Raw genomic sequence first — 144179 nt, forward strand, 5'->3', positions numbered from 1 at the left:
TAGGTATAATCCTGGACTCTGAACTCTCTCTTCAGTCCCACATCCAATCACGTTCCAAAGCTTGCATTCTCAACCTGCGCAGCATCTCCAAAATGCTCCCCTTCCTAACCAATGACACCACAAAGCTTCTAATTCACTCACTAGTTATCTCTCGCCTCAGCTACTGTAACTCCCTCTTCACTGGTTTACCCTTACTTAGACTATCCCGCCTTAAGTCCTTCATAAATGCTGCTGCTAGACTCATCCCCTTATCAACTGTTTAGTGTCTGCTGCCCCACTCTGTCAGTTCCTAGACTGGTTTCTGCTCACCCAACAAATTAAATTCAAAATACTAACAGCAACCTACAAAGTCAGCCACAACTCTGCCCCCAGCTACATCACTAACTTAGTCTCAAAATACCAACCAAATTATTCTCATTATTCCTCTGAAGACCTTCTGCTCTCTAGCTCCCTTGTCACCTCCTCCCATGCTCGTGTCTAGGACATCTCCTGAACATCTCCCTTCCTATGGAACTCCCTACCCCAATCTCTCTGATTATCTCCCACTCTGTCCACTTTTAGGTGACCCTTGAAAAACCTTCTCTGCAGAGAAGCCTATCCCACCCCCACCTAACAACTAAACGTTTATCTTCTCCATCAGCTCATCCCCTACAATTATTACCTTTTGTATCACCTGACCTTCCCTTTTCGATTTAAGAGTAGATGTAAACAGCAAAAAGTCCCAAACGCTAGACTCTGTGGCCAACCACACTATTTACTGTCCCAAACCAATCCAGTGCAGCCATCAGAAATTGGTACAAAATGACCATCCAACAAGCAACCAGTGTGGAGAGCGCTATTCGGATATGGATGATGTAATAATAGCCTCCAATTGTTAGAGAGCCAGTGGGAAATTAAAAATATTTATTTAACAAACAGTTGATATAGATAAGAGATAAAACTTAGCACGATACCAGGCCGGCCTGGACAGTTGGAGTTTGGCCAATGTCTGCTGGGTCCGAAGGAATGGGTGAAAATAGCCACTGTGGTGTAGTATTCTGTTGGCAGCCCTGGAGGGCAAGATGTAGCAGAATACTAAACCACAGTGGCCATTTTCACCCATTCCATTGGACCCAGCAGACATTGGCTGAGCTCCAACTGCCAAGGTTGGCCTGGTACCGTACTGAATTTTATCTCTTATCTATATCAACTGTTTGTTCAATAAATATTTTTAATTTCCCACTGGCTCTCTAACAACTGGAGGCTTTCATGACATCATCCATATCCAGATAGCATTGTCCACACTGGTTGCTTCTAAGGAGTAGAGCCATCTGATTCCTCCAGTATTTAATTGTATTGTAACTGTACTGTCTGCCCTCATGTTGTAAAGCGCTGTGCAAAATGTTGGCACTATATAAATCCTGTATATTAATAATATTAGTAATAATTATCTTGGTAGGAAATACTGAACATTTATATATTTCTTGGTTAACCAATATGTCAGACTACAGAAAACTTTATGCTCTCTGCAGTCCCTCCATCTATGTATGCAAGTGACGCACTATGGTCGGGTACACAGTTGGACTGGAGTGTGTGTATATATACACTGCTCAAAACACTACCTGTAAAACCATTCTGTTCTGGAGGTTGTCTCATTGTTGCCCACCTAGTGCCCCTGTTGTTAATTTAAGTAACACCAAAGCAGCTGAAACTGATTACCAACCCCCACTGCTACTTAACTGACCAGATCAATATCCCAGGAGTTCAATTGACTTGATGCCATATTCGGATTAAAAAGTGTGTAGTCTCTGTCTATTGCAGTGCAGACATGCACCCTTGTTGCTGCTCCCTTGCCCACACATGGACTCCACAGAAGAGTGGGGCCCAGAACCCTGATTCTACAAAAAGCTCCGCACACACCTACACAATCAGTGTGCCGGCTATTCCCAAAACCTAGTCCCAGGACTGGTAATTTCATACCACCCAGATCACTATGAAATCTCCGGGCTCTGAGTTCCAAACTGTTTTTTACAAACAACTGAGAAAACTGTAAAAACTGTTTCCTCCAAATAATACAAACACCCTGGAGCCCCTAAACCTGCCTGGTTGAGAATTCTGGGTGATATAACAGCCTTTGTCCACCATGACAGGGCACTGCACTGCCACAATATATACAGTATTGTCCTTACTGTTTTAACAATATATTTTTTTTTTTTTGTTTAATAAGTTTTTATTGAAAAATTTGTACAAACAACAGATACAAACAAAAACTTATCAACCATTATGGGAGAGGAAAAAACATACCGTCTCCAACAGCATACTCATGACCATAAATATGAACAAAACATTCAAGTTTAAATGTGAGCAAGAATGGTAACAAAATGCAGCAAGACAACGGAGAGGCAGAATGATAAAGAAGAAATGAAAGAGGGGAAAGGAGATGAGAGAAGATAGGAAGAGAACGGGAAGCGGTAGGAAGAAGAGGGTGGTGGTGGTGGTGGGGGGGGGGGGGAGGGAGATAAGGGAAGAAAATACGGGAGGCGACCGGCTCCTATGGCTGTAGAAATAAAAAACATTAAAAAAGTGAATAGCCATCAAATTATTGACATTAACGCAGCATAAGAGGCAGAGTGAGTGAAGGAGATCCAACAGGCCCATGTCTTGTACGCCTTATCAGGTTGATTTCTATATTCTAGGGTCATATCTTCCATATGATAAAGGTGATCCACAATTTGAAGCCAAAGAGAAATAGGGGGAACAATATTTAGTTTTTGTACAATGTATAAACATATTGCTTTTGGATATGTGGATAAGTATAAGTACTGATAACTTCCTTATACAAATCTCCCAGTGAAACAGATTAACTATCTGAGAAACACATTGTGAGTTTTCCTCACTCCCATGTAAAGATTTTTTAAATAGGTTTAAATATCTACAACAACAAATTGTTAGCTATATTACTGGTGCAGTGTTAATGTGGAGTTTATTGGGAGCATCCTGTTACTGTCAAAAGGGTCATTATGTATCTCTACTGATGTATGCAACTATAAAAAGATTTTAAATGCTTTTTATGAAGAAAATGATCCTTTAATAATTGTAATCTTTATGGTGGTGTGATATGATAAAATAAAATAATTGAGGTACTTTTAAAATTCCAATAATATCTTAATTGCATGTTTCCTTCAACTAGCTAGAGTTGGTAGCGGTTGATACGTTTTGACACGTTATTAGGTTATCCCTTGTTAAAATAATTATTGTGCATAATGATCATGTTTGATCAAGTCTCATCTGCCTCAATACAAATTACGTTGGCTATAGTCTCATCTCAAGGCATGACTATATTGCTTTTACCTGGTAAGTAAATTTGAACTACAGGCGTATTTAAAAAGGACACACAGGTACCTGGAGTGCCCCTCCCCCTTACATAAGTCACATAATTAAGAGGAAATTCTATGACCAACTAACCAGCATTGTTTGCCGGAGTACCCTGTAAAGAGAAGGCTTATAATATTTAGAAAAGACTGTTAAGACTTGTTGCAGTGATTCAAAAATAAATACCAAAGCAGCAAACGATAAAAAGGTGGCCATGTGATGCAAAGTAATGGACAGAATCCGCTAACTTACAATTAAAATGGTATTAAAGAATTTGATACCCCAACATTTCATACGTATTCCTGATTTGTGTCCATGTACCATGTACTTGTGGTACAAAGTATCCTGTTCCCTTTGCATTGCATCCTTTGTGTGAAATACCTGCTGATCCTGCCAGTCCCCCTGCTTTCCTATTTCAAACTGACCACAGTAGACATGAGAGCACATCCATCTCAGCATGGTCAGTTTTCTGGCTGTGCTGGGAGAACAGAGGTCATGTGATCATTTAAAAAAAAATAATAATTACATTTTTATATAAACACTACTGTGTAAAAGTGCAAAAGTTGCACAGTAGTGTAAGGCAAAAGGCTGGTGTGAAAAAAATTCTGTAAATTAAGAATTCTTTCAGAAATAGTGTATTTTTATCAATTTACAAAATGGAAACTAAATGAACATAAGAGAAATCCAAACCAAATTAATATTTGGTGTGACAGTTTGTGAGTGAACTCAGTAGGTAGGTTGTTACAAACATCTTGGAGAACTAACCATAGATCTCCTGTGGACTTAGGCTGCCTAAATTCCTTCTGTGTCTTGATGTAATCCCAGACAGACTCGATGAAGTGGAAATCAGGGCTTTGTGGGGGCAAAACCATCACTTCCAGAACTTCTTGTTCTTATTTACACTGAAGATAATTCCTAATGACATTGGCTGTATGTTTGGGGTCATTGTCCTGCTGCAGAATAAACTTGGGGCCAGTCACCTGCCTCCCTGTTGATATGCCATGCTGGATAGTATCTGCCTATATTTCTCAGCATTGAGGACACCGTTAATCCTAACCAAATCTCAAACTCCATTTGCAGAAATGCAGCCCCAAACTTGCAAGGAACCTCCATCACGCTTCACTGTTGCCTGCAGACACTCATTATTGTAGCGCTCTCCAGCCCTTCAGGAACAAACTGCCTCCTACAACAGCCAAATATTTCAATCTTTGACTCATTAGTCTAGAGCACCTGCTGCCATTTTTCTGCACCCCCAGTTTCTATGTTTTTGTACATAGTTGATTTGCTTAGGTTTGGCTTTTTGGCCAATTCTTCCATGAAAACCATGTCTAGCCAGACTTCTCAGGACAGTAGATGGGACTACCTGGGTCCCCCTGGTTTACACAAGTTCTGTGCTGATGGCACTGCTGGATATCTTCTGATGTTGAAGGAAAGTAAGAGTGGTTAATCTTTCATCAGCTGCATTAGGTTTCCTTGACTTACCACTTCGCCTATGGCTCTTAATGTTGCCTTTTTATTTGTGCTTCTTCAAAAGAGCTTGAAAAGCGCATCTTGAAACCCCAGTCTGGGGGGGTGGCCGAGCGAGGCATGTGAGCGGATCCACCTCACGGAGCTCCCGCATCTGATCCTTTCCCAGGCCGGATATCGCTCAGCAATTGCTCGATCCTTGCTCAGGAGATCCCCCTGACTTACCCGGTGCCTCTCATGCTCCGATCGGGTGCCGCCATGACCCGCGGCAGGAAGACTGGAGAGGACAGTGCTGCATTCCAAGATGGTGCCAGCCAGACACCCTTGCAGCGCGCTGCCCGCGGCCCTGACAAGCCAAAAGACACTGGGGCTAAAAACAAGACATCCCGTCCCCTGGGTAATGCTGAAGACATTCTCCTCTATGCCAAAAAGCTCTCTGAGCTCCATGCCCATGAAGATCCTGAGGCTGCTACCTCTGCTAACATGTGTCCCCTTGCTGAGGCAACACAGGACCTGGGTGCTGACTGTTCTAATATGCAGCATGACACTGACCCTGATACAGAGGAGGTCATGATGGAGGAAGATCAACCTACTCTCAGTCAGATACTGTAGGCTGTTCACAAAAGCACTGCCTCAGTTAATTCTGTTAAGCACAGGCTGGGGGGGCTTACAGAGGAGGTGGCCCTCCTGCGCCAGGACTTGCAAAAGATATGCGAGAGAACCACGGCTGCTGCGAGTCGCATTAGCGACTTAGAAGATCAGTTACCAGCCCTGCTTACTGAATCCAGGTCCACTGCCAGACAAGTACAGGCCGATAAAGGTAAAATGGACGACATTGAAAACTGTCTGCAGCGCAACAATGTCCGCATAGTGGGACTCCCTGAGAAGGTGGAGGGCAGGGACCCTTCTGATTTTGTTGAAACCTGGCTCTGCAATGTTTTTGGCAGGGAGGCCTTTTCTCCCCTGTTTGCAGTTGAAAGGGCGCACCGAGTACCCGCCAGGGCCCTACCGGGCAATGCTCCCAAACCCATGCTGGCCAGGATCCTGCACTATAGAGATTAGGGAGAAGGTGCTTCGCTTGGCCAGGGAAAAGGCTGATATTAAATTCAATGGCGCCCGAGTATCCTTCTATCCAGACTTCTCAGCAGAGGGGCAAAAACAGCGAGCTAAGTTTTTTGATGTGAAGCAACGACTACGTCGCATTGGCCTGATCTATGCCATGCTATACCCAGCGCGCCTTCAGGTCACTGTGGAGGGCAGGGCACACTTCTTTGATTCAGCTGCAGATGCGGCACAATGGCTGGATGTACACGAAACTGCCCTCCGCCAACGCAGACAGAAAGACCCGGGTGAGTGAGGGATTCTCGGCTGCTGACATGTCAATCCTGATACCTGGGTTCTCCTGGCTATTTACCCCAGCCGGGGACATGGCCATTTGATTACAAGGAACTGCTACGCTCCTACCTATGTGACTTTCAACCGAAAATGGCGGATTATCTTCGCCCATCTTTTTGGATACCTACAGTCTTGGTGCGCGGTTGAGCAAGACAGGATGGATGGCCACTGCCTGTTTGTCGAGCCATCGTCCTGAGTGAGCGGGTTGGTCCTTCCGCCTGCCTATGGTTCTATGTTGAGGCACCGTTGTACCTTGTCCTGTTGAGACATGTGCTTTTCCTTACTACTTTTGCTTTTGGGAAATCGCACACATCGCAGGCCTTCGGTACTTGCTATGCATGGTCACTTTTGCCAGCTAACTGTGCCCTCATCTGGTTGCATGCCTGGTCTGGTCTGACGGCCTCTGCCGGCCTGGGCTGGACACCTTGCCATATAACATTGCAATTATGGCTGGAGTTCCACTAGTTTCCTAGAATGTACAGGGTCTTGGCTGTCCTTTGAAAAGAACTATGGTGGTTACCCAGTTGCGGAAATATCTTTCAGCAATTGTTGGACTGCAAGAGACTCACTTTTTGGGGGACTCGGTGAGTGGTTTGGTGCAAAAATCCTTCGCCTTTCAAGAAATACAGGTACAGATTGACACGGAAGGTCGTTTTGTGTTTATATATTGCACATTGTTTCGGGTTACCTGTATATTGGCGGTGGTATATATTCCTCCTCCGTTCTCCTCAGCAATACTCAGGGAGCTTTTACAGTTTACGCTTGATAAAGTTGATGTGCCTCTCTTTGTAATTGGGGATTTCAATGGCGTGTTGGACCCCGTCAGGGACAGACATCCTCCTGCACCGTCCCTGGCTTCTGCTAGGGGCACGGCTCTTTCCCGCTTTCTGGGGGAGCTGGCATGGACAGACGTCTGGTGCTTGAAGCACCCTGACGTGGTCCAATTCTCCTGTTTTTCTAAAACGCACTCTTCCCTGTCCCGCATTGACCTGTGTATTGGGTCTGGCGCTGCCCTCCCTATGGTGAAGCGGGCGGAATATGCATTGCGGGGAATATCGGATCACTCCCCATTGGTGGTTTGGCTGACCGTGAGACCGCAGGTCAATTTATGTAGGGCCCCCTGGCACTTAAATGCCTTTTGGTTAAAACTCTTTCCGCCAGATAATGACATCCAGACCACCATCTCTTCTTACTTCAGGGATAATGCTCACTACGGGGATGTGCTCTTGAGATGGGACACCTTTAAATGTTTTCTTAGGGGGGTCCTGATAACTAACATACGGGGGGGTACAGAATAATTACAAGCGCTATGAGGAACAATTGGGGCTGTGTGCCAACAGGTTGGAGGAGGAGTATATAACCAACCCCACTGATGAGACGCAAGATGCCTGGCTGTCCGCCCAGGCGATCTGGGTTAAGGAACTTTATTCCAAAGCAGACAAAAAACGGTTCTTTGCTAAAACTACGTTTTATGAACAGGGGGAACAGACGGGCCACCTGCTTTCACGTATTGTGGGGGTGCGCCCCACGGCCTCCCCCATTGGTGCCCTTAGTCTCTCGAATGGTCATATGGTTAATACTCAAGAGGACATTCTGACTGAACTGGCGTGCTTTTATACTGACATGTACTCCTCTCAGGTGACTTACACTCCGGAGGACCTACAGCTTTGCTTGCAATCTATCTCACTCCCTTCCCTGACAGAGCGTCAGAGGGTGGATTTGGAGGTCCCAATTACAGAGGATGAGCTGCGGGAGGCTGTTGCCCTGTTCCCCGGGTCCAAGGCCCCCGGAGACGATGGCCTCCCCATAGAATTGTACCATCAGTACTCCGAGACATTAATACCTAAATTACTGGAGGTTTTCAACGCAGCTAGAGAGGAGGGTGCCCTGCCAGAATCAATGACTAGGGCTTGTATTGTTCTTTTACTTAAACCAGGGAAACCCCAGATGAATCCTGGGTCATATAGGCCTATCTCACTTCTCCAGACGGACGTGAAAAATCCTGGCGAAAGTTTTAGCGAGGAGGCTAAATAAAAGCATTACGCATATTATTCATGAAGACCAGACGGGCTTCATGCCTAATAGGTCCACTGCCATTAACCTCCGCCGACTATTTGTTGCTATGCGAACTCCGGCTGACAACGGGGGGTATCGGGCCTTGTTGTTGTTGGACGCCAACAAGGCTTTTGATAGTGTGGAGTAGGACAACTTGTGGGCGGTGATGGCTAAGTTTGGGTTTGGACCTATATTCACATCCTGGGTGCGACTGCTTTACCATCTTCCTCGGGCTTCCATACGGGAGGGTGGCAAGATTTCCCACACCTTTCACTTAGGGAGGGGAACGAGACAGGGGTGCCCACTATCCCCACTACTGTTTGCTTTAGCTATAGACCTGCTCGCGGCTAGTATTAGGGCTCCATAGTTGGCTTTCAATTTGGTCCCCTCCAGGAGAAGATTCTGCTGTATGCGGATGACATGCTCTTGACGCTGGGTGACACGGGGAATTCTTCGCGAGCAGTTATGGCCACTATTACTGACTTTGGGCGCTTTTCTGTCCTTACCATTAACTGGTCCAAGTCGGCCCTCCTCCCGTTGGATGGGAATGTGGACCCCTCTCTGGGGTCACTCTGTCCGGTCCCAGTGGTGTCCTCATTCAAATACTTGGGTGTGGTGGACTCGGCGGACCCGTTGCAATATTGTCACCTAAACATAACCCCACTTCTGGTGAAATTTCGAGACAAGATCAAAATATGGAACAAACTATGGCTGTCTGTGGCAGGTAGGGTGAATCTAAAGATGATCCTCATGCCACAGCTGCTGTATTTTCTTTATAATTCCCCTGTTGTAATCACGCTGAAAATATTTTGTGTGGTGAACACACTATTCAAGTCTCTAATTTGGAAGGGGCGGGCAGCCAGGATCAGAATAGATCAATTACAGAAACCCCGGGATGAGGGGGGTCTTTCTCTCCCTAACCCTTGGATATACTACCTGGCCTCCCAGCTGCAGCATCTGGTGGGTGCTATGTCCGGGACGCAGGGTGGTTCCGCCCTAGCGGTCGTGCGACACTTTACTGGTGCCTCTGGGGTCCCGGAGGGCCTGGAGGCACAACTTTTTTCCAAATCCAACAAACTGTACCCTACCTATAGGCTCCTTCAAAAAGTGTGGGAAAAAGCCAAACAGCTGCAGCGGGTATCTGGTTACACTACCTATAGTCCCCTCTGGAATAATTGTACGTACCCCGAACCGTGTAAGTTAGACCAGGCTGGTAGATGGCAGGCTTATGGGGTGACCCATCTTAAACATATTTTGGTTAATGGGTCCTTGCTGCCCTTTACCCAGTTGCAAACTAGGTTCTCCATTCCTGGGAACATTCTATTTTATTATATGCAGCTACAACATGCTGTGCGGGCTCAAACCTCCCTGCAACATTCACAGTTGTCTCCCACTCCTGTATTCTACCTGATTCATCTCCAGTTGTTACGCTTCCTTGTTGGGGGCTTATCTGGAAATGAACCCCAGCAGGGCTTGTGAAAGTTGGTGCACAGATGTGGGGGAGATTCCTAACGAGCAGTGGGAGGAGGCCTTGGAGTCAGTCTGTCTGTGCTCTCTTAATGTGTCTCACCAGGTCTCTCAACTCTACATTCTCTTTAGAGTCCACCACACACCACTGAGGCTTCACTCCATGGGTATTCGTTAGGATGATTTGTGCAGTAAATGTGAGAGGTGGGGGATCTGGTGCACTTACTGTGGAGATGCCCGAAGCTGCACCGGTATTAGTCTGGGGTGCTTTCCACTATTAACAGGGTCCTGGGATTGGGGATTCCTCAGGATCCCAGACAGTGCCTTTTAGGTAAAATAGAGCACATAGTGCAGGATAAATATCTACGTGAAGCAGCGGGGCGGGCCTTGTTTCAGGCTTGTCTAATTATTCTTCGACATTGGGTGGCTCGGGACCCTCCAACTTATAAGATGTGGTTAGAACAATTTGGCACCACTCTCCACCTGGAGAAATCTATATACCAGCATAGGGGGTCTACCGCTAAGTTTTTTAAAGTTTTGGTAGTGGGGCTGAGTTCTCCGGGTATGGCCCCAATGGAATTGGTCCTGGACCGTTTGCTACTTTAAACCACCAGGGTTGTCAGAGGGTATGCCTCACTAGCTGAGGGGGAACCAAGCTCATTTTGTTGTTTTCTTTTTGCCTTTTTTGCTATGGTGTTTTTACACTTTTGCTATGTTGACTAGGCTGTAGAGTCCTGAATATTGGGGTAGACTCTAGCCTAATGTCGTGTTATTAAAAACCGGCTGAGATCTGTATTTCTTTATATGCATTGCAACATTATTCTGACTGTGTGTGCCATAACGTTTACTTATGTGCGTTTTCTCAATAAACCTTTCTTTTGATTAAAAAAAAAAAAAAGAAACCCCAGTCTGCTTTGAAATCTTTGCCTGGGAGGGGCCTTGCTGATGCAGTGTAACTACCATGTGTCTTGTTGCTGTGCCCAGTCTTGCCATGACCTGTGACAGCCTCACCTTAGTAGCAGAACACAAATGTTTTGCTTTTCATTTATATTTTAAACTGAATGGGTTGTTTTAAAAGGTAAGGATTCACATATACTTTAAACCTTAGATGTAAGGACGGCATTCGTTTTCTTTTCTTATTTTCTTTGCAGTTACAGCAAACAGTTTTAATCCTTTTTGGAATTAATGTGAAAATAAAGGAAAAAAGCCTAAAAAAAGAAAACAAATACAGCTACCATATCTAAAAATTGATCAACCACAATGTAATATTTTTTTATTTTTGGTTTAATACCACTTTAATGATCTAGAATAGCAGCAATTTATTTTATTTGCTTGTCCTTCATATTAATAAAGAAAGACATTGTTGTTTCTGTTTTAGAGAACAGGATTCCAAACCAACCAAACCAAACCAACAAACCAAATTTAGCAGCATTAGAATGCATCCATTAATTTGAGAATATCTGTATGACAAATTTACGTACCTAAATCATTTTTATTTTGTTATTTAAAACAAAAACGTTTTAATAAAAACCATATTCATGTTTTTAATATACATGTGGTCTCAGAAGTAGGAACACACTGGTGCATGCCCCTAGTTCTAAAACAAAATGTAGGTTAACATTCTCTCTCTAGGGTTAATATTCTCTGGCCAGCTTTCAAGCGTCAAGATCTGAATATTAAAAATAAAATACAAATGTCCGTGCATTATCATCTTTATTTTTACTTCTACTGCATTTTATAGACAAACTATAAAATAGATTTAGCAGCATATGAATCGTGGTCCTGATGAAGGCAGTCAAGGACTCAAAACATGTTGCTTTCTGATTGACGGTAATACACAGCAGCAATCCCAGTCTTCTGGTCACTCTTGGCTGTGTGTATGATCATGTTGTCACAATTTTTATTGTCACCTCTCCTGGAACTTCCTCTTCCTGTACTCTCCCAGGTTTCGGTCTTGATGTTCCACGTGCACGTGCTGGTGCCATCCATTGGTTTTAAGTTAAAGTGTCAATAAACCCAGACTATGAAAAACCCTCATTACACGCTATATAACAGAGTGTTCATACTCGCAAAGCTACTAAAGCATTTGTTTTGTGTAGAGTAAAAAACATACCAGGTTGATCCTGCCTTCAGCTGCCCCTCCCATCTTCTCTGTGTCCCCACTGCAGCCTGCGATTGTGTAGACCAGCTGGTATCCTTTTCTGACTTGTTCATATTTCAGTTTCCTACTAAGCTTTTTCTTTCCTCCATTTTTTTTTATCTGTGCAGCCCATGTGACTATAGAGTCACACATGTGGGTGTGCAGACACTGACTCAAACAGTAGAGAGCATACATCAGCAGAGTAATAGAAATACCTTCCAGCGATCTTTCCCTGTAGATGCCAAAGAACAGGGAAAGATCATGTGACCACACAACAGCGCTGCAGGAATAAGGATTTTTTTGTTTTTGTTTAAAATACAGTGTCATTATATATATATATATATGATTTATGTGAATGAATTATGGAAATAAACTCTTCTCTATTTAGTATAACTTTAATACAACCCTTGAATGTTCCACAAGCATGTACCAATGCCATCTAGTAGTTTATGCTACAGTATAATTCACCCTTGGAATTTCCTAGTGCACCTCTGAAAAATTCCCCAAATACAATGTAAGGAAATACTCAGCTTCAGCAAAGTGGGCAAATTAGTTCTTAGTGTTCCTGAACCCTGCTGTTTATTCTGGTTTCTGGTCTTCTCTGGTGCAAGAAATATTTAGAGAAAAGATATAAAATACAAGAATTTTAAAATGGTAAAAATACTTAAGTGAAGTCAGCCTGATCTTTCAGTTTAGTGCAGAGTTTGGATCAATTGCAGAGTAAGACCAATCTGGCAAAGTCACCCAATAAAGGACTCTTAGTATTTGTTAACAGTTGCATCAATAAGACAAGGCTCAAAGCTGCTAAACATGATGATTGTAGAACTGCACCAGTAAAAATAATAAATTAGCTTTACTAGCTGGGTTTCCAGGCAGACAGACACATCTAATACAGAGACCACTACCGATACTGCAGAGTTTTACTCCTAGAGGAGAAAGCTTTAGGCCAGGTTCACATATGTGGGGCCGTGGTTTCCAGCCTGGGGTCCAGTGCATGTCTGTTCACTGGATCAGGTGTGGTTCAGGTCCGAATTTTTTCCTGAATTTGCACCTGAAACTAAACCAAAAACGCACAGGACCCTTTTAGATTTTGCTCCGCGGCCGCCTCGGACATGTGGGAACCCGCTTCATTTAGAGCCGGTCAGACTTGCATGTCATATAAATTGGACTTGGTAAAAACCGCATCCAATTCACACATGTGAACCCGGCCTTACTGGCTGGGTTTCCAGCAGATACCTCTGGTGAGTCTATTTAAATCAGCTGGTGGTGGATTCACTTGGTGATTTTTATTTGTTTGAATATTTTTACACAAAGTTTTGTATATTATTTCAAGATTTCACAGTCACGCAGTTATTGGGAATAACTGACAAGTATTCTGGATTTTATTTAATAAGAGACTCGCTTGCAATAGCTGGAGCACCATTTATACAGTATGTGTTATTTTTGTGAATTTTCATACATATGATTGTTTTCATGTGTTTTTTTATATGTTACATATTTTGATAGGATATTTGGATTTTTATTTCACATTAGTTCTGTGCACATAAGAGTAGCATGCTTTCACATAGATCCTCTAGGCAGGGTCTTGGTTGGTATAACTTTTATTATTTCACAATTGATTCACTATTTTCTGTTGACATATTTTTTCTCATGGATTAGGATGGCACAAGTGCTGTTTTAAACATTACACTTTTCCAAAGCTGCTAATGCAACACTTTTCTCTTAACACTTGAGAGGATGTCAACAGGTTCAACATTGCCCTGCTGCACTTTTGACCAAGGGGCAGCTAAGCCTTGGCTTTCATGCAGGTGAGCTGCACTTTCCCATGAACTTCTATGTTGTCCTGCAGTTTTGGTGTGGTTCCAGATAGCACACCAAAGTTTTCTTTCTGAAACTGCACCAAACCAAAAACCTCAAGTGTCTATGGTAAAGTACAGCTAACCAGCACAAAAATCGCAGGCTAGCTGCGCTTTAGCAAAAGTGCAGTTGGGTATAGGAAAGTCACCCTTATCCTCTACTGGATCAAGGGGTTCAAGGGGTGTGCTGTAAATGGACTGAAAAGTATTTATTTTATTGTGTTAAATAGACACACCCTTAATGCCAACTATCCTGGGCAAATCTATATTTCCATATTGCAAGGATTTACAGTCCAAAAACTAACACAATATTTAGCATAATAAAATGACGATTTGTAAGTTATCAATTTAATACAGATCTAATATACATTTCCTTTAAGAGGTCTAATGTGTCCTATTAGCTATCTGGATCTTGTAAATTAGGTGTGTTTAGTCTTTAATTGATTGAGATCTTCCTATAAAATAATGCTGTCACTTTTTTTTTTTTAAATTACTGTAGGAGTTATGGAATATAATTTAGAGTTGAGTGTTTAAGATGTAGCGTTGGGAGATTACATTTTAGCTCTAGGTCAGTATACCACACTCAAAAATGTGTACTGCTCAAACTTTTCTCTAGACTGTTTATTAATTGACCGTACATGGCAGGGCCTCATTATGTATCCTTTGAAGACTCTGCTAAGTAGGATTAAAGATGTTCTTCATTTCTTCAAGGTTGGGTGGTAGCTTAGTAAATGTGTCACCTTTCACGAATGCCTACCACAGACATGAAATTGAAATCTGACCATTTTTGTTACTGACCTTGTGAAAATTAGGGTGGTTTGATGTACAATACTTCTCCCTCTTTCTCTTCACACAGTTTGAGTCGCACTAGACCTTACAATGTCCACACAGGTCATTGGAGACTGGATTGATAAAACAAGGTTCTTATAAATTTAGAGCTGTGGGAAACAGTAGTTAAACTATGAGGACTTTTGCATACTTTAGCTCCAAAACCCCTTTGCTTACCCCTTTGATGACATCATATTTGCATGGAGGTAAGTTAAAGGATATCCAAAGTAACAGCATACCTTCAGTTTTGCAATAACAATAAAAATGATAGTTTTGACAATCCAATATAAGTTTACTTGAAAAAGCTCCTTTTATGTTGAGAGTTCTGCTACCTTCAAATTCAGAGGACTATATATCCCATGGTAACTTGCTGCCTGCAAGCAGTGATTATTTTACTGACTGTGTCTACTGAAACTCAAAGCCTTAGATATGCTCATCTATATTTCTTTTTTTTCCCAGAAGCTAAAGCCTAATTTGAATATTATCTGCAACCTGGATCCCAGAAAGTACCTAATATCTTTCATATATAGAAAAGTATCACTCCCATGCTGTTCGCAACTTGTGCAAATAAGATAAGGATTTCAATTAATCTTTTATGGGTAAGAAGATTATTCAAGGTAATGGCATGGTATGAAGTGCTATCATCAATTAAGTATGGAAAGAGCTAATTTATTCTTCATTCATTCAACTAAATATGCCTTTGATATCAAGTCCCTGAACACTACAAATCCTACTGCCATAAATGAAAAAAAAAAATGCAAATGCAGAGCTCCTACACTGCCATGGTCAGTTCTGACAATTTGTAAATTTTGGGAATCAGATATCTTCACCTTCACCATCTATGCAGCATCTGCCTAAAGAAGTCTATGGAGCTTCTTTTGTATAATTAACTACTTGCCAACCGCCCTATAGCAGTTTTACTGCTACAGGGCATTGGCTGTGCACAGGATCACGTATATATACACGTTTATATACATGATCCTGCACTTCTGGGTAGAGGGCATGAATGTGCGTCGCCGCCGGCTATAACAGTTTTACTACTACAGGGCATTGTCTGTGCGCAGGATCAGGTATATATAGTAGGCACGAATTTGCGCCGTCGCGGACTCACTCCTGCTGTGATTATGCACAGCGGGAGCCAATCCACAGGTACCGCAGACTGGATGTCCATCGGCCCCCGTCATTTGTTACGCAGGCAGAACGTCAGTCTGTTTATATAAACAAGGCAGATTGCCGTTCTGTCAGTAGGGAAGGCATGGATTCTGTGTTCCTGCAAAGCAGGGACAGGGGTCCAAGCCTTCCCCTAGTAAAAGCATCTCCCACACAGTACACAAACACTAGCTAGGCACACAGTTAACACCTGATGTTAACCCCTTCCCAGCCAGTGTCATTAGTATAGTGGCAGTGCATATTTTTAGCACTGATCACTGCATTAGTGTCATTGGTCCCCAAAAAAGTGTCAAAAGTGTCAGTTAGTGTTCGATTTGTTCACCACAATATCGCAGTCTCGCTATAAGTTGCTGATGGCTGCCATTAAAATTAAAAGATTCAAAAACCAACAAAAATTCCATAAATAGTTTATAGTCTATAGTTAATAGTTTCCATAGTTTGTAGATGCATTAACTGTTGTGCAAACCAATCAATATACGGGTATTGTTTTTGTTTTTTTTTCTTTACCTAAAATACGTAGCACAATACATATTGACCTAAATTGATGAAGAAATTAGATTTTTTACATTTGTTTTATTGGATATGTTTTTATAGCAGAAAGTAAAAAATATTGTTTTTTTTCCAAATTGTTGGACATCAATTTTATTTGGGAACAATGTTGCACGACTGTGTAATTGTCAGTTAAAGTAATGTAGTGCCGTATAGCAAAATATGGCCTGGCCAGGAAGGGGGGTAATTCTTCCAGAGCTGAAGTGGTTAATAACTTAATGACAAATAAATCATATTCATAAGAGGTCTAATGTGTCCTATTAGCTATCTGGATCTTGTAAATTAGGTGTGTTTAGTCTTTAATTGATTGAGATCTTCCTATAAAATAATGCTGTCACTTTTTTTTTTTTAAATTACTGTAGGAGTTATGGAATATAATTTAGAGTTGAGTGTTTAAGATGTAGCGTTGGGAGATTACATTTTAGCTCTAGGTCAGTATACCACACTCAAAAATGTGTACTGCTCAAACTTTTCTCTAGACTGTTTATTAATTGACCGTACATGGCAGGGCCTCATTATGTATCCTTTGAAGACTCTGCTAAGTAGGATTAAAGATGTTCTTCATTTCTTCAAGGTTGGGTGGTAGCTTAGTAAATGTGTCACCTTTCACGAATGCCTACCACAGACATGAAATTGAAATCTGACCATTTTTGTTACTGACCTTGTGAAAATTAGGGTGGTTTGATGTACAATACTTCTCCCTCTTTCTCTTCACACAGTTTGAGTCGCACTAGACCTTACAATGTCCACACAGGTCATTGGAGACTGGATTGATAAAACAAGGTTCTTATAAATTTAGAGCTGTGGGAAACAGTAGTTAAACTATGAGGACTTTTGCATACTTTAGCTCCAAAACCCCTTTGCTTACCCCTTTGATGACATCATATTTGCATGGAGGTAAGTTAAAGGATATCCAAAGTAACAGCATACCTTCAGTTTTGCAATAACAATAAAAATGATAGTTTTGACAATCCAATATAAGTTTACTTGAAAAAGCTCCTTTTATGTTGAGAGTTCTGCTACCTTCAAATTCAGAGGACTATATATCCCATGGTAACTTGCTGCCTGCAAGCAGTGATTATTTTACTGACTGTGTCTACTGAAACTCAAAGCCTTAGATATGCTCATCTATATTTCTTTTTTTTCCCAGAAGCTAAAGCCTAATTTGAATATTATCTGCAACCTGGATCCCAGAAAGTACCTAATATCTTTCATATATAGAAAAGTATCACTCCCATGCTGTTCGCAACTTGTGCAAATAAGATAAGGATTTCAATTAATCTTTTATGGGTAAGAAGATTATTCAAGGTAATGGCATGGTATGAAGTGCTATCATCAATTAAGTATGGAAAGAGCTAATTTATTCTTCATTCATTCAACTAAATATGCCTTTGATATCAAGTCCCTGAACACTACAAATCCTACTGCCATAAATGAAAAAAAAAAATGCAAATGCAGAGCTCCTACACTGCCATGGTCAGTTCTGACAATTTGTAAATTTTGGGAATCAGATATCTTCACCTTCACCATCTATGCAGCATCTGCCTAAAGAAGTCTATGGAGCTTCTTTTGTATAATTAACTACTTGCCAACCGCCCTATAGCAGTTTTACTGCTACAGGGCATTGGCTGTGCACAGGATCACGTATATATACACGTTTATATACATGATCCTGCACTTCTGGGTAGAGGGCATGAATGTGCGTCGCCGCCGGCTATAACAGTTTTACTACTACAGGGCATTGTCTGTGCGCAGGATCAGGTATATATAGTAGGCACGAATTTGCGCCGTCGCGGACTCACTCCTGCTGTGATTATGCACAGCGGGAGCCAATCCACAGGTACCGCAGACTGGATGTCCATCGGCCCCCGTCATTTGTTACGCAGGCAGAACGTCAGTCTGTTTATATAAACAAGGCAGATTGCCGTTCTGTCAGTAGGGAAGGCATGGATTCTGTGTTCCTGCAAAGCAGGGACAGGGGTCCAAGCCTTCCCCTAGTAAAAGCATCTCCCACACAGTACACAAACACTAGCTAGGCACACAGTTAACACCTGATGTTAACCCCTTCCCAGCCAGTGTCATTAGTACAGTGGCAGTGCATATTTTTAGCACTGATCACTGCATTAGTGTCATTGGTCCCCAAAAAAGTGTCAAAAGTGTCAGTTAGTGTTCGATTTGTTCACCACAATATCGCAGTCTCGCTATAAGTTGCTGATGGCTGCCATTAAAATTAAAAGATTCAAAAACCAACAAAAATTCCATAAATAGTTTATAGTCTATAGTTAATAGTTTCCATAGTTTTTAGATGCATTAACTGTTGTGCAAACCAATCAATATACGGGTATTGTTTTTGTTTTTTTTTCTTTACCTAAAATACGTAGCACAATACATATTGACCTAAATTGATGAAGAAATTAGATTTTTTACATTTGTTTTATTGGATATGTTTTTATAGCAGAAAGTAAAAAATATTGTTTTTTTTCCAAATTGTTGGACATCAATTTTATTTGGGAACAATGTTGCACGACTGTGTAATTGTCAGTTAAAGTAATGTAGTGCCGTATAGCAAAATATGGCCTGGCCAGGAAGGGGGGTAATTCTTCCAGAGCTGAAGTGGTTAATAACTTAATGACAAATAAATCATATTCATATAATCATATGATTATAAATCTGAGTGTTCCCACCTTTCAGGACCAAGAAAATAAACTCTTCCATATGATGAATAAGGACAGACTGGATGTGATGCCACACAAGAACAAAAATACACTTATTTTTTTAATACACTGACATTTTTTTTTTTCTTGTATACATACATACCTTCAGACAAAAATATATTCATTAATGCCATCTGTACATTGTGCCTCCTACGTGCTTGGTAAATTGAAAATGACAGATAAAACATGGTGAAAAAATGAACCTGTGAAGAGGACACTGACATTCAAACAATTACATTTTCCTAACAAGAAGCAATCGAGCTTTAATACGAGCCCTCGCTGCCCTCTGTAGCTGCGGGCACTGTGGAGCAGCACATCATTATATTTTATTAAAGGGGGCACTGAAGTTGTAGCTTATGTCACTTTACTTGGCAACCGATCTTCTAAAATAAACAAACAGTACTGAAAACTGTTCAGCAATTACTGCAATCTGATTTCAGAGTCTCCGATGTAAAGTTTGAGCATTAAAGTATATTTCTAACTAAAACTTTTTATATTTAATTTTCCATAGAACAGGAAAGAATTAGAACCCCTGCCAGGTTTTTTTACTGCTATCCGGGGGTTCCATTTGACAATTAACTATCACTTCCTCTTCTGCTGACAATGTTTTACTGGAGAGGAAGAAAGGACCTTCCAAATAGCAACACAGATGGAAACAAAAAGCTTTTTATTTCACAGGGTGGAACCCCTGTCAGATTTTTATTTCTTATAGCAGATTTTCCTGTTTGTTGAAACCATTGTCAGCAGGCCATGAAGTAAGGCTAAACCTGCCTAATGGATTCTGAGGAGCTGTTAAAACCCAACCGAAGTTTTTAATGCTTCCTCAAGACATTTATACACTACCTTTTCTTACTACTTATGACTGTTGCTGGTTGAACTTGGAATTCTGGAGACTCGCTTGTAGATTTGCTTAATCCTGTTATGTTCTTAGACTTTTTTTATCCAATACATTGAAAATATCAGTAATAGGTACACTTTACATCTGTTTTTTTGTTTGTTTTAAACAATGATGCATGATCTGATGAATATTTTCATTTATTTCCATTTCATACTTAGGTTTTCTCTTTTTCTCTTTTATTCTTTTTTAGAAAACAATGTAGCAGGCAGCAAATTCCCCCCACCTTGTTCATCTCATTTGCAGCCCCCCCGCCAGCCTATCAGAGAGAAAGAGAGTGGGCAGCTGCCTCTAATGCCGGTTCTCCTCTTGATTGACTGAGGAGCTGTAGCACCGACTTGGACTTCCTTGTTCCCCTCTCCCTTTGTAAACATTGTAGGCTGGTATGTGCTTGCTTTCCTTCATGTAGGCTGTGTATGTGCTTGCTTTCCTTCATGTAGGCTTGGTATGTGCTTGCTTTCCTTCATGTAGGCTTGGTATGTGCTTGCTTTCCTTCATGTAGACTGTGTATGTCCTTGCTTTCCTTCATGTAGACTGTGTATGTCCTTGCTTTCCTTCATGTAGACTGTGTATGTGCTTGCTTTCCTTCATGTAGGCTGTGTCTGTGCTTGCTTTCCTTCATGTAGACTGTGTATGTGCTTGCTTTCCTTCATGTAGACTGTGTATGTGCTTGCTTTCCTTCATGTAGACTGTGTATGTGCTTGCTTTCCTTCATGTAGGCTGTGTCTGTGCTTGCTTTCCTTCATGTAGACTGTGTATGTGCTTGCTTTCCTTCATGTAGGCTGTGTATGTGCTTGCTTTCCTTCATGTAGACTGTGTATGTGCTTGCTTTCCTTCATGTAGGCTGTGTATGTGCTTGCTTTCCTTCATGTAGGCTGTGTATGTGCTTGCTTTCCTTCATGTAGGCTGTGTATGTGCTTGCTTTCCTTCATGTAGGCTGTGTATGTGCTTGCTTTCCTTCATGTAGACTGTGTATGTGCTTGCTTTCCTTCATGTAGGCTGTGTATGTGCTTGCTTTCCTTCATGTAGGCTGTGTATGTGCTTGCTTTCCTTCATGTAGGCTGTGTATGTGCTTGCTTTCCTTCATGTAGACTGTGTATGTGCTTGCTTTCCTTCATGTAGGCTGTGTATGTGCTTGCTTTCCTTCATGTAGGCTGTGTATGTGCTTGCTTTGCTTCATGTAGGCTGTGTATGTGCTTGCTTTCCTTCATGTAGACTGTGTATGTGCTTGCTTTCCTTCATGTAGGCTGTGTATGTGCTTGCTTTCCTTCATGTAGACTGTGTATGTGCTTGCTTTCCTTCATGTAGGCTATGTATTTGCTTGCTTTGCTTCATCTCCCTTCCCACCACATGTGTGTGCTGAATTACAGCTGCTGCTGCTGGCTTCAGGCTCTGTAGTGTGACCTTCTTCTCCCTGCTTGCTCCTCTGATTTCCCCCTCCCTCCCGCAATGCAGAATCAGATCTTATCAGATGGCAGGTGAGGTAGAGCCAATAGGAAGATCCAGTAGGGAATTGGCTGTACCGGAGGACTTCATGGGAGATGTAGTTCCCAAAGAGGAAGAGCCCAATGCCAGTAAGTGGAGAACAAATGGCTGCCAAACTACATGGGACTTAGTCCCCTGCACCAGAGGAGGAAAGTTTTACTGTTTTTCCAGGGCAATGATTGAAAGAGTGTGTCTTTGAGAAGAAGATGGTGTGCTGAGAGGATCTGCTATGAGATAAGTTGCAGTCGCCTCAGGAAAAAAAAATGCCACACTGAGAGGTCTTGCTCCCTGTATCTTAGGGAGGATAGTTCTGCTGCCGCAGCCTTTCAATGCAGAGGGACCAGGTCTCCGGGACCTGATGTCTGGAACTGCCAAGCATGTGGACCAGGACCTGTCGCTTGCCAGAAGTGGTGAAAAGGGAACACACATTTAAACCCCTTGCTACATTCTGCTTTGCGTAAACTGCCCCTTACCTAGTAGCCTGCATCTACACATCCACTCACTCTTATAGGAACAGACCCACAAACACTTTTGTGGCCCCACAGCAAACTGGCCAACATTAGAAACAAGACGACAGGAACTTTGTCATAACCGTTAGGGATGATCGAACTTTTGAAAAGTTTGGTTCAACCAGAACACCCGAATTTCCCGAAAGTTCGATTCAGATTCCAGAACCCCATTGAAATCAATGGGACCCGAACTTCTGGAATCAAAAAACACAATTTTGAAGCCCTAAAACCCAATAAATGCCCCTAAAAAGTTACATAGTTACATAGTTAGTGAGGTTGAAAAAAGACATCAGTCCATCCAGTTCAACCTATGATGTGTGTGTGTGTTTGCTTTTAACCGTACATCGTATACCCCTGTATGTTGTTGTCTCTAAGGTGCCCATCTACTAGTTTTTTGAAACTATCAATGCTTCCTGCTGATATGACTGCTTGTGGAAGAGAATTCCACATCCTTACCGCTCTTACAGTGAAGAACCCCTTACGCACTTTAAGGTTAAACCGCCTTTCCTCTAGTTTTAGTGAGTGGCCACGTGTCTTATTGTATCTCCTTTCTCTGAATAGTTTGTTCCTTATGCTAGGGTCGCCAGTACAGTATTTGTACATTGATATCATATCCCCCCTCAATCGTCTCTTCTCCAGAGAGAATAGGTTCAGTGCTTGTAGCCTATCCTCATAGCTGATGTCCTCCATTCCCCTAATCATTTTTGTTGCCCTTCTCTGGACTTTCTCCAGTTCCAGCACATCCTTCCTGAGGACCGGTGCCCAGAACTGGACAGCATACTCCAGATGTGGCCGGACCAGAGTCTTGTAGAGCGGGAGAATAATCTCTTTATTTCTGGAGTGAATCCCCTTTTTTATACATCCCAGTATTCTGTTGGCTTTGCTTGCAGCGGCTTGGCATTGCATGCCACTGCCAAGCCTGTTGTCTACCAGTACCCCCAAGTCCTTTTCCATCTTAGACTCACCCAGAGGTTCCCCCCCTAGTGAGTAGCTTGCTTTCTGGTTTCTGGCCCCCAGGTGCATTACTTTACATTTTTCCACATTAAACCTCATCTGCCATGTAGTTGCCCACCCCGTTATTTTGTTCAGGTCCGCTTGCAAGGTTTCCACATCCTGCATAGAAGATATTAACATGCCTAGTTTAGTATCATCTGCAAATACTGAGATTGTACTAGATTGTCCTCTAGATCATTTATGAATAAATTAAACAGGATTGGTCCCAGGACAGAACCCTGGGGGACCCCACTTTCCACACCCGCCCAATCCGAGTACTCCCCATTAATCACCACCCTCTGGACTCTCCCCTGGAGCCAGTTCTCTATCCAGGTACTCACCTTATGGTCCATACCTACCTTCCTTAGTTTGTACAGTAAGCGTTTGTGGGGAACGGTGTCAAAGGCCTTTGCAAGTCCAGATACACCACATCCACAGGCTTTCCCTTATCTAGGTGGCAGCTCACTTCATCGTAGAAGGTTAATAGATTGGTTTGGCAAGAACGATTTTTCATGAATCCATGCTGATTACTACTTATAATACCATTTTCATTGCTAAAGTCTTGTATGTGGTCCCTTAACATCCCCTCCAAAATTTTGCAGACTACTGATGTTAGGCTGACCGGCCTATAGTTACCCGGGATACATCTCGGCCCCTTTTTAAATATTGGTACCACGTTGGCTTTTTTCCAATCAGCTGGCACCATACCCGTCTGTAAACTATCCTTAAAGATCAAGAATAATGGTCTGGCAATCACCTGGCTGAGCTCATTAAGAACCCTCGGGTGCAAGCCATCCGGTCCCGGGGATTTATTTATGTTAAGTTTCTCTAGCTTAGCTCTAAGTCTATCTTCTGTTAGCCATGGCGGCACTTCCTGAGGTGTATTATTTAGTTCGGCCTTACAAGCAAGGTTCGTGTAGCTCCCCGATTCTTCTGTGAAGACTGAAGAGAAGAAATTATTTAACACTTCCGCCTTTTCTCTGTCCTCAGTGGCCATATTTCCTTTGTCATCTTTTATGGGGCCAATGTGTTCTGGCCTCGCTTTCTTACTGTTTATATACTTAAAGAACTTCTTGGGGTTCTTTTTACTCTCCTCCGCTATATGTCTCTCGTGTTCTATTTTAGCCGCCCTGATTTCATCTTTACATTTCTTATTACACTCTTTGTAATGCTTAAATGCTGCCAATGACCCCTCAGTCTTGTATTTTTTGAAGGCCTTTTCTTTAGCACTAATATACATTTTTATGTTGGAGTTTAGCCACCCAGGGTTTAGTTTTGCTCTTTTAAATTTATTTCCCTTTGGAATGCACTGGCCAATCCCCTTGTTAAGTATGCTCTTGAAGCACTCCCATTTTTCCTCTGTGTTCTTTGTTCCCAGGGTTCTATCCCATTTGATATTTTCTAGCAGCGAGCGCAGTTTAGGGAAATTGGCTCTTTTGAAATTCAGTGTCCTTATATTACCCTTGTGCTTCCTATTACTGTAATTAATACTGAAACCAATTGACCTATGGTCACTGTTTCCTAAGTTGTCCCGTGTTTCTATATCCTTGAGCAGGTCTGTATTGTTGGTAATCAGTAGGTCAAGTACCGCATTGTTTCTTGTTGGTGCATTCACCATCTGACCCATGAAATTGTCCTGCAAAACATTTAGGAACTGCCTAGCCTTGGCTGAGTGCGCAGTTCCTTCTGCCCAGTCTATATCTGGATAATTAAAGTCCCCCATTATAATGACATTTCCCATCCTTGCTGCCAATCCTATCTGTAACATTAGGTCCGCCTCACCCTCCTCCCTCTGGTTGGGGGGCCTATAGCATACGCCCAATATTACCTTCCCCACTGTGCCTTCCCTTTGAAGCTCTACCTATAGGGATTCTGCCTCGTCCTTAGCTCCATTATTAATATCATCCCTCATATTTACCTGTATACTGTTCTTAATATACAAACATACCCCTCCCCCTTTTTTACCTTCTCTATCTCTGCGATAAAGGGAATACCCCTGAATGGTCGCCATCCAGTCATGGGAGCTGTCAAACCAAGTCTCAGTTATCCCCACAAAATCTAAGTCCTCCTCAGACATCAGCAGCTCCAGCTCTCCCATCTTGTTGGCCAGGCTTCTGGCATTGGTATACAAACCTCTTAATTTTGACCGGTTACCTATATCCTCTTTTGATGTTTTTAGGCTGTTTTTAGGCTGCTCTCTTGATTTTTCCCCATACCCCCCCTGGGTATAGGAGCTCCGAACACCCTACCGCTAATGCCCCCATTTCTGCCCTCTGAAACTTGCTTTCCACTGGCTAATTCTACATCTGTACCCTCCCCCCCATTCCCTAGTTTAAAATCCCCTCTAACTTTTTGGCCATCCTCTCACCCAGTACGGCTGCACCCACCCCATTTAGGTGCAATCCGTCCCTACCAAAGAGTCGGTGGCCGACTGAGAAGTCGGCCCAGTTCTCCAGGAACCCGAATCCCTTCTTACTACACCAGCTCCTCAGCCACTCGTTAACTTCCCTAATCTTCCCTAAGTGCCTAGGGTTCTTTGCGTTTTTGTTTCAGGCGTTTTTCAGGTGTTTTTTGGGCTTTTTTTTAAACTTATATATATATATATATATATATATGTGTGTGTATATATATATATATATATATATATATATATATATATGTGTATGTATATATATATATATATATGTGTGTGTGTGTGTATATACATATACATACACACATATATATATATATATATATATATATATATATAAATACCCCTAACCCAGAATCTGCATAGTGGGTGAGCCCAGTTCCTGTCCCATTGCATTTTGGGCGGTTCTGGTGGCCGAATTCCGAACTTTTACCGCAAAAAGTTCGGAATTCGGCCGAATTTCGAAGACCCAATGTTCAGGTCGAACCGATGGTCGACCCGAACTGTTCGATCATCCCTAATCACTGGATCCTTCTCAGAAATACTAGCAGATTCCCATACCTGGAGTATCTTACCAGATGCATTCAGGAACATTATTATTATCAGTTGGTTCAAATCCAGTTAAATAGTGGTTAAAACTTTTTAATATGTTTTAAAACAGTTTAATACTGTTGTAATACCCTTATACTTTCTGGTTATAGGCCAGTGTTCAAATTATTACATTATGAAACTTCAAAGTGTTTATTTGCTACATATTAGGTATTGTAATGACACCTGCTTTGGAATAATACCTTTACTTAAAGCGGAGTTCCACCCTCAAAATGCACTTTTCCCCTTCCGCTTGCTCTAAATTAGCTGAAAAACATTTGGATAATTAATTTTTTTTTTTTATTCCCTTATCTTGTTTTTAAAGAAAATATACTTACCTTACTTCCTCTTCCTCCCTCTGCAGACACGGTCCGCACCGTCACTTCCTCCTTGCATTGACTCCTGTGAGATGAACGTCATCGCTCTCAGGATTCAATGTGCCTGCACCTGCCACGCTGGTCAGTTCCGGTGCAGACGCGTCATTCCCTGCTAAACAGCTTCTGGCCATGCCCAGAAGCTGTGCAGGGATGATGCGCCTGCACCGGAACTGATGAGCGGGGCCGGTGCAGGGCATTCTGGGACTGAAAAGGTCACCGAAGAGGACTCCCTGGCTTCAGCTGCCCACATCTGAGATGGCAGCGCTGGACAAGAAATTTTCAAGGTAAGTATTTCTTCTAAAAGGTAAGTGCAACCTGGGACAGTTCAGAGGCTATCCATTCTGAACTGCACTAGCCCTGACTGTCCCGGGGGTATTTTTATTTAAAAAAACATCGCTGAGGCAGGAACTCCGCTTTAACTTGCTATCTGGTTGTCAGGAAAGGGCTCACCTGCTGGTGGCACTGTGGCTCCCAGATCCATAGGCTGCAGTTCCAGTGTCCACCAGTGGGTGTCTCCCAGCGGCCAGAAGCTCATATCATTAGTCATCATCTGATGCTCGTTGCAGGAAGTAAATTTAAGTCCTGTCTGTCCTGCTCTGGTTGTCTTGGTGTTTTGGTCTCCATGTGCCCCTGACCTGCAATCTTGCAATCCTGTTTCCTGTTCCTGGACCCGGACCCCTGCCCTGCCTTGCAGCCATATCCCTTCTCACCTGATCTCTCCTTCTTCTATTACCCTTTCCCTGTCCTGTCTTGCTCCCAGCTCCCTCTGCTTGATCTCCTGTGTATGACCCTGGATCTGCTACGATTATGATTTTTTATTCCCTAATTGCTGTAAATACTTAGTTTAGGCAGTTGTTCATCGTGTGTCATTATTTGTTTAGTTATCTGGTTTCTTTTGCACAGTTTGGTATGTTGGAGGTGCAATTACATCTGTTAGTCACTTATCTTCTAAATAAATTATATTATTTCACACTGTACGTGGGCCTGGTATTCTCTGTGGCAGTCCACGCATTTCTGGTCACACCTGATCCTGACACTGGTAGTCTGGGTTTGATTTTCTTCTGCACTGTTTATACTGTTCTGAACCAGTAACACTTAAGTTGCCCAGGTGTACATGGTCCACTACCTCTAACTGGGTGTATCAGTGGGGAACGGATGGGTTTAGGAGTCATTGCAAAACAGATGACCTATCAACATTTGTGGCTTCTGCAGGCTAAGCATGGCAACATTTTTTTAAATACAGGGTAAATGGTTAAGTACATAGAACAGAGTTGCCTTACAAAATGCACAAAAATTAACTTTTGCAATGGCTATATTTTCTATGAAAATGAGACATGGAGTCAAGTGAACCAACTAGGCCTGGCTTTGTCCCTTTTTCACTGGGTGTACAGGTGGCCGCCATACACCATACTGGAATTTTCCCCTAAATTTAACACTGGGTGCTGAAGCAGATAGATGTTTGGCACCATCAAAGCTGTAGTACACAATAAAGAACCCTTACCAGCACACCTCAGTAAGGACAACAAGGTTTTTTTATTCAGACAACAAAAAGTTTTTACACTCCATGTCAAATTACTATTTTTCTAAATAAAATACCTTTTTGTTCATATTGAGGTGTGCTGTTGAGGATTCTTATCCTACACCCCTTTAACTGGGAGGCGAGCCCAGGTTGGTAGCTCTAATATAAAAAAAATGAAGGAAAAAGGGTTAGGTCTCAGCAAAGAAACGAGCATACAGCTGCAGGGCTGGAATAGTGTCCCAGGAAATCTGCAGACAAAATTTTATGACTGGTTAAAGTCAAAGTCTCTGGAGAAGTGAAATACAGGTTGTTACTGTAGCTTGGTTCTTTTTTTATTAGGTCATCATGTAAAGCATATTTCGGTTTAGGATGTGTTTCTTCTATCCTTTTTCCTGAACTCCAGTGGCTGACTAAGACAAACTTCATTCTAGGTAACCTCCACCTTCCATACTTGTACAACTTTTGACCCTGATTCTGTTTTTGCCTTCCTACTCTGATGCTTGGCTAGCAGACTTCCTAGTTCAGATTATTGCCTTGACCCTGATGCTTTACTCTACCTTTACTGGCTCTATATTGCTGTAATGACACTTTTAGGTTGATATATAGGCTATTTAATTAATGAAGAGAGATAACACCGCTTAGGCTAGTCACAGTCCATGATTCAAGGTGGGTGCTGAACCTCGGCTCGCCACCAGGAGAAGCATGAAAGAAGAAAATGGTCGCACACCACCATGGAATCCAATGAAGAAAAGTTCTTTATTCACATAAGTGGTACAAGGTACAGCAGGGTAGGACAGTAGACGCATTTTACACGACTGCTACGTGCTTGTTCACTACCAGGCTATTTAATTTTCAGAGTAAATCCTCACTTGTCTTAAAGTATGACGCTGTGCCAAATTCAACTATTCAATCACATAAAAGCAAAAATGATATTTTTTTAAATTTGGGTGATTGAATACTCTTTTAAAAGTGATTTTTTAATTCGCTTCACCTCATTCACTAAGCGAAGTGAAAATTAACTTTGAAAATGTAAAACACTCTACACCTTGAGTAAATCAACCCAATAGTCTGGGCCAAACCCCACTCATTCTGACCTTTTGGCACTTACCTTGAGGTACTGACCTCAACCTGTGTGGACTGTCTTTGGTTTAACCCATTTGGGAAGGGCCACTTTGTTCAGATTCCATATTCTTGTGCCGACTAACAAGAAACTTCTCAGAAAGGTGGCTGAGAGGGCAGAGCACAAGTGTCAAAACTTAATCCAATTCTGCACTTCTAATTCTACTTTGTAGTACCCTCAGTACTGGTTCCAGTGGGAGTTTGATCCAAATAAGTTATCTGCTTTGCATCAAAATGGCTTAGGGAAAATGTATTATTATGCTTGACATCTACGTTGTCAGTTATCTTTACATCACTGCTGCCAGTTCCTTTTTTTCTTTATTCTATTTATAATTTCTTTATTGCAAACATTTCCTCTATTTAATATTTTGGAATGTTCTTACCTCTTATTCATAATAATTACTATGTGTCTATACTCCTTTCCCAACAGGATTTAATCTGTTTATTTTACAGTTCTGTTTTGTTTCAGAGCAGCATTGGTATCTGGCCATCTTAATTTCTCCTGCATTTTTTGTACATCTTTTTATATCTAGATTCCCATCGTATCCTATACAGCTGCATACAGCATTGGGCCAAGTGCAGATTAAGTTGCTTTGCTCATTTGGGAAATCTTTCAAAAATATGTCTGTTCTGAAACAAAATGCTGACAGACACAAACAAAAGATCGACATTTGCATATTGGCATAGCACTGTTTCCCCTGTATCTGCATGTCTATCTTAATCCTGCCTCCCATTGTACACCTCAGGTGTCAAGATTATTTCTGCTATTTTCCACTTACAGCTTTGAAAGTTAGTAAAAGACCCCCTAAGCCATATATTTGAAGAAAGCACAGGGGCTTTAGAATTAAAAGATGATGCTAATGATTTTTGCACAAATTTTTGTTAAACATATATTTTCAATACTATTTCACTAAGACCATTATTAGCACACACAAGTACAACAAAACTTCCCAAATTCTTATTAAAACTAAAAAAGAAAACTGTATTAAAGTTAATTTAAAAAAAAAAAAAATATATATATATATATATATATATATATATATATATATATATATCTATATTTATAAAATTTAAATGTTAATCGAATGAACACAAAACTGTAAATAAGAGACTAAAGCATTAGTGTTGAGCGAACACGGACTGTATTATTCGTGTTCGTACTGAAAAATTGAATGTTTGTTACCCGAACACGGACCCGAAAACTTTACTGTATGTTCGGGTTTAAAATCCATGTTCGGTCATTTTACTTCCTGTTTTGTATGTAATGGTGCGCTTTTAATGGCGGGCTTTCAACAGCCAATCAACAAGCGTTTAACTGGTGTGCCTTAAGCCATCCCAGCCATGCCTACTAATGTATTAGTAGCTGTGATTGGCCATCTGAAGCATGTGACCATGTCTTTATAAGTTAGAGACCCAGCACGCTGCGTCATTCTTCTGTAGTATTAGGGAGAGAGCACACATCATACGTGCTGGCTGCTGATTAGGGACAGACAGTGAAAAATTGTATTGTGTCCGAAAAGAATGCAGGGACAGGTCGGAGTGCAGGCAGGGCGAGTTATTAGGGCATTTTAGGGCGAGGCTGGAGAATAGGCAGGGTCAGTGTTCTACATCGATTTTGCTGTGTGGGAGGTTGGTTGTGCAGTGCCAGTGAACGATCTTATCGAGAATATTGGGGCGAGGCTGGAGAATAGGCAGGGTCAGTGTTCTACATCGATTTTGCTGTGTGGAGGTTGGTGCAGTGAACACAATCGTTTTGCCCTCAGTTAAGCCCGCTGAGGAGGAGGAGGGAGAAAAAAATCTATTTTTATCAGTCAGTTGTGTGCAGCGTTTTTGCATCAGTGCTGACTGTGATAAGACACTGCTGTGTTCACATGTGCTATTGAGTGATTTTAAATTTTATGCACTTTTTTCTATTCCACTATTCAATATACACCCTTTTGGGTTAAAAAAATTAAATTGTGGCATAGTCTGTAGTAATCTATTTAAAAATTACAATACTTAAAGGGGAATTTTCTTTTTTTTCCCCTTCATAGCCTGCAGCAGAAATGACTGACATAAGACACTGCTGTGTTCACATGTGCTATTGAGGGATTTTCAATTTTATACACTTTTTTCTATTCCACTATTCAATATACACCCTTTTGGGTTAAAAAAATTAAATTGTGGCATAGTCTGTACTAATCTATTTAAAAATTACAAACTTAAAGGGGAATTTTCTTTTTTTTCCCCCTTCATAGCCTGCAGCAGAGCTGACTGACATAAGACACTGCTGTGTTCACATGTGCTATTGAAAAATCACCAATTTTATATCATATTTTCTATTCCGCTATTCAATCTACACCCTTTGGGGTAAAAAGAATTAAATTGCGGCATAGTCAGTATCGGTACGTGTGAGATACACCTTTCCAATTTTTGGGGCTCATCTTACACCGCAGAGGATTGCAGGGTGTTTCAGTTTGCCTCCTGCCTGTTCCGAACTCCTCCTACTCCTCATCCTGCCTTTGGGGTACAAAAAATAGTAATCGGGACCTAGTCTGGGTCTGTATGTGTGAGATAGATACACCTTTTGATATCATATTTTCTATTCCGCTATTCAATCTACACCCTTGGGGTAAAAAGAATTAAATTGCGGCATAGTCAGTATCGGTACGTGTGAGATACACCTTTCCAATTTTTGGGGCTCGTCTTACACCGCCGAGGATTGCAGGGTGTTTCAGTTTGCCTCCTGCCTGTTCCGAACTCCTCCTACTCCTCATCCTGCCTTTGGGGTACAAAAAATAGTAATCGGGGCCTAGTCTGGGTCTGTACGTGTGAGATAGATACACCTTTTGATATCATATTTTCTATTCCACTATTCAATCTACACCCTTGGGGTAAAAAGAATTAAATTGCGGCATAGTCTGTATCGGTACGTGTGAGATACACCTTTCCAATTTTTGGGGCTCATCTTACACCGCCGAGGATTGCAGGGTGTTTCAGTTTGCCTCCTGCCTGTTCCGAACTCCTCCTACTCCTCATCCTGCCTTTGGGGTACAAAAAATAGTAATCGGGGCCTAGTCTGGGTCTGTACGTGTGAGATAGATACACCTTTTGATATCATATTTTCTATTCCGCTATTCAATCTACACCCTTGGGGCAAAAAGAATTAAATTGCGGCATAGTCAGTATCGGTACGTGTGAGATACACCTTTCCAATTTTTGGGGCTCATCTTACACCGCCGAGGATTGCAGGGTGTTTCAGTTTGCCTCCTGCCTGTTCCGAACTCCTCCTACTCCTCATCCTGCCTTTGGGGTACAAAAAATAGTAATCGGGGCCTAGTATGGGTCTGTACGTGTGAGATAGATACACCTTTTGATATCATATTTTCTATTCCGCTATTCAATCTACACCCTTTGGGGTAAAAAGAATTAAATTGCGGCATAGTCTGTATCGGTACGTGTGAGATACACCTTCCAATCTTTTGGGGCGCATCTTCCACCGCTGAGGATTGCAGGGTGCTTCAGTTTGCCTCCTGTTCCGAACTCCTCCTACTCCTCATCCTCATCCTGCCTTTAGGGTACAAAAAATTGTAATCGGGGCCTAGTCTGTGTTTGTACGTGTGAGATACACCATTTTATACATTTTTTTCTATTCCGCTATTCAATCTACACCCTTTGGGGTAAAAAGAATTAAATTGCGGCATAGTCTGTATCAGTACGTGTGAGATACCCCTTCCAATCTTTTGGGGCGCATCTTCCACTGCCGAGGATTGCAGGGTGCTTCAGTTTGCCTCCTGTTCCGAACTCCTCCTACTCGTCATCCTCATCCTGCCTTTAGGGTACAAAAAATTGTAATCAGGGCCTAGTCTGTGTTTGTACGTGTGAGATACACCGTTTTATAAAATTTTTTCTATTCCGCTATTCAATCTACACCCTTTGGGGTAAAAATATTTAAATTGCGGCATAGTCTGTATCGGTACGTGTGAGATACACCTTCCAATCTTTTGGGGCGCATCTTCCACCGCCGAGGATTGCAGGGTGCTTCAGTTTGCCTCCTGTTCCGAACTCCTCCTACTCCTCATCCTCATCCTGCCTTTAGGGTACAAAAAATTGTAATCGGGGCCTAGTCTGTGTTTGTACGTGTTAGATACACCGTTTTCTACAATTTTTTCTATTCCGCTATTCAATATACACCCTGTTTGAGTGTAAAAAATTAAATGACGGCATAGTCTGTATCGGTACGTGTGAGATACACCTTTTAAATTTGTTTGGCGCATCTCCTTCCACCGCCGAGGATTGCAGGGCGCTTCAGTTTGCCTCCTGTTCTGAACTCCTCCTAATCCTCTTCCTCATCCTCATCCTGCCTTTAGGGTACAAAAAATTGTAATCGGGGCCTAGTCTGTGTTTGTACGTGTGAGATATACCGTTTTATAAAATTTTTCCTATTCCGCTATTCAATATACACCCTTTTGGAGTGTAAAAAATTAAATTTGTGTCATACTTTGCATATTTGACTGTGAGATACACCCGTTGTATTTGTATACTGTTTTTCTATTCCGCTATTTAATAAACACCCTTTTGGGGTAAAAAAAATTAAATTGCGGCATAGTTTGCATATTTGACTGTGAGATACACCCGTGCGATACTGTTGTTGTTTTGTTCTGCTATTCAATAAACACCTTTCTAGGGCAAGATCATAAATTACAGAAATATGAGGAGACCATCAAATAGGGGCCGTGGCCTGGGTCGTGGTACTGCTGGTAGAGTTCCTGTTGCAAGGAGAGGACGTGGTCGATCTGTGCCAGCTACACGCACAAGTGAAACACCATCCTCAAGCGTGAGTAGGCGACAGTACCTGCAGCAGTATTTGGTAGGGCATCATGCGCCTCTAGAAGTGATGAGGCCAGAAGAAGTACAGGCGATAGTAGATTTGGTTGCTGACAGTGCCTCCAGTTCCTTCACATTGTCTCCCACCCAGTCTACTGCAGAAAGGTCAGAGTTGGCACCTGCAGCCAATGTCCAACCGTCTTTCACCTCACCCCCTTGCAAATCAGGCAAGCAGTCTGAGCCCCAAGTCATGCAGCAGTCTCTTCTTCTTTTTGATGACTCTGTCAGCAGGGTTTCCCAGGGCCATCCACCTAGCCCTGCCCCAGAAGTGGAAGAGATTGAGTGCAGCGATGCCCAACCACTTATTTCTCAAGATGAGTACATGGAAGGACCATCGCAGCACGTCTCCGATGATGACGAAACGCAGGTGCCAACTGCTGCGGCACTCAGAATTGTGGAGACCGACAAGGAGGGCAGGGGTGAAGACTGGGTGGAAGATGATGTGGAGGACGATGAGGTCCTCGACCCCACATGGAATGAAGGTCATGTAGGTGACCTGAGTAGTTTGGAGGAAGAGGCGGTGGTCGCACAGAGCCACCAGCACAGCAGAAGAGGGAGCAGGGTGCAGAAGCGGAGCGGCCATGCCCTAGACACTACGCCTGCTACTGCCCAACGCAGCAAGGGACCGAGCGCACCAAAGCCAGCTCAAAGGAGTTCTCTAGCGTGGAAGTTCTTCAGAAAATGTGCTGATGACAGGACACGAGTGGTTTGCACCCTGTGCAATCAGAGCCTGAAGCGAGGCATAAACCTTCTCAACCTGAGCACAAACTGCATGATCAGGCATCTAAGTGCAAAGCACAAGCTGCAGTGGAGTAGACACCTTCAAAACCAAGAAAGGTCTCTGGATCCTCCTGCTTTCTCTTCTGCTGCAGTCTCGGCCTCTCCATCCACCTCTGTAGTGATACCGGCACCTGCCACCCCGCAAACAGACGATCTGTCAGCAACACCACCAGCTGGGTCACCAACCATCTCCACAATGTCCCGTGGAAGCGTTCAGCTTTCCATCTCCCAAACACTTGAGAGGAAGAGGAAGTACCCCCCTAGCCACCCGCGATCCCTGGCCCTGAATGCCAGCATTTCAAAATTCTTGGCCTTTGAAATGCTGTCATTCCGTCTGGTGGAAACGCACAGTTTTAAAAGCCTTATGTCGGTGGCTGTCCCACAGTACGTCGTGCCCAGCCGCCACTACTTTTCCAGGCAAGCCATCCCTTCCCTGCACAACCAAGTGGGGGAAAAAATCAGGTGTGCACTGCGCAACGCCATCTGTGCCAAGGTCCACCTAACTACCGATACGTGGACCAGTAAGCACGGTCAGGGGCGTTATATCTCCCTAACGGCACACTGGGTAAATGCAGTGGTGGATGGGCCTGAGGCGGACAGCAATTTGGCGCATGTCCTTCCACCACCGAAGATTGCAGGGCGCTTCAGTTTGCCTCCTGTTCCTAACTCCTCTTACTCCGCTTCCTCATCCTCTACCGCCTCCTCATCCGGTCAGCGTAACACCTTCACCACCAACTTCAGCACAGCCAGGGGTAAACGACAGCAGGCAGTTTTAAAACTTGCCTGTTTGGGGGAAAAAAACACACACCGCGCAGGGGTTGTGGAGGAGCATTGAACAGCAGACAAATGAGTGGTTGCTGCCAGCGAGCCTCAAGCCCGGCCTGGTGGTGTGCGATAACGGGCGAAATCTCATAGCAGCTCTGGGCCTAGCCGGTTTGACGCACATCCCTTGCCTGGCGCATGTGCTGAATTTGGTGGTGCAGAGGTTCCTTAAAATTTACCTCGATATGTCAGAGCTGCTGCAGAAAGTGCGGGCCGTCTGTGCGCACTTTCGGCGTTCTCACCCTGCTGCTGCTCGCCTGTCAGCGCTGCAGCGTAACTTCGGCCTTCCCGCTCACCGCCTCATATGTGACGTGCCCACAAGGTGGAACTCCACCTTGCACATGCTGGAAAGACGTGTGCGAGCAGCAGCAGGCCATAGTGGAGTTTCAGCTGCAGCACGCACGCGTGAGTCGCTCTGCGGAACAGCACCACTTCACCACCAATAACTGGGCCTCCATGCGAGACCTGTGTGCCTTGTTGCGCTGTTTTGAGTACTCCACCAACATGGCCAGTGCCGATGACGCCGTTGTCGGCTTAACTATCCCACTTCTATGCCTCCTTCAAAAAACGATTCGGGCAATGATGGAAGAGGATGTGGCACAGGATGAGGAGGTGGATGAAGAGGTAACATTTCCAAGGCTTTCAAGGCAGTCATTCGCAAGTGGCTCCGAGGGTGGGTTCTGCACCCACAAACGCCAGGGACACAATTGCCCAGCAGGGGCACAGTTCTGGAGGATGAGGAGGAGGAGATGAAGGAGGAGATGGAACCATGTTCACAGCAGGGTGGCACCCAGGCCAGCTCATGGCCATCACTGGTGCGTGGCTGGGGGGATACAGAGGACACAGACGATACACCTCCCACAGAGGACAGCCTTTCGTTGCCTCTGTGCAGCCTGGCACACATGAGCGATTACATGCTGCAGTGTCTCCACAACGACCGCTGAGTTGCCCACATTCTAACTTGTGCTGATTATTGGGTGGCCACACTGCTGGATCCCCGTTACAAGGACAACGTACCATCCTTAATTCACTCACTGGAGCGCGATCGCAAGATGCGCGAGTACAAGCGCACGCTGGTAGACGCGATGCTGCTGGCATTCCCACCTGTCAGCGGGGCCACAGTGGAAGCACAAGGCCAAGGCAGAGGAGGAGGAGGAAGAGGTCGCCAATGCAACCAGTGCACCGCCAGCACCTCAGAAGGCAGGGTTAGCATGGCCGAAATGTGGAAAAGCTTTGTCAGCAGGCCACAACAAACAGCAGCACCAGCAGCTCATATGGAACGTCTTAGCAGGAGGCAGCATTTCACCAACATGGTGGAGCAGTATGTGTGCACAAGCCTACATGTAGTGAATGACGGGTCTGCCCCCTTCAACTTCTGGGTCTCCAAATTGGGCACATGGCCTGAGCTTGCCCTTTACGCCTTGGAGGTGCTGGCGTGCCCTGCAGCCAGTGTATTATCTGAATGTGTATTTAGCACGGCTGGGGGCGTTATCACAGACAAGTGCAGCCGCCTGTCCAGAGACAATGTGGACAAGCTCACGTTCATTAAAATGAACCAGGCATGGATCCCACAGGACTTTTCCGTACCTTGTGCAGAATAGAGATGGATACCGACCTTACCCAGCCATTGTTCTACTTTTGATCTTTCTCACTCTTTTGGGGTGTACCCTCATTTAAAATGACTGAAAAAAAGCAGTGTTTTAGAGCCATTTTAGTGCCTGAAAGTTCGGGTCCCCATTGACTTCAATGGGGTTCGGTGTCCAGGTAAAGTTCGGAAAAAGTCCGGGACACTGACCCGGACTTTTTTTTCAAGTTCGGCCGAACCCGCGGAACACGGACATCCAGGTGTCCGCTCAACTCTAATAGCTATGGCTGAATTTTTAAATCATTATATTAATTTCCAAATTTTATTCCAATTATTTCTAGGCTACTCTTATGACTCTGAATGATCTTGATGTTTGAAAACTTAAAGTGATTGTAAAGGAAGAAGGGTTTTTATCTTAATGCATTATATGAATTAAGATTAAAAAAAACTTTTTTGTACAGCAGCCCCCCCTCAGCCCCCCTAATACTTACTTGAGCCCATCTTGATCCACTGATGTTGCAGGAGAGACTTGGCTGCCCTGGGGACTCCCCTCTTCATTTGCTGAGACAGCAGCACAGTGCCATAAGCTCCTTCTGATGTCAATCAAAGTAAGTGAGCCAATGAGGAGAGAGAGGAGGTCTTGCTCCGATTCTGTGTCTGAATGGATACACGGAGCTGTGGCTCAGCTCGGGTGCCCCCATAGTAGGCTGCCTGCTGTGGGTGAAGCACCGAAGAGGGACCGAGAAGAGGAGGATCCAGGCTGCTCTATGCAAAACCATTGCACAGAGCAGGTAAGTATAAAATGCTTATTATTTTTAAGTAAATAAAAAAAAAAACAAGACTTTAGTGTCACTTTAATTCCTTGAATTCTGTGACATGGTTTCTCTATGCCCTGTGGGTAGGCACTGCAGTGTCACACATTTCACTGAGCCTAACTTCTAAGTTCCAGAGAGTCCAGGGATCACAGCTTGCAGGCAGCAGGTACCATGACATATGCAGTCCTTAGAAATTGAAAGTGAATAGAAGAGGATAAGCTGCAAAGCATACAGGGAATCCAGGAAGTTTTGGAAAGAGATGGCCAGCAAACAGGCAGAACTAACACATGAAAGGAGGAAATGTTAATGGCTTTAAAAAAAAAGAAATCATCAGGGATATTATAGTGAAGGGCATTGGTTAAGAAGGGGTTATATAGGAAGACATTTAACTTAAAAAAAAAACATTTATCCATAAGGTTGCTTTAACCAATTTAACCTCTTGCCGACCGCCGCACGACTATTTACATGAGCAGTCAGCCCCTCACAGGCAAAGCGACGTAGGTCTACGACGCTAGCCTGTGAGGCTCTAGGGAGCGAGCGTGCGCCGCCGGAGGCGCGCTCCTGCTCGCTCACGGACCCCCCCCGCGCGTGTGCCCGGCGGACCCGATGTCTGCCGGGCACTTGCGATCGTCCGTTAGAGCGGGAGAAAGGCAGGCGGCTAATATAAACACAGCCACCTGTCATTCTCCCCTGTGTAAGAATGGAGATCATACGGTTCTACTATGTAGGACCATCGATCTCTGTTCTTACAGCAGTAGCCACAGCCAATCATAATTAGAAACACGCCCCTAGGGACACACTTAACCCCTCCCTCTCCAATAAAGTTAACCCCTTCCCTCCCAGTGTCAATTTTACAGTAACAGTGCATATGTATAGCACTGATTACTGTAGTAATGTCACTGGTAACCCCAAAAGTGTCAAAAATGTCAGTCAAGGGTCCGATATGTCCGCCGCAATGTCGCAGTCCCGCAAAAAAAAAAAACGCAGATCGCCGCCATTACTCGTTAAAAAAAAAAACAACAAAAATGACAAAAATATTTCCCTTAGTTAGTAAACGCAACAACTTTTGCGCAAACCAATCAAAATACGCTTTTTGCGATTTTTTTTAACCAAACATATGTAGCAGAAAACAAATTGGCCTAAAATGTTAAAAAATGTTGATTTTTAAATTTTTTTATTGGGGAATTTCATATAAAAAAATGTTTGTGGGAAAAAAGGACGTGAAATTCGTTTAGGTACAGTGTCGCACGACCGCGCAATTGTCCGTTAAAGCAACGCAGTGCCGAATGGCAAAATAGGTCCTGGTCAGGAAGGGGGTAAAATCTTCCGGGGCTTAAGTGGTTAATACTGGACACTTTCATCCCCTTCCTGCTAAGGCCAATTTTTAGCCTTCAGTGCTGTCGACCTTTGGATGACAATTGTACAGTCATGCAACACAGCTGTACCTATATGAAATTTGTATAATTTATTTTAGACAGATAGAGCTTTGGTGGTATTTAATCACAACTGGGTTTTTTATTTTTTGCTATAAAAAATGAAAAAATCGAAAACTTTGAAAAAAAGGTTTTCTTAGTTTATGTTATAAAATTTTGCAAATAAGTAATTTGTCTTCTTCACTGATGTGCACTGATGAGGCTGCACTAAAAGGGTTGCGCTGATGGGCAGGGCTGCTGATAGAAATCGCGGGGCCCAGACTACTTGACAGAGCCCCCCCAAGAATATATTAAAGCTATTTTTCGATAAAAATACAATAAAATCATTATTAGCAGACAGAAATGCAACATAACTCGCAGAATTTCTGCTAAATCTTAACCACTTTACCACCGGAGGATTTTCCTGCTAAAAGACCAGGGGTTATTTTGCGATTTTTTACTGCGTGACTTTAACGGACAATCGCGCGGTCGTGCGACGCTGTACCTAAACGAATTTCACGTCCTTTTTTTCCCACAAACAGAGCTTTCTTTTGGTGGTATTTGATCACCTGTGCGATTTTTTGATCACGCGCTATAAACAAAAAAAGAGCGTAATTTTTGCAAAAACAACAATATTTTTCACTTTTTTTTATATGAAATTCCCCCCCAAAAAAATGTAAAAATCAAAATTTTTTAAAATTTTCGGCCAATTTGTTTTACGCTACCTATGTTTGGTAAAAAAAATCGCAAAAAGCGTATTTTGATTGGTTTGCGCAAAAGTTATCGCGTTTACTAACAAAGGGAAAGATTTTTGTCATTTTTGGTGTTTTTTTTTTAACGAGTAATGGCGGCGATCTGCGATTTTTTTTGCGGTACTGCGACATTGAGGCGGACAGATCGGACCCTTGACTGACATTTTTGACACTTTTGGGGGTACCAGTGACATTACTGCAGTAATCAGTGCTATATATATGCACTGTTACTGCAAAAATGACACTGGCAGGGAAGGGGTTAACAGTATTGGACAGGGAGGGGTTAAGTGTGTCCTAGGGGCGTGATTCTAACTGTGCAGGGACAGGTCTACTAGTGTAAAAACAAAGATCAACAGTTCTACATAGTAGAACTGTTTGATCTTCACTTTTACACAGGGAGAACTGACAGGTGGCTTGTTTACACAAGCCGCTCTGTCTTTCTCCCGCTGTACCGGCGATCGTAGTGTGACCGGCGGACATCGGGTCCGCCAGTCACACTCCCGCACTCCTCCGTGAACGAGCCGAGGCGGGCGCGCGCCTCAGCGGGCGCGCGCCCGCCCGCTATTGGCTCTGGAAGGAGTGACAGGCGAGCGACGTAGACCTACGTCACTCTGCCTGGCCGGGGCCGACTGCCGCAGTAAATATACTGTGCGCAGTCGGCAAGCGGTTATAGATGAAACTGAGTTGATAAATACATCTCTGTGTGTGAATGAGGTCTTGGGGCTCATGCACATGGGTGCTGTGGTCTGTACAGTGTAAATCAGTGGTTCATTTATGTGGCTCGAGCCACCTGGAGCTGTATGAACACAGCTGTAGGTCCTAATTTGAAAGGGGTGGGGATGCAGGTGTATAGTCCGAACACAGGCGGTGTGCATTTGGGGGCCACTCACCTGCACACCTGTCCAAGTAGGGCCTGCGGCTGTGATTGTACAGGCGCTGCATCCCCATAGATTGACAGATGGCATCAGCCCAAACCCCTTCTTCACACAGCCAGTGTACCTGTGTGAATGAGTCCTTAATTATATTTTTCTAACCTAAAAAAACAGATCTCTCCAGTGGTGTGCTGTCACTGCTAAGAGGGATTCCATCTTCGTCTGGTCTTCTGTCTGGTTTCTTGGGCTCCAGCCGTGTGGCCAAAATGTGATGATGTAACTCACGGGTGTCATGGTCACAGCACAGCTCTCTCAATGGATGGTATGTCATCCATTGAGAGCGCAGTGCACATGAGTTGGTGCTAGGTTTAGGAGATATTCATTGAACCTACAGGTAAGCTTTATTTTAGGCTTACCTGTAGATAGAAGATTACAAGATTAAAATGGAGTTTACTACTGCCAGATCAGTTAGTAAATGGTTACATAGAAGGAGTTGATACATGGATGCAGTGGGAACTAACAGATAAGGGGAGAAGAAGAAAAGTTGCATAGGCCAGGAAGCAGTCAGGGGGAGAGGAGTGGAAAGCCCAGCTACATAAAGCACATTAAACTGCACTGGGACAAGATAACAGGAAGCTATAGAACCGGTGTAACAGTAAATCCTTTACCCCATGGGAATGTAGCTGATCATCTGTGACTGTGTTAGGAAGACAGAGCAAGGGAGGGGGGGGGGGGGGTGAAAAAAAATATACAGGCTGGGACAAGGAGTATAAGAAGAATTGCAGGGAAAGGAACAAAGTTACAGAGATAACAAACCCAGGAGCAGAGCTAACATTAGAGCCAGGGCTGGGAGGCGGGGCCCACACAGGGAGGGGGATTAGTGAGGAACAACTGTCTCTTTTTTAGCAGATAAAACCTGGCAGCTGGGAGAGATCAGCTTTCAGCTGCTGGAGGAAGATTTCTGTAAATGTTGTTCATCACAAATCCCTCTTCCTGTGTGGGCCCCCCTACAAGAGGACCGGTGGTTCCCCCTATCAGCGGCCTTGCTGATGGGCACCGATGAGGCTGCACTGATAGGCAGCATGGATGGACACTGAATGGCAGCACTAATGGGCACTCATGGCCAATAATTGGCACTGACGGGGCTGCACTGATAATCAGGGCACTGATGATCAGGACCCTGATTATCAGTGTAAACAATGTGCTGACAGTCTTTCCAGTTATGGGCTGTGCTTTTCTCACGGGCTGTGTCTGTGTGAGGAAAGGACAGCCCATAACTGGCAAGTCTGTTTACATGTGATTGGACACAGCTGATCACATGGTAAAGGGGTGCTGTGATCGGCCCTTTAGCCCGATCTGTAAGCAGCTGTGTCCAAAGGACATAACAGTCACAGAGCACACCTGATGTGCGCACCGGCATGCAGGGGGCAGGGTCCTGGGAGGATATCCTATGGATGCCCTCCCAGAACTAAATGACCACGCTGTAGCCATCTTTCAGCTATAGAGCAAGACTAAAATGGTTAAAATGTTACTAAAGGCAATTCTTTTTTTTTTTAGTTTTGGATTGAGTGGAGGGTGATTAGAATACCTGTCACGCTTTATTGCTCTCTGTGCCCCCAATAGTTCCCATTGAAAGTGAAAGTAAAAAAAAAAAATCCCAAAATGGGGGTTGACATCAAAACTGTAATAGAGGGAAAATATTCCCACAGGGACACTAGTTCTGGTGGTCACATTGGGGGGATTTTCTCTAACTTCCTGTTTTGGCTATGAAAAAAGAACTGAAGGGAAATCTCCTCAATAGGGAAAAGATGGCAAAAAACTGACAGAGGTTATAACCTTCACTTAAGCCTCATACACACTACCGACAGCTCAGATCAGAGCTGGGGGGCGGCCCTCTTGCCAGAACACTCCAGTCAGCGCTCTCAGCCATCGGCAGTTCTTTTTCGGTCATGACCCTTATATAGACCCAATAGAAGCTAGCCAAATGGCTGGCTTCTGCCAGAACAGCTGCCAAACACACGGGCCCAATGTCAGCCTGTTTCTATTGGCCAGGCTGATGCTGTCCGACATTCGGCCCATGTATACTAGGCTTTACCCTATCGAAAAATGAAAATAAAAAACGGTTTGCCTTTAGTGACACTTTAACCACTTAAGGGCCGCCCGCTGCAGTTATGCTGCGGCAGGCAGTCCCTCCTGCTCAAACCGAGGTAGGTATACGTCAGTCGCGCGCCTACAGCTAGGGGGCGAGGGCATGCCGCCCACGGCGTGCTCCCGCCCCCGCTCGGCAGCAGAACTCCGATGCACAGGGCAGGCAGCTCCGATTGCCGCCTGACACCCGCGATCGCTCCCCGCTGAGAGAGAACATTCAGCTGTTGTAAACACAGCTGACCGTTCTTCTCTCTGGAATGATTACAGAGTGCCTGCGATCTTTCTATGTAGAATCACAGGTCTCTGTGATCATTTCACAAGCCCCGCCCCCATAAAGTTAGAATCACTCCCATAGGCTCACATTTAACCCCTTAATCACCCACAGTGTCATTATTACAGTAACAGTGCATATTTTTTAGCACTGATTACTGTAGTAATGTCACTGGTCCCCTCAAAAGTGTAAAAAATGTCAGTTAGGGGTCCGACCTGTCCGCTGCAATGTCTCAGTCCCGCTAAAAATCGCAGATCGCCGCCATTACTAGTAAAAAAAAAAAAAAAAAACAATAAAAATGACAAATCTTTACCATAGTTAGTAGACGCGATAACTTTTACCCAAACCAATCAAAATATGCTTATTGCGATTTTTCTTACCAAAAAGTGAGGCTAGCTTCTGGTTTCTGTACCAGAGTATCGTATTCTGATTTCCTCTCTCTGTAACCCGCACTCAAATTCTAAATTAACCTGTTCATAAAGGACACACATTTACTAGTTTTAGCATGGGATAATATTTTTCTTAGACAGCTTGTTCTTTAAATATTGGTATAAGAGGACATAGCTGGTATATACCAAGAGAGAGGTTAAAGTGGTTGTAAATAGGGATCGACCGATTATCGGCAATGCCGATTTATTGGGGGCCTATATGCACTTTCCCCGATATATCGGAATCGGCCCCTGAGTAGTGTTGAGCGAACACGGACTGTATTATTCGTGTTCGTACCGAATAATTGGATTTTTTGTACCCGAACACGGACACGGACACTTTACTGTATGTTCGGGTAAAAATCCGTGTTCGGTCGTTTTATTTCCGGGTTTTGCATGCTTTGGCGCTCTTTTCATGGCGGGCTTTCAACAGCCAATCAACAATCGTTTAACTGGTGTGCCTTAAGCCATCCCAGCCATGCCTGCAAATGTCTCAGTAGCTGTGATTGGCCGTCTGAAGCATGTGACCAAGTCTTTATAAGTTCGAGGCAGCCGCAGCGGCGTCATTATGCTGCTTAGATTCAGGGACAGAGCACACATCAACGTGCTGGCTGCTGATTAGGGAAAGATAGGCAGGAAAAAACCATTTGTGTCCGGATAGAATTGAGGGACAGGTCGGAGTGTTTAGGCAGGGCGAGTTGTAGGCATTTTAGGGATAGAGTCTGCTGAATTATAGGGTCAGTGTCTTCTACAAACTACAATCGATATTGCTGTGTGGGGGGTGGGGTGAATCTGCACTCAATCCTGATCTACGATCTCTTCTCAATCCTGTTAGGGACAGAGTCTGCTGAATTTTAGGGAAACTGTGTTCTACAAACTACAATCGATATTGCTGTGTGGTGTGGGATTGGAGATAGGCAGGTGTCAGTGATCCACATCCATTTTTCTGTGTGTGAGCTGCAGTGAACACAATCTTTTTGGGCTGCAGTGAACACAATCTTTTTGGGCTGCAGTGAACACAATCTTTTTGGGCTGCAGTGAACACAATCTTTTTGGGGTGCAGTGAACAAAATCTTTTTGGGGTGCAGTGAACACAATCCTTTTTGGTGTGCAGTGAACACAATCTTTGTGGGGTGCAGTGAACAAAATCCTTTGTGGGGTGCAGTGAACACAATCTTTTTGGGGTGCAGTGAACAAAATCCTTTTTGGGGTGCAGTGAACAACATCCTTTTTGGGGTGCAGTGAACACAATCTTTTTGGGGTGCAGTGAACAAAATCCTTTGTGGGGTGCAGTGAACACAATCTTTTTGGGGTGCAGTGAACACAATCTTTTTGGGGTGGAGTGAACAACATCCTTTTTGGGGTGCAGTGAACAAAATCCTTTTTGGGGTGCAGTGAACAAAATCATTTTTGGGGTGCAGTGAACACAATCTTTTTGGGGTGCAGTGAACACAATCTTTGTGGGGTGCAGTGAACACAATCTTTTTGGGGTGGAGTGAACAACATCCTTTTTGGGGTGCAGTGAACAACATCCTTTTTGGGGTGCAGTGAACACAATCTTTTTGGGGTGCAGTGAACACAATCTTTGTGGGGTACAGTGAACAGAATCTTTGTGGGGTGCAGTGAACACAATCTTTGGGGGGTACAGTGAACACAATCTTTGTGAGGTGCAGTGAACACAATCTTTGTGGGGTGCAGTGAACACAATCATTGTGGGGTGCAGTGAACTCAATCTTTGTGGGGTACAGTGAACACAATCTCATACTTCTGAAGGTTTGAGGGTGCTGCCTGTTCCATACTCCCCCTACTCCTCATCTAGCCTTTTAGGGGTACAAACAATAGTAATTGGGGCCTAGTGTGGTTGTGTACGTGTGATATACATACACTTTTTTGGGATCATATTTTCTATTCCGCTATTTAATCAAAAACCTTTGGGGATCAGTTAAATTGGGGGATAGTCTGTGTTGGTACGTGTGAGAGAGATCCACCTTTCCAAGTTGTTGGGGTTCATCTCATACTTCTGAAGGTTTGAGGGTGCTGCCTGTTCCATACTCCCCCTACTCCTAGCCTTTTAGGGGTACAAACAATAGTAATTGGGGCCTAGTGTGGTTGTGTACGTGTGATATACATACACTTTTTTGGGATCATATTTTCTATTCCGCTATTTAATCAAAAACCTTTGGGGATCAGTTAAATTGGGGGATAGTCTGTGTTGGTACGTGTGAGAGAGATCCACCTTTCCAAGTTGTTGGGGTTCATCTCATACTTCTGAAGGTTTGAGGGTGCTGCCTGTTCCATACTCCCCCTACTCCTCATCTAGCCTTTTAGGGGTACAAACAATAGTAATTGGGGCCTAGTGTGGTTGTGTACGTGTGATATACATACACTTTTTTGGGATCATATTTTCTATTCCGCTATTTAATCAAAAACCTTTGGGGATCAGTTAAATTGGGGGATAGTCTGTGTTGGTACGTGTGAGAGAGATCCACCTTTCCAAGTTGTTGGGGTTCATCTCATACTTCTGAAGGTTTGAGGGTGCTGCCTGTTCCATACTCCCCCTACTCCTCATCTAGCCTTTTAGGGGTACAAACAATAGTAATTGGGGCCTAGTGTGGTTGTGTACGTGCGAGATACATACACTTTTTTTGATCATATTTCCTATTCCGCTATTCAATAAAAACCTTTGAGGATCAATTGAATTGCGGGATAGTCTGTGTCGGTACGTGTGAGAGAGATCCACCTTTCCAAGTTGTTGGGGTTCATCTCATACTTCTGAAGGTTTGAGGGTGCTGCCTGTTCCATACTCCCCCTACTCCTCATCTAGCCTTTTAGGGGTACAAACAATAGTAATTGGGGCCTAGTGTGGTTGTGTACGTGTGATATACATACACTTTTTTGGGATCATATTTTCTATTCCGCTATTTAATCAAAAACCTTTGGGGATCAGTTAAATTGGGGGATAGTCTGTGTTGGTACGTGTGAGAGAGATCCACCTTTCCAAGTTGTTGGGGTTCATCTCATACTTCTGAAGGTTTGAGGGTGCTGCCTGTTCCATACTCCCCCTACTCCTAGCCTTTTAGGGGTACAAACAATAGTAATTGGGGCCTAGTGTGGTTGTGTACGTGTGATATACATACACTTTTTTGGGATCATATTTTCTATTCCGCTATTTAATCAAAAACCTTTGGGGATCAGTTAAATTGGGGGATAGTCTGTGTTGGTACGTGTGAGAGAGATCCACCTTTCCAAGTTGTTGGGGTTCATCTCATACTTCTGAAGGTTTGAGGGTGCTGCCTGTTCCATACTCCCCCTACTCCTAGCCTTTTAGGGGTACAAACAATAGTAATTGGGGCCTAGTGTGGTTGTGTACGTGTGATATACATACACTTTTTTGGGATCATATTTTCTATTCCGCTATTTAATCAAAAACCTTTGGGGATCAGTTAAATTGGGGGATAGTCTGTGTTGGTACGTGTTAGAGAGATCCACCTTTCCAAGTTGTTGGGGTTCATCTCATACTTCTGAAGGTTTGAGGGTGCTGCCTGTTCCATACTCCCCCTACTCCTAGCCTTTTAGGGGTACAAACAATAGTAATTGGGGCCTAGTGTGGTTGTGTACGTGTGATATACATACACTTTTTTGGGATCATATTTTCTATTCCGCTATTTAATCAAAAACCTTTGGGGATCAGTTAAATTGGGGGATAGTCTGTGTTGGTACGTGTGAGAGAGATCCACCTTTCCAAGTTGTTGGGGTTCATCTCATACTTCTGAAGGTTTGAGGGTGCTGCCTGTTCCATACTCCCCCTACTCCTAGCCTTTTAGGGGTACAAACAATAGTAATTGGGGCCTAGTGTGGTTGTGTACGTGTGATATACATACACTTTTTTGGGATCATATTTTCTATTCCGCTATTTAATCAAAAACCTTTGGGGATCAGTTAAATTGGGGGATAGTCTGTGTTGGTACGTGTGAGAGAGATCCACCTTTCCAAGTTGTTGGGGTTCATCTCATACTTCTGAAGGTTTGAGGGTGCTGCCTGTTCCATACTCCCCCTACTCCTCATCTAGCCTTTTAGGGGTACAAACAATAGTAATTGGGGCCTAGTGTGGTTGTGTACGTGTGATATACATACACTTTTTTGGGATCATATTTTCTATTCCGCTATTTAATCAAAAACCTTTGGGGATCAGTTAAATTGGGGGATAGTCTGTGTTGGTACGTGTGAGAGAGATCCACCTTTCCAAGTTGTTGGGGTTCATCTCATACTTCTGAAGGTTTGAGGGTGCTGCCTGTTCCATACTCCCCCTACTCCTCATCTAGCCTTTTAGGGGTACAAACAATAGTAATTGGGGCCTAGTGTGGTTGTGTACGTGCGAGATACATACACTTTTTTTGATCATATTTCCTATTCCGCTATTCAATAAAAACCTTTGAGGATCAATTGAATTGCGGGATAGTCTGTGTCGGTACGTGTGAGAGAGATCCACCTTTCCAAGTTGTTGGGGTTCATCTCATACTTCTGAAGGTTTGAGGGTGCTGCCTGTTCCATACTCCCCCTACTCCTCATCTAGCCTTTTAGGGGTACAAACAATAGTAATTGGGGCCTAGTGTGGTTGTGTACGTGTGATATACATACACTTTTTTTGGATCATATTTTCTATTCCGCTATTTAATCAAAAACCTTTGGGGATCAGTTAAATTGGGGGATAGTCTGTGTTGGTACGTGTGAGAGAGATCCACCTTTCCAAGTTGTTGGGGTTCATCTCATACTTCTGAAGGTTTGAGGGTGCTGCCTGTTCCATACCCCCCCTACTCCTCATCTAGCCTTTTAGGGGTACAAACAATAGTAATTGGGGCCTAGTGTGGTTGTGTACGTGCGAGATACATACACTTTTTTTGATCATATTTCCTATTCCGCTATTCAATAAAAACCTTTGAGGATCAATTGAATTGCGGGATAGTCTGTGTCGGTACGTGTGAGAGAGATCCACCTTTCCAAGTTGTTGGGGTTCATCTCATACTTCTGAAGGTTTGAGGGTGCTGCCTGTTCCATACCCCCCCTACTCCTCATCTAGCCTTTTAGGGGTACAAACAATAGTAATTGGGGCCTAGTGTGGTTGTGTACGTGCGAGATACATACACTTTTTTTGATCATATTTCCTATTCCGCTATTCAATAAAAACCTTTGAGGATCAATTGAATTGCGGGATAGTCTGTGTCGGTACGTGTGAGAGAGATCCACCTTTCCAAGTTGTTAGGGTTCATCTCATACTTCTGAAGGTTTGAGGGTGCTGCCTGTTCCATACTCCCCCTACTCCTCATCTAGCCTTTTAGGGGTACAAACAATAGTAATTGGGGCCTAGTGTGGTTGTGTACGTGTGATATACATACACTTTTTTTGGATCATATTTTCTATTCCGCTATTCAATAAAAACCTTTCTAGGGCAAGATCTTAAATTACAGAAATATGAGGAGACCGTCAAATAAGGGCCGTGGCCTGGGTCGTGGTGCTGCTGGTAGAGCTCCTGTTGCAAGGAGAGGACATGGTCGATCTGTGCCAGCTACACGCACAAGTGAAACACCTTCCTCAAGTGTGAGTAGGCGACAGAACCTGCATCAGTATTTGGTAGGGCATCAAACGCCCCTAGAAGTGATGAGGCCAGAACAAGTTGAGGCGATAGTAGATTGGTTTGCTGCTGACAGTGCCTCCAGTTCCTTCACATTGTCTCCCACCCAGTCTACTGCAGAAAGGTCAGAGTTGGCACCTGCAGCCAATGTCCAACCGTCTTTCACCTCACCCCCTTGCAAATCAGGCCAGCAGTCTGAGCCCCAAGCCATACAGCAGTCTCTTATTCTTTTTGAGGACTCTGTCAGCAGGGTTTCCCAGGGCCATCCACCTAGCCCTGCCCCAGAAGTGGAAGAGATTGAGTGCAGCGATGCCCAACCACTTATTTCTCAAGATGAGTACATGCAAGGATCATCGCAGCACGTCTCCGATGATGACGAAACGCAGGTGCCAACTGCTGCGGCGTTCAGCATTGTGGAGACCGACAAGGAGGGCAGGGGTGAAGACTGGGTGGAAGATGATGTGGAGGACGATGAGGTCCTCGACCCCACATGGAATGAACGTCATGCAGGTGACCTGAGTAGTTTGGAGGAAGAGGCGGTGGTCGCACAGAGCCACCAGCACAGCAGAAGAGGGAGCAGGGTGCAGAAGCGGAGCGGCCGTGCCCTAGACACTACGCCCGCTACTGCCCAACGCAGCAAGGGAACGAGCGCACCAAAGTCAGCTCAAAGGAGTTCTCTAGCGTGGAAGTTCTTTAGAAAATGTGCTGATGACAGGACACGAGTGGTTTGCACCCTGTGCAATCAGAGCTTGAAGCGAGGCATGAACCTTCTCAACCTGAGCACAACCTGCATGATCAGGCATCTAAGTGCAAAGCACGAGCTGCAGTGGAGTACACACCTTCAAAACCAAGAAACGTCTCTGGCTCATCCTGCTTCCTCTTCTGCTGCAGTCTCGGCCGCTCCAGCCACATCTGTAGTGATACCGGCACCTGCCACCCCGCAAACAGACGATCTGTCAGCAACACCACCACCTGGGTCACCAACAACCATCTCCACAATGTCCCGTGGAAGCGTTCAGCTTTCCATCTCCCAAACACTTGAGAGGAAGAGGAAGTACCCCCCTACCCACCCGCGATCCCTGGCCCTGAATGCCAGCATTTCAAAATTATTGGCCTTTGAAATGCTGTCATTCCGTCTGGTGGAGACGCACAGTTTTAAAAACCTTATGTCGGTGGCTGTCCCACAGTACGTCGTGCCCAGCCGCCACTACTTTTCCAGGCAAGCCATCCCTTCCCTGCACAACCAAGTGGGGGAAAATATCAGGTGTGCACTGCGCAACGCCATCTGTGCCAAGGTCCACCTAACTACGGATACGTGGACCAGTAAGCACGGTCAGGGGCGTTATATCTCCCTAACGGCACACTGGGTAAATGCAGTGGCGGATGGGCCTGAGGCGGATAGCAATTTGGCGCATGTCCTTCCACCACCGAGGATTGCAGGGCGCTTCAGTTTGCCTCCTGTTCGTAACTCCTCCTACTCCGCTTCCTCATCCTCTACCGCCTCCTCATCCGGACAGCGTAACACCTTCACCACCAACTTCAGCACGGCCAGGGGTAAACGACAGCAGGCAGTTTTACAACTTGCCTGTTTGGGGGACAAACCACACACCGCGCAGGAGTTGTGGAGGAGCATGGAACAGCAGACAAATGAGTGGTTGCTGCCAGCGAGCCTCAAGCCCGGCCTGGTGGTGTGTGATAACGGGCGAAATCTCATAGCAGCTCTGGGCCTAGCCGGTTTGACGCACATCCCTTGCCTGGCGCATGTGCTGAATTTGGTGGTGCAGAGGTTCCTTAAAAACTACCCCGATATGTCAGAGCTGCTGCAGAAAGTGCGGGCCGTTTGTGCGCACTTTCGGCGTTCTCACCCTGCTGCTGCTCGCCTGGCAGCGCTGCAGCGTAACTTCGGCCTTCCCGCTCACCGCCTCATATGTGACGTGCCCACAAGGTGGAACTCCACCTTGCACATGCTGGAAAGACTGTGCGAGCAGCAGCAGGCCATAGTGGAGTTTCAGCTGCAGCACGCACGCGTGAGTCGCTCTGCGGAACAGCACCACTTCACCACCAATAACTGGGCCTCCATGCGAGACCTGTGTGCCTTGTTGCGCTGTTTTGAGTACTCCACCAACATGGCCAGTGGCAATGACGCCGTTCTCAGCTTAACTATCCCACTTCTATGCCTCCTTGAAAAAACAATTCGGGCGATGATGGAAGAGGATGTGGCACAGGATGAGGAGGAGGAGGAGGATGAAGAGGTAACATTTCCAAGGCTTTCAGGGCAGTCATTCGCAAGGGGCTCCGAGGGTGGGTTCCTGCACACGCAAACGCCAGGGACGCAATTGTCCAGCAGGGGCACAGTTCTGGAGGATGAGGAGGATGAGGAGGAGGAGGAGCTGGAGGAGGAGATGGAACCATGTTCACAGCAGGGTGGCACCCAGGCCAGCTCATGGCCATCACTGGTGCGTGGCTGGGGGGATACAGAGGACACGGACGATACACCTCCCACAGAGGACAGCCTTTCGTCGCCTCTGGGCAGCCTGGCACACATGAGCGATTACATGCTGCAGTGTCTCCACAACGACCGCCGAGTTGCCCACATTCTAACTTGTGCTGATTACTGGGTGGCCACGCTGCTAGATCCCCGTTACAAGGACAACGTACCGTCCTTAATTCACTCACTGGAGCGCGATCGCAAGATGCGCGAGTACAAGCGCACGCTGGTAGACGCCATGCTGCTGGCATTCCCATCTGACAGCGGGGCCACAGTGGAAGCACAAGGCAGAGGAGGAGGAGGTCGCCAACGCAACCAGGGCACCGCCAGCACCTCAGAAGGCAGGGTTAGCATGGCCGAAATGTGGAAAAGCTTTGTCAGCACGCCACAACAAACAGCAGCACCAGCAGCTCAGATGGAACGTCTTAGCAGGAGGCAGCATTTTACCAACATGGTGGAGCAGTATGTGTGCACACGCCTACATGTAGTGAATGACGGGTCTGCCCCCTTCAACTTCTGGGTCTCCAAATTGGGCACATGGCCTGAGCTTGCCCTTTACGCCTTGGAGGTGCTGGCGTGCCCTGCAGCCAGTGTATTATCTGAACGGGTATTTAGCACGGCTGGGGGCGTTATAACAGACAAGCGCAGCCGCCTGTCCAGAGACAATGTGGACAAGCTCACGTTCATTAAAATGAACCAGGCATGGATCCCACGGGACTTTTCCGTACCTTATGCAGAATAGCAATGGATACCGACCTTACCCACCCATTGTTCCATTTTTGCTCTTTCTCACTCTTTTGGGGTGTACCCTCATTTAAAATTTTTGAAAAGAAGCAGTGTTGGCTACCTCGTCCTCCTCCTCAGGGCCAGATTAATGTAGGGGCTATTGGAGCTGCAGCTCCAGGCCCCTACCTTTTATATAGGCCCCGGGTTGGCCATATTCACTGTTACCGCTCTTCTGTCACTTGTAAACACAGAAGTCTGGCTTCTATGCTCGCTTCCCCAGGCAGCACCCTCAGAACCTCCCCACACAGCGTGAAGGCCGGACAAGGAGGGACAGTTGGCGATGCATGGATGTGTTTATGGGCTTCAGAGACAGCATCCCATGTTGAATTAGGCATGCATGGCTGCACCCTTCCTCCTCTGGGTGCATGGCAAGGCACGGCCCTTAAGGCCCTTCAAAATCCTCAGCACCAAGCCCATGATGCTGTTAATCCGGCCCTGGTCCTCCTCCACCGCCGCTTCCACCTACACCGCCCATAGGTGTGCGCAGCCTATTGCATTAAGGTGTGCACCCCAAAGTTGAAATACACATGCATGTGTTTGCCAGCAGGGAGAGTAATGTATCGGGGCCATGTACCTGTAGGCAAGGAGAAATAGAGCAGAGCAGGTCCCAGGGAGATCTTTCCCATCTCCTCACTGGCAATGCTATGTGCCCTAGGTGATTAGGGTGTGCCCAGGCACACCCAGCACACCCTGTGCGCACGCCTATGTCACCGCCACATCCACCACCACCTCAACCTCCCTCCTACTCCATATGGGCCTCGTCCTTCAGAGATGAAGAAGAACATTGTTTTATTTTTCTGTTTTTTTTTTTGTTGTTTTAAGTTATTTCCCTATCCACATTTGTTTGCAGAGCACTTGCCATGCTCTTAATTACGTTTTGCTGCCATTTGCAGCACTCTAGCCCTTTCCTTTGGTGTTTTAGAGCCATTTTAGTGCCTTAAAGTTCGGGTCCCCATTGACTTCAATGGGGTTCGGTGTCCGGGAAAAGTTCGGTAAAAGTCCGGGACACGGACCCGGACTTTTTTTTAAAGTTCGGCCGAACCCGTCGAACACGGACATCTAGGTGTTCGCTCAACCCTACCCCTGAGGTTACCGATATTGCAGATATTCCAGGAAAGTGCTGTACCGGAGGGATGCCTGGAGCTAGAGGCATCACTCCGGTACCGACGTCTGTAGCTGGCGATCAACTGTCTTGTAATGATAACCGATGCAGCTGAGAAGCCGCTCGGCTGTCATTACAAGGAGCGGGAGGGGACGCCCCCCCCTCCCGCCACCTTCCACGGCTCGCCAGGGTCTCCCGTCCCACCGGAAGACCCGGGCATCCTACCTACACGGCTGCTGAAGACCCGATCAAAGCCGCATTCAGCTCTGATCGGGTCTCCATGTAAAAACCTGGAAGTGATGTCATGACATCACTTCCGGGTATTCGGCGCCAGATTTAAAAAAAATGACAGCATTCTAAACAGCCAAACTTGGCTGTTTTGTTTTTAAGTGCAGATGAGGGGTTTGGGGTCCCCCCTCAACTGTACCTGTGAAAAAAAAAAATGTTTTAAATGTCTGGAAATATCGGCCAATATCGGCCGATACCGATATCCGATGACCAAAATATTGGTATCGGTATCAGCACTATAAAAACTATATCGGTCGATCACTAGTTGTAAACCCCATTCATGAAATGTAAACTAAGCACACATCTGAGACATCTAGTGGCACCTAATGTTATAGAACCACAAACCAAACCCACATTTTTTGGAAACCTAAAGGGTTTTTACCCTTGCCGGAGGTGCCCTGTGTGTAAATGCTGTTGTACCAAGACTATTAGAACTAGAACTTTTGACCCCACAGTCACAGGAAGGTCATATAAAATTGAGAATTTTATTACATGTTCTACTAAGAATGTTTTTTACCTCTTGCAATGTGATTGCAGGCTCCAATATGTAGGTAGAACTAAAAGAGCCCTACGCATAGGGGAACGTCTTACTAATATTAGGACAGGTTTTAAAAGGCACTTTGCTCAAAAGCACAACCGTGACCCCCCCCCCCCCCTGATTAAAAATAATAGGGATAGAATCCTATTCCCCCCACTGGCAAAGTAGCAACGCTGTATGTCATGTATCCAGACGTGAAACATACTGGATTTATGAATGTAAAAGCCATTGCCTGAAAGGTATGAATATCTATTGGGATTTTAATTGTTTTATTAATAACTAACAGCGAGATTGTGTGTTTATGGTCCTTGTTCATTTTTACCAGGTTGATTCATTTTTAATGGGCAAAATATTGATACCATTATCTGTAATTTATTTTTTATTATACATTATGTGATAATTCATGCCTGTCATTATGGCTCTATGAGATATGTTTTGGAGGTATGCACATCTCGTGAGCACAATGCCAGGGCGTTTTTAATTTTAATTTTTAATTTCATTTTTAATCAATTACAATATGTTAATCTATCCTGAGGTGCATAATCAAATTAACCGCCTTTGTCAGTTGTATTTAAATGGAAAATGTCCTTTTACAAGATTTTTTTCACTTTGCTTTATATACAGTACTTTCTTGTAACTTATGTAATTATTCAGGTGCGGACTTCACAAATATGGTGACCGGAGTCTTTTTTAACAAGGTGTAAAATGCCTTCTAATGTTTATTCTGCCTGAAATATAGATAAAGCCTGCCTTTTGTGAGAACCACTATTCATGTTGTCTCAGTGATTATGTTCATTAGAACAAAACGTACGTCGGGCGGTAGTGGTAGCGGTGACATCTTATCATCTGTAAGGACGCCAGACGCTGTGTGTAACTGATTTGCCTATAATATCCTTCTTTCTTGTAAGTACATGTCTATATCATTGAATCGTTTTACATGGATGTCTGCGCAATGTGTTATTTCCTTCTTTTTCATGTGTGACACAACAAGCTGGAGTGTGGATTACTAGCACAGCTTGATGTTAATGAGATATGGTTTATCTATCCATACTGAGAGCCTGGATTTGCTAAGAAAGTGTCATCCCATAGATGAAACATTCTTTGCTTGCATTGAAAAAGCTGAAAAAAGGCTGTGTTAGACCTGCAAAGGTCAATCCATCTGGTAAGGGGGAAGACAGGAAGGTTAACGCCTTTCACACGAAGTATGAAAACATGTGGTTTTGATAAAACACGTACTTTGTGTGAAACGCGTTAAACTTCCTGTCTTTTCCCTGCCTGTCAGTGCTGGTTGTTTTTATGGACATTTGTAACGTCAATCAAAGCGATATTGCATAGGGTGGGAGTGCAGCCATCCGATTTTTCTTCTTCACATTCATCCCTGCAGCAAGGACAGGGCATGTGCCCCATAGTTTGCATTGTATTATATGAGGACCAGGGCTGTATGGATTCACCTGTGAGCAGCGGGATCTTGCTATCAGTATGAGTCATTTTTGACAAGTTCTCTGACACATGAGATAACATGAGCTAAAAACTTGTGTCAGGGAGGGAGTTTAGAGGGAGATAAGCATGGAGCTTGTCTATTCAGAATACAGCTCTGAATGTTCCTTCGTTCCTCTGCCTATGTGGAGGGGGTGTGTCCCTTTCATCCAATCAGCTCCCATACAGTGTAAGTGCAGTCTCTCCACCCTTCCCTATGTGCTGCTGGCAGATTAAATATTTTTATCACAATCTGCACTTTTGAAAGGGTGTAGAAAGGGGAAAACAGCAGATATACAAGGAAAACTTATGTAGCAGGATCTGTTTCATCTCTGTGTATCATCTGAGGTTATTCACTTCACTGGGTATAGGAGAGAGTTTAACCTCTGAACACTCAGAATATGTACCAAGGTTGATTATACATAGTATATGTGGTAATAATGGACATATTTTAAAGTCATCATCACTTCTTTCAAATTCCGATTGAATTAGTTTGTCTTAAATGCAATGCAGTTTGTGCAACCTCTGTTCCCTGTAGAGAAGAGTGAAGATGTAATTGCACGGCAGGTAGAAATCAAAGCTCTGCAGGGTTGATAACTTTGTACAGGGAGTTCTACTAATAGTATGCCTGTGCAGTAATGTCAGTGACAGAATATAATTAGGGCAGAATGGGTGGCTGCCAGGGGCCTTGGACTCCAGGGGGAATCCACAGGAATGCTAAAAATATTCAGTATTTCTGTGCTCGTCATACTCAGTCAATTTTAACTTTCCAATCCTTTAGATTTTTATCAGAAGGTGATCAGTAATGGCAGAATAATACTCTTAGCAAATGTTTTCTTCATGATAATGAATTATACATGTGCCAATTTGCTGTACCTGAAATCATATAATTCCTATATATATATATTCCTTTTATTAACATCTGTGGTAAGAAGGTCTGCTCACCAAATGTAATACATAAGCTATAGGTAGTGGATTGAGCCACAAGATTTATTGCCATCATTCCCAGCTCTGTTTCCACCTAATTTTGGGTACTAGATGTTTCTATCCACCTTTTCTGACCACCTCCTCCTGTTTTGGTTTCCATAATAAAAATGTAAATTCTAACCCTAAAGTTAGGCCTTCATTTTATTAGGAACTATGCTCTTTTATTTTTTAAATAAATGTATATATTTATGAAAACGATTATCTTAACATAAATAATATTATTAACGTTTGTTAAAGCTTAACTCCACTTTTTCTCCTTATGTTAGACTCACTTTGAGTTCAGTTAAGGATTAGAGATGTGTATGTGTGTGGGTGTGTGTAGGTAGGTGTGGGGAGTAAGTGGTAATGGCTACCTCTTGGGTTAAGTATATCTAAGGCTATTTTCGGATAAAGTAGTTAGAGATAAAGCTTCTCTCTCTTCTTTATGCTCACTTTATTGCTTTAGGGAGATTTTTCTCCTCTTAGAAATTTGTCACTGAAAATTTCCCCTTGCAAAGATTTCTCCACCATTCCAAAAGTTTAGATTTTCTCTTAGTTTCAGTCCCAGAGAAAAATATCATCCAGACAACTATAGAGCCAGGAGCTCCCCTGTGGGGACACCGAGTTTCTGCCCCGTTCCTACTTTATCCAATATGAATAAAATATAGGCTTCAGATACACTTTAAAGGGTATATTCAAAACATCTTTTAATACAATATTCACACAAATTTTACCAAGATTCACATATTTTCTAATTGGATTCAATTGGGAAAATGTGTGAATCATGAGTGAAATTTGTGTGAAAAAGAAGAGATGCGTTCTGGAACCTTGTCCCTGAAAAGACAGGGTCCTAAAAGCCACTACCACATGGTACAGCGTTCAGCTCTATTCAGTCGCAACCTGCCATAGACTTTAACGGGCTGTCTGCAAGGAGCTGGACATTGCAACTGTCCCTGCCCAGGCACACATAACCAATGGGAGGGGTGCACTACAGATGGACGACCCCATTTGCAAGGGGCTTTAGATGTAAAAAAAAGTCTTAATCTGTTCATGCAATAGTACGTGTAAATTGGCTTTGTACTAATTGTACCATATTAGCTGTATATTAACCCTCTAATGTTCAGTTTCCTTTTAATGAAAATTAACCACTTGCCGACTGCCGCACGACTATATACGGCGGCAGTCAGCCCCTCACAGGCAAAGTGACGCAGGGGTACGTCACTAGCCTGTGAGGCTCTAGGGAGCGAGCGCGCGCCACTGGAGGCAATTTATTGGGTGTAGGTCTGAAACCCTACCCGCCATTGTATTTATATGACATATGGAAGAGGGTGGCTTCTAGGACAACATTTTATAATGATAATGTGAGCTCTACCACCATCTTTATCTCTCAAACAGATTGTCTGTAAAGGTTGGTCTTTTTGCAGGTCAGGACACTGCTTGGTTAAGCAATAAAATATCTTCAAAATTATAGAACAAGTCTAGCTAAATGCAACTAATTCTTACTTACTACCTCCATCAGATTGTAAGCCTAAGAGATTCTCCACCATTTTTTGTCACACACATTATACTGTACTCAAATAGACCATAATCTCTTTCACATTCTTTATAGTTCCTCAATACATTTACTGATTGTAAGCTCTTCCACCTTCCAAAATCCTTCCATATACAGTAACTGGGATGCAAACTGTAGAGCTTTTGTCCTTTTCTTGTATACACTAAATAATTGCTTGCTTTTGTGAATTGAGTAAATAGATGTTCTGATACTGCTTGGGAAATATGTTTGAAGGCTTTGAACTGGTACCCGAAAATGACAACCTTGCTTGTGCTCCAGTTGCCATCAAGTACCAGGAGAACTTGGAAGGGGTTTTAAGGCAGGGTACAGAACACACTGCTTTAAACTTTGTACTATGGGCCTCCCATTCAAAGTATATTGACCTTTTACTCTTAGGTTCAGTTCAGAGATGTTTAAATGGAGCATTAAGGCAGGTGTTTTTTTTATACCCCACTAAGCTGCATCCAAATGCATAGATATAATATGCATATGGATGGTCAGTGATTGGTTATACAGCGGTCCAAATGTTGTAGAAAGGCTGCCACTTCCTATTTACTTGTATTGCTTCATCTGGCAGCCTCATAACAAGAGAGAGAAATCTAACCGTCATTGGAAAGCCACTCTAACAGAACAGTCATGTGCTGTTCTAGTTTACTATTTTATAACCATTTAGTGAACATTTTTCATTGACTGTACAATAACTCTTTATCACAGCCTTCCCATTCAGTTTACACCATACTCAATCATCCCTGTAGAGATAACAATAGTCACAAAACCATGATCAAAAAGCTTTTTTTTTTTTTTTTCAATTTCAAAACTTTATTCAGTCACCAGCTTTCCTGTCCAGGCTCCATTTGCCATGTGTGTCTATACTTCTTCCTCTGGGATTCCACACTTTATATTACTTTACTCATCCTCTCCCTGCTGTTTTCAGGTTAAGTAAACTTTTGCTAGTCATATTAAATTAATAACTTACAAGGACTGCATTTTACAGTTTAGCAATCAGTACTCCCTGGGGAGATGTGGCAGTGCATCAAATTTGCTGACATAAATTCTCCATATATGTTGTGCACTTTAACTACAGTTTGTTAAGTCATAGTTCAGATTTTAAACCATAAATGCTGAAAATCGCTGGTTAGGTTTCCCACTAATATAAAAACAAAAGAAAATCATATTTATCTTATATTTAAAATATATTTAAATGACCAATATATAAAAACTTTACTGCACTTCATTGTATTCCATTTGAGAGCAGATGGTCATTATTTTAGGCACATCATTAAAAACATACTGTATATAGTATGTATAGAGAGAAATTGTTTAGAATGGGCATATTTTAAGTGAGAAGCCATTGCTTTATAGAGTTGTTTCAAGTAACTTTTTTAACAAGTGAACAAGTTTTGTTTTGTTGTGATCTGACACACATAGCGGTGTGCCTCCATTGTTATTTTACATGTACACAACAATATTTGTTTGCCCATAGGAATTTAAATGAGGCATATCACTGACATACAAATGAATCATACATAAGATAACAATTTATTGATCTATACATAAAAATTACCATGCATGTATAGGGGATAATTTACCCACTTCTGGACCAGATGGTTTTACCTTCTAATTGATCAGGCCAATTTTTGCGATACAGCACTGCATTCATTTAACTGACAATTGCGCGGACGTGCGGCGCTGTACCCAAATAGAATTTATGTCCTTTCTTGCCCACAAATAGAGCTTTCTTTTGGTGGTATTTGATCACCTCTGCAGTTTTTATTTTTTGCCCTATAAACAAAAAAAAAACGTAAATTAAAAAAAAAAAAAACAATATTTTTTTATTTTCTGCTATAATCTATATTCTGCTTTCTGCTGTTTTCATCAATTCAGGTCAATATGTATTCTTATACATATTTTTGGTAAAAAAAAAAAAATCCCAATAAGGGTATATTGATCGGTTTGCACAAATGTTATAGCGCCTACAAAGAATGCAATATTTTTATGGAATTTTTATTTATTTAATTTTTTTTACTAGTATTGATGGGATATCAGCAATTTTTAGTAGGACTGTGACATTGCGACAAACAAACCAGACACCTAACGGACACTTTTGACACTTTTTGGGGACCAGTGACACGAATACAGTGATCAGTGCTAAAAAAAATGCACTATTACTGTACTAATGACACTGGTATGGAAGGGGTAAACATCAGGGGTGATCGAAGGGTTAAGTGTGTCCCACACTTAACCATCTCCATCTTGTCCCCTCGAAGAACGGCGATCTGGCATGTTTACATAGGCAAATCGCCATTCTAGGGGATGATGCCGGGTGGCATCAGGTCCACTTAACCCATTGATTGACATCCCGCTAGCCAACCACGGCACAATAGCGCCTCCGGCGGTGTGATCGCGCCATCTAATGGGTATTGAACGAAACAATGTACAGGTACAGTGCCTTGCGAAAGTATTCAACCCCCTTTAAATTTTTGACCTTTTGCCACATTTCAGGCTTCAAACATAAAGATATAAAACTGTAATTTTTTGTGAAGAATCAACATAAAGTGGGACACAATCATGAAGTGGAACAAAATTTATTGGATATTTCAAACTTTTTTAACAAAAAAAAACCTGAAAAATTGGGCGTGCAAAATTATTCAGCCCTTTTAAGTTAATACTTTGTAGCGCCACCTTTTGCTGCGATTACAGCTGTAAGTCGCTTGGTGTATGTCTCTATCAGTTTTGCACATCGAGAGACTGAAATTTTTGCCCATTCCTCAAAACAGCTCGCTCTCAGTGAGTTTGGATGGAGAGCGTTTGTGAACAGCAGTTTTCAGTTCTTTCCACAAATTCTCGATTGGATTCCAGTCTGGACTTTGACTTGGCCATTTTAACACCTGGATATGTTTATTTGTGAACCATTCCATTGTAGATTTTGCTTTATGTTTTGGATCATTGTCTTGTTGGAAGACAAATCTCCGTCCCAGTCTCAGGTCTTTTGCAGACTCCATCAGGTTTTCTTCCAGAATGGTCCTGTATTTGGCTCCATCCATCTTCCCATCAATTTTAACCATCTTCCTTGTCCCTGCTGAAGAAAAGCAGGCCCAAACCATGATGCTGCTACCACCATGTTTGACAGTGGGGATGGTGTGTTCAGGGTGATGAGCTGTGTTGCTTTTACGCCAAACATAACGTTTTGCATTGTTGCCAAAAAGTTCGATTTTGGTTTCATCTGACCAGAGTACCTTCTTCCACATGTTTGGTGTGTCTCCCAGGTGGCTTGTGGCAAACTTTAAACGACACTTTTTATGGATATCTTTAAGAAATGGCTTTCTTCTTGCCACTCTTCCATAAAGGCCAGATTTGTGCAGTATACGACTGATTGTTGTCCTATGGACTGAGTCTCCCACCTCAGCTGTAGATCTCTGCAGTTCATCCAGAGTGATCATGGGCCTCTTTTCTGCATCTCTGATCAGTCTTCTCCTTGTATGAGCTGAAAGTTTAGAGGGACGGCCAGGTCTTCGTAGATTTGCTGTGGTCTGATACTCCTTCCATTTCAATATTATCGCTTGCACAGTGCTCCTTGGGATCTTTAAAGCTTGGGAAATCTTTTTGTATCCAAATCCGGCTTTAAACTTCTCCACAACAGTATCTCGGACCTGCCTGGTGTGTTCCTTATTCTTCATGATGCTCTCTGCGCTTTAAACGGACCTCTGAGACTATCACAGTGCAGGTGCATTTATACGGAGACTTGATTACACACAGGTGGATTCTATTTATCATCATTAGTCATTTAGGTCAACATTGGATCATTCAGAGCCCATTCACACTAGCACGACTTGTGAGGCGACTTGTGTAGCCCCAGGTCGCTTGACATAACAAAAGCAATGTTAATCAATCAGTGCCGTCTTAATTGCCACTACTGAAGTCGCTCCGACTTCAGAAAAGGGTCCTGTACTACTTTGAGGCGACCTGTGATCCGACTGTCCCATAAACTTCAATGGGAGTCGCCTCCTTATCTTAATTGAAGCGACTTGTTATCAGACTTTCCAGGAAGAAGAAAGAGATTAGCTAGGCATTCCCCACAGACAAAGTCGCCTGTCTCTTCAAAGTAGTGCACAAGTCTCTTCCAAGTCTCTTCCAATTCTCTTCCAAGTCTCTAAACAAGTCTCTTCAAGTCACGGGGCGACTTTCTGGTCGTGGTAGTGTGAACCGGCTCTCAGAGATCCTCACTGAACTTCTGGAGAGAGTTTGCTGCACTGAAAGTAAAGGGGCTGAATAATTTTGCACGCCCAATTTTCCAGTTTTTTATTTGTTAACAAAGTTTGAAATATCCAATAAATTTAGTTCCACTTCATGATTGTGTCCCACTTGTTGATTCTTTATGTTTGAAGCCTGAAATGTGGCAAAAGGTCGAAAAGTTCAAGGGGGCCGAATACTTTCGCAAGGCACTGTATGTCGTTTTGCACAATAGTGCCACTTTGCTGCAATATATATGTGGCAGCCAGTCGGCAAGGACATTTTCAAAATTTCAACATGTAAGATATACAGTGTAAAATCTGGTGCAGTTGTGCATGGTAGCCGATTAGCTTCTAACTTCAGCTTGTTCAATTAAGCTTTGACAAAACTGAAAGCTGATTGGTTTCTTTACAGAGTTGCATCAGAATTTGCCCTATCTAGTTTTAGTAAATCAACCCCAGCATATTTGTGTATCCATTCCATTAAATTGTTCTCACATATTTCCACATAATCAAATCAATAGAGAGAATGCATCCAATGTCTCACTTCCTTAGGAGTGGATGCTACTGTCAAGATATCGATAAAGCATAATAAAAGGCATTAATGAACTTCAGAACAGCTTTAGCAGAAGGTAGTACTGGTAAAAAGGAGCATCAACTTCCAAACACAGGAGCTGGGGGGGTAAACTGGGTACCTATAAAAGTAGAGGGCACGGGAGTGGCGCGGGGTAGAAAATGGATGATCTGCCACAGACAAACCTATAACCCCATAAGATACTGTACAAGCAGTTCCTGGGTTGCAAACAAGATCGGTTCTGTTGGTTGGTTCCTTAGCTGAATTTGTATGTAAGTTGGAACAGGTAATTTTTTTAAGTGTAACTCCAGCCAAAAAAAAAAAATTTTTTGTTTTTCTGGATAGCATAGGGAAGTGTTAACACCCCTGTAATGTTTGTTTTGCTGTCTGTGCCCCGTTCAGAGGATTTCACCTCACTTTCTGTCCCTTTGATAATTGGATTTTGAAAGTTTTGGTTTGTTGTGGAAACAAGGATTGGTGATGAAGCTTCAGGCTGGGTTCACACTAATGTGAATTGGATGCGGTTTTCCCCGCATCCAATTCGCATGACAGGAGAGTGTGACCGCCTCTCAATGGATCCGGTTCACACAGCTCCGGGGGCCGCATTGCGAATTGCAGAAGGGTCCTGTGCGTATTCTGGTCTGTTTCAGGTGCGAATTCAGCCCAAAATTCGGACCTGATTCACACCTGAAACGGGGAACAGACATGCACCGGATCCCCTGCCGTGAGCCACGGCTGCAGCTAGTGTAAACCCAACCTCAGTGGAGACACCTTTTTCCCATGATAACTCTTACCAGACATGGGAGTAAGTCACACATGTGCAAGTCACAAGCAAGTCTCAAGTCTTAACCTTCAAATCTCAAAGTCCCAAGTTACTGTGGCGAAAAGCAAGCAAGTCAAGTCGAGTCCCTGCTAGAAGTCAAGCAAGTCAAGTCATTTATTTTGGTCAAGTCACAAATCAAGTCAAAATACTGATCTACCCCAATTGTCACCTTTAAATCAGTTAGAAGTCAGTGGTCAGGAAAGGTTTTGTTTTATTTTCAACATTAACAAAACTGCTTAGTGCTTTTTTCTTGGCATATTAAAGAAACACTTTGAATGCCCAAACAGCTCAAAATCCTTCGTCCGGTCATGTTTCAACACCACAGTCACTAAAAACATGTTAAGTATTTCCATTGTTAAACAGCCAGTGTTCTAAAAATTAGAACACACTGAGGTGTTTTAAGTGACTGTGGTGTCAGAAACATAACAGGCACATTCATTTTGCTTTAATGCATCTTGAGAAAATGCAAATATTTAATAACTTAAAAAAGTAAAGTCATTTCGAATCATAAGTCACAAGTCAAAGTCAAGTCTCAAGTCATGAATACCAAGTCAAAGTCAAGTCGAGTCTTTTATTAATTTTAGCCAAGCAAGTCCTCAAACTGGTGACTTAACCACTTGCCGACTGCCTAACGCCGATCTACGTCGGCAGTCAGCCCCTCACAGGCAAAGTGACGTAGGGCTACGTCACTAGCTTGTGAGCGTCTAGGGAGCGAGCGCGCGCCCCCGGAGGCGCGCTCCCGCTCCCGCTCCCGCGTGGTCACGGACCCCTCCGCGCGTGTGACCGGCGGACCCGATGTCCGCCGGTCACTCGGCGATCGGCGGGGGAGAGGGAGAATGTCAGGCAGCTTGTGTAAACAAGCCACCTGTCATTCTCCTTGCTGTTAGGATACTGATCACTCGGATCTAGTATGTAGATCCGTTGATCAGTGTCCATACAGCTCAAGCCCCAGCCAATCACAGTAGAAAGCACGCCCCTAGGGATACACACAGCCCCTCCCTCCCAAATAAAGTTAACCCCTTCACTACCAGTGTATTTTTACAGTAACAGTGCATATATATAGCACTGATTACTGTAGAAATGTCACTGGTAACCCCAAAAGTGTCAAAAATGTCAGTCAAGGGTCCGATCTGTCCGCCCCAATGTCGCAGTACCGCAAAAAAAATCGCAGATCGCCGCCATTACACGTTAAAAAAAAAAAACAACAAAAATGACAGAAATCTTTCCCTTTGTTAGTAAACGCGATACCTTTTGCGCAAACCAATCAAAATACGCTTTTTGCGATTTTTTTTACCAAACATAGGTAGCATAAAACAAATTGGCCGAAAAAGTAAAAAAATTTTGATTTTTAAATTTTTTTTTGGGGGAATTTCATATAAAAAAATGTGAAAAATATTGCTATTTTTGCAAAATTGACGCTCTTTTTTTGTTTATAGCGCGTGATCAAAAAATCGCACAGGTGATCAAATACCACCAAAAGAAAGCTCTGTTTGTGGGAAAAAAAGGACGCCAAATTAGTTTAGGTACAGCGTCGCACGACCGCGCAATTGTCCGTTAAAATCACGCAGTGCCGAATCGCAAAATACCCCCTGGTCGGAATGGGGGTAAAATCTTCCGGGGCTTAAGTGGTTAAAACGGAGTTCCGGCCTCAAAATCGAAAAAATCGATTTTGGGCCATCCACTTGCTGATTGCAACCTAAAAAAGAAATGGATACTGCCATTTTTTTTTTTTTACTTACCTTATTATAGAATAAAATATACTCACCTTCCTTCCAGTTCCCCCCTCTGCGGCCGCGGCCTGCGCCGTCACTTCCGGTTTGCGATGACTCCTGGGAGCTGAACGTCATCGCTCCCAGGAATCAATGCGCCTGCACCGGCCCCGCTCGTCACTTCCAGTGCAAGCGCGGCATTCCCTGCTAAACAGCTTCTGTGGTCTTTCATCTCTTAACATTAAAGCCTGAAGATGGTAGAGATGACAGTGGAGGAAGCACTTTGTTTAGCCTAACAGGTAAATACACACTAGATTCTCCAGTTTTTGAAAATATTCTCCCAAATGTGAATCAACTTTAAGGGGGCATAAGCATAGACAATAAGCTGTCCGCGGGAAAATGTTCTAAAGGTTCAACAAGATGACTTCTGACTTTATTAGCTGTTCCCCCAAAAAAATGTAAAAGGCTTGCCATGTAAACCTCAACAGGTTAAGAGAAACAAACATTTGTAACAATGGTATGTGTTGTGTCCAATTGCTAGCTAGGCTACATGTGCACATATCTCTCTCTATCAAAAACTAGATTTAGATTGAGATCTCTCCCTCTCTCTCTCTCTCTCTCTCGCTATCTATATATTTACAGAGACACATTGTAAAGATTCACCATTCTCAGGCTGCAGCTGGGCCTGTGGAAGGGGTTGGTCCCGCTGCTTAGCTGAGCAGCCCTTGCACTAAACTGACTGAATACACTAATCCACTAACTACCTGCCTAATCTCCATTGTCACACACTATACACAGCTGCCGTGTAAGCAGCAGCCTTATGTAGTGTGGGATGTGGACTTAGACCCCGAGTCATGATTGGCCAAAGGCACTCTGCCTTTGGCCAATCATGGCTCTTACAGTACATTGTGCTGTGATTGGCCAAAGCATACAGGTCAGGTACAGGACTTGTTTTTATAATAATTTAAGATGGTGAGAAGACAAATGAATCACCTCCAGGCCATCCAAATTTTTCATAGCCTCTACATCTCCATCCCCAATCCTATCCTTGCCATACATGTATTGTGATTTTTATATATAGATCAATGAATTGTTATCTTATGTATAATTCATTTGTATGCCAGTGATATTACTCATTTAAAGTCCCAAATAATGTTGAGTATTTTACAAGTCCTACATCACCTCTGTAGCTATAGGCATTGTGGAGGAATCCATCCTAAAGCTTAAGTTTACCTAAAGCAAAAAAAAAAAAAAATTGTATGAAGGACATCATGTACCTTTATTGTGATGTGTCCTCCTTAGGGCTGCTGTCCCCTTCTCAAAATCGACTTCCTCTGATGCCACCCAGCCCTGCTGCTGTAATATTTTGGTGCGGCGGGGTTAATAGAACTATGGGGCTGTGACAGGCACCCATCAAGAGAACCTGACTATGCCTACCCTTTTTACCCAGCTTCTCTATTTATAGAAACCCTTACAACAGTTTCTATGAATGAAACAGGATATAAATGGAGGGGGTGAACCTTTCAATCTGTCCATCCTTCATTCATAGATCACATTTAATTCATAAAAGCTGTAGTAATTTCTTCTTTGAGTGGAGAACTGGTTGTATAGGGAGGGCATAGTTGGGTATTCTTGATGGGTTCCTGTCACAGCCCCTTATTCTATTACCCCTGCTGCACCTGAAGATTACAGCGGTGGGGGCGGGGGGAGAATGGAGGAGGAGGAAAGACTTCTGAAAAAGGAGAGCACAGCAGCACAGGGGATACATCTCAATGCAGGTATTCAATATAGCTTGTGCTGATTTTTAATTCTTTTGTTTTAGGAAAACTTAGGTTATAAAGATCAAAACAGGCACTGAAATCGTAGCTATTTTCCTTTTTCCTATTTTGCTTTCTATTGCACCAAAATCATGGCTGCCTGCCAGCCCAATAAAACACAACAGGTATTTCTAAGCTGTTAGAAAATGAACAAAATTTTACTTTACAGTCTTTGTTGTTATTTTTAATAAATACTATCGCAAAAAAAGCAGCTAAAGAGGTCAGGTAGAGCTTTGCATGGCTTTTTTCCTGCTTGTTAAGAGCATCTATTTTAAGACAACATGGGTGCAATCTGTAGTTTTAAAGGAAAGCTTATCCAAAGATAGTAAAACAACAAAAAAGAAAGAAGCAGGATGATACTTTATGAATGAGTATGATATACAATACGGAATATCAAAAGATATATTGTACACAGGAGTAGTCTCAATCAGGCATGGAGGCTTTACAATCGAGAGCTTGCAGGGAACTTACTTCCTTTGTCTTATGCTCTGCACAGCCCGTGGTACTTGTTATTGGATGCATGTTACTATGTACTGCTTTGACAGTACATAGCTTTGTAGATATCGTCTAGCCAGGTTGTCCCCTGCTGGAGCAGAAGAATGGGTTTTCTGTGTAGATTGGCTTGCACTTGCCTAATGGTTGTACCACCTGTGTGTACTTTTGAAGTTAAAATAAAGAAAAAAAAAGACATATTATATAACATCTTGAATAATCATTTGCATTTATTATGGGAAAAGAGTACATAGAGCAATAGGTGCTTGTAACATACAGAAGGCAGGAGTCTGTTAAGGATTTTGTGGTACAGAGTATGTACAAGGGGGAAGAAATAGATGATAGATGCAATCAATCATGTGGCGGTTGACCATATTGTATATACTGTATTAGGTAAAGGGTTCTGTCTTCAAAAAATCACAGCAAAACATTATAGGAAGTGCGATGTAGAATAAATTAAATATTTTTTTCTTTGTGGATTATAATGGCCATGGTAATGTGAACATTTAATGCAGGTATAGCATAAAGGAGGATTTGTGATCTAACTTATATTATAGGATCCAACCTTAGAACTCCAATAAGATGCCATTTTACTATCAAACATAATAGGAGTTTAATGATAGAAAATTTCAAATGCTTTGCCCTGGACAAATTCCATCCACATATGAGGAGAAAGGATTTCAATTAAAAAAAAAAAAGAAAATGTATGTACACAAACTAAATGAATGTACAGATTGAAGGCCACCTCATTTCCGGAGCTAAATAAAACATTCCGTTTTTCACCTTTTTAGAGAGAAACTGTAGATATAATAATCAAAATACTGTAAACAGTGTAAATATATTTTTGTGGATAACACTAGTTTTGAATTTAATTTATAAATTGAAATTATGGATAGTAAGATATGTTTATATTTACATAGGAAATGGCATCTGAACATACCATGGTAAGGTACAAATTAGCTTAAATATCCAGTAGGAGTATATACTGTATTTTCTGGCGTATAAGACTACTTTTGAACCTCAAAAAAATCCCCCAAAAATGGGGGGTCGTCTTATACGCCGAGTATAATATCTCCAAGGTAACCTAAGTATAAGTATTACCGGTAGATGAAAATTAGGGGGGTCGTCTTATACGCCCAGTCATCTTATACGCCGGAAAATACGGTATTTCTAAACTGATAACACAATTGTTTTAAGATGTTTAAGGAAGTGAAGTGCTTTCCATTTAAAAGTGGAAAGATGGGCTTTAAAGAAATAATGTTTTGTACTGTAAGTTTTCTCTATGTAAACAATCTGTATTTTAAGCATTAATTTAAGCTTGTATTAAACCGCTTCGTACTTTAGTTACAATTCAATGGTGACTCGTTATTCTTATTGGATATAAACTGTATGGAGTCACTTTAGAGGACATGATGAAATATAGTTTATACAACTGTATCCTACAGAGGATAATGTTGTAAGGTATTGTGTATTGTGGCAAATTTGCAGCTGTAATTTACATAATGTATTAAACTTATAGATTTTAATGTTTAAACACTGCAAATGGATGCCTTGATGCCTACAGTAATTGTGACCAGAATTTAAAAACAAATTAAGTACTGAACCCACTGAGTTAGATCTGATTCACAGATGACAATATGCTGTTCGCCTTGTTGTAGAACTAATTAACATACATATTGCCGGCACTCCGGGGATCTTTGAATTAATGTCCAAACAATTATTCATGGTGATCAAGTCACAGCGGAAGGGTGCAACATTTTGGGGCCACCCTACTGCTGTGGTGTGGTCACCTTGAATAAACATTTAGAGTTAATTTGAAGATTCCTGGTGTGCTGGCAATATGCACATTCATTTGTGATGTTACCGGTTTCCAGCTGGCAGTTGCTGCAGCACCCACCTACTTCTTAGCCTATTCTAAGAGCATGTGGGATAAGAATAATGCTTGTTGTAGTAGAACTAAAGGCAAATTGTTTATGCTGGATTGAGCAAAGGAGGTTTATAATTTCAGGATACTGTGACAATAAAAGCATATGTTAATGGCACATATCCACCATTTCAAACTGTGTCATAAAAAATATGAGAACCAGCAATACACCATATTGTTATATTGATGAACTCCATAGAAGAATGAAAGAGGTTCATGTGCAGTACAGGTAAATAAAAAGAGGTTTGCATCAATAGATAGCAGTGTAGTGCTCACCACAGAAGGGGGTGTTGAGAATATGCCTAGGCTTCCCTTGCTAGTACAGTAATACCTTGGTTTTCAAGCATAATCCATTCCAGAAATGTGTTTGTAAATTGTAATCCAAAACACTTATAATGAAAGTGAATTTCCTCATAAGAAATAATGGAAACACAGATGATTCGTTCCACAACCATTTATTCATATAAAAATGATTACGGCAATACAAAATACAGTATAAAGTGTACTGTGAAATTAAAACAAATGAACCTGCACCTAAAAATACAGAACTGTAGTACTATCAATGGTAGGCAGAGATGTACAGTAACTAAGTAGAACTACTTCACTACTGTACTTAAGTACCGAAAGGCGGTATCTGTACTTTCCTGGAGTAGAATTTTTTCTCCTACTTCCACTTTTACTTCACTACATTTTTTCAATGATTTCATGATTTCAATACTTCTACTCCGATATTTTTTTTTTTGTGCTGCATAGTTACTCGGTACAATTATAAAAATTACCACTGCCAGAACAGTAGATGGCAGGTTTCATGAAGCTCAAAACATGTGTATTATCAGCGTATACGAAAATAAAAGCTACTGTATGTATAAATAAAAGCTGCATTTGCAATAATAAAAAACAATATGATGTTCAAACTTTTGACTTCTTTCTTTAATAATTACATAACACAGTACTTGTACTTTTACTTTCAGTACTTGAGTAGCAATTTTTTTTCAAAACTACTGTTACTTTTACTTTCAGTACTTGAGTAGCAAAATTTAAAAAAAAACTACTTGCAATACTTAAGTACAAAAAATGTTGAATACTTTAGTACTTCTACTCAAGTCACTTTTTGATCGAGCACTTCCACTTCTACTCAAGGCACTTTTTGATCGAGCACTTGTACTTTTACTCAAGTATGGGTTTCGAGGACTTTATACAACTCTGATGGTAGGAATACTGTACAGTACTGTACAGTACCTCTGTGGGGGGGAAAAAAAATCACAGTTTTAATGTAAAAAAAAAAAAAAGAATTACATTCACAATGTTAAGGAGTCTGGTGTTAATCCATGTAAAACCAATGTTGTATACAGTACAGAAAAGCTGCTACTGTACAGTATACAGTGCTGTATGTGGCCGGAGGTCTGGGGCTGCTGGTGGCTCCCAGCACTTCTTGGAGAACTTGGAGACACTTGGAGACACTTGGGAACTGTTGACACTTCTGGGTGCTGTGAACATCCGCCCCACCCAGCTGGGAGTGTCTCTGAGTGTCTCTGAGTTTTCCAGGAAGTGCTGGGAGCCACCAGCCCCCTGGGACCTCTGACCACATACAGCACTGTATACTGTACACCAGTGACTTTACTGTACATATACATCAGCGGCTTTTCATGGATGAGCACCAGACTCCTTAACATTGTAAGTTTAATTTTTTTTTTTTTTACATTAAAACTACTGCTTGTATATCAAAACAGCGCTCACATATCAAGTCAAATGATAAAAAAATGTTGCTTGTCTTGCAAAATGTTTGTATACCACGTTACTCGCAAACCAAGGTATTACTTTATAGAGGTTGCTTGCCAGAGACACAGTTCCAAACCTATTGACAATACAAACTCAGTCTAGGCAGTGATGGCAAACCTTGGCACCCCAGATGTTTTGGAACAACATTTCCCATGATACTCAACTACACTGCAGAGTGCATGAGCATCATGGGAAATTTAGTTCCAAAACATCTGGGGTGCCAAATTTGGCCATCACTGGTCTAGGGGATGTCTTTTTGAAATTTATTGCTGAATAACTTGAACCATGAAAATGATTCAGGGGTCAGAGCCGGTACAAGGCGGGGGCGAAAGGGGCGGGTGCCCTGGGCGGAACAATTTATTGGAGGGAGGGGGGCGCAGTGAAGTGCACTTCTAAAAAGGACAACTGTGTGTGATTGCTGTACCTCCTGCAACGATGTGCCGAGTGCGCTCCTGCACTCGGCACAAGCCTTAGAGCAGTCCAGCCTTTCATCCTTTCATTTCAGATCAGTCAGAGAGCCGCTGCGCTAACACTTCCCCCCTCCCTCCCCCACAAACAGGAGAGTAGACAGAGCTCCTTCTGCTGCTGCTCCTCCTCCCGCCCTCCCCTCCTGTGCTTGCCCCGCCCACACTCCCCGACAGTTTTCTGCCTGACTGCATCAGAGAAGATGTGTGGGCGGGAAGATTGAACAGTAAGCACCAGAAGAGGAAAGATGCAGTCTGATCCATTCATCCATCCCATCCATCCACTCCCTCCCTTCTGCTTCCCAGTGAGTACTCTGATGTAACTCCCTCCCTTCCTCTCTCCCTCCCCCCCTCCCTCTCTCTCTCTCTTTATCTCTCCCTCTCTCCCCCTCTCTCTCCCCTTCTCTCTCCCTCCCTCCCTCTCTCCCTCTCTCCCCCTCTCTCTCCCCTTCTCTCTCCCTCCCTCTCTCTCCCCTTCTCTCTCCCTCCCTCTCCCTCTCTCTCCCTCTCTCTTTCTCTCTCTCTCCCCCTCCCTCTCTCTCTCTCCCCCCTCTCTCTCTCTCTCTCTCTCCCTCCCTCTCTCTCTCTCTCTCTCTCCCTTCCTCTCTCTCTCTCTCTCTCTCTCTCCCCCCCACCTCTCTCCCCCTCTCTCTCCCCCCTCTCTATCATTTAATTTCTGTAACATGCAGCATGAGGGGGTTAATGTATTGTCCCTGATACATCAGTAACACTGACACTGGTGCCACTAATGCAGCACAAAGGGGTTAATTAACTGCCACTGGTCATTAATGTATCAGTGACCAGCGCAATACATTAACCCCCTCATGTTGCATAATACAAATTGAGTCAAACACCAGTGATAAACACAAAGTACCAATGTGACCGGTACCATGGTGACATCAGCACATCACTCCGTCAGCTGACGTCACGGCGCTTCTCGAATCCCGGAAGGCAGACATCCCAACCTGCATCCCAACCTGCAAAAACTCATTTCAGGGAGGTGGTACTGGCCTGGTCACTGGTACTGGCCTGGTCACTGGTGCTGGTCTGGTCACTGGTGCTGGTACTGGTCTGGTCACTGGTGCTGGTACTGGTCTGGTCACTGGTGCTTGTACTGGCCTGGTCACTGGTGCTGGTACTGGCCTGGTCACTGGTGCTGGTACTGGCCTGGTCACTGGTGCTGGTACTGGTCTGGTCACTGGTGCTGGTACTGGTCACTGGTGCTGGTACTGGCCTGGTCACTGGTGCTGGTACTGGTGCTGGTCTGGTCACTGGTGCTGGTACTGGTGACTGGTGCTGGTACTGGCCTGGTCACTGGTACTGGCCTGGTCACTGGTGCTGGTACTGGCCTGGTCACTGGTGCTTGTACTGGTGCTGGCCTGGTCACTGGTGCTGGTACTGGCCTGGTCACTGGTGCTGGTCTGGTCACTGGTGCTGGTACTGGCCCTTGTCACTGGTGCTGGTACTGGTCTGGTCACTGGTGCTGGTACTGGCCTGGTCACTGGTGCTGGTACTGGCCTGGTCACTGGTACTGGCCTGGTCACTGGTACTGGCCTGGTCACTGGTGCTGGTCTGGTCACTGGTGCTGGTACTGGTCTGGTCACTGGTGCTGGTACTGGTCTGGTCACTGGTGCTTGTACTGGCCTGGTCACTGGTGCTGGTACTGGCCTGGTCACTGGTGCTGGTACTGGCCTGGTCACTGGTGCTGGTACTGGCCTGGTCACTGGTGCTGGTACTGGTCTGGTCACTGGTGCTGGTACTGGTCACTGGTGCTGGTACTGGCCTGGTCACTGGTGCTGGTACTGGCCTGGTCACTGGTGCTGGTACTGGTCTGGTCACTGGTGCTGGTACTGGTCACTGGTGCTGGTACTGGCCTGGTCACTGGTGCTGGTACTGGTGCTGGTCTGGTCACTGGTGCTGGTACTGGTGACTGGTGCTGGTACTGGCCTGGTCACTGGTACTGGCCTGGTCACTGGTGCTGGTACTGGCCTGGTCACTGGTGCTTGTACTGGTGCTGGCCTGGTCACTGGTGCTGGTACTGGCCTGGTCACTGGTGCTGGTCTGGTCACTGGTGCTGGTACTGGCCCTTGTCACTGGTGCTGGTACTGGTCTGGTCACTGGTGCTGGTACTGGCCTGGTCACTGGTGCTGGTACTGGCCTGGTCACTGGTACTGGCCTGGTCACTGGTACTGGCCTGGTCACTGGTGCTGGTCTGGTCACTGGTGCTGGTACTGGTCTGGTCACTGGTGCTGGTACTGGTCTGGTCACTGGTGCTTGTACTGGCCTGGTCACTGGTGCTGGTACTGGCCTGGTCACTGGTGCTGGTACTGGCCTGGTCACTGGTGCTGGTACTGGCCTGGTCACTGGTGCTGGTACTGGTCTGGTCACTGGTGCTGGTACTGGTCACTGGTGCTGGTACTGGCCTGGTCACTGGTGCTGGTACTGGTGCTGGTCTGGTCACTGGTGCTGGTACTGGTGACTGGTGCTGGTACTGGCCTGGTCACTGGTACTGGCCTGGTCACTGGTGCTGGTACTGGCCTGGTCACTGGTGCTTGTACTGGTGCTGGCCTGGTCACTGGTGCTGGTACTGGCCTGGTCACTGGTGCTGGTACTGGCCTGGTCACTGGTGCTGGTACTGGCCTGGTCACTGGTGCTGGTCTGGTCACTGGTGCTGGTACTGGCCCTTGTCACTGGTGCTGGTACTGGTCTGGTCACTGGTGCTGGTACTGGCCTGGTCACTGGTGCTGGTACTGGCCTGGTCACTGGTGCTGGTACTGGTGCTGGTCTGGTCACTGGTACTGGTCACTGGTGCTGGTACTGGCCTGGTCACTGGTGCTGGTACTGGTCTGGTCACTGGTGCTGGTACTGGCCTGGTCACTGGTGCTGGCCTGGTCACTGGTGCTGGTACTGGCCTGGTCACTGGTGCTGGTCTGGTCACTGGTGCTGGTACTGGCTTGGTCACTGGTGCTGGTACTGGCCTGGTCACTGGTGCTGGTCTGGTCACTGGTGCTGGTACTGGCCTGGTCACTGGTGCTGGTCTGGTCACTGGTGCTGGTACTGGCCTGGTCACTGGTGCTGGTACTGGTGCTGGTCTGGTCACTGGTGCTGGTCTCTGGTGCTGGTACTGGCCTGGTCACTGGTGCTGGTCTGGTCACTGGTGCTGGTACTGGCCTGGTCACTGGTGCTGGTCTGGTCACTGGCCTGGTCACTTGTACTGGTGCTGGTCTGGTCACTGGTGCTGGTACTGGCCTGGTCACTGGTGCTGGTCTGGTCACTGGTGCTGGTACTGGCCTGGTCACTGGTGCTGGTCTGGTCACTGGTGCTGGTACTGGCCTGGTCACTGGTGCTGGTACTGGCCTGGTCACTGGTGCTGGTCTGGTCACTGGTGCTGGTACTGGCCTGGTCACTGGTGCTGGTCTGGTCACTGGTGCTGGTACTGGCCTGGTCACTGGTGCTGGTGCTGGTACTGGCCTGGTCACTGGTGCTGGTCTGGTCACTGGTGCTGGTACTTGCCTGGTCACTGGTGCTGGTCTTGTCACTGGTGCTGGTACTGGCCTGGTCACTGGTGCTGGTACTTGCCTGGTCACTGGTGCTGGTACTGGCCTGGTCACTGGTGCTAGTACTGGTGCTGGTCACTGGTGCTGGTACTGGTACTGGTGCTGGTACTGGTGCTGGTACTGGTGCTGGTACTGGCCTGGTCACTGGTGCTGGTACTGGCCTGGTCACTGGTGCTGGTACTGGCCTGGTCACTGGTGCTGGTGCTGGTCACTGGTGCTGGTACTGGTCACTGATGCTGGTACTGGTCACTGGTGCTGGTACTGGTGCTGGTACTGGCCTGGTCACTGGTGCTGGTACTGGCCTGGTCACTGGTGCTGGTCACTGGTGCTGGTACTGGTGCTGGTGCTGGTCACTGGTGCTGGTACTGGCGCTGGTCATAGGTGCTGGTCATTTGCTGGTACTGGTCTCAGGGCATGGCTCTCTGGTGCTGCTCTCAGGTTAGGTCACTGTGTCTGTCACAGAGTGGGGTGTCACGATGATTGGTCCCCCCGCGTGCCAAAATGCCTCCTGGAGTAGACGATGTGGCTGTAGTAGAGAGCAAAGCCTCTGCTTGCTCTCTGCAGCTCCTTCCACAGACGGAGTGGATGACTCATATCACTCCGCCTGTGAGCCGGTCCTACTTCGGCTCTGTGCAGGCTTGCTGGCACACTCTTCTGCCTGCATCGATGAGTCATCTGACTCACACACAGACAGAGCCGGGATATTGCCCTGAGCTCGCGGGTGTCCGTGAGCTCAGGGCGGAAAGCGGGAGTCTCCCGCGACTTGCGGGAGACTTGGGATGTCTGCGGAAGGACAGGTAGCTGCGATTAGCCAGCTGGCTTGTTTTGATCCTAATGAAATGACACGTTCTTCTAGCTATAAGTGCAATATTTTATACCTTAAATACATTTTTTAAAGATTTTTAGACTACTACTAGCGAGACTTTTGTATTTTGGGGACCATCTGTGTATTTGTTTCCTGGACGGTGGGTCCATTTGCCATAAGAGGTTCCTGGTACAGTTAACCACTTGTATACCGGGCATATTTCGGCACTCTGTAAGAACGCTGAACTGCGGGGGGGTGGGGGGTTTGGGGGGGCGCAGTTTGCCATCTTCGCCCTGGGCACCATATGACCTTGTCCCAGCACTGTCAGGGGTGTTCACGATACTTCACAACTTCATAACGATCAAGTTGCAGACACATATGAAAGGCCCACAATAGGTCTTTCTCACAATGCCCCAGGAGCTGACTGCCACCCAGCTTCCACAGGTAGTTTCTGAGTGATAGTGATAAAAAGATCTTACTCCGGACTAGGATTTCAGGACAATGCCCCCCAGCAATAATCAATTAGTAATCTACTCCAGCTCAGCATATGCTGAGTCCCAAACTGTAATTCTTCTAACAAGAATAGTTGCCTCCCAATCAGTGCTGGGACAAGGTCATCCAGTGCCCAGGGTGAAGATGTCAAATTGTGCCCTCCCCGACAGGAAGTTGAGTGGTAGGTTGCAGAAAGCAGCGCACCTTACTAAAATTATGTAAAATACCCTGCAGTATAGTAAGGCAAAAATAGCTGAATGTCGCTGTGCTGGCGGTGTCACTGTAAAGACCTATTTACAGTGTCCCACACTATACCTCAGTGGTTTAATGTGTGGCAGCTCTCCTTCCCAGCTGCAGTAAGCTGGCATTAGGGTGTGGTGTGATGTGCATTTCAGCTCTTCACACTATTCCTTTTTTGTTTTAACGGTGTTTGAAGTGCACAAAGTGATACTTCATTTATGTCACTACACAGCAGTGTGGTGTGTTGTGCTCACGTGCAGTGACATGCGATCGCTTCCTGTATGCTGCGATAAAATGCAGCATGTCTACATTTTATTACAGCTCTCTGCACCGCACCTTTAGGCTGTGTTGCAGTGTGAACAATGATTTTCTGTGTGTCCTCGAGGTGACTTGCATTCATCCAGTGTGGTAAAACACGGGTCACCGCACTATGGGGGAACAGGGCCTAAGGGAGAAATACACCTACATCTGTGCTGTCACTGGAAAAAAGAATGTCCCTGAATCCATGGTGCCAATGAAAGAAAAAATGTCCCTGCATTGATGATGTCACTGGAAGGACAAATGTCCTTGTGTCGGTGTTGTCACTGGAAGAAAAAAATTGTCCCTGCGTTCATTATATGTGACGTGCATTGATAAATTTAACCACTTCAATACAGGGCCCTTTCACCCACTTCCTGCCCAGGCCAATTTTCAGCTTTCAGTGCTGTCACACTTTGAATGACAATTGCGCGGTCATGCTACACTGAACCCATATGAATTTTTTATCATTTTTTTTCACACAAATAGAGCTTTCTTTTGATGGTATTTAATCACCGCTGGGTTTTTTATTTCTAACAAAAAAAAAAAAAAGAAAAAAAACGGAAAATTTCGAAAAAAAGTTTTTCTTATTTTCTGTGAGTAAATTATGAAAATAAGTAATTTTTCTCCTTCACTGATGTGCGCTGATGAGGTGGCACTTATGGGCACTGATGAGGTGGCACTGATGATGAGGTACTAATATGCCACACTGATGGGCACTGATAGGTGGCACTGGTGGACACTGATAGGCAGCACTGACGGGTGGCACTGATGGGGGCAGCACTGATGGGCACTGACAGACAGCACTGATGGGTGGCACTGATGGGCACTGACGGGTGGCACTGATGAGCACTGATGGGTGGCACTGATGGGCAGCACAGATGAGCAGGCACTGATGCGCACTGACTGGCAGTACTATGGGCACTGATGGTGGGCACTGTGGGCACTGATGGGCATTGGTTGGGGGGGCTTTTGGGCACATTTTTTTTGCTTTAAAGTAATCAGGGCACTGATGATCAGTGCCCTGATTACCTGTCCTAGACCCCCTTTGAGGAGGAGCCGCTGATCGGCTCTCCTTGCCACACACTATGACAGTGTAAGGCGAGGAGAGCCGATTAACGGCACTAACTAATTTTCATGAGACCAGCTCTAATTGGACACAGCCGATCACATGGGTAAAGAGCCATGTCATTGGCTCTTTACCAAGATCAGGATCACGCTATGTCCTAGCAACACGGCGCAGCCAGGATCGCCGCACTGCGCACCCCCGCAGGCATGCGAGAGAGGGCGTTTTGGTCCCAGAACGAAAACCGCACAGCAGTCATTTGACGGTGGGCGGGGGCGGTGAGATGTTAAGATCGCAAATTTGTTGTTCCTGACATCTGTACATACCTTTTGCAGCAGCTGGGTGTTAATGTCGAGTGGCTACATATATGCGCCCATGGGGAATGGGTTTTCTGTGCTGATAGCATGCTCCATGTGCGCTCTCAGCACAGTAAATAAGATGTCACAGACAGCTCCCGATGCATATTTTTTAACAGGAGCTCCTGATAATATGACTGTTGTGATAAACAATCACAGCAGTCACAAGATCCAAAAGCCTGCCTTCGTTTCTTGACATATAGGCATTTGGGCTGCTCTGGGCAATTACCCAAAGCAGCTAAGTAAAAACCTGTTTAAAAAAAAAAACAAAAACATATATTCACTTTAATGTCACTACACTGTGTCCCAACACAGTAATCCGCACTGGGGAGTTTACGTAGCAATTTCAGTGCGGAAAATAATTATATGATCCCCTGCAGATTTTGTATGTTTGCCCACTTACAAAGAACTGAAGGGTCTATAATTTTTAGCATAGGTGTATTTTTGATGATGGAGACAGAATATCAACCAAAAATTCAGAAATTCACATAAATCAAATGCTATAAATTAAGTTGCAGTTCAGTGAGAAAAAAAAGTATTTGATCCCTAAGCAAAACATGACTTAGTACTTGGGAAAATTGGTTGGAAAACATGGACTTTATCGGCACGGATGTATAAAAAATAAACATTTATTGTTGTAAAGTTTAAAAACAAAGACTATTTGGCACGGATATGCTGGCAAGTCTGTGGATAACAAAAATCAAAAAGAAGAAACAAAAAGAAACAAAGAATAAACTAACACATTAAAGCATGTACAACTTGAGTAGTTATCTGTGATGTTGTCCACATCAAGAGGGTCTGTCATAGGGGACAGGAAGGCACCACTATCCTCTATCTGTAGATGCGCTCATCACAGGTACAAGTGATTTTTTGAGTGTGAGCTCAATTCAACTCAACATGTTTCACATTTGTGCTTCATCTGGAGCTTAAGTTCATCACTCTGTAATATGCTTGTAATAAAATGAAAAACAGGGGGGGGTAAGACCAAAGGAGCCGAGAAACAAATAGGATGACTAGGACTATTAAGATATGGATTCCTGTCCAACTACATGGTAAATTATTTGGATCAGGAATCATATAAACCCTCAAATATATCACATAATGGTGAATTCTATTGGTCAAAATACCATAAGGACGACCCGATCAGAAATAAAGAAAAGGGGCAGATGAATCTTGGACGAATAATCCAACCATGTAAGGTAGGATACTTGTATTTGACTCAGTAGTAAAGAGTATAAAGATCTATCACCGACTCCTATTAGTTACGATCACCCCCCATGGATGGGGAACCACCACCATGACTTAGTACTTAGTGGAGAAACCCTTGTTGGCAAGCACAGGGGTAAGACATTTCTAGTAGTTGATTACCAGGTTTAAACACATTTTAGGAGGGATTTTGGCCACTCGAAGTTTCAGCTCCCTGTGGCAAGGTCGGTCTGTACCTTTAGCAGAGAAACAGACCCAAAGCATAATGTTTCCACCTTCTTGACTGTAGGAATGATGTTCTTAGGATAACAGTCAGCATTTTTCTTCCTCCAAACACGACGAGTCCCCCTCCTCAAGAAGGCACATGTACAGACATGCATGGGCATCCGCACGTAGGGGCAAGGGGGGGCAAATGCCCCCCCTTGGAATCTCAACTTCCCATTTTAAGTGGTTGTTAAACCACTTTATACCATCCTGTCTGTTCTGTTTAATAATCATGTGTGCCTGTGTTTCTGTGTTTTAAAAAAATAAGCTGTTCTTTACCAGTTTTAAGAGGGCTGAGCGCCGCTCACGTGACCTGTCAGCTCTCTCCTCTCTCCGGCTGACAGCTGCCTGCAGCAGGCGAGCCAAGGATTCCTCACTGATGTCAGTTGGGAGGGGAGGAGGAGGGAAAGAGGAGAGGAGGAGAGAGGTGGCGGGTCACGTGAGCGGCGAGTGGCACTCTATACTTGTAAAGAATGGCTTATTTTTTATAAAAAACAGACACAGGGGCGCACAGGGTTTATTAAACAGACTGTAGACAGAATATGAAACTTTAAATGAAACTACAGCAGCAGGAGAGGAGGGGGGTGGGTACTGACACAGGAGCAGACAGGCAGGAAGGGAGGGGGAAGAGAGGACAGAGGAGGACAGGAGGGCTGCGGATGATGGAGGCACGTAAACTGACCACGGTGTCAGGGCTCAGCAGCCATGGTAGTATCAGCCAGGTATTTTAGGTGATAGAAGGGGCAAAATTACACAGCAAAGCACAGTGCTGTATAACATGCTTTAAGGGAATACCCATATGGAAGAAAAATATATTTCCAATAAATTTAGGGAAACATTTTTTAGAAATATATTGAATATGGCCAAAATTGTAGTATTTCAAATATATTTCCAATATATTTGGGAAAAAAGTTTTTTTTTTTAAAATATATTTCTCTTCCATGTGGGTATACTCAAAATAAGTATAATGACTAAGCCCCTCCCCTTCATGACATTGTTGAAAAGGGGCGGAGCATGGGTGACCTTAAAACTATGCCTCCCCCTGAAAAAAGTTCTGTGGACGCCCATGCAGACATGCCAATGAACATCTAAATGATTCAGAGAAGGATTGGGAGAAAGTGCTGTGATCAGATGAGACCAAGCAAAAACTAAATATAGCCTAACAAAATAAGTAGAGGAGGGTGTTACAGCAGTATTGAATATAGAGTATGCCTCAAAGGGCAAAAGAAAGAAGTTCTTACATGGTTCCCCTATTTTTCACAATGTGAGAATAAAATGTTTTTAGATATGTCTGTGAGCTAAAGGATCCAGTGTATATCTAAATGTATTTAAGTTTCGAGGCACATATCTATAACTGGGATATTCCATGTATGGAGTTCAGATAAATTAATAATATATTGAATATGTACCGTGACAAGTTGAGGTTTTGTAGCTCAGTGGTTTTGCCAAAACTGTGATTTTACTCCATGCCCGAGTAGTTTTCAGGGCTTTCCTGCCCACTGCCCATCAAACATGTCCCAGTGTTTGTGCACAGATGCTGTACCTCAGATCTGTGTCTTTCCTTGCAGCTCTCTCCTGCGCCGTCTCTCATAGACTGTCTCACTCGGGCTCGGGCCCTGGTCTGTCCTAACCCGGACAGCATGGTGCGGACATGCACCTCTCACTGTTCCCATCACACACTGACCCCCTTGGGAGGGTGGGGCCCTGGGAGAGTGGGGCCCTGTGCTCTAACTCTGGCTCCAAGATGAATGCAGCACACACCTGCATCATTAGTGTGCCTGCTTCCTACAAAATCTGGCGTAGACCGCCATATTAAACAGTGGCACAGGTAGGGCCCTTCATATAATTTTAATGTACAATACAACTAACTTGAGCATTAACTTAGAAGACCTACTTTTATATGTTTTTATCTAGTTTAGATAAAGCTTTCAGTTTAAACATTTTTCAGAAGTTTTACACTGAGGCTATACTAGGCATCCTGGACCGCACAAATTGTAAGGGCATTTTTCAGTGTCTTCTACAGTACCATTCGTTTCTATGCTGAACATGTCTGGGTAAACATTAAGTCACTGCCAAGTTATGAAAAATGCAGTTAAAGCTGGTTTGGCAGATTAGAAAAGTATAGAAAAAAAAAACCCACACACAGACTTTATGATGTAGAAAATGATAGAATAAGAAAAATGAAAGGCTTGATGAAAGCTCGGCCTGCAATGTTTACTGTAATATATCCTAAAATGTACTTTGGGAATATAAAATTAGAAAGGAATTCAAACATTTCTAGGACAGTTCTTGCGGGTTGACTGGGATTCTATAATGTGTGTGTATAGTAAGTAATTACTTGTGGGTTGCTTTTGCATTTCATAGCAGGTGTTCTTTTGATTCTCTCCATAACCACATTATTAGATATGGTATCCAAAAATGTAACCACCTAGTATCTTTGTGTATAGGGGGATTCACGTATATAACTTTGCAGACTTACTTATTTTAGATTAATATTTAACCCTTTATTTAACTTTAGTACTTGGTCCAATCAGACTTTTCAGCCTGAGATGAAGATCAAGAAAGGAAACACTACTAGCAGAGATGTATAGTAACTAAGTAGAACTACTTCACTACTGTACTTAAGTACCGAAAGGCGGTATCTATACTTTCCTAGAGTAGAATTTTTTTCTCCTACTTCCACTTTTACTTCACTAAATTTTTTCGATGATTTCAATACTTCTACTCCGATATATTTTTTTTTTTTGTGCTGCATAGTTACTCGTTACTATTATAAAAATTACCACTGCCAGAACAGTAGATGGCGGGTTTCATGAAGCTCAAAACATGTGTATTATCAGCGCATACGAAAATAAATGCTACTGTATGTATAAATAAAAGCTGCATTTGAAATAATAAAAAAAAATATGATGTTCAAACTTTTGACTTCTTTCTTTAATAACTACATAACACAGTACTTGTACTTTTACTTTCAGTACTTGAGTAGCAATTTTTTTTTCAAAACTACTGGTACTTTTACTTTTAGTACTTGAGTAGCAAAATTTTTAAAAAAACTACTTGCAATACTTAAGTACAAAAATTTTTGAATACTTTAGTACTTCTACTCAAGTCACTTTTTGATCGAGCACTTGTACTTTTACTCAAGTATGGGTTTCGAGTACTTTATACAACTCTGACTACTAGTACTTAATAGGGTTGTGAGTCTTATTTAGAAAAACAGGAATCCAACACATGAGTCAGTGATTTACAAAGAAATGAAGCAACTGGATCACTGTGACAACTAGGCAACTGGTATTTTAAACCATGAAGGTCAACAATGGCACTTCCCATACTTTTTCAGTACATATTTCTTTAACATTTAACTCCTTCCCTCACCTTGAACCTTAATCTAACTTTAAATATGAGGCTTTCAAATTAAATCTCCTCCCCTAACATTTAACAAAAAAAGTAATCCACTAAAGCCTTACCTTAACACTTAGTTTCACTACTCCTAACCACAACTTAACATATAAAGTCACACTAAACAATAACCATATTCTCAAAAACTAATCCATTAAATCGAATTCTTCCCCTCCCATTTCCACCTCACTTCCATTTGTTCGGAACAAACAGTGCACATTAGTTGTGGTCATGTACAGTAGTCTTTACACGCTAAAAAATCCCATAGTAATTTCTTAGTCAGTCTCGGTTTAAGAATACATACCTCACCTACTATGTAACTATCGAGGAGGGTTCTTTACTGTCAGGGCTACAAGATTGTGGAATTGTCTACCACAAGAGGTGGTTTCTGCGGGTAGTATGGTGGCTTTCAAAAGACTCTTAGACTTACATCTCAAGGATCATGACATTAAGGGCTATGTGAGATGATTACAGCCACACACACACCTACACAGGTTGAACTGGATGGACTATTGTCTTTATTCAACCTCACCTACTATGTAACTATGTACCACAATAGAGTTTTTATTTCTTTCCATACCCAAGTTTAGAGTAACCTTACAATGACTGAAGGTTTTTTACCTTTATGCGTTCTATGCATGAAGGAAAAAACCTTCAGTGTACAGCTCCCCCCACAGCCCCCACCCCCTTATACTCACCTGAACCCGATCTAACAATGTTCACAAGAGCAGAACCTCTCATGGGTCTCTGCCTCCTCATTGGCCGAGACACAGCAGCGGAAGAAGGAGGGAGCTGGGGATGGGGCCGAGCCGCACTCTGCGTGTCTCATAGACACACCAAGGTGGCTCTGGAGCAAGCACGCACAAGTGCCCCATAGCAGGCAGCACTCAGCAGGGTGGAGGGGCCAAGAGTGCCTACAGGGGACCCAAGAAAAGGAGGATCGGGGCTGCTTTGTGCAAAACTATTGCACAGAGCAGGTAATTATAACAAGTTTTGTTATTTTATAAAATAAATTGAGCCTTTCAAACACTTTAAATAATACCTACTAAAGTATTCTTAGCTTACCCTGTGCTGAAAGTTGTTCACTGAAAGCTAACAGTCCTATTTTGAAACCTAACAGATCTTTAGCCACTGAAAACATTGAAAAATAGTTGTAAATGCATTTATCCATAAGTAGTCATGTCTTCTGCCAAGGTCACAATGTGACTCTTACCTGCTAAGCCGGCACTCTGTATAGACCCAGGAAACGGGAGGGAGAGTAGCGATAACCCTCCCTACATTTAAGCTTTGAAATAAATATGGGGTAATGATTCCGTTTCATCAGTTTTAAGACCAGATGAATCAATGAATATTAGTGATTCTTCTGAATATATGTACGCATATATATTATTATATATGGAGAATAATAAAACACACGAATCAATGGAATCCCAAATTGTGTGATTCTCCATAGATCAGACATACTGTATCTATAATGAAATATATATGAAAAAAAAAGAGTTAGCATTCCTATTTCAATCATCACTACTAATTGTTAGCACTGCAGCTTTTACATCCTGTGGATACTTGTGTGTCCTGTGGCTTTAATGTAAAGGCCATCTAAATCTACTACTTCCTCTAACACAACCCTCTCCAGACAGTGCCCCTGCCTATCCAAGGGTAATTTTGCTGCTTCACCATGGATAGAAGAAACACCCTACCACAGGACATGTGTTACTGACTGGATCACCAGGTAAAAGTAAAGAGAAAAAAACTAAAACGAATGCAGTCACCACATTTAAGGATTGGATCTGCAATATATATATTTTTTTGTTTTTGGGTTAAACATGGCTTTAAGCTGAACATAGATGGATTTTCACTCAGATGTTCGTATGGAAATTCTGAAAAATCACTCATCATAACATCCTTGCATTCACTGAGTAGGTTTTGCCTCCCATCCAGTATTCACCTGAACAGTCTGGGCTTTGAATCATGCGTCCACGTATCAGACTGCCTGAAACTGGGACACATTATTCAGACCAGACTATAGCTTTCCAAGCTACATAGTTACATAGTTAGTTAGGTTGAAAAGACCATCTAGTTCAACCAATAGAAAAAGTTAATAAATAAATAAATCGTACAATCCCATATACACAATCCTATACCCACAGTTGATTCAGAGGAAGGTAAAAACCCAATCAAAGTATGATCCAATTTGCTACAGCAGGGGGAAAAATCCTTCCTGATCCCCTGAGATGCAATCGGATTTTCCCTGGATTAACATTATCGATAAATGTTAGTAACCAGTTACAGTATATTATGTACAGTTAGGAAAGAATCCAGGCCTTTTTAAAACAATCTACTAAACTGGCCAGAATCACCCCTGGAGGAAATCTATTCCACATTTTCACAGCTCTTACTGTGAAAAAATCTTTCTGTATTTGGAGATTAAATCTCTTTCCTCTAGAGGTAAAGAGTGCCCCCTTGTCCTCTGTGAGGACCTTAAAGTGAATAACTCAACACCAAGTTCACTTTATGGACCCCTTAAAAGTAACCAAGTACCACAACCACCGAGGGCATAGATGTGTGCATTGGCCATTTGTGCCTAGGCACACCCTAATCATAAGGCTGCCAAACATCTGGGGGGCTGGCTACAGTTCTCTAAGCCAAATGTCTGTGATGCACCCTCTGGGAATGCCCAGAAAATGCCCAGAGCCAGCACAGCCCCCAAACCCCCCCTCCATCCCTCATGGACAGGTGAGAAGAGAGGGCTTGATCTGCTCCTCCTCCCTATCACCCCTTTGTGTCTGCCACCCACACTCCAATCGCTGGTGTGCTGTTCCTCAGAAAAGCAGCTGGCAGATACATTTTTGATGAAAGGTGCTATTGCCTGAGCCTCTATCCTCGAGTGAGTGAGCTCACTAACCACTGCCTGTGATTGAAGTACACTAAGGTAAGGTGCGCTCTGAGGACTCTGATGTAGAGGGGTTTTTAGGATCCCTGATTAAGCCCTGGTTCACACTTATGTGTTGTGGGAAACGCAGTGATTCTTGTGCATTTTCCACAACACAAAGCAATCGCACTGTGTTCATGCAATCTGCTGCCGGTGTCAATTAAAAGTTAATGACATCACAAAATGCAGTGCATTTGCCTGACCTGGATTGCACGGGTGTAAACACCCATGCAATCCCGTTCCAGTTTGAAAAAAAGCTACCCACACTGTGGATGCGGTGTGATTTGAGCCATCAAAATGAATAGGCTAAAATCGTATCGCACAGAATCGCATGTGATTTGCACAGGAATAGTGTGCGATTCTTTAGATGTAGAATTATGGAATTTTTATAATGATTTATTGGAATCTCTGTGCCATGGAATAAACAGACCCACGGGTCTTCACAAATTTCAATGTTTGCAATCTGCTTTATCAGTAGATAAACTTCTCTCCAATATTTTGTTATTTTTAGGCATTCCCACCATATGTGGGCCAGGTTTCCTGTTGCTTTACAACCTCGTCAGCAGTTTGGTGATTTTCTTGCTTGATATGTATATATTTTATCGGTGTTATATACCATCTAGTAAGGCATTTTTAAATTCATTTTTGTGGCATTTATATCTACTACGGAGCTATGTACCATTTTCATAATTTCTCCAAATTGTTTTTCATTCCCTCGTGCTTCAAGTTCCTTTTCCCATCTTTCAATGTATGGTGGCACTCTCGGATCGGCCATCGTCTTCAGAATCTTAATGATCTGAGAGATGCCATGCCCCGAGTTCATTGTTCACAGCTGTTCGAAACGAAGTAAATTCTCTCCTGATCTTATTGGTTGAGGCAGCTTTGTGACAAAATGACTAAACTGAGAGTACCGCCATGCATCATCACCAAGAATTCCCTTTTGTGCTTTAAATCCTGTAATGTGCAAATTTTCGCATTTTTCATTATACCTTTTAACTGTGCCTTTTTGTCTTTTATCCATTCCCCAAATAGTGTTCCTTTTCCCGGTGGAAAGTCATTTGTCTCCCTTAGGCTCTTTTCACACTTGTGCAACTTGTCATGCAACTTTGGACATCAAAGTTGCATGACAGGTCATTCCCCATGTTTTCCAATGATACCCATTCATATATGCGCGACTTAAAGTTGCAGCAACTTCAAAGGAGTTCATGCACTACTTTGGTCTGACTTTCATGCAACGTGAGAGCCATTGACTTCAATGATAACCCTCAGAAGTTGCATGAAAGTCATACCTGAATGTTATAGAATGCAATTTGTGTGCAACAGTTGTCCATTATCACTGGCCAAAGCAAAAGTCCAAGTTGCACCCATCCAAAGTTGTCTCAAAGTTTTGTCAAAGTTGCATAAAATTTGCACCAAATTTGCACTCCAAAGTCTCTCCAATTTTGGAGTCGTACAAGTGTGAAAGAAGCCTTAATGGGATTAATGGAGAATAAGGGCTCTTTCACACTATGTGTCCGTCAAATGGACTCCGTTTATCTCAGCGGGGGATCGATCCGCCGATCCCCCGCTGAGCAGGAGGATGACAGTTGTTCTCTGCACTGTGTGCGGAGACACAACTGTCAGTTCCCCATACATCTCTATGGGGGAATCGGATGGGAATGGGCCGTCGGTCCGTTCTCATCCGATCCCATCCGATCTGATCCACTGGACAGATGGAAAAAAGGGTTTCCATCCGTCCAGATTTGACGGATCGGATGTCAGCAGACATGTCTCCGCTGATATCCGATTCTCCATAGGGATGCATGGGGGGACTGTTGAGATCCGCAAAAAAAAACGGACAGGCGGATCTGAACGGTCCGCCTGTGTGAAAGAGCCCTTATACTTTCACTTTGCTTTTTTGTGCATTAAATTCCAAATTTTTAATACCTCCACCAATGTGGATTTGACCCCACTAGCCACTAAAAAAAGTTTCAAACATGAAAAAATTAAATTTTTAGCTTAATACTAAGCTGATATCTTGGGGAATACAACTAAGCATCAAGACAAACCTGTCACTGTGAGGACTGTTATATTCACAGTAGAAATACCGATTTTAGGAATATACATTTATACTGGTTCTCTTTAAGCAACTGGGCAAGCTAAAGCAATGATCAAAGGAACCAATGCTTACATAATAATATTCTGCAAATAAAGTGAATATGCTGTAAGAATGCTATCTGTTTTGACGTTGGTTTTCATTAGTCTGTCTTGTTCAAAGCTGATCAAAGCTAATGTATGTTTACCTACTTGAGGTACAGGACTTCGTGGAAAAAAAATCATTAAAGTGTGAGAGGAAGGACACGCTTGTCACCTTTATATCTTGCTTAATTGGATCCATTTTCTTTCTGTAAGTTTAACCAGTTCACGACCACCCTTTAGCAGATTTACTGCTACAGAGCAGCCGTTCTTTGCAGAATCATGTATATAAACATGATTTTGCACTTCTGCATAGGGGGTGTGTTGATTCTGCCATGATTAGTCACAGCAGATGGCGATCAGTGGGTTCTGACCAATGGATGTCCGTGGGCAGCCCCTGATAGGCGAGTAGAGACACATGTAAACAATGCAGAGCTCCGTCTTATCAGCAGAGATCTGGTGGATTTTGTTTCCCTGTAAAGCAGGGAATAAAATCCAGCAGATCCCTTTGTAAAAACACCACACTGTGTACACATAAACACTGGTTAGGCACACCTTTAACCCTTTGATTGCTCTATATGTTTAATTAGTATAGTGACAGTGCATATTTTTAGCACTGATCACTGTTATAGTGCCACTGGTTCTCACAAATTGTCAAAAGTGCCAGTTAGGGGTTTATTTTCTAAAGCTGGAGAGGGCAACGTTAGTCACAATTCTGCAAAGAAACCAATCAGCTTCTAACCCCAGCTTGTTTAATTACGTTTTAGCAACAAAACCTGGAAGCTGATGCAGAATTGTCTCATTTTGCCCTCTCTAGCTTTAATAAATAAACCCCTTAGTGTCTGATTGTCAGCCGCAAAATCACAGTCCCACTATGAGACGTTGATCACTGCCATTACTAGTATAAAAATAAAAAAAATAAAACAAATTAAAGTATATATACCATAGTTTGCAGACACTATAACTTTTGCACAAACCAATCAATGTACACTTATTGGGATTTTTTTTTTACCAAAAATATGTAGCAGAATACATATTGGCCTAAATTTATGAAGAAATTTGATTTTAACATTTTTTATTGGACATGTTTTTATAGCAGGAAGTACAAAAAATTGTTTTTTTGTTGTTTACAGTGCAAAAAATAAAATATTTGGTTGTGATCAAATACTACCAATAGAAAGCTCTATTTGTGGAAAAAATTTACATAAATGTAATTTATGAAGAGCATTGCATGACTACGCAATTGTCAGTTAAAGCAAAGCACTGCCGAATAGCAAAAAATGTCCTGGTCATTAAGGGGGGTAAATCTTCCGGAGGTCAAGTGGTTAAAAGACAATTTCCACAAACTAGGTATGTTTCTAATTTGCATGACATCTCTCCTGTTACAATACATGGCATGTCTTCCATTTTAATAAAATAAAAGATTTTAATCAAAGTTAAAACTTTTTTTGTTCATCATCTCCCTTCTGCATGTTGTCAGTTAACCTCCCTGTCGGTATGATTCTTTCCGATTTTAGGTGCTGAAAGCGGTACCATTATTTTGCATGTAATTCTTAAGAATGAGCAGCCCAAACCAACTACAGTATTTACATATGATTTTTTTTTTTAACATCTCGGGTATGATAAAGTTTGAAACACAAAATCATAAATTATAATATAATAAATAACTATAAATAAGTATGTATGTATATACAGTGCTTTGCGAAAGTATTCGTCCCCCTTGAACTTTTCGACCTTTTGCCACATTTCAGGCTTCAAACATAAAGATATAAAACTGTAATTTTTTGTGAAGAATCAACAACAAGTGGGACACAATCATGAAGTGGAATGAAATTTATTGGATATTTCAAACTTTTTTAACAAATGAAAAAATGAAAAATTTGGCATGCAAAATTATTCAGCCCCTTTACTTTCAGTGCAGCAAACTCTCTCCAGAAGTTCAGTGAGGATCTCTGAATGATCCAATGTTGACCTAAATGACTAATGATGATAAATAGAATCCACCTGTGTGTAATCAAGTCTCTGTATAAATGCACCTGCGCTGTGATAGTCTCAGAGGTCCGTTTAAAGAGCAGAGAGCATCATAAAGAACAAGGAACACACCAGGCAGGTCTGAGATACTGTTGTGGAGAAGTTTAAAGCTGGATTTGGATACAAAAAGATTTCCCAAGCTTTAAACATCCCAAGGAGCACTGTGAAAGCGATAATATTGAAATGGAAGGAGTATCAGACCACTGCTAATCTACGAAGACCTGGCCGTCCCGCTAAACTTTCAGCTCATGCCTTAAAGTGCTTTTAAAGGCACAAGGTTTTTTTTTAGAAAAGAATAGAATGCACGAAGGTAAAAAATGTTTTGTGAGCAACAGCCCCCCCAGACCCCCTTTATACTTACCTGAGCCCCATCTCAATCCAGCGATGTCCAGGACAGCCTTGCCTCTTCGAGGACTTGCTCTCCTGATTGCAGTGGCGGCTGGTGCTCAAAATTTTTTGGGGGGCGCAAACAGAAAAATATAATAGGCATTGCTTTGCGGCAAAAAACACTGTAAAAAATTGCGTGACTTTGAGGTCACAAAAGTGTGAAAGGGGCCTTCAGTAATCAAGGTATAGTGTGCCCCCTTCAATGCAGAGTGACCAGCGTGCCCCCTTTCAATGCAGAGAGACCAGCGTGACCCCTTTCAATGCAGAGTGACCAGCCTGCCTCCTTTCAATGCAGAGTGACCAGCGTGTACCCTTTCAATGTAGAATGACCAGCGTGGCCCCTTTCAATGCAGAATGACCAGCGTGCCCCCTTTCAATTCAGAATGACCAGCGTGCCCCCTTTCAATGCAGAATGATCAGCGTGCCCCCTTTCAATGCAGAATGGCTAGCATGCCCCCTTTCAATGCAGAATGACCAGAGGGCCCCCTTTCAATGCAGAATGACCAGAGTGCCCCCTTTCAATGCAGAATGATCAGCGTGCCCCCTTTCAATGCAGAATGACCAGCGTGCCCCCTTTCAATGCAGAGAGATCAGCGTGCCCCCATTCAATGCAGAGAGATCAGTGTGCCCCCATTCAATGCAGAGAGATCAGTGTGCGCCCATTTAATGCAGAGAGATCAGGTTGCCCCCTTCAATGCATAGAGATCAGCGTGCCCCTTTCAATGCAGAGAGATCAGCGTGCTCCCTTCAATGTAGAGAGATCATCATGCCCCTTTTAAATGCAGAGTGACCAGCGTAGTGTGCCCCCCCAGACCAGCACTTACCTGATGCAGCGGCGGCTTCTCCTCAGTCCCCCGGCGTCTCCTCGAGTCCTCCCGCCTCCTCCTCCGCCAATGGCATGGTTTTTGCCTTTCGGCTAATTAGGAAATGGGTGTCGGACCCGCTTCCTGATTGGCCAGGAGTAGGATCCGAGTGACAATAGCGAATTTTCATTTGCTATTGTCACACAATGGGTGGGCTCAGGGCGCACTGCTCTGCACCCCGGGTCCTCCCTTTCCTGAAGCCTTTTAGAGCCTCTGGCTCTAATCAGGTGACTCAGAATAAAAAAAAGCCCCATTTAACTCCATGTGTCCGGCATGGATAGGAGGGGGGCGCCTGCGCCCCCAACACACCGGCCGGCACTGCCTGATTGGCTTTTTATAGCAGCGGGAACCATATGCTCCTGCTGCTGTCAATCACAGCCAGTGAGCCAATCAGGAAAGCAGGTTGGGGGGGCGGGACCGAGTCACAGCTCCGTGTGTGAATGGACACACAGAGCTGAGGGTCGGGAGTGCACCTGCTTGGGTGCCCCCATAGCAAGCTGCTTGCTGTGGGCGCACCCGGCAGGAAGGAGGAGCCAGGAGCACTGGTGTGTGACCTGAGAAGAGGAGGATCAGGACTGCTCTGTGCAAAACCACTGCACATAGTAGGTAAGTATAACATGTTTGTTATTTTTAGAGAGAAAAAAAGGCGACTTTAGTATTATTTTAAAAAAGAAGAAAAATCACAACATAAGAGTTAATAGATGCAGAGGAGTTCCTTTACTAAAGGCAAATAGGCTGTTCACTCTGCAATGGAATTTTCCCTAGATCTTAGTGAGTGTGGTGGGCATTATTCTTTTCCCTGACACTAACAATGGGGCAGTATTCCCTCCCACTGGCTCTGATGGGGCACTACTTCTCCCACTGACACCAATAATGGGGCACTATTCCTCACCCTAATACTAAAGATGGGGCATTGCTTACCCTTAGTATTGCCAGACATTTGCTCCCGCTGCTGTCAATCCCAGTCCTTGAGCCAATCAAGAGAGTGGGGGGGGCGGGACTGAGTTGCGGCTCCATGTGTGAATGGACACACAGAGCCGCAGGTCGAGAATGCGCCTGCTTGGGTGCCCCCACAGCAAGCTGCTTGCTGTGGGGGCACCCAGTATGTAGGAGGAGCCAGGAGCACTGGCGTTGGACCTGGGAAGAGGAGGATTGAAGCTGCTCTGTGAAGAATCACTGCACAGAGCAGGTAAGTATACCACGTTTGTTATTTTTAGAAGAAAAAAAAACGAGACTTTAGTTTTTAAAAAAAAAAAGAAAAATCTCAACATAAGAGTTAATAGATGCAGAGGAGTTCACTTACTAAAGGCAACTAGGCTGTTCACTGTGCAAGGGAATTCACACTTTGCAATGGAATTTTCCCTAGATTTTAGTGAGTGTGGTGACACTTCACTTTGCAACAAATCAGATCACATGCAAGAAAAATGAAAAAACAGAAACAAAAAAAACAACAACATTTTCACTTGCACATGATTGAATGATGGAAGTTTCACCTCATTTACTGAGCTCTGGGGATAATTCCCTTACAAAGGGAACAGCCAAGTTGCCTTCAACCCCCTAAAGCAGGGGTCTCACACTATGGCCCGGGGGCCAGATAAGGCCCTTTGCTTGCCTTTATCCAATTCTTAGGGCATTATTATTTTCCCTGACACTAACAATGGGGCACTATTCCTCCCACTGGCTCTGATAGGGCACTACTTCTCCCACTGACATCAAGGATGGGGCACTATTCCTCCCCCTAATACTAAAGATGGGGCATTGCTGGTGAATGTGCAGGCTTTTGGGATATAAGTGCCAGAGGTAGCATGGGCATCTTAGGGTCTCAGAATACTGGCCATTAACCTGTCTTCAGTAAAATCCTGGAGTGTGAGCCTAGAGAAGAGTGTCCTCCTATTTACTTTGCAGTATTTCGGAGTATATCATGCCTTAAGCCCTCTCCTGTTTTTGTTTCTTCAAACAATACATTTGAATAAGACTTCCCCTAGACGGAGGTATTGTAGCTGGAGTGCATGGAATGGTGCTTGTGGTGGTAGACAGCCTCTGTACAGTGCTATTATCAGTTGCCCCTGTGGGGGTGGCAATACATTTTTTTTATTTGTTGTTTTTGTTCCCACAAATGTAGAGTTACCCTTTAAACTAAAGCCAGACTCTAAAAGACCCAAGTGTATATTTTTGGTGGTGGCCCATGTAATAAAATCTGCTGTGTTGCAGAGCTTGAGCCATTGCAAGTATCCAAAATAGCTTAGAGACTGTGAAAAGAAACAGAGGTACCATGCGCACAAATCATAAAATACATATCATCATAGTGAATAAACAATAAAGAATAGAAAAATAAATACATCTTCATTTAAATTATTGGAAATTACATAAAAATTGTGAAGTCCTTGTATAAATCCCGCACGTAAAAAAACGTCCTCAGTGAGTTTAGGAAAGGTTCCTCTCCACCAGCATGCAGACACACTATGCACTCACCAGACTTGATTGGCCCCTATTACAGGGAGTCAAATTGCGCATATGGAAAATCCAAGATGTCGTACAAGAGGTCACAGGAATGAATTCAAACTGCTGCTGTCATCCATTCAATATATATATATATAAATAGCATTTTCAAAGCTCCAGTGTTGTCATATAGAGAGGGAGAGGAAAGAACACACACTCTCATGGCGCAGTATTTCAAATCATTCATTTAAGAAAGAAGTTTGTATTGCACTTACATCAAAGAAGACAGGGATCAGCATGTATTGTATAGGAATCCATTCAAACAAATTGTGTAGCGCTGACATTAAAGGTGTTGACTGTAAGAATTGATAAAATATACACAAACAAATAATATTAAATGCGTAACAAATCGTGCGTCAATGTGATAAAGTCCATTGAAGGAATATCTAGGATTCAAAATACAAGTCCCAGAGTGGACGATGAAAAATAGAAGGCTGATGTCCCAAGGCTGAAATCCCAAGGAGATGGTGAAGCAGGAAAAACACCCCTGAAGTATTTTATAAATTGGCTGCTTACCAAAAGCATAGGCCCCCCCCAACCTAATGGACAGGCCACAAAAGCTTAGATGTAAATCTGTGTTCTGATCATTCCATCAACTGCCAGGGGAAGAGATGTAATTCTAACATATACTCTCGCAATCAGCTCCAAAGAGAATCAGACCCATATGTGTGGGGAGGAAAGTAAAAAGGCACATAGCGTGATCCAGTAAAATGCACAATATAAATTTATTCTGAATTACACTTACATGTTTCCAATAAAAACAAGCAAAATCTTTAAAACCGCGGCGTCCCGTGTGTGGATGCTGAGCCGGCATCTAGGGGGCGTGGTAGCGTTGCGTCAGGTACCTATTTCTATAGATCAAGTGTTTAGCTGCTTTCACCATCACATATTTCACATTTATTTAAGTTTTAGCGCAGGATCGTTTTGATTTTTATTATTGCATAGGAATCTGGTTTGTGCTCGACGTGCGTTCCAGCTGACCGGAAAGGACATATTTCAAACACTAATGCCGTTTCGTCAGGATATGTCTGGCGTCCTTAGGGTTTTTTACACTTTACAACACGCAGCTCTTTATTGTAGTTTATTTGTTTTATGGTTATTGATTTGCGTGGGTTTAGAATCTATTGGTTCCTATATTTTCTTTTTCAGCTCAGAGACTGTGCATCACTGGTACCACTCTATGATGAGGAGGGAAAAAAATTGTACGTGACTTTTCATCCAAACTGACATATATTAATCACAAGATATCCGGGTACATTTAATGGATGTGGAAAGACCATTATGACTAAGAGGTTTCAAGAGATACTAAGTATGTTCATGCTATGTAGAAGCTATAGTATCATTCAACATAATTGCCTCTGAATGGCAGTTGTCATATAAACTGATGAATACATAATACCAGGAATAAAGCTCTAGGCTTTCTATCCAGTAATGGAATTAAGTTGTTGGCACTACATGTAAAAAAATCTGCAAGAACTTATTTAAAAGATGGCTTTGGAGACATTGTGTGCGTAGCTGTTAACATACTATATATTCAGATGTGTTGAGTATTTCATGGACATAAATCCGGTACTAGTGAAAGTACAAAGAGTACCTGTAAACTTGCAGTGTTCAATCTCTTTAGAATACCGTACTTTCTCTCTCTGTTTCTTCCTCTATTCTAATTTTCCTACTGACTAATATTTACACATATAATATAGGACACGCTGCTTTATGTGTGTCATTTGACAAATATTCTGGAAGTTTTTTGGAGCGTTATTGCACTACTACCGACTTGTGTTATTTATTGGGTTTTTCTTTTTTTTCTTTTCTTCTTATCCATTTAAGTTCTACCTTCGAATATACTAAGTGCATAAGCAAACCCTGTTTAAGAGGTATGGAAATCTTATGTCTACACAGCATACTTCTACCGCAGGCATTTACATTACAGGGGTTTTTCCTCCAATAGGTAGATATTTTTGGTCTAGTTGCTACTCCTGTATTACATGTCGGATAAACTTTGTTCTCATTTATAGTTTCTGTACTTGCAGTTCGCTATGAATCATTCTGCTCTGATTGTGGTGTTAATGGCTGCACCTCTGGGTTTTGTATCATTATTCCCTTCTTGTAAGATTTCTTGTCTTGCCGAAGTACACAATAAAAATGAAACTTAAAAAAGAAAAAAAAAAAGAGAGAATACTATACTTTAAATGCTAAGTTCACCTTTTGTAAATAAATACATAAATGCACATGATTTTGCAGGTAAAAAAAAATGTGCACTTATTGTTTTTTTATTATTCTCTGCTTGTAAGATTTCTTGTCTTGCTGAAGTACACAATATAATGAAACCTAAAAAAAAATAAAAAATACTATACTTTAACCACTTAAGCCCCGGAAGATTTGGCTGCTCAAAGACCAGGCCCAATTTGCGATTCGGCACTGCGTGACTTTAACGGACAATTGCGCGGTCATGTGACGCTGAACCCAAACGAAATTGGCGTCCTTTTTTTCCCACAAATAGAGCTTTCTTTTAATGGTATTTGATCACCTGTGCGATTTTTATTTTTTTGCGCTATAAACAAAAAAAGAGCGACAATTTTGAAAAAATAACAATATTTTTCCCGTTTTTTAATATGAAATTCTCCAAAAAAAAATTAAAAAATCAAAATTTTTTAACATTTTAGGCCAATTTGTTTACTGCTACATATGTTTGGTAAAAAAAATCGCAATAAGCGTATTTTGATTGGTTTGCGCAAAAGTTATTGCGTTTACTAACTAAGAGAAAGATTTATGTAATTTTTATTGTTTTTTTTTTTTTACTAGTAATGGCGTTGATCTGCGATTTTTTTTGCGGGATTTTGCGGGACTGCGACATTGCAGCGGACAGATCCGACCCCTGACTGACATTTTTGACACTTTTGGGAGTACCAGCGACATTACTACAGTAATCAGTGCTATAAATATGCACTGTTACTGTCAAAATGACACTGGCAGGGAAGGGGTTAACTTTATTGGTGATCAAGAGGTTAAGTGTGTCCCTAGGGGTGTGATTCTAACTGTGGGGGGGCGTGGCTTGTGATGTAACCACAGAGACATACGATCCTACATAGCAGGTTCGTATAGTCTCTGCACTTACATCAGGGAGAATGACAGATGGCTTTGTTTACATCAGCCGTCTGCCTTTTTTCCTCTCCTGCGGGAGATCGCGAGTGACTGGCGGACATCGGAGCCACCGGTCACTCCCGCGGGGATGCCTGTGAACAAGCGGGGGTGGGAGCGCGCCTCCGGCGGCGCACGCTCGCCCCTACAGGCGGCTGAGCGAGTGACGTACCCCTACGTCACTTTGCCCACCAGCGGCTGCCTGCCGCAGTATATCTGCGGTGGGTGGTCGTTATGTGGTTAAAGGCTAAGTTTACCTTTTGTAAATAAATAAATAAATGCACTGATTTTTTACTATTTTGGTAAATAAAATGTGCATTTATTATTTTTTTAACATGGAGCCTGCAAAGCATTGCACTTCCAATCAGCAGATCACAGGTGCAATACCAGGCTTCTGCAGACACTTCTGATAGCTGTCTGCCATACATCCATATTGGCCTTTCTCCTCTTTCTTCTAGCATGTACACATTGGTCTGTCTCCTGTATCCTTCCTCCAGCACACACATTGGTCTTTCCTCTGTGTTCCTTCTCCAGCACACACATTGGATTTCCCCTGTGTCCTTCCTCCAGCACACACACTGGTGTTTCCTCTGTATTCCTCCTCCAGCACACACATTGGTCTGTCTCCTGTATCCTTCCTCCAGCACACACATTGGTGTTTCCTCTGTATTCCTCCTCCAGCACACACATTGGACTTTCCCCTGTATCCTTCCTCCAGCACACACATGGGTGTTTCCTCTGTATTCCTCCTCCAGCACACACATTGCATATTGAACACTGGCCTTGTCCTCCTACCGGACATTTCACACTGGGCACAGACACACAAGAGCTTCAGCGCTAAGAATAATGCTAGTGTGTGTTTAGGTCACATGTTGCTCTCTTCCCTGTATTCTACCCAGGGCCAGTGCTACCTATAGGCAAGGTAGGGGCCCGGTCTAGAGCGCACATCAGTCAGGGGCACCGCGACTTGTAAGCAGTGCGGTTTGACCCGCACCGAGTGCAGGCTCAGTGGAAGCAGGCTGCCTGACACAACCATGGTAACCGATGCTTCAGTGACAGCCAGAGATCTGTGGGAGAGCAAGTCTCCTTCCTTGCTCCACCCATATGATAGAGCAGGGAAGACTTAGAGCCAGCTCTGATATTAACTCTTCACTGGTGAAATGACAGAGGTGGGAATGTCCTCCAGTCCTCAGCACACTCAGTCATGTCTGGTTGTACAGAACGTTGTAATGTACAGAATATTTGGTCATTGCACTGTTTTGTGATAGAACTCCTTCACTATTGCTGCACCCTCCCCTCCTTCTCCTATTATAGTATCCATTATTATTATTATAGTATAGTATCCATTTACTAAAGGCAAATAGGCTGTTCACTGTGCAAGGGAATTCACACTTTGCAATGGAATTTGCCCTAGATGTTTGGGTGCCCCCAGAGCAAGCTGCTTGCTGTGAAGGCACCAGGCAGGAGGGAGGAGCCAGGGGCACTGGCGTGTTCCCTAAGAAGAAGAGAGTCTGGGCTGCTCTCTGCAAAACCACTGCACAGAGCAGGTAAGTATAACATGTTTGTTATTTTTAGAGAAAAAAAAAGCACTACTTTTGTATTATTTTAAAAAAGAAGAAACATCCCAACATAAGAGTGTGGATTGGACTCTCCGGTACCCAAATGTAATCAAAGAAGAGCCTCCATAGTATAAAACGGTTTATTGAGAATAAAAAGCAAAAGTAGTACACTTACATCTGATGATTTGTAATGCGCTTAACCGTTTAGTGGGAGAGCGCCGTCTTGGCGTACGGTTCACCACTATACCGGAAATTACGTTGGTGCGTTCCACCGACCGGTTTGAGCTTCAGATAACGCCCAGTAGGAGGGGTGAAACACGTAAAGCAGGAATCTAGCGTCAGATGTCACTTCCGGTCGGTGGAAAGCACCAACGTAATTTCCGGTATAGTGGTGAACCGCACGCCGAGACGGCGCTCTCCCACTAAACGGTTAAGCGCATTACAACACATCAGATGTAAGTGTACTTGTTAGGAACCTGTCAGGAAGGCTCTGGCAGTGGATGAGTTAAGACTCACAGGCTATTCCGGCTCCACCCCTCTCATCTAGAAAGAGCTCTATTTAAGCTGGATCAGCACACAGGTTCAGTGCTGTCTTGTCTTCAGCTCCTGCCGTTGTTCCTGAACCTGTGACCTGTTTGCTGCTGATTTCCTGTTGACCTTTTGGCTTGTTCCTGACTCCGCTCGTCTGCTGCCCGTCCTGACCCCCGGCTTGTTTGACCATTCTCTCGGATCTCCCTTGTCTGTTTACCCGCCTTCGGACCTTGATCGGTTCACCCCTGGTGGGGCGACCCTGAGGACCGCGACCTGGTATCCACACGCAGCGAACTCCATCCTCACCACTAGAGGCTCTGGCGAAAACCGGTGGATACTTAGACTCCGCACCTCAGGCTAGCCTGTGTCACTTACCTTGGGGGGTTCCGTCCAAGCTCCACCCTCTAGCGGACATCGGGGCCTATCTCTGTCGCCAGGTTACCACCAGCACCCTAACAGTACAAGACAGCCATGTCGGAACCTGCAAGAGAGGCTTCACCGTTAGAGGAGATCGGCCAACACCTAGCAGCCCTGTCTCAAGCCGTGAGGACGCTTCAGGATGGCTATACACAGTTAGAGGGACGATTACGCTCTGTAACCCTCACGGCAGATTCCACTGTGCCATCTGCTCCCTCCTCCACTGCCGCAACCGCAGCACCGGCCTCCAGCCCCACAGTAGTGATGCTGCCACCGGAACCTCGGGTCCCTACCCCTGAAAAATATTCCGGAGATCGGGGTAAATTCCGAGCGTTTCGCAATGCCTGCCAGCTCTACTTCTCCTTGCAACCCCGGACCTTCTCCCTGGAGGCCAACAAGGTGGGGTTTGTTATTTCATTGCTACTATGCGGACCCCAGTCCTGGGCCCATCGGCTCCTTGAAGAGAGTAGCCCCCATTTGAACTCTCTATTGTCATTTTTTGAGGCTATGGCCCAACTCTATGACGATCCACAGCGATCTTCCACCGCAGAAGCTGCGCTACACGTTCTCCAGCAGGGGCGCAGACCCGTAGAAGACTTCCGTCGCCTGAGTTCCGACACTTCCTGGAACGAGGCTGCACTCCGGTACCAGTTCCGTCTAGGCTTGTCCGAAGCAATGAAGGACGAATTGGCCCGGGTGGGCATCCCCGACGCACTAGAAAATTTGATCTCCCAGGCCATTCAAATTGACCGTCGGCTCCGAGAACGCCGGGCGGAACGATCAACGCAGCAGTTTCGGCCAGCCTGGATGTTGCCACGAGTAGCACCTCCTGTACACTTCCCTTCCGCTGGGGCAGTCTCTCCCAGCCCTGCTCCCGCCGGAGCCATGCCTGATGCCCCTGAACCCACGCAACTTGGGGTCATGCGGCCTGTCTTGTCTCCGGAGGAGAGACGTCGCCGCCAGCTGGGTAATCTTTGCCTGTATTGCGGAGAAGCTGGCCATTATGTGCGCTCTTGCGCAGCAAAACACCATAAGTCTTTGCCAGTCTCGCCCTCCAGTTGTGTGGCATCAGTTACCTCCACCTCCCACTTAGGTTTTCCTGTGTCTTTGCAACTCCCAGAAGGACCCGTCCAGGTTACAGCAATCATTGACTCGGGAGCCTGCAGTTGTTTCATTGACCGTTCCTTTGCGGGGCAGCAAGGCATACCTCTCCAGACCAAGACCCAGGACCTCACTATCTTCCTGGCCGATGGCTCCCACATCAAGTCTGGACCCGTGACCCAAGAAACCCTTCCTCTTCCAATGGTCTCTCCATCTGGCCATAAGGAATTGATACGTTTGGATGTCATCGCATCTCCCTTATTTCCCATTATCCTGGGATTGCCATGGTTGCAGGCACACAACCCGCAAATCAACTGGATCACAGGAGCCGTCCAGTTCCCGTCTCCTTACTGCAGGAACTCCTGTCTACCCGCTCCATCCAAGTCCCCCCAAACTCTGTTCTGTCTCGAATCTGAGCCTGATTTATGTTCTGTTGTACCCAAGGCATATCACGACTTCCTGGATGTTTTCAGTAAGCGGGGAGCTGAGACCTTACCTCCTCACCGTTCATATGATTGCCCCATCGACTTGCTCCCGGGAGCCGAGATCCCATTTGGCCGAATTTACCCACTATCTGAACGTGAGCTGGACGTTTTAAAGGACTATGTGGACGAAAGTCTGAAGAAGGGGTTTATCCGTCCTTCCACCTCTCCGGCAGGGGCAGGTATCTTTTTTGTAGAAAAGAAGGATCACTCCCTTCGACCTTGTATCGATTACCGAGACTTGAATAAAGTTACCATTAAGAACCGCTACCCTCTCCCTCTGGTTCCCGAGCTCTTTCAGCGGCTCAGATCTGCTGTCCTGTTCACTAAGTTGGATCTCCGCGGGGCCTACAACTTAGTCCGTATTAGAGAAGGCGATGAGTGGAAGACAGCTTTTCGTACCAGGTTCGGGCATTTCGAATATCTTGTGATGCCTTTTGGCCTCTGCAACGCCCCAGCTACGTTCCAACACTTTGTGAACGATATTTTCCGGGATTGGCTGGATATCTTTGTCATAGTTTACCTAGATGACATCCTAATCTTCTCTACATCCCTGGAGCAACATCGCGAGCATGTTCGAAATGTCCTCGGCCGCCTCCGTCAGCATGGTCTCTATGTTAAGGCCGAGAAGTGTGAATTCGAGCGGAGCAGCATCCCGTTTCTGGGGTTAATAATTTCTACAGAGGGTATAGAGATGGATCCCCAGAAAGTCTCTGCCATCCTGAATTGGCCACCTCCATCTGACAAAAAGGGAGTGCAGCGATTCGTTGGCTTCGCCAACTTCTATAGAAAGTTCATTAAGGGTTTCTCTCATATCATCACTCCCATTACTCAGCTCACCAAGAAGAGTGTTCGCTTTCAATGGACCCCCGAAGCCCAGTCCTCCTTCTTGGTCCTTAAGAAGCTCTTCACGTCAGCCCCTGTGTTGAGTCACCCGGATCCCACCTTACCCTACCTCCTCGAGGTTGACGCTTCTGAAGTTGCTGTCGGGGCAGTCCTCTCCCAAAGACAGGGAACCAAGGACTTGATACACCCAATAGCCTTCTTTTCCCGGAAACTCTCCTCTGCAGAGAGGAATTATGATGTTGGGGACCGGGAACTTCTGGCGATCAAAGCCGCACTTGAAGAGTGGCGGTATTTGCTTGAGGGGGCTGTACACCCTATTCTTATTTTTACGGATCACAAAAACCTTGAGTATCTGAGATCTGCAAAACGTTTGAGACCCCGTCAGGCACGGTGGGCACTTTTTTTTTCAAGGTTTTCATTCCATATCACCTATCGGCCTGGGTCTAAAAATGTTAAACCGGATGCCCTGTCCCGGATGTTTGATAGCCCGAAGGAAACTTCAGTACCTGACACCATCCTATCCGAAAAGAACTTCCTACTTTTATTCACAAATCTGAAGGCCCGTCTTGAGCAAGCCTCTGCCCACATTCCTGGTCCACCTGGAATACCCCTGGTGCACAAAAATGGCTTGTTATGGGTTAAAGACAAGATCTTCGTCCCGGAAGAGGTCAGAACAGCAATTCTGGCTGCCTGTCATGATCACCCTCTGGCCGGTCATTTTGGCGTCCATAGGACCCTTGACCTCCTGCAGCGTTCTTTTTGGTGGCCTGACATGGAAGAGAGCTGCAGGAGTTATGTACTCTCCTGTACCACCTGTTCCCGGTGTAAAACCGCCAGAAGTAAGGCATGGGGCCTTCTCAGACCTCTTCCCATCCCTGATCGGCCCTGGCAAACAATTGCCATGGATTTTATCGTGGAACTTCCACCTTCTGCAGGGTGCTCTGCCATTTTTGTGGTGGTAGATCGACTCTCTAAAATGGCCCATTTTTTGCCCCTCAAGGGTACTCCCACTGCAAGGGAAACTGCAGAGATCTTCATTAGGGAGATCATAAGACTCCATGGGATTCCCAGGAACATCATCTCTGACAGAGGGGTACAATTTACGTCCCGCTTCTGGAAGGCTTTATGTAAACTGTTAAAGATCGAGCTGTCTATGTCCTCAGCCTACCACCCACAGACCAACGGACAAACTGAGAGGACAAACCAAACCCTGGAGCAGTACCTGCGGTGCTTTACCACCTTTGTCCAGGACGACTGGGTAGCCCTGTTACCATTTGCAGAATTCTCCTACAACAATTCCAAGCACTCTGTTACTGGCCAATCTCCCTTCTTCGCTAATTATGGATTTCATCCCTCCTTCTTACCAGATATTCCATGTGAATCCGGAGTTCCTGCAGTCCAAGACACTGTCAACTTCTTTTCCCGGAATAATAACCTTCTGCGGGAGACCTTAGCCAAGGCCCAAACTGCGTCCAAAAGGATCTTTGACAAGAGAAAGAAGGGAGAGTTGATTCTTCAACCTGACGATCGGGTCTGGCTTTCCACGGCTAATCTCCGCCTAGCCTGTCCATCCAAGAAACTGGCTCCCAGATTTATTGGTCCATTTCCAGTTAAAAGGAAACTCAATGATGTGTCCTATGAACTATCCCTACCCGATACCCTTCGGATCCATCCCATATTTCATGTTTCCTTACTGAAGCCCGTGATCCCCGATAACTTCCCTGGTAGAAGTTCAGGTACCCCAGAACCTGTGTTCGTGGATGGAGATGTGGAGTATGAGGTTGAGGCTGTGGTGGACTGTCGAAAGAGAGGCAACCAGCTACAGTTTCTCATCAAATGGAAGGGTTATGGTCCGGAAGAGAACTCCTGGGAGCCTGAACGGAACGTCCATGCTGCGGACCTAATCCAAGCACAAAAAAGGAGCTTGTTGCCCTTAAGGGGGGGGCAATGTTAGGAACCTGTCAGGAAGGCTCTGGCAGTGGATGAGTTAAGACTCACAGGCTATTCCGGCTCCACCCCTCTCATCTAGAAAGAGCTCTATTTAAGCTGGATCAGCACACAGGTTCAGTGCTGTCTTGTCTTCAGCTCCTGCCGTTGTTCCTGAACCTGTGACCTGTTTGCTGCTGATTTCCTGTTGACCTTTTGGCTTGTTCCTGACTCCGCTCGTCTGCTGCCCGTCCTGACCCCGGCTTGTTTGACCATTCTCTCGGATCTCCCTTGTCTGTTTACCCGCCTTCGGACCTTGATCGGTTCACCCCTGGTGGGGCGACCCTGAGGACCGCGACCTGGTATCCACACGCAGCGAACTCCATCCTCACCACTAGAGGCTCTGGCGAAAACCGGTGGATACTTAGACTCCGCACCTCAGGCTAGCCTGTGTCACTTACCTTGGGGGGTTCCGTCCAAGCTCCACCCTCTAGCGGACATCGGGGCCTATCTCTGTCGCCAGGTTACCACCAGCACCCTAACAGTACTACTTTTGCTTTTTATTCTCAATAAACCGTTTTACACTATGGAGGCTCTTCTTTAATTACATTTGGGTACCGAAGAGTCCAATCCAGCAATCACAGGAGATAACACTATTCCCCACTGTCTGAGTCCACTGGGAGAACCTGGAAGAACCATCTCATTCCAGCATCCACTAAGTGGCAAAGCAAAGTCTCTGAATATACGTTTGATCTCCCCATTGTTTGGTGAGTGGGGACACAAGAGGGGAGCACGGAGTGGTCTGCACTATTAGAATTCAAGCACGAACACTTTTATAAGGATCATCCATTTTTCAGCTGTTTAAGAGCACAAGCACTTAATGTACAGTATATGGACTTTGTCTGATCAACCATTAAGACTTTTTCTCAGCTGCTTTATATATTTGCACTTTAGTCCAGTGATATAGCACCAGCACTTTAATACTTTAATTTATTTATTAATTTATAGTAATGAATTGTTAATGCACATTGAAGATTTGTTGTTTACACATATGTATATTTATTTGGCCACTAGAGCAGCTTCACCATTCTTTCAATCATGGTTTACATTACCTACTGTACATCAGCAGGAGCCTATGACAGAGTATTGAGCCATTCTTAACTAGCGACATAGGCAGAGCAGTGCTGATACATATCTTACTAAAAGGTTGTGGACACCCATGTTCTAAAGCTTCCGTGAATAGAAACTTTAATTACCCTGTGAATGTTTTTGTGATATCCAACATTCACAGCCAAAGATGAGCAGGAACAACAAAATCTTTTAACCACTTCCATACTGGGCCATAGTAAAATGACGCCGGCAGGAAGGGCTCCTCGATCCGGGCGGCCGTCATATGACGACTGCCTGCTCTCGCCACTACTGCGTACTGAGCCCATCCCTGATCAAGGTAAACAGCCAATGAAACCCCCCCCCCCCAATAAAGAGAACCTGTCAGTAGCCCATCAAAGTACCTGTCACCAGCCCATCAGAGTACCCGAGTACCTGTCACCAGCCCATCAGGTACTCTGATGACAGGTACTGGGGTACTCTGATGGGGTGGTGACAGGTACTCAGGTATTCTGATGGGCTGGTGACAGGTACTTGGGTTCTCTGATGGGCTGGTGACAGGTACTCGGATACTCTGATGACAGGTACTCGGGTACTCTGATGACAGGTACTCGGGTACTTTGAGTACCTGTCATCGGAGTACCCGAGTACCTGTCATCGGAGTACCTGTCTCCAGCCCATCAGGTACTCTGATGACAGGTACTCGGGTACTCTGATGGGCTGGTGACAGGTACTCAGGTACTCTGATGGGCTGGTGACAGGTATTCGGGTACTCTGATGACAGGTACTTGGGTACTCTGATGACAGGTACTCGGGTACTTGATGGGCTGGTGACAGGTACTCGGGTACTCCGATGACAGGTACTCGGGTACTCTGATGACAGGTACTTGGGTACTTTGAGTACCTGTCATTGGAGTATCCAAGTACCTGTCATCGGAGTATCCGAGCACCTGTCATCAGAGTACCTGTCTCCAGCCCAGAGTGCCCGAGTACCTATCTGCACCCCATCAGATTACCCGAGTACCTGTCTCCAGCCCATCAGAATACCCAAGTACTTCTCTGAAGCTCACCAGAGTACCCGAGTACCTGTCTGCAGCCCATTAGAGTACCTGAGTACCTATCCGCAGCCCATGCCTCCTAGATTATGTGTTGGGGTGTTTGCTTTCAAAAATGGGGTCATTTTGTGGGGGTTTCCATTGTCCTTGTGTTCCAGGGCCTTCAAAAGTGTGATTGGTTGTAATGAAATTATATGTGTAATTTATGCTCCTAGAACACCTGACGGTGCTCCTTGCATGTTGGGCCTCTGTATGTGGCTATGCTGTGACAAAGTCCCACATATGTGGTATTGCCATACTTAGGAGGAGTAGCAGAATGTATTTTAAGGTGTCATTTTTGCTATGTACATGCTATGTGTTAAAAAATATCTTATAAATTGACAACTTTGTGTAAAAAAAATGCGTTTTCATTTTCTTTCCACATTTTCCAAAAACTTGTGGAAAAAAATGACATGTTCAAAAGACTCATCATGCCTCATAGAATATATGTTGGGGTGTTTGCTTTCCAAAATGGTGTCATTTTGTGGGTAATTCCATTGTCCTGGTGCTCCAGGGCCTTCAAAAGTGTGATAGGTCGTTAGGAAATTATATGTGTAATTTATGCTCATAGAACACCTTACGGTGCTCCTTGAATGTTGGGCCTCTGTATGTGGCCAGACTGTGTAAAAGTCTCACACATGTGGTATTGCCATACTCAGGAGGAGTAGCAGAATGTATTTTGGGGTGTAATTGCAAGTATGCATATACTGTGTGTGAGAAATAACTTGTTATTATGACAATTTTGTGTTAAAATAAATATATATATATATATTTCTTAATTTTCCCAAGAATTGTGGGAAAAAAAATTACAACTTCAAAAAACTCACCATGCCTCTTACTAAATACCCTGAAATGTCTACTTTCCAAAAAGGGGTCATTTGGGGGGTATTTGTACTGTCCTGACATTTCAGGGCCTTAAGAAATGAGATAGGCCATTGGTACATCAGGTGTGATCAATTTTCAATGATTGGCACCATAGCTTGTAGACTCTATAACTTTCACACAGACTAAATAATAACCACTAATTTGGGTTATTTTTAGCAAAGATATGTAAAAGTATAAATTTTGTAAATGATAGAGGTCTGTATATTACCCCCAGTCTATTCCGATCCCCTCTTCCCTAATACAATATCCCCTAACTCCAGGCACTGTTTCCAGTGCCTGTCACGCCCTCTACTGGTTTATTAACATGCTGGTCACAAAAACAAACAAAAAGAAAAAACAAAAAACAGAAAGGGGGAAGGAGAAGGGAAGGAGAGGGGGTGAACTCCTCTGTCCCCTCTCCCCCCCTCCTCCCCACCCCACCTCCACTCTCACTATGCTACAACTGTCACCCCCTCTCCCCCCCTACAAGATCTTCAAACCTACCGGTAGTTAATTGATTCTTTCAACACCCTTCACACTTTCTGAAAAATATCTGTAATATACTACTATCCCAGGGGCATAAAAAAAAAAAAAAGGGAGGTGACCTTCCTTCTCTCTCCGTGATCTTCACCCTTCTTAGGGACCCAGAAAAAATGGTCCTTTAGGCATATGTGTTCCATATGTATTCCAAAAGAAAACCCGTGATGCTATTCGTGAATCAATTTTACAACAATTTGCAATATAATAAATGTGCAGGCAGCTCCCTGCTGTCTTACCCCACCTACTTCAATTAGAAGATCATCTACTAATTGTGTGCTCAAAAAAAAAAAAAAATTAGTATGTAGCTTCACACAACCCAAACCAAAAAAAAAAAAAATGTTATAAAACAAACTAAAACACAGACCCTTCATATCCCATAAGGGCCCCCTACACTCTCCACACTCGTGATTCGTGACTCTTGTGCTCTATTAAAGTAAGTACAACAAAAAAAAAAAAAAAAAACAAACAACACACCAAAAAAAAAAAAAAAAACCCCTCTTTTTCAAATGTTTTTTAAAAAAAAAATATGTATCAAATTCACTGGGAATAAATTTTATACGAGGGTGTGAAGGGGCGAATGTCTCTTGGTCCCTATCGTGGGAAGGGGTTTATATTGAAAAATATATATAAAGAATAAAAAAAAAAAAAAAAAAAAAAAAAGAAAAAGGGAAGAAAAAGAAAAAAAAAAAGAACCCAAAAAAAAAAAAAAAAAGAGTCCCTGTGGTGACATTCCTACATCATTTTTCATTTCCGCTCTTTCCTTCAGTTTGATCCTCCAGTCTCTCGAGCCTCTTGGGTCCGTGCTTTTCTATTTCTGTTTCCATTCATCCCCCCCTTGAGGGGGTTCCAGTTTAAATACCCCATTTTCCTAGGGTCAATTGCGCACCAGTCCTCCACCCGGACAGGTTCAGTACCAAGAAATTCAAATAAACTGGGTAGATCTGTCGGGGTGCGCAGAACAAACATGTCTCTTTCTTTGAAAAAGGTTACCGCCAGCGGGTAACCCCATCTATATCTAAAGCCCAGCTGCTTGGCTCTATCCAGTACTGGCCGTAGTAGTGATCTGCGATATAAAGTATTTTTAGACAGGTCCGGGAGTATTTTTATTTTAGTCCCTGCGATTTCGATTATGCCTATATCCCAGGCTTTGCGAAGGATCTCCTCTTTTTGTGTATAATGATGGATCTTGCATACAATATCACGAGGTCTGCTAGGGTCTATATGTCTGTACCCTGCTACTTTGTGGACCCTGTCTATTTCCAAGGGGGCCGCAGGGTGGGAGGTAGGGGCAAGCACTTTTAAAAAAATGTCTCTCACCTTCTCCTGCAGATTTTCCCCTTCCACTTCTGGTACACCTCTCAGCTTTAAATTCCCTCTGCGGCTCCGATCTTCTGCGTCCTCAATACGAAGCTGCATATTAATAGTGAGCTCTAGAAGTGTCTCTGTGGTTCTCTTTACATCAGCCACTTGATCTTTTACACGTATAGTTTCTGCTTCATTTGAGGTAACTTGGTCGGTCAGTTGGGTCATATCCTTGCGGAGCTCCTGTATGTCTCGCTGGTGTGTTTCCTCAATCCTCAAGATCAGAGCTTCAATCTCTGTTTTTGTCGGCAGAGCTTTCAGTAAGTCCTTAATTTCTGGGTTACTACTCTCCTGCTGGTTACCGAGGACTGCTTCGGCTTCTCTCCCCATCTCCACAAGGTTTGCTGGGCTCTCTTCCGGCAGCTTTTCTCCTTTCTCTGCTCGCTGCTGCACGCTCTGTTTGGACTGTGCACCCCCACGCGCCGCCGCCATCTTTGTTACAGGTGCTCCGGGTAGATAATTTTGAAAGTATCGCTGAATACCGCCGTCCGACTTCCTCTGTGGCTGGCGCCTGTCCGCCACTGGTCGTTCGCTGGTCGAGCGAGTCACTGGGCGATTCCTGGCCGTGTTAGTCGTTAGCATGCCGCTAAAGCTGTGCCGTGTCGGATAGGTCTGGGAGAGGGGTTAGCGGGAGCTCCTTCTCACACGTCCTCACATCTCGTCCTCTCCAGGCCACTCCCCCAAATGCTACTTTACCTCTATCATTTACAAATTAAATTTATTTGGCTCCTTTTTCTCTTTCTTTTGACTATCGAGGGCTCTGTCTCCTTTTTCCCCCCCTTTTTTTTTGTGTGGATCGTAGGCGAACGGCCATTAAATTGCTTAAGTCAAGATTTGATTGACTGAATGATTTTTAAGAGGGGATAGAAATGGGACCCCCTTCCCCTGGTTTTTTCTTTTCTTTTTTTTTTTTTTTTTTCTTTTCTTTCTTATTTTTCCTCGAGACCAGTATGTTGATAAGCCAATAGAGGGCGTGGTAGGTATCGGAAACAGTATATGGAATGAAGGGGACATTATAGTAGGGAAGAGGGGAACGGAGCAGATTGGGGGTAATACATAGACCCCTTTCATTTTCATATTAAACTTAGTAGCCCCCACTTCTCTCTCTTTTTACTATCAAGGGCTTTGTTTTCCTCTTTTTTTTTTTTGTCCCCGGGGGCATAGGCGCAACGTAACGCTTATTTCCAATTTCCCCCCTCCTCCTTTTGCTGGGATACAGAGGGAGGTCGGGAGAAAAACAGGCCGGGAGAAGTAGATAGAAAAAAAAGGAACGAATTTAGACATGCCGAAGATTATGGAAATGATCAGTGTCGGTGTTTGGGAGAGGGAAGGGAGAGTGGTATTCTCTAATCCAATCCAACCATAACCCCATTTAGGAAATAGCTCATAGAACCAACATAGTTTGGATGAGCTACCCAGCGTAAAGCTATTTAGCGACCTCTCTAAAGTTGAGAGGCCAAGAGGGTACCTCCCCTTCTCCCCCCCTGCCCTCCTTAAATTTAATCCTTTTTTTTTTTTTTTTTTTGGGGTTTTTTTTTTGGGGGTTTTTTTTTTTTTTTTTTTGGGGTTTTTTTTTTTTTCTTCTCCCCTCTCTCTCTTCCACTCCTCGCCTTTTGAGCGATGGAAAACATAAGAATTTTATCCATTAATGCAAAAGGCCTGAACACTCCAGAGAAAAGGAGAATCTTGCTGGACGAGCTGAATAGATCTAGGGTAGATATTGCAATGGTGCAGGAGACACACTTCAGAGAGGATAAATGTCCAAAGCTTGGTAATAACTCCTTCCCCATAGTATACCACTCTACCAACTGGGAGGCAAAGTCAAAGGGCGTATCCATCCTTCTATCAAGGAACATACCTTGGAAATGTACCCAAATTATGAGCGACCCAAATGGACGCTATCTGTTTGTGAAAGGGACTATAAGAGAGACCATAGTTACACTAGCTAACATGTATGTCCCAAATGTAAAACAGGATTGCTTCTTGAGGAGGAGCATGGATACACTTAATGACTTCAGAGAGGGCCATTTAATAATAGGGGGGGATATGAATATACCCTTGATCCCTTCAGAAGACACATCGAGGGGCATATCATCAATTCCGCCTAGAGTAAGAAAGCAGTTCGCTAAGACACTACAAGAGGGACAATTAATAGACGCATGGCGTATAATGCACCCAAGAGAAAGAGATTACTCATTCTATTCCTCTTTACATCAACAATATTCCCGCATAGATTACTTCTTAATCCCACACAATCAATTACATGCAATAAAAGACATAGTGAAAGGCTCAGCAACTTGGTCAGACCATGCCCCAATTACAATAACTTACGATTTACCAGACAAAAGAGAAAGGAGAGAAACAACGTGGAGATTGAATGAAAACCTTCTACAAGACCAGGTGACAATGACAGAAGTTGAATCAGAAATGGAATTTTTTTTTTTAACCAATACTATTGTAGATTCAGACCCAGGGATAATATGGGAAGCGCATAAAGCAGTTATAAGAGGTATTTTCATTAAGCACGGGGCTAGGATCAAAAAACAACGAACTAAACAACTAGAACAGTTACTCCAACTGCTAAATAAAGTAGAAGCGAAACATAAACATGCACCGTCAGAGGAGGGAAAGGCAGAACTTCTGAAGATAAGAAGGGACATCAACGAACTTCTAGCCTTTAGAGTTAAAGCAGCAATTCAAAAAACCAAAAGGATCACATATGAATCAGGGGATAAATGTGGGAAGTTATTAGCAAAATCACTTAGAGATCAAAACTTGACAACTTATATTCCACATTTAGTAACGGATGCAGGACAGAAACTCACATACCCTAAACAGATAACTCAGGAATTCAAAAAATATTATGAAACATTATATAATTTAAAAACCCCCATAACCCCACAATCTCAAATGGAGGAGTACGTACAAATCTCACAAATGCCCCAGCTGTCTGAAGAGGAGAGTAAGATACTTGAGTCACCAATTACATTAACAGAGATAATGGAGACTATAAAAAATACGAAAGTTGGGAAGGCGCCGGGACCTGACGGGTTTACGATTCATTATTATAAGAAACTAATTCCATACCTGAAAGAATTCATGAAAGACATGTTTAACGCGTGGGGGGCAGGGAAAACAATCCCCAAGGAAACTATACATGCGCATATTTCGGTAATCCCCAAGGAGGGTAAAGACCCCACCTCGTGTAAAAGTTACAGACCAATTTCCCTGTTGAACACGGATTTTAAAATTTTCACAAAGATCTTAGCAGTTAGACTACAGAAATATTTGACGAAATTGATCCATCTGGATCAGGTGGGATTTGTCCCAAGCCGTGAGGCGAGGGACAATACGACCAAGTTGCTGAGTCTATTACATATAACCCACCAAAATAAAATACCAACCGTTCTACTTAACACCGACGCAGAGAAAGCGTTCGATAGGGTACGGTGGGAGTACATGTTCGTAGTCCTTCGTTACATAGGAATAGGGGAAAAAATGTTAAGATGGATAAAACAGAGTTACTCAACCCCCTCAGCAAAAGTAAAAGTAAATGGAATTCTTTCTACAGAGTTTTTAATTACAAACGGAACGAGACAGGGATGTCCCCTGTCCCCGCTCCTGTTCGTATTATCATTAGAACCGTTCCTGTGTAGAATCCGAATGAACCCAGACATTTCGGGTATCAAAGTGGGGAAGGACCAATATAAATTATCAGCGTACGCCGACGACGTTCTATTTTTGATTACAAAGCCAGTTATATCACTTCCTAATTTATTAACCGAACTAGGGAAGTACGGAACTCAATCTAATATGAAGATAAACTTTATCAAATCCGAAACAATGGGAATAGAATTAGCAGGGACACTTCAACAACAATTAAGGGCAAATTTTAAGTTGAATTGGACAAAGACAGCTTTAAAATATCTAGGGACGTTAATTACTTCAAAAATCTCACAATTGTTTAAGATGAATTTCATTCCCCTATCAAAATCCATAAATGCATTATTACAAAAGTGGAAAGGAGGAATGTATTCATGGATGGGAAGGTGCAATATAATTAAAATGAGTGTTTTACCAAAACTTCTGTATATTTTCCAGGCACTTCCCATCCACATTCCACCTCGATACTTGTCCCAGATTGAAACCATGATAATGGATTTTATTTGGAAATCAAAACGCCCCAGGGTAGGGAAGAAATATTTATTTAAATTCAAAACAGATGGGGGGCTGGCGATTCCGAATATGAAGAGATATTATCATGCCGTTCAATTAGGCAGAATGATTGATTGGTGTCGCCATAGAGAAGATAAGTTATGGCCGAACATAGAGCAGGCACAATGTGAGGTATCACTGAAAAGAGCCCCCTGGTGTCATAAGAACTTGCCAACAGCTATTAAGAATCACCCTGTTATAGGAAACACGATTAAAATATGCGCAAAAATATTTAAACAAGACAATCTTATACGGGAGAATTCCTTACTATACCCGGTCCTGGGGAACCCCCTCTTTGAGCCAGGGTGTCAAGACAGGAAGTTTAAGGCTTTAGCAGAAAGGGGAATCTTTCAGATTCTTGATTTCCGCTCAGACACAGGATGGGTGACCACAGATGAGTTAACAGATGGGTCAGGCCATTTTGGCCTAGACTCATGGAGGGCTTTTCAGTTACGCCACTTTCTGGGAACATTGAAAGCCCCCCCTCAGGGAGATAAAGAGGTAACACCCTATGAAAAAATATGTACCCAAAATGGAATACTGGAACATACTATATCCAAAATGTACTCCTTGTTAATGACATCAGTGGTACAGCATAAATTCCCTTTCTTGAGGGAGTGGGAAAGGGAAATGGGTATTACTTTCTCACCAGAACAAGAAAAACAAATAATTAAGTCAGTATTTGCTACCTCAATGTGTGCTAGAATTCAAGAAATGAATTATAAAATTTTTTCCAGGTGGTATTATACTCCGGTTAAAATGAATAAAATTTCTATAGCAAACACAGACCGATGCTGGAGATGTGGGACAGAGAGAGGCACAATGCTTCATATATTCTGGGCATGTCCTAAATTAGAAATGTACTGGGAACAGATTTTGAAGATAATACAGAAAATTACGAAAAGCTATATCCCCAAAGAACCGGCTTTGTTTCTGCTCCACGTCTCTAGCATACCGATACAAAATTATAATAAATCTATTATACCACATTTAATAAATGCAGCCAGGACATGTATTCCTCTCAGGTGGAAAGAGACTGAGCCACCTAACATAATTACGTGGTTCAGGAAGGTGGAGGAAATAAATAACTTGGAAAGCTTGGTCTTTTCCGCCCGCCAACAAACTGATAAATATGAGAAGAAATGGAAACAATGGATAGATTACGTAAACTCAGGAGAAGGACAACTTTAAAATACAGAGAAAGAATTAGATATAATGGATAAATAAGTATAAGGAGAGGGTTCGGGAGATGAGGAAAGAGGGGAGGGGAAATTTAAGGGAGGGGGAGAGGGAAGAGGAAGAGAGAAGGAAGAGAAAAGAGAAAAATTTTTTTTTTTTTTTTTTTCCTTTTTTTTTTTTTTTTTTTGGAGGTGGGGAGGAGGGGAGAGAGGGAAAAGGATTGAAATGGGAGATTTGGGTTTGGTTATAGAATGCCTAAAGAAGACTATGGTCACTTTTGAGTCGAACCGAATATTTTGAAATTTGTAATCGTGAAAGTTGAAATGTTCGGCTATAGAATGTTTAAGGAAGGCTATGGCTCTTTTTGAGTTGAACTGAATATTGTATAATTTGTAACTGTGAAAGTTGGAATGTATTGAATACAGTGTATATGTAACTGAACTTAAAGAAATAAAGAAATAATTTGAAAAAAAAAAAATTTTGGCCCAAATTTATGAAAAAAAAAATACTTATTTGCAAAATTTTATAATAGAAACTAAAACAAAATGTGTTTTTTTCAAAATTTTCGCACTTTTTTCACTTATATCGCAAAAAATAAAAAACCCAGTGGTGATTAAATACTACCAAAATAAAGCTCTATTTGTGTGAAAAAAAAAATAAAAAATTTGATTGGGTACAGCGTTGTATGTGAGAGCGCTGAAAGCTGAAAATTGGTCTGGGCAGGAAGGGGGTGTAACTGCTCTGTATGGAAGTGGTTAATAAGCTTTGCACGTGTCAAACAAAATAAATCATAATGCTTTTGAAAAAATGTTGCTTTATTTTATTTCTCTTCAAGTTTTATGTTTTTAAAATTTTATTTTATATCTTGTTTGTTTTTAGAGCCTTTTTACAGATTTGTTTTTCAGAAAAAAATGACTGTAGGGCCATGCCCATTTTTAAAGTGGTTGTAAACCGCTGGCCTTTTTTTTTTTGGGAACCTGCAAGGTAAAACCATAAAGTGCTAGTATGCATGACAGAAGTCAGCGCTGCAGGAGCTCCCATCTTCACCCGTCTGGCTTCCGGGGGTTCGCGGACCCCTGCTCTGTGACTGGTCACAGCCGCGATGATGCAAGGGAGCCACCGTTTCATGGCACAGGGCTCTGAAGGAATGGCACAGGTGGCTGTTCCGTCAGAGTGCATGTGCCAGTGATATCACTGGCTGCATGTAATGTAAAAATCTCCTAAACAGTGCACATTTAGGAGATTATTATTATAGGCTTACCTATAGGTAAAGGCAAAAGATGGAAGTTTACTTCCACTTTAACCAATTCCCATACACTATATGTACAGTATATATATATGTCCTCGGATGGGAGTGGTGACATCATGAACATGATCATGGCTGCAGCTGCAGCAATGATTAAGGTATCATTTTTTCAGAGCAGCTAATGGGCTTTCATGTAAAAGTGATCCTTGCAGCTATACAGCCACTCCATCGCTTTTGCAGGCGTCCGCCTGCCCGCCTGCTTACCTGCCACCGCCCAACACCTTTATCAAGCTCTCCCATCCCATTGGGGAGCCTGGTAATGATGCAACCTGTTGCATCACTAGCACTAGGAAGAGTGGGAGGGACTTCTGTTGTTCCAGCCCCTCTGTGAAGTCAGAAACTGGAAGCAACAAGGTTACTGGCTTGTAAAGCATCTCACCAAACCAATCTCAGTTTAATTAGATGCTTTGGGGGGCAGAGGAGAGCTCTAGGGTCTAATAGACCCCAGATCCCTCCATAAAGAGGACCTGTCACAGCCCATGCTATGACAAGGGGTGTTGTTCATCCCTTGTGATAGCAATACAGTTCAATAAAAAATAATTGTACAGTGTCAAAAAAAAAAAAAAAAAAGAGAGAAACATTTTAAAGCTCCCCATGCACATAGGTCCTGCACGCATGTGTAAATGGTCATCACACCACACATGTGAGGCATGGTACTGGATGTCAGAGCGAGAGCAATACAGATAATTCAAGCACCAGACCTCCTGTGTAACTCTGGACTTGTAACCTGTAAAGTCACAAAAGGAAGGGAAATCGGGGAGCTGGGACAGTGAGCTACCAAATTTAACAGGAACTAATACATAGGAAGTATAAAAATATTACAAATCTTGTAAAATTACATCAACAGTACATCCTTTAAATCAATTGTGTAAAGTATCAAAGAGATTACAATAAAACATTTCCATTTACTGTAACATATTATGGAAAATGACAAACACTGTTCCTTGAGAATATCAATAGAAGAAACCTCAATGTGTTTCAACCCTTATGTCTTCCTCAGGCTTTTAAAGGGTCACCTATAAAGATTTTTAGGGACCATAGCTTGTTCCCATTCCATGGGTGTACGCAATTTTAAAACATGACATGTTAGGTATCTATTTACTTGGTGTAACATCATCCTTTATTTTTTACCAAAAAATTAGGTAATGAATTCTGTTTGTGTGCACTAAAATTCATGAAAGTGTATTTTTTCCTGAAAATTTGCTTTTAATTAACCCGCTGAGAAAATATCATGCAACATAAAAAAATTACACCAAAAACTATTTTTTCTCCATGGCCTCTCCAAAAAATGTATAATGTTTGGGGATTCTAAGTAATTTTCTAGCAAAAAAGATTTCTACTTGCGAAACGTCAAGCGTATTTCGAAACGTCAGAATTGTCCTTAGACTTGAAGTAGTTAATGACAATATTTATAGTAAGAAAAACATATCTACTAAGTGCAAGCCAATAATGTAGAAAATATGATAAAGTAGATAGTGGTGCTCACAATATCACCCGTGAGAACAAGTGAATAAATCCAAAAAACAAATAAAGTCCAAAATAGTGTCAATAAAAGTCAAAAATGGTAATTGATGATTCAATGACTGTCCACCACACCATTTGAATCTGTGTCACCACTCTCTTTTGCGTATCCACTCACCAAATATATATGCCAAATATTCTCATATTGGCAAAAACAGCAGATGACCACTCTGGGGTTAATGGTCAATCATACAATGTATCCAATACTTTTGAATGCTCCATTGTGGATGTCTACGGGTGAAATAAACCAATAATCCCAATAATAAACTATCAAGAGGATAGGATAAGATGTCTTTTATCACCAGCTGTATATAGCAATTAGAGCAATTAGAGTTTTCATTTCTCCCACGTTTGTCCTATCAAGCTTCAAAACCCTTAATTCTCTGTCTGAACACATCTGGACAGTGCTGATTGGCTCTGTGCTGATCACACTTGTACCCTCCTTGTTTATATGTCTCTTAGTGTTGACAAGGAACTTCTCAGTCAGGATCAGTGCTTCTCTGTTTAGCGCTTCTGTACTATATAGCCTCCTTGTTCCTGACAAAGTCAGCACGATTCAGCCCGAGCAAGGTTTCAGGCTGAGAATTGGCTGTTCACCCCATTAGGGGAACACCTGAATTTGCTGGGTGCTCGGCAGGTGATCGCCCTGCTGAACACCCTGCAATGCACTGCGCTCTGCCCAATCAGGGTGCAGTAAAAGCTGGTTGTTAAAAAGTGGGACTGGGAAGTCAGCCATGGCATCCGTAACAACCGATGAGTCATCAGCTGTCAATAGGCTTCCTCGCTGCATTTTCCAGGAAAAAAATAGTAAAAAAAAAAACGGTGTGGGGTCCCCCCAGTCCATAACAGAGTGATTTAAAGGGGAACTCCACTTAAAAAAAATGGCGCTCCCCCCAAGATCCATACTAGGCTCTTATCTGAGCACGCAGCCCAGCAGGTCAGGAAAAGGTGGAACGAGCGAACGCCCCCCCCCCCAAACCATACGAGGCCACATGCCCTCAACATGGTGAGGGTGGGTGCTTTCTGCCCCCCCACTTCAAAGCACCTTGTTTCCATGTTGATGATGACAGGGGTCTATTCCTCACAACCCTGGGCTGTGGTTGTAGGGGTCTTTTTTTTCGGAATCAGGAAGCCCCCTTTAATTTATAATTATCAGTCAGCTGCTGAACTTGCAGGGTTCTAATGAGGAGAGTCGCAGGGTCAGCATCCCTTTCGACATGATTTCTCTTTGAGAGAAACTCACTAAAAAGACATTTTTGTTGCAGGGGATGCCCAAATTCTGATTGGTATCATAATGCAGACTGGGAAAATAAGTGAGCCAATCACATAAGCAGAAAATTACATTTCTGAGAGATGTTCCATACTGTGTAAAGGACGTCTTCGGGTTGCCATACTGCATTGCATTTTACAGGTAATTACAGTACTGCTAAATGAAAAGGAAAGGTAATTTTAACATTGGGAGGTAGATTCAAATTATCAGCCTAAAAATTTATCATGGCCTATCCAATCCCTGGAGAAGAGTGTCCAGAAGGTGACTGGGGAGGTAACAAATAGCCCGGAGCAGTGAAGAAAATGTTCTCTCTCCCTAGGAGGGTTCCAAGACTTAGTGGGGGCTACTGCCCCTCTGAGGTAGCCTATGGACTATAAAATGTTCTTGAGGCTTCTGAAGTATCAGAGCTGAGGGTCTGAAGTGAACTTTCTGAGGAGCTAGCTAGAGATTTCACAATAGGGATCGGGTCTGGAGGAGGATTGTTTCCCTCACTGGATGGACCATTTCCAGAGGAAGCTGGAAGCTAGGCAGCTGTCATGGGTACCAAATGGAGTCAGTAATGATGCTGAGTTGCTTCCTAGTAACTGTGCGAGCTTTTGGAATAAAAGTACAAAGTTAATTAATAATGTTCAAATAAAAAGAACATCTGGGTAGCAGTGACCATAATATAATTTAATGTTAGCTGTAAGCAAAAAATGCATACAGGAAATTAAAAAACACTTAACTTTAACAGAGCAAATTTTCCAAGGATGAGGGCTGCTCTCCAGGATTTAAACTGGGAGGAAAAATTGTCATCGATGAACACAGAACAGAAATAGGACATTTTCAAAAAGTCTGTATGCAAACTCACTGCAAAGTATATATTCCCTTGGGCAATAAGTATAAAAGGCTAAAAATAAAACCTATGTGACTCACAGCCAAAGTTAAAAAAGCTATAAATAATAGGAAAAGAGCTTTTAAAAATATAAAAATGAAGGAACACTGTTCTTTGGGCGCGGGGTGACCAGGAAGTACAAATCCTAATATGGGCATTCCAGGAAGTTTAATGTGGAGACCGACTGTCTATTGCTTAACGATATTGCTTTTGTCTGAATAAGTAAATTGTGATATTCTTGTCTGAGGTAGCTTTCCATTCACCTATTCACCTATTGTTAAGTGTGCTAATGAACTCACCTGTTGTCTGTGCTAATGAACTCACCTGTTGTCTGCTAAGGGATGTGTATCTGAGTAATGTGTATTGGGGTTCGTTATGTAACCATTGTGTGATGTTGGGGTCTGGATTTGGGTCATTGTTCATGTAGTGACTGCATTACTTCTAACGTGTATATAAAGCGTGTATTCCTTTTCAATAAACCGTCTGATTCTCGCTTGACCCTCAATACAGTGCCTCGTCTCGTACTTGGGGGGGATTATTCGTATGGGTTTCTTGTTCGGCTGAGTGGAGTGTTCGGTAGCTGCCTTTGTATTGGGGAGTGAAACGAATGTAACCCCTTTCATACCCGGGGTGTCGTTACAAATACTATCATTGTTTAATTGTTACAAAGAATTTAACAGAATATGTAAAAAGGAAATCAAGGACGCAAAAATTCAAAATGAAGGACAGATTGCAAAAGATAGTAGGACAGATCCCAAAAAATTCTTCAAATATATTAATAGTAAAAAGGTTAGGTCTGAGCATGTAGGCCCTTTACAAAATATTCAGGAGTGGGTGACTGGGGGCAAAGAGAAGGCAAATTTATTAAATACTTTCTTTAGCTCTGTGTATACAAAGGAGCATGGGTGAGCTCATTACCATAACGAGGATGGTATTGACACAGCCCCAAATGATCCACAATGGCTCAAAAGTGATATGGTCCAGAATTATTTATACAGAATAAGGGTGGATAAAGTGCCTGGACCAGATGGCATCCACCCACACCCAAATAAATTGAGCGCTGTAATTTCAAAGCCTTTGTTTCTAATTTTTTAGGAATTTTAAGGACTGGAATAGTACCACTGGATTGGCGTAGAGCCAATGTGGTGCCTATATTTAAAAAGGGATCAAAGTCTTTACCAAGTAACTATAGACCTGTTAGCTTAACTTCTATAGTTGGGAAGATACTGGAGAGTTTAATAAAAGACCACATAGCTTAGTTCTTGCTGGAAAAAAATATTTTAAGCAACAGACAGCATGGATTCATGAAATACAGAAGTTGTCAAACAATCCTGATTTCTTTTTATGAGGAGGTAAGTAAAACCTTGGACAGAGGGGTGGCTGTGGACGTAGTATACTTGGATTTTGCAAAAGCGTTTGACAGGTCCCCACACACGGCTAATGTGTAAGGTAAAGTCTACTGGCTTGGAAAGATCGGTTTGTAATTGGATAGAAAATTGGCTAAAAGATAGAATTCAGAGAGTAGTGGGTAACGATTCTTACTCTGAATGGTCTAAGGTTATCAGTGGTGTACCCCAAGGTTCAGTGTTGGGACCCTTCATTTTTAATATCTTTATAAAAGATATAGGGTCTGGGATTAAAAGTACCATTTCAATCTTTGCAGATCACACCAAGCTTTGCGGTGGAATAACTTCCTTACAGGATGTCTCCAACTTACAAGCTGACTTCAATGCACTGTTTCATTGGGCAACTATGTGGCAAATGAGGTTTAATGTTGATAAATGGAAAGTTATGCACTTGGGGGCTAAGAATATTCATGCAGCATACATACTTGGGGGAGTAGAACTGGGAAAATCCATAGCGGAGAAGGATCTGGGTGTTCTGGTAGATCCTAAGCTTAATAATAGCATGCAATGCCAAGCTGCGGTTTCCAAAGCAAGCAAAGTCCTTTCTTGTATTAACAGAGGCATGGACTCCAGAGAGAGAGATATAATTTTGCCCCTGTACAAATCATTAGTAAGACCTCATCTGGAATATGCAGTTCAGTTTTGGGCACCAGTTCTTAAAAAGAATATCAGGGAACTGGAGAAAGTGCAGAGAAGGGCAACCAAACTGATAAGAGGCATGGAGGAGCTCAGCTATGAGAAAAGATTAGAGGAACTGAATTTATTCTCTCTTGAGAAGAGGAGATTAAGGGGGGATATGATCAACATGTATAAATACATAAGGGGTCCATATAGTAAACTTGGTGTTCAGTTATTCACTTTAAGGTCAACAAAGAGGACAAGGGGGCATGCTTTACATCTAGAGGAAAACAGATTTAGTCTCCAAATACCGAAAGGTTTCTTCACCATAAGAGCTGTGAAAATGTGGAATAGTCTCCCTCCAGAGGTGGTTCTGGCTAGCTCACTAGATTGCTTTAAAAAAAAAGGCCTGGATTCTTTCCTGGGTGTACATAATATAAATCGGTACTAATATTTATAGGTAAGGTTGATCCAGGGAATATCCGATTGCCTCTCGGGGATCAGGAAGGAATTTTTTTTCCCCTGTTGGAGCATATTGGATCATGCTTTGCTGGGGTTTTTTCGCCTTCCTCTGGATCAACTGCGGTATAAGATTGTGTATATGGGATTGTATGGTTGGGTGTTCTTTACTGTTTTTTTTTTATTCTTTTTTTATTGGTTGAGCCAGATGGACTTGTGTCTTTTTTCAACCTGACTAACTATGTAAGTGCCAGAGGTAGCATGGACAGCTTAGGATCTCAGAGTACTGGCCATTCTCCTGTCCTCAGTAGAATCCTGGAGTGTGAGCTTAGAGAAGAGTGTCCTCCTATTTACTGTGCAGCATTTCAGGGTATCCCATGCCTTAACCCCTCTCCTGTTTATGTTTCTTCAAGCAATAAATTTCAATAAGACATCCCCTAGACCGAGGTAATGTAGCTGGAGTGTATGGACTGGTGCTTGTGGTGATGGGCAGCCTCTGTACAGTACTATTAGAGAAGAAGCAGCTATTATCAGTTGCCCCTGCGGGATGGTGATACATTTTTTTTTTTATTTGCTGTTTTTGTTCCCACAAAAGACTTACCCTTTAAACTAAAGCCAGCCTCTAAAAGAACCAGATGTATATTTTTGGTGGCCTGTGTCTTAAAATCTGCTGTATTGCAGAGCTTGAGCCATTGCAAGTAACCAAAATAGCTCAGAGACTGTGAAAAGAAACATAGGAACCGCGCTCTTGTATCATAAAATACATATCACCATAGTGAATAAACAATAAGGAATAGACAAATAAATAAATACATTTTTATTTAAATGATAGAAAATACATAAAAAATGTGAAGTCCATGTAAAAATCCCACATGTGAATAACATCCTTACTGAGTCTAGGAAAGGTTCCTCTCCACAAGCATGCAGATGCACTATACACTCATCAGACTTAATTGACCCCTATTAGAGGGAGTCAAATTACGCATATGGGAAAATCCAAGATGCCATACATGAGGTTACAGGAATGATTTCAAACTGCTGCTGTCATCCATTTAATATATATATATATATATATATATATATATATAGCGTATTTAAAGCTCCAGTGTTGCCATATAGAGAGGGGGAGGAAAGAACACTCTCATTGTGCAGTATTTCAAATAATTTATTTAAAAAAGAAGGTTGTATTGCACTTACATCAAAGAAGACAGGGATCAGCATGTATTGTATAGGAATCGCTCGTTTGCGCTCCACCTGTGTTCCAGCTGACCGGAAATCACGTATCCCAAACACTACTCATCGCCCTTTCGTCAGCCTATGTCTGACGTCCTCTGGGTTTTTTACACTTTACAACCCGCTGCTCTTTATCGTAGTTTGTTTTTTGTTTATTGATTTGCGTGGGATTATAACCTATTGGTTCCTATATTTTCTTTTTCAGCTCAGAGACTGTGCATCACTGGTACCACTCTACGATGAGGAGGGAAAAAAATTGGATGTGACTTTTCATCCAAACTGTAATATATATTAATCACGAGATATATGGGTGCATTTAATGGATGTTGAAAGACCATTATGACTAAGAGGTTTCAAGAGATACTAGGTATGTTCATGCTATGTAGAAGCTACAGTATCATTTGACATAATTGCCACTGAATGGCAGTTGTCATATAAACTGATGAATACATAATACCAGGAATAAAGCTCCTGGCTTTCTATCCAGTAATGGAATTACATTTTTGGGACTACATGTAAAAAAATCTGCAAGAACTCATATAAAAGATAGCTTTGGAGACATTGTGTGGGTAGCTGTTAACATAATGTATATTTAGTTGTGTTGAGTATTACATGGAGATAAATCAGGTACTAGTGAAAGTACCTGTAAACTTGCAGTGATCAATCTCTTTAGAATACCGTACTTTCTCTCTCTCTTCCTCTGTTCTGTTTTTCCAACTGACTAATATTTATGCATACAATATAGGACCCGCTACTTCATGTGTGTGTAGCGGGCTACCATTATCTAATAAAGCAGACTTACTTTCTAATCCTTTAGACTGTCTCTGCATCACTCTATTGTTGGTCTCAGGGTTCATACATCATACTGCTGAGACTGGGAGAAAGGCATCATGGGAATTGTAGTCCTCTTTAAGGATATGACTGTATTGCTGGATTGTTTAAGAACTGTATTTCCCAGAAAGCCTTGGGTTACAGGAGAGCATCTTGGGAGAGACTAAAAAGGGATCTGCTGAACAGGCCCATCTCTCTTGCTTCCCGGGATCCATCGTGTGCACATCAGTCTGCTCTGCAGTGAGAGAGATAGCGGACTGCGGCCTATTGCACACCACCCATCTGCCTGCAGACTCAGCCCTGGCGGGACAGATGTTCATGGCTGCATCGCAGACACCCCTGCAGCATTGCTGATTGTGGGGAGTTGTCGGGACTCACTGAGACAACAGAGCGCAGCCATCTCAGGGCCTCACAGCATGGAGGATTGCCATCGCCTGTCCTTCCAGGACTCTCATTGATGGACATCAGGATTTGGTGAGAGAGCACCTGCTCAGATTTCAGACCACAGTTACTACAGTTCTTTGTTACACTGAACACAGACACTTTACAGTTGGATCAGTTACAGGATCTTTTACGATCACAATCAGCTATTCTGCATTGCTTGTTACACACTGTGCCACATTTGGAATCATTAGTTTTTGAGCTCCAACTGCCGGCGAAGATCCTAGCAAGGCCTTGCAAGTAGAACATTGTTATATTATTGCTCTTAAGGGGGACACGTTACTGGTATCTAGATTAATTCATATCTCATTGGGATACAGCTATTATAGGCCGGCCTAGGGTTCCCCTTTAGCCAGATTGTACATTGTAACGAGACCCTTGCTCACTCGCTTCCGCTCTCCCGACACTCCTCTGCTACTAGTGAGTCAGCTTGCAGATTGCAACGTCTGATGGTTCGCTCATCCAAGGCCCCGGGATCCGAACTACAGCTATGTGTCGTTCGGAATCCATTAGAACAAATACCAGGCAGGCTGTATGTAAGTTCAAACAGGAAGACATTTATTGGAAGTACACAACACACTTTTATACAGAATTTGGAACATCCCGCCCCCAACAACCGTTTTCCTATTGGTCACTTGTAAAGTGCATGTAGTCCTCCTTCATGTCCTCCTTAGCCATGCAAATGAGGACTTGAAAATGAGTCAGCAGGGATTGGTCCGATAGCTTTATTAGAAGGACTGTTATGTGTAATGAGACAGAAGCCCCAGGGGGCAATCAATGTACACAATTGCCAGACACAGAACAATGGAGCCGTCTGGAGCCTTAAGACAGGGCAGAAGACCCCCCCCCCCCACTGTGTAACAGATTTCAAGGAGGAACACTTCCGCATTCCAAGGTTCATGACATACATGATTACGAATATTGGTTTACTTTTAAGTAATTTCTTATGTAAAGTATAGTGACAACCTGTTACTATTTTATTAGCTTTCTTATCCTTCTTTCTAAGGGAATCCAAGTAAAAATATTCTTTGAGTTCACTACATTTATTGTCATACACTCACCTATTACCAGTAGTGATGTCGCGAACCTAAAATTCGCCGTTCGCGAACGGCGAACGCGAACATCGGCAAATGTTCGCGAACCGGGCGAACCGCCATAGACTTCAATAGGCAGGCGAATTTTAAAACACACAGGGACTCTTTCTGGCCACAATAGTGATGGAAAAGTTGTTTCAAGGGGACTAACACCTGGACTGTGGCATGCCGGAGAGGGATCACGCAAAAAAAAGTTCTTAAAAATTATAATTTTTTGATAGAGAGCCAATTATTGGAAAAATTAAAAAAAAATAAAAATAAAAAATTTCTTTGGATTTAGCATCTGGGGGGTCTAAAAAGTGTACCTGTCAAGTTTCAGCTCTGTAGCATGTCCAGAACCCCTAAAAAACAGCATTTTTCTTATATTTTCAGGAATACGGCTTCTCTGCGGCTGGCTTTTTCTCTTGCAGGCATTTAGCGGGCATTTTTTTAGGCAGGCATGTCATTTTTTGTATTTAGTGTCTGGGGGGTCTAAAAAGTGTACCTGTCAAGTTTCACCTCTGTAGCATGTCCAGAACCCCTAAAAAACAGCATTTTCCTTATATTTTCAGGAATACGGCTTCTCTGCGGCTGGCTTTTTCTCTTGCAGGCATTTAGCGGGCATTTTTTTAGGCAGGCATGTCATTTTTTGTATTTAGTGTCTGGGGGGTCTAAAAAGTGTACCTGTCAAGTTTCAGCTCTGTAGCATGTCCAGAACCCCTAAAAAACAGCATTTTTCTTATATTTTCAGGAATACGGCTTCTCTGCGGCTGGCTTTTTCTCTTGCAGGCATTTAGCGGGCATTTTTTTAGGCAGGCATGTCATTTTTTGTATTTAGTGTCTGGGGGGTCTAAAAAGTGTACCTGTCAAGTTTCAGCTCTGTAGCATGTCCAGAACCCCTAAAAAACAGCATTTTTCTTATATTTTCAGGAATATGGCTTCTCTGCGGCTGGCTTTTTTTCTTGCAGGCATTTAGCGGGCATTTTTTTAGGCAGGCATGTCATTTTTTGTATTCAGTGTCTGGGGGGTCTAAAAAGTGTACCTGTCAAGTTTCAGCTCTGTAGCATGTCCAGAACCCCTAAAAAACAGCATTTTTCTTATATTTTCAGGAATACGGCTTCTCTGCGGCTGGCTTTTTCTCTTGCAGGCATTTAGCGGGCATTTTTTTAGGCAGGCATGTCATTTTTTGTATTTAGTGTCTGGGGGGTCTAAAAAGTGTACCTGTCAAGTTTCAGCTCTGTAGCATGTCCAGAACCCCTAAAAAACAGCATTTTTCTTATATTTTCAGGAATACGGCTTCTCTGCGGCTGGCTTTTTCTCTTGCAGGCATATATATCAGTGGTGGGTGGGCAGTGGCACAGTACACTCTCTGTGGACCTGACAGCAGTCACTGGCACCCAGGCAACTGCAATTTAAAAAATATATATATATTTTTTTACTTTGCAAGCTGCTGTGCCACTTTATATATCAGTGGTGGGTGGGCAGTGGCACAGTACACTCTCTGTGGACCTGACAGCAGTCACTGGCACCCAGGCAACTGCAATTTAAAAAAAAATATATTTTTTTTTACTTTGCAAGCTGCTGTGCCACCTTATATATCAGTGGTGGGTGGGCAGTGGCACAGTACACTCTCTGTGGACCTGACAGCAGTCACTGGCACCCAGGCAACTGCAATTTAAAAAAATATATATATTTTTTTACTTTGCAAGCTGCTGTGCCACCTTATATATCAGTGGTGGGTGGGCAGTGGCACAGTACACTCTCTGTGGACCTGACAGCAGTCACTGGCACCCAGGCAACTGCAATGTAAAAAAAATATATATATTTTTTTACTTTGCAAGCTGCTGTGCCACCTTATATATCAGTGGTGGGTGGGCAGTGGCACAGTACACTCTCTGTGGACCTGACAGCAGTCACTGGCACCCAGGCAACTGCAATTTAAAAAATATATATATATTTTTTTACTTTGCAAGCTGCTGTGCCACCTTATATATCAGTGGTGGGTGGGCACACAGTGGCACTGCAGTGGGCACAGTACACTCTGTGGACCTGACAGTCACTGGCAGCCCAGGCAACTGCAATAATAAAAAATATTTTTTTTTTCAATTTATTGCAACAAGATGCTGTGCCACCGTATATATATCAGTGGTGGGCAGTGCACTGCAGTGGGTACAGTGCACTCTGTGGACCTGACACAGCACTCACTGCAATTATGACAGAGGAAAAAAAAAATATTTTTTAAAATGCCAGGTAATGTGCCACCCGAAATGAGTGTGTACAGTACAGTCTGTGGTAGGTCTGTGGCCTCTCACACACAGCGGGCAGGCAACTGCAGTGTACAATATATATATATATATATATATATATATATATATATATATATAGAGGAAAAACTCTATTACCAGTTACCAGCCCTTAAAAGGGCTTTTGGGGACGCTAAATATATATATATGTATATATATAAATAAAAAAATAAAAAAAACTCAATTACCAGCCCTTAAAAGGGCTTTTGGGGACACTAGATAGATAGATATATATATAAGAAGGAACAACTCAATTACCAGCCCTTAAAAGGGCTTTTGGGGACGCTAGATATATATATATATATATATATATATATATATATATATATATATATATATATATATATATATATATATATATAAAAAATTACACAAATACCAGCCCTTAGAAGGGCTTTTTGGGGTGCTGTCCTTACAGCAGTAGTGGACCAAGAACACTGCAAGACCAGGAACACTGACTAACTGTCCCTAGCTTAACAGCAGCAGCAGCAGCAGCAGCAGCAGCAGCAGCAGCAGCAGCTCTCCCTACTCTCACTACACACACTGCTAAGATGGATGCTGCCCTTGCTTATTTATAGGAGGTGGGAGGGTGTGGGAGGGAGGTATGCTGATTGGCTGGAAATGTGTCTGCTGACTGTGAGGTTCAGGGTCAAAGTTTGCCTCAATGATGTATTATGGGGGGCGGACCGAACATCGCATATGTTCGCCCTCAGCGGCGAACGCGAACATGCGAAGTTCGCCGGGAACTGTTCGCCGGCGAACAGTTCTATACATCTCTAATTACCAGGTGTGCCAGTGGAGTTGAGCCTGTTCTTGGGGTTGGGAGGCAGATTGAGGTACCAACATTACTCAAGCGGCTCCTGGGGGGGTAGCGCTACATGTATCGGTTGACAAATATCCTGCTAGTATTTCGGAGTGCTATTGCAGTGCTACCGACTTGTGTTCTTTGTTGGGTTTTTCTTTCTTTTTTATTTTCTTCTTATCCATTTAAGTTCTACCCTGGAAAATACTAAGTATGTAAGCAAACCCTGTTTAAGAGGTATGGAAATCTTATGTCTACACAGCACTCTTCTACGGAGGGCATTTACATTACAGGGGTTTTTCCTCCAATAGGTAGATATTTTTTCTCTAGTTGCTACTCCTGTATTACATGTCGGATAAACTTTGTTCTCATTTATAGTTTCTGTACTTGCAGTTCGCTATGATTCATTCCGCTCTGATTGTAAGGTGTTAATGGCTGCACCTCTGGGTTTTGTATCATTATTCCCTTCTTGTAAGATTTCTTGTCTTGCCGAAGTACACAATAAAAATGAAACTTAAAAAAGAAAAAAAAAAAGAGAGAATACTATACTTTAAATGCTAAGTTCACCTTTTGTAAATAAATACATAAATGCACGTGATTTTGCAGGTAAAAGAAATGTGCACTTATTGTTTTTTTATGTCTATTTTGTAAAAAAAAAACGTCCATTTATTATTTTTTATTATTATTTTGGTTAAAAAGAATATGTGCATTTATTATTTTTTACATGGAGCCTGCAAAGCATTGCACTTGCAATGAGCAGATCTCAGGTACAATGCCAGGCTCTTGCAGACACTTTTGATAGCTGTCTACTGTACCTCTATATTGGTCTTTCTCCTGTATCTTTCTTCTAGCATGCACTCATTGGTCTCCTGTATCCTTCCACCAGAACACACATTGGTCTTTCCCCTGTGTTCTTCCTCTAGCATACACACATTGGTCTGTCTCCTGTATCCCTCCTCTAGCATGCACACATTGGTCTTTCTTCTGTATCCTTCCACCAGCACACACATTGGTCTGTCTCCTGTATCCTTCCTCTAGCATGCATGCATTGGTCTGTCTTCTGTATCCTTCCACCAGCACACACATTGGTCTTTCCCCTGTATCCTTCCTCTAGCATGCATGCATTGGTCTGTCTCCTGTATCCTTCCTCTAGCATGCATGCATTGGTCTGTCTCCTGTATCCTTCCACCAGCACACACATTGGTCTTTCCCCTGTATCCTTCCTGTAGCATGCACACATTGGTCTTTCAACTGTATCCTTCATCTAGCAATCACAACAAAGGGGACCGCCATAGTGCATTATCAACAGTTAGGTTTATTTAAAAACAGATGATTGAAGACAGTCATAACGAGTTCCCTCAAGGTGGAGCTGAGTAGTAATGCACTATGGCGGTCCCCTTTGTTGTGTCCCCTACCAATGAGGTAAAATAGACACAGGAAGTCACAGCAGCCATCCAGAGTCCAGTAATTCCTGGCAGGATCGTCTACCATCATCATCCCAGGCTCTTTGTTTGGCTTTGTTCCTCTTGGACACAGGAAGTCACAGTAGCCATCCAGAGTCCAGCAATTCCTGGCAGGGTCATCTACTATTACCATTCCAGGCTCCTTGTTTGGCTTTGTCCGGTAAGAGTCCAGGGATCACGAGTGTGTTAGAGTGCCACCTGAGTTTCTGGGAATCCCTTCACGGGCTGCATGACTCCCGGAGCGGTGACACCTATATATGCCCTTAGTTTTCAGCTTTTGGTAAGAGGCTAAGCTGGTGGTGGGACTCTGCACCTTCCTAACACAGTTTTACACCTTCCAGAGTTTGAAGTTTATATCACCATATTTGCATCTTCACCTTATGGACTTTTTGATTTATTATTATGGACGTTCATAGTGTTGTACACTGGTGATTCACTAGTTACATTTTGGATTTCTTTTTGTCACCAAGATTTTGGATTTGATTTTCCTTATATTTCACTTAGTTACAAGTGACTTGTTTACACATTTTTGTATGTTGTATTTATATATTTGGGTTAGCGCACCTGATCATTCTGTAATATATGTGAATTATCCTCTCAGTGATCAGTTACCACAGAAGAAGCATAAACCCTTCAGTCCACTAGCTTATAAGTGTTAAAGGAGAAGTACAGCCAAAGCTTGTTTGTTCATTCTGCAGTCCTGTGACCCATTTTCAGCAGACAGCGGAAAGAGCCAGTCCAGTCTGAGGCAAGATCACAACAATAAAGTCAGGATCCGCCCCCAACCCTTGATTGGCACCTTGCTCAGCCTCTCAGTGAGCCACTGAGACCCTGAGCCAGACGCCTCCGACCCCTCCATAGCCCATTGTTCCAGTGAGTGCGGGGGATGGAGATGGGCACAGCAGACAGCAGTGACTGACAGTCACCTCTCTGCTCATGGAGCTCTGCGAATCAAACGTCTTTGATCGCTCAGTTTTAGAGCCAGTGGGGGACAGATGCAGAATTGGGCTGATGCTGCATCCACCTAGGTAAGTATGATTTTGAAAAAACAACTTCTCTTTTAACTTCTTAGCAACCTGTCTGCAGTGTATGTGATATGTTTCAAGAGTATGTGCATTAACCCCTTAATGATGAATATAGAATGTGTACCTTAACACCTAAGAAACCTGTCCCTAACACCTGAGCATTAACCCAACCCCAGCTCAGATGCATTACCCCTCAATGCCCAGTCCTCAGCCAATGTACATTATCTCTTCAGTGCTAAGTTCCCAGGCATGTATGTTAACCTTTCAGCATCCAATACCCAGGCTAAACCCTCAATACTTAATGTATGTGCTTTAACCTCTCAGCATCTATTCTTCTGCGTATATTCATTAATTTCTCAGCTGCCAGTACCCAGTGCATGTGTTATACCCCTCTGTGTCCAGCTTAATTGCATTAACTCCTCAGTATACAGTCTCCAGCACATGTGCAATAATCCCTCACATATATTTAGCACAACACACCAAATATCAGTCATGCCCCATGTAGTGCCCTGCTTTAAATAGGTTACATTTCATTTTTGTCTTTGCTGTATTCAGCTCAGCAGCAATTTATTTTTTTAGCTCTGGTTAGGTCTATCTCCCTAAGCCTGGGGATTGATTGTTCCTGTTAGGGTTTTTTTTAATACTGAAACCCTACTTTATTCTTCTCCAGAGCTTCATTCCTGACCTATCTGGTGTGTTCCTTGGCCTTTATGATGCTGTTTTATTCACTAAGGTTCTTTAACAAACCTCTTAACAGAACAGCTGTATTTACACTGAGATTAAATTACACACAGGTTGACTCTATTTAGGTAATTGGTTCCACTAGATTTTTTTTTTTTTATTGAACAGCAATGACAAAGTAGATCAATCCTACTGAACTGTACAAAGTAAATTAAAGTGAAAGTGATGAGGAGCTCCCTCTGATGGCTGGATATCCAGTTGGGAGTATCACAAGTTTAAAAAGTGTAACTTTTAAACACTGAGCTGTAGAAAAGACAACTACTCATTACATTGTGTGATTTCTACTAATTGTCTTTGAACATAACTTCTGCAGCTCTGGAGAATTTGAAGAAATTATGTACTTTATAAGATGGGAGCAAAAACAAGCATACAGGGAGAATGCATAACAACCAAAACCAGGACGCTCCTGACAGAGGCACTGTGTTCCTTCCCTTTTTTCTAAGGTTGCACTGATAACTTTTTTTTTTACCGGTACCGATTGATTTCGGTCAAGTACTCACCGATACTGAGTACCAATACCTTTTTGGTGCGACTTGAGCCCGTACAAAATGAATGGGTTCAAATCGAACTGCAAAGAATCACATATGATTGAAAAGGAATGTGGTGCGATTCCTGTCCAAATATTATGCTTTTCCTGCACTGCTCCTGTGTGAACCCAGGCTGAAGTCACTATGACAAGCCATGCAAACAGGAGCGGTGGGGGAATCCACATGTGATTTGGATAGGATCACATGTAATTCTTTGAAGTGTGCGATTTGAGCTCATTCATTTTGTATTGGCTCAAACGGCACTGCAAAGGTATTGGTTTTAGGTATCAGGGCATTTGCAGAAGTATGAGTACTCGTTCAAATGCTTAGTATCGGCACTGATACCGGTATCAGTATTGGTGCTACCCTACCTTTTTCCCAGTATACTATACCCCATGTAGTGGACTGAATGAACTAGCAGCCCGGAAGAACTGTTAGTGTTTGTTCTTGTATAATCCTGTATTAAAAACTATTTGCTGCTCCCACTTTTCTTTGAACTGCTACTATCTAAAGGCTTGCCTTCCTACTCCAGTTGCCTGTACTAATATCAGGGTGTAGTGTGGGTTTTGACATATATTTCCACTGACATTGGCCAGGAAGTACTCGCTTGTGATACAAACTCATTATACACATGCCAATATGGCGATAATAAGACGATTTATCTGACATCATTGGAAAAAAAGGAGTAGAATTAAAAGTGTAACAAGAGGCCAAGTTAGGCTAATTATTCACAGCTGGGGGAAAAATTAGATAGCTAGTGAAATTCCTTTAATTAAAATTACCTTCTCTAGGGTATGTCCTCAATATTGCACATAACGGATGCAGCTGACGTCTCCATTGTGATTCAATATGACAGTCAATTGGTGACCTAAGTTTGCCAATTAGTACAGTGCCTTGCGAAAGTATTCGGCTCCCTTGAACTTTGCGACCTTTTGCCACATTTCAGGCTTCAAACATAAAGATATAAAACTGTAATTTTTTGTGAAGAATCAACAACAAGTGGGACACAATCATGAAGTGGAACGAAATTTATTGGATATTTCAAACTTTTTAACAAATAAAAAACGGAAAAATTGGGCGTGCAAAATTATTCAGCCCCCTTAAGTTAATACTTTGTAGCGCCAACTTTTGCTGCGATTACAGCTGTAAGTCGCTTGGGGTATGTCTCTATCAGTTTTGCACATCGAGAGACTGACATTTTTGCCCATTCCTCCTTGCAAAACAGCTCGAGCTCAGTGAGGTTGGATGGAGAGCGTTTATGAACAGCAGTTTTCTTTCCACAGATTCTCGATTGGATTCAGGTCTGGACTTTGACTTGGCCATTCTAACACCTGGATATGTTTATTTGTGAACCATTCCATTGTAGATTTTGCTTTGTGTTTTGGATCATTGTCTTGTTGGAAGACAAATCTCCGTCCCAGTCTCAGGTCTTTTGCAGACTCCATCAGGTTTTCTTCCAGAATGGTCCTGTATTTGGCTCCATCCATCTTCCAATCAATTTTAACCATCTTCCCTGTCCCTGCTGAAGAAAAGCAGGCCCAAACCATGATGCTGCCACCACCATGTTTGACAGTGGGGATGGTGTGTTCAGGGTAAGGAGCTGTGTTGCTTTTACGCCAAACAACGTTTTGCATTGTTGCCAAAAAGTTCGATTTTGGTTTCATCTGACCAGAGCACCTTCTTCCAAATGTTTGGTGTGTCTCCCAGGTGGCTTGTGGCAAACTTTAAACGACACTTTTTATGGATATCTTTAAGAAATGGCTTTCTTCTTGCCACTCTTCCATAAAGGCCAGATTTGTGCGGTATACGACTGATTGTTGTCCTATGGACAGAGTCTCCCACCTCAGCTGTAGATCTCTGCAGTTCATCCAGAGTGATCATGGGCCTCTTGGCTGCATCTCTGATCAGTCTTCTCCTTGTATAAGCTGAAAGTTTAGAAGGACGGCCAGGTCTTCGTAGATTTGCAGTGGTCCGATACTCCTTCCATTTCAATATTATCGCTTGCACAGTGTTCCTTGGGATGTTTAAAGCTTGGGAAATCTTTTTGTATCCAAATCCGGCTTTAAACTTCTCCACAACAGTATCTCGGACCTGCCTGGTGTGTTCCTTGTTCTTCATGATGCTCTCTGCGCTTTAAATGGACCTCTGACTTGATTACACACAGGTGGATTCTATTTATCATCATTAGTCATTTAGGTCAACATTGGATCATTCAGAGATCCTCACTGAACTTCTGGAGAGAGTTTGCTGCACTGAAAGTAAAGGGGCTGAATAATTTTTCACGGCCAATTTTTCAGTTTTTTATTTGTTAACAAAGTTTGAAATATCCAATAAATTTCGTTCCACTTCATGATTGTGTCCCACTTGTTGTTGAATCTTCACAAAAAATTACAGTTTTATATCTTTATGTTTGAAGCCTGAAATGTGGCAAAAGGTCACAAAGTTCAAGGGGGGCGAATACTTTTGCAAGGCACTGTAGATATATATATATATATATATATATATATATATATATATATATATATATATTAGCAGAGACCCTAGAGAATAAAATGGAGATTGTTGCAATACTTTTTGTCACACCGTATTTGTGCAGCGGTCTTACAATTTTTTTGGAAAAACAGTGAAGGTTGTCCAATTTATTTCTAAAATGTGAAAGATAATGTTACATCGAGTAAACAAATACCCCACATGTCATGCTTCAAAATTGCGCATGCTCGTGGAATGGCAACAAACATTGGTACTTAAAAATCTCCATAGGCGATGCTTTAAAAGTTTACCAGTTTCAAGTTACAGAGGAGGTCTAGGGCTAGAATTATTGCTCTTGCTCTAACGATATCTCACATATGTGGTTTGAACACCGTTTACATATGTGGGTGTGACTTGCATATGCAGTCACTTCTGCGTACGAGCTCGGAGGGACGGGGCGCTTTCAATTTTTATTTTCTTATTTATTTTACCTTTTTTTTTTTTTTTTTATACTGTTCCTTGAAGACTTTACATGCAGGACTGTTGAAATGAGAACTAGATAAAATCCCTTACAGCAACCAATCAAATATAAATGACCAATAAAATAGTTTATGAAAACGACGTAATTTAGCAAATATAACAGAGGAATTACCAATATTTATGAATAAATGTCAAAGTTTCAAGACATCATCAGAACAGATACATTTTAACACCAGGGTGCCGGTAAAACCAAAGAATATTATTTTCCACAGCAGTCGTCTTCCTGCCTTGTAATCCCTAAGAAAGAAAATGGTCGGCTATCATTTTGTTAACTCATTCTGCCTCCAGTGATAGCTTTACTCTGAGTAATAAACTGCACAGCAAGATTATATAAATGTCATATATCTGAATTTTTGTGTGAGCTGGGATTGCATTTTCAAGCACAGTTGTGACTGTTAGCAGTTATTTTATCACATCGTGCGTACAATGTCATTTTTGGTTTGAGGGTATAGTGATCTTTTAGATTTTCAAATTGCAGCAGTTTTTTTTAAAAGAAGGTTTGAAGTTATCTTGTTTGTATCAAGCATCAAAGTGATGTCTATTTCCAGGTACAGTATATGATAAGTTCATGTGGATTTTCACGAGAGAGCTTTAGCGGGGAATGAGGATAGCACAGCTCTAAAATATACAGGTGCATCTCATAAAATTAGAATAACATCAAAAAGTTAATTTATTTCAGTAATTAAATTAAAAAAGTGAAACTCTTTTATATTATATGTGTTACACACAGAGTGATATATTTTAAGCATTTCTTTCTTTTAATTTTGATGATTAAGGCTTACAGCTAGTAAAAACCCAACATTCAATAGCGGCAGCTGCCAAAGCCAGCAGAATATTAGCATGCATAAAGAAAGGGATGTATTCCAGAGATAAAACTATAATCCTACCACTTTATAAAAATCTGGTCTGACCGCATCTGGAGTATTCTGTCCAGTTCTGGTCGCCGGTCCTCAGGAGGGATGTGTTGGAGCTGGAGAAGGTCCAGAGAAGAGCAACTAAACTAATTAGGGGATTGGAGGACCTTAATTATGAATAGCGTCTGCAATCGCTTGATTTATTCTGCCTAAAGAAGAGACGCCTGAGAGGGGACATGATAGCAATTTATAAATATCTCAATGGTGATCTCAGCATAGAAAAAAAGCTATTCAGTCGGAAGGACTGCATGAGGACTAGAGAGCATACAATGTGTCTGGAGGAGAAGCGGTTTAACCTCAGGCAACGAGGGGGGTTCTTTACTGTTAGAGCTACAAGATTGTGGAATACTCTACCACAAGAGGTGGTTTCTGCGGGAAGTATGGTGGCTTTCAAAAGACTCTTAGATGTACATCTCAAGAATCAGAACATTCAGGGGTATGCAAGATGATTACGGCCACACACACCTACATAGGTTGAACTGGATGTACTATTGTCTTCACCTCACCTCACCTCACCAACCTCACCTACTATGTAACTATGTAACAATATCTCAGAAAATTCAAATAATACATAAGACCAAAAAAGATTATTAGTACAGAAATGTTGGCTTACTGAAAAGTATGTCCATGCACAAGATAGTATGCATTCAATACTTTTTCGGGGCTCCTTTTGCATGAATTACTCCATCAATGTAGTGAGGCATGGAGGCGATCAGCCTGTGGAACTGCTGAGGTGTTATGGAAGCCCAGTTTTCTTTCATAGTGGCTTTCAGCTCATCTGCATTGTTGGGTCTGGTGTCTCTCATCTTCCTCTTGACAATACCCCACAGATTTTCCATGGGGTTTAGGTCAGGCCTGTTTTCTGGCCAATCAAGCACAGTGATACCATGATCATTAAATCAGGTATTGGTACTTTTGGCAGAGTGGGCAGGTGCCAAGTCCTGCTGGAAAACAAATTCAGCATCTCCATAACGCTGGTCAGCAGAGAGAAGCATGAAATGCTCTAGAATTTCCTGGTAAAGGGCTGCTCTGACTTTGGACTTGATAAAACACAGTGGACCAACACCAGCAGCAGATGACATGGTTCCCCAAATCATCACTGACTGTGAAAACTACACACTGGACCTCATGCAACTTTCCACATTTCCACATTTTCCACAGTGTGTGATGATTTGTGGGGCCACGTCAACTGCTGGTAAAAAGGGAAAACAGGGCGCCAGGTCAGTGTGAATAAAAACAACACTTTATTCCAATATCCACTTACATTATTATTATTATTATTATACAGGATTTATATAGCGCCAACAGTTTGCGCAGCACTTTACAATGTGAGGGAAGACAATACAGTTCAAAACAGGAGGAACTAGAGGGCCCTGCTCGTTAGAGCTTACAATCTAGAAGGGAGGGTCAAGTGAAACAAAAGGCAATAACTGTGGGGGATGGGTTGATGGAGAAAATGGAGGTACATTTGTTAGGTGTTGGTAGGATAGGCTTCTCTGAAATGGAGGGTTTTCAGAGATCGCCTAAAAGCTAATAGAGTAGGAGATAATCGGATAGATAAGGGTAAGGAGTTCCATAGGATTGGCGAGGCTCTGGAAAAGTCCTGGAGGTGAGCATGGGAGGAGGTGACGAGGGGGCTAGAGAGTAGGAGGTTTTGAGAGGAACGAAGAGAGCAATTAGGTTGGTATTTTGAGACGAGGCTGGTGATGTAGCTGGGGGCTAAGCTGTGGATTGCTTTGTAAGATGTTGTTAGTATTTTGAATTTAATTTGTTGGGTGAGCAGAAGCCAGTGGAGGGCTTGACAGAGGGGAGCAGCGGACACCGAGCGATTGGTAAGGTGGATGAGTCTGGTGGCAGCATTCATGATGGATTGAAGGGGGGATAGCCTGTGTAGAGGTAAGCCAACGAGAAGGGAGTTCTAGTAGTCGAGGCGCGAGATGACCAGAGAGTGAACTAGGAGTTTTGTTGTGTCTTTGGTTAGAAAGGGGCGTATTTTGGAGATGTTGCGGAGGCTGAGGCGGCAAGATTTAGACAGCGATTGGATGTGGGGTTTAAAGGAGAGTTCAGAGTCCAGGACAACACCTAAGACCTTGGCGTGCGGGGATGGGCTGATAGTAATGCCATCGATATTGACGGAGAAATCAGGGGAATGGGCACGTGGTGGAGGAAAAATTTTAAGTTCGGTTTTGGGTGGATTGAGTTTGAGGCAGGGGTGTGACATCCAGACTGATATATCTGATAGTAAATTAGTGATACGTGCGGAGACTGAGGGAGAGAGCTGAGGGGTGGATAAATAGATTTGGGTATCGTCAGCGTAGAGATGGTATTGGAAGCCGTGGGAGGCTATCAGCTGACCCAGAGAGGAGGTGTAGATTGAAAATAGGAGGGGTCCAAGAACAGAGCCTTGGGGGACCCCAACAGAGAAGGGAAGAGGAGAGGAGAGGAGGAAGTAGAATTGTACACAACGCTAAAGGTGCGGTTGGATAAGTAGGAAGATAACCAGTGAAGAGTACAGTCACGGAGACCAAAGGCATGGAGTTTTTTGAGGAGGAGGGGATGGTCAACCGTATCAAAGGCAGCAGAAAGGTCCAGAAGTAGGAGTACAGAATAGTAGGGCTGCAACTAACGATTATTTTAATAATCGATTATTTGCCGATTATTTTTTCGATTAATCGGATAAAATAGTAAAAAAACTCAATATGCCTTTTTTTTCATTTGTTTAAAATAATAATGAGCAAACAGAGTGTAAGTGTCGGTTCACACTTGTGCGATGCTGGAAGGCTGCGTATTCGCAGCCTGTTCCCGCATCGCATCTGCACAAGAGGCAGTTCACACTGCCATATGCGATACGCAGGGGTGTCAATTAAATGTTAACGACACCCCTAGTTTGATCGCATATCGCAGTGCGATCTGACAGTTCGCACAGGATCGGATCGCACAACTGTGAACCACTGTGCGATCCGATCCTGAGGCGGCTCAAAAAATGCCTCATGTGCAAGTTTGGTGCGGATGCGCTGCGAATTCAGCCATACAAAGTGTATGGCTGAACTCGCATCCGCACATGAGATCGCATGTAATGAAGGAGCAGTGCGCTCCGCATTACATGCGATCTCGCAAACCGCACAAGTGTGAACCGGCACGAAGTGCTGGCTCACACTACTGCGGGTGCGCTGATTCGCACTGCACCCGCACAAAAGTCGCACATGACCCTTTTTTTCAGCTGCATCAGGATCGGATCGCACAGTGGTTCACAGTTGTGCGATCCGATTCTGTGCAAACTGTCAGATCGCACTGCGATATGCAATCAAACTGGGGGTGTCGTTAACATTTAATTGACACCCCCTGCATATCGCATATGGCAGTGTGAACTGCCTCTTGTGTGGATGCGATGCGGGAACACGCTGCATATTCACAGCCTTCCCGCATCGCACAAGTGTGAACCGAGCCTTATACCAAAACTTTTTTTTTTCTTAATTAAGCTCCTATATAATGTAAATAATATAATACATGCTTATCTAGATAAAAGAGTTAATATTCCTTATAAGGTGCAATATTATAATAGAAAAATAAGTGAATAAAAACGTCCATGTCAGCCATAGATATGAAATAGGCAGTATAGAAAGACCCCCTTTATGTGCTATATGGACGTTTTTAATCACTTATTTTTCTATTAGAATATTGCACTTTATAAGGAATATTAACTTTTATCTGGAGAAGCTTTTATTATATTGTTTGTCGGGCTGCATTGCATGGACAGGACACTGTAGCTCTAATCTCGGCACTCACGTTAACTTCTGCTGCTTCTGTCCTCTTTTCTGCCTCACCTCGATATGACTCACTCCCTCACTGACATCAGCAAGAGGGCGGAGAGGAAAGGCAGAGAGGAAAGGAGGAGGGAGGGGGAGGAGGGGGAGGAGGGGGGAAGTCACAGAAGTGCAGAGCTGTGAGAGAGAGAGACAGTGAATGCAGCCGTCGGCTTCACAGAGCAGACAGCTCGCTGACAGGCAGGGAAAGTTCACAGAGCAGCACAACTAATCGACGGAGCAACTAATCGATAATGACAAATCATTGACAACGATTGTAATTATCGATTATTATCGATTTAGTCGATTAGTTGTTTCAGCCCTACAGAATAGTGTTCATTGGTTTTGGCCATTATTAGATCTTTTGTCAGTTTTAGGAGAGCAGTTTCAGTGGAGTGTTGAGGCCGAAATCCGGACTGAAGGGGATCAAGGAGGCAATTCTCGGCAAGGTGGTCGCACAGTCGGTTGTAGACTAGACGTTCGAGGACTTTGGATGAAAAGGGGAGCAAGGAAATAGGGCGTAGGTTGTTCAGATCGGTTGGGTCCAGTGAGGGCTTTTTGAGTATGGGGATGACTAGTGCATGTTTTAGAGAGTTGGGGAAGATGCCAGAAGAGAGGGAGAGATTGAAGATGTGGGTTAGAGAGTGTAGAATAGGACCAGAGGGTGACCATAGCATTTGCGAGGGAACAGGATCCAGAGGGCAGGTGGTTAAGTGGACGTTAGCAAGTAGGTTAGCAACCTCGTCTTTAGTGGCGGGGTTGAATGAGGGAAGTAATAATCGCACCTGTGGGCATGAAGCATAAGTCATGGAAGGTATCTGAACAGCAACGATCTCCTTGCGAATCAAACATCTGAATTACTTGCAGACTGCATGTAGAGGTGCTGTGGTATCGTGATATCCCATACCTCAACAAGGAGCTGCCGTCTTGTAAGTGTTCTGTCCAGTCACCACCTGCCGTTCTTCCCATTGTTCCTGTTATCCTGTGGTTCTCAGCTTTTTATGGACTATATGGACCTAAAACACCATAATATTATTTCATTATCATTTTTTCTCTGTTTCTATCAGTCTGCATATTTTTACCTGTATATTTTTTTTTAATTTCCATTTAATCTCATATAGATCTCATCTAATGTCAATGAAGGCTGACTCACTTACTTGCAGTTCGTGAATTGTTTGCACATGTCATCTGCTGGTGTTGGTCCAAAGTCAGCACAGGACTTTGGACTATCAAGTCTAAAGTCTACCAGGAAATTCTAGAGCACTTCATGCTTCCCTCTGCTGACCGGCTTTATGAAGATGCCAATTTCAATTTCCAGCAGGACAGTAAAAAAAAAGTACCGGGGATTGGTTCCCTAAACGGGACAATGGTTGGATAGATATTTACAGCCACTAGTAGTCCAACTCCCTGGATACTTAAAAGATACAAACCATCTTTTACAATTATTGAGGGACTTTACCTGGGAGGTGGACTACTCATGGGTGACCTGTGATGTCACAAGCCTTTACTATTCTATACCCCATCACTTGGCCATTAAGGCGGTCTCTTTTCATTGAGAAACATATACTGATTTGGCAATCAAACATTGTATGTTTATCCTGGAATTAATTGCATTTCTATTGTTCCACAATTATTTTGTTTAATGGGGAGTTCTACCTCCAGAGGTACGGGGCAGTGATGGGGGCCAAGTTTTCGCCCTCTCTTGTCAACCTCTATATGGGTTGGTGGGAACGGTCCTGCATTTTTGGGTATGAAAACCCCTTCAGACCATTTGAGGCTCATTGATGATTTCCTGCTGGTGGATAACAATGGTACTGACCGATTGGATTGCTTTTTAAACTATCTAAATGACAACAACAAAAACCTGTAGTTTATGGGTACAGCTGCCAGCAAAGAGATCTGCTATCTGGATGTTTGCCTCATGGGAGACAAGCCAGGTATCAGTACATCCTTGTTCAGGAAACCTCTATCTGGAAACACACTACTTATGGCCCAATCTGGCCACCCAAAGCAAACCATTAATGGTATCCCCTTGGGGCAATTCCTACGCATTAGACGTACAGTATCTCACAAAAGTGAGTATACCACTAACATTTTTGTAAATATTTTATTATACCTTTTCATGTGACAACACTGAGGAAATGGCACTTTGCTACAATGTAAAGTAGTGAGTGTACAGCTTGTATAAAGTAAATTTGCTGTCCCCTCAAAATAACTCAACGCACAGCCATTAATGTCTAAACCACTGGCAACAAAAGTGAGTACACCCCTAGGTTATAATGTCCAAATTGGGCCCAATTAGCCATTTCCCCTCATGTGACTCGTTAGTGTTAGTGTTATAAGGTCTCAGGGGTAAATGGGGAGCAGATTTGTTAAATTTGGTGTTATTGCTCTCAATCTCTCATACTGGTCACTGGAAGTTCAACATGGCAACTCATGGCAAAGAACTCTCTGAGGATATGAAAAAAAAGAATTGTTGCTCTACATAAAGATGGCCTAGGCTATAAGTAGATTGCTAAGACTCTGAAACTGAGCTGAAGCACGGTGGCCAAGACCATACAGTGGTTTAACAGGACCAGTTCCACTCAGAACAGGCCTCACCATGGTCGACCAAAGAAGTTGTGTGCACGTGCTTGGCGTCATATCCAGAGGTTGTCTTTGGGAAAAAGACATATGAGTGCTGCCAGCATTGCTGCAGAGGTTAAAGGGGTGGGGGGGGGGGGTCAGCTTGGCAGTGCTCAGACCATATGCTGCACACTGCATCAAATTGGTCTGCATAGCTGTCGTCCCAGAAGGAAGCCTCCTCCAAAGATGATGCACAAGAAAGCCCGCAAAAATTTTGCTTAAGACAAGCAAACTAAGAACAAGGATTTTTGAACCCATGTCCTGTGGTCTGATGAGACAGAGATAAACTTATTTAGCTGAGATGGTGTCAAGCGTTTGTGGCAGCAACAAGTAAGGAGTACAAAGACAACTGTGTCTTGCCTACAGTCAAGCATGGTGGTGGGAGTGTAATGGTTTTGGGCCGCATGAGTGCACTGGAGAGCTACAGTTCATTGAAGGAACCATGAATGCCAATATGTACTGTGACATACTGAAGCAGAGCATGATCCCCTCCCTTCGGAGACCAGGCCACTGGACAGTATTCCAACATGATAACCACTCCAAACACGCCTCCAAGACGACCACTGTCTTGCTAAAGAAGCTGAGGGTAAAGGTGATGGACTGTCCAAGCATGTCTGCAGACCTAAACCCTATTGAACATCTGTGGGACATCCTCAAATGGAAGGTAAAGGAGCACAAGGTCTTTAACATTCACCAGTTCTGTGATGTTGTCATGTAGGAGTGGAATA

The sequence above is a fragment of the Pelophylax lessonae genome (assembly GCF_965119305.1).
Source record: "Pelophylax lessonae genome assembly, chromosome: 9".
Classification (NCBI taxonomy): domain Eukaryota; kingdom Metazoa; phylum Chordata; class Amphibia; order Anura; family Ranidae; genus Pelophylax; species Pelophylax lessonae.